At 34.1% G+C, this 113,766-nt stretch overlaps 16 protein-coding genes, 1 non-coding gene and 1 pseudogene across 38 annotated transcripts in view; 9 read left to right on the forward strand and 9 right to left on the reverse strand.

Annotated features, from left to right (window-relative positions):
- Positions 1–253, forward strand: part of LOC140835953 (uncharacterized) — a 1,563-nt gene extending 1,310 nt beyond the window's left edge. Inside the window, 1 exon segment of the mRNA XM_073201364.1 lies at positions 1–253. This exon segment is cut by the window's left edge and continues 32 nt beyond it. Coding sequence (XP_073057465.1) covers positions 1–95 — 95 coding nt within the window. The 3' untranslated portion in view covers positions 96–253.
- Positions 254–5,921: 5,668 nt separating this feature from the next.
- LOC140836413 (uncharacterized) lies at positions 5,922–11,124 on the reverse strand. The gene is made up of 8 exons (XM_073201906.1): positions 10,638–11,124; positions 10,469–10,564; positions 9,362–9,472; positions 8,815–9,124; positions 7,971–8,061; positions 7,205–7,547; positions 6,958–7,106; positions 5,922–6,625 (listed from the first exon to the last, which is right to left on the reverse strand). Exons 1-8 carry the CDS (start codon positions 10,929–10,931, stop codon positions 6,112–6,114), a joined length of 1,908 nt encoding a protein of 635 aa, XP_073058007.1. The 5' UTR covers positions 10,932–11,124; the 3' UTR covers positions 5,922–6,111.
- Positions 11,125–12,939: 1,815 nt separating this feature from the next.
- Positions 12,940–18,221, forward strand: LOC140836414 (U-box domain-containing protein 5-like). 5 transcript variants are annotated; one of them, XM_073201909.1, is made up of 7 exons: positions 12,940–13,185; positions 13,280–13,515; positions 14,145–14,230; positions 14,412–14,597; positions 14,739–14,852; positions 15,652–16,748; positions 17,281–18,221. In XM_073201909.1, exons 3-7 carry the CDS (start codon positions 14,174–14,176, stop codon positions 18,011–18,013), a joined length of 2,187 nt encoding a protein of 728 aa, XP_073058010.1. In that variant the 5' UTR covers positions 12,940–13,185; positions 13,280–13,515; positions 14,145–14,173; the 3' UTR covers positions 18,014–18,221. The 5 variants fall into 5 exon arrangements, with proteins under 5 accessions (XP_073058010.1, XP_073058009.1, XP_073058011.1 ...); XM_073201910.1 differs by having other exon boundaries at positions 12,958–13,066; XM_073201908.1 differs by having other exon boundaries at positions 12,940–13,515.
- A 2,636-nt stretch (positions 18,222–20,857) lies between these two features.
- On the forward strand, positions 20,858–20,931 carry TRNAN-GUU (transfer RNA asparagine (anticodon GUU)). Its single transcript has one exon. It is a non-coding gene; the product is annotated as a tRNA-Asn (tRNA).
- Positions 20,932–21,095: 164 nt separating this feature from the next.
- LOC140836416 (uncharacterized) lies at positions 21,096–23,193 on the forward strand. Of its 3 annotated transcripts, none has more exons than XM_073201914.1 (6): positions 21,096–21,501; positions 21,620–21,832; positions 21,954–22,088; positions 22,175–22,246; positions 22,595–22,801; positions 22,910–23,193. In XM_073201914.1, the coding sequence occupies exons 1-6, from the start codon at positions 21,178–21,180 to the stop codon at positions 22,964–22,966; spliced, it is 1,008 nt and encodes a 335-aa protein (XP_073058015.1). In that variant the 5' UTR covers positions 21,096–21,177; the 3' UTR covers positions 22,967–23,193. The 3 variants fall into 3 exon arrangements, with proteins under 3 accessions (XP_073058015.1, XP_073058013.1, XP_073058014.1); XM_073201913.1 differs by having other exon boundaries at positions 21,097–21,501; positions 22,898–23,193; XM_073201912.1 differs by having other exon boundaries at positions 22,595–23,193.
- A 1,433-nt stretch (positions 23,194–24,626) lies between these two features.
- On the forward strand, positions 24,627–26,735 carry LOC140836417 (anaphase-promoting complex subunit 10). Its single transcript, XM_073201916.1, has 5 exons — positions 24,627–24,961; positions 25,195–25,348; positions 25,555–25,625; positions 26,291–26,395; positions 26,477–26,735. Exons 1-5 carry the CDS (start codon positions 24,786–24,788, stop codon positions 26,544–26,546), a joined length of 576 nt encoding a protein of 191 aa, XP_073058017.1. The 5' UTR covers positions 24,627–24,785; the 3' UTR covers positions 26,547–26,735.
- A 667-nt stretch (positions 26,736–27,402) lies between these two features.
- LOC140836418 (tubby-like F-box protein 5) lies at positions 27,403–30,423 on the reverse strand. 3 transcript variants are annotated; one of them, XM_073201919.1, is made up of 5 exons: positions 30,138–30,423; positions 29,250–29,588; positions 29,084–29,171; positions 28,276–28,405; positions 27,403–28,179 (listed from the first exon to the last, which is right to left on the reverse strand). In XM_073201919.1, the coding sequence occupies exons 2-5, from the start codon at positions 29,562–29,564 to the stop codon at positions 27,528–27,530; spliced, it is 1,185 nt and encodes a 394-aa protein (XP_073058020.1). In that variant the 5' UTR covers positions 29,565–29,588; positions 30,138–30,423; the 3' UTR covers positions 27,403–27,527. The 3 variants fall into 3 exon arrangements, with proteins under 3 accessions (XP_073058020.1, XP_073058019.1, XP_073058018.1); XM_073201918.1 differs by having other exon boundaries at positions 29,250–29,621; XM_073201917.1 differs by having other exon boundaries at positions 29,250–29,686.
- A 2,833-nt stretch (positions 30,424–33,256) lies between these two features.
- On the forward strand, positions 33,257–35,593 carry LOC140835954 (serine/threonine-protein kinase SAPK7-like). The gene is made up of 9 exons (XM_073201365.1): positions 33,257–33,545; positions 33,667–33,741; positions 33,889–33,990; positions 34,079–34,132; positions 34,267–34,359; positions 34,437–34,529; positions 34,737–34,841; positions 34,926–35,024; positions 35,151–35,593. Exons 1-9 carry the CDS (start codon positions 33,426–33,428, stop codon positions 35,475–35,477), a joined length of 1,068 nt encoding a protein of 355 aa, XP_073057466.1. The 5' UTR covers positions 33,257–33,425; the 3' UTR covers positions 35,478–35,593.
- A 315-nt stretch (positions 35,594–35,908) lies between these two features.
- LOC140836419 (ferrochelatase-2, chloroplastic-like) lies at positions 35,909–42,319 on the reverse strand. The gene is made up of 10 exons (XM_073201920.1): positions 42,103–42,319; positions 40,990–41,314; positions 40,741–40,884; positions 40,023–40,124; positions 39,056–39,159; positions 38,846–38,972; positions 37,932–38,084; positions 37,270–37,370; positions 36,931–37,132; positions 35,909–36,739 (listed from the first exon to the last, which is right to left on the reverse strand). Exons 1-10 carry the CDS (start codon positions 42,150–42,152, stop codon positions 36,515–36,517), a joined length of 1,533 nt encoding a protein of 510 aa, XP_073058021.1. The 5' UTR covers positions 42,153–42,319; the 3' UTR covers positions 35,909–36,514.
- Positions 42,320–42,961: 642 nt separating this feature from the next.
- Positions 42,962–48,950, reverse strand: LOC140836420 (TOM1-like protein 5). Of its 3 annotated transcripts, none has more exons than XM_073201921.1 (10): positions 48,653–48,950; positions 47,531–47,649; positions 47,064–47,142; positions 46,836–46,934; positions 46,639–46,752; positions 45,891–46,093; positions 45,675–45,750; positions 45,408–45,493; positions 43,949–44,116; positions 42,962–43,558 (listed from the first exon to the last, which is right to left on the reverse strand). In XM_073201921.1, the coding sequence occupies exons 2-10, from the start codon at positions 47,629–47,631 to the stop codon at positions 43,186–43,188; spliced, it is 1,299 nt and encodes a 432-aa protein (XP_073058022.1). In that variant the 5' UTR covers positions 47,632–47,649; positions 48,653–48,950; the 3' UTR covers positions 42,962–43,185. The 3 variants fall into 3 exon arrangements, with proteins under 3 accessions (XP_073058022.1, XP_073058024.1, XP_073058023.1); XM_073201923.1 differs by lacking the exon at positions 48,653–48,950 and adding an exon at positions 48,477–48,627; XM_073201922.1 differs by lacking the exon at positions 48,653–48,950 and adding an exon at positions 47,829–48,423.
- A 2,542-nt stretch (positions 48,951–51,492) lies between these two features.
- On the reverse strand, positions 51,493–57,884 carry LOC140836422 (uncharacterized). Of its 4 annotated transcripts, none has more exons than XM_073201926.1 (11): positions 57,761–57,884; positions 57,008–57,161; positions 56,739–56,911; positions 54,718–55,157; positions 54,546–54,639; positions 53,840–54,186; positions 53,282–53,697; positions 53,002–53,164; positions 52,630–52,791; positions 52,468–52,556; positions 51,493–51,863 (listed from the first exon to the last, which is right to left on the reverse strand). In XM_073201926.1, exons 2-11 carry the CDS (start codon positions 57,118–57,120, stop codon positions 51,710–51,712), a joined length of 2,151 nt encoding a protein of 716 aa, XP_073058027.1. In that variant the 5' UTR covers positions 57,121–57,161; positions 57,761–57,884; the 3' UTR covers positions 51,493–51,709. The 4 variants fall into 4 exon arrangements, 3 of the variants coding, with proteins under 3 accessions (XP_073058027.1, XP_073058025.1, XP_073058026.1); XM_073201924.1 differs by having other exon boundaries at positions 53,840–54,192; XM_073201925.1 differs by having other exon boundaries at positions 53,840–54,192; positions 57,642–57,855.
- A 2,860-nt stretch (positions 57,885–60,744) lies between these two features.
- On the reverse strand, positions 60,745–63,972 carry LOC140836423 (farnesylcysteine lyase-like). Its single transcript, XM_073201928.1, has 5 exons — positions 63,365–63,972; positions 62,841–63,014; positions 62,080–62,439; positions 61,812–61,984; positions 60,745–61,181 (listed from the first exon to the last, which is right to left on the reverse strand). The coding sequence occupies exons 1-5, from the start codon at positions 63,872–63,874 to the stop codon at positions 60,914–60,916; spliced, it is 1,485 nt and encodes a 494-aa protein (XP_073058029.1). The 5' UTR covers positions 63,875–63,972; the 3' UTR covers positions 60,745–60,913.
- A 514-nt stretch (positions 63,973–64,486) lies between these two features.
- On the forward strand, positions 64,487–71,291 carry LOC140836424 (uncharacterized). Of its 3 annotated transcripts, none has more exons than XM_073201929.1 (18): positions 64,487–64,691; positions 65,402–65,474; positions 65,556–65,599; positions 66,180–66,222; positions 66,379–66,594; positions 66,706–66,828; positions 67,241–67,312; positions 67,855–67,899; positions 68,079–68,158; positions 68,332–68,396; positions 68,477–68,543; positions 68,615–68,728; positions 69,194–69,267; positions 69,366–69,463; positions 69,535–69,594; positions 69,699–69,767; positions 69,854–69,907; positions 71,029–71,291. In XM_073201929.1, exons 1-18 carry the CDS (start codon positions 64,597–64,599, stop codon positions 71,095–71,097), a joined length of 1,461 nt encoding a protein of 486 aa, XP_073058030.1. In that variant the 5' UTR covers positions 64,487–64,596; the 3' UTR covers positions 71,098–71,291. The 3 variants fall into 3 exon arrangements, with proteins under 3 accessions (XP_073058030.1, XP_073058031.1, XP_073058032.1); XM_073201930.1 differs by having other exon boundaries at positions 64,488–64,691; positions 66,163–66,222; XM_073201931.1 differs by lacking the exon at positions 66,180–66,222 and having other exon boundaries at positions 64,488–64,691.
- A 496-nt stretch (positions 71,292–71,787) lies between these two features.
- Positions 71,788–76,829, reverse strand: LOC140836425 (MACPF domain-containing protein At4g24290-like). The gene is made up of 7 exons (XM_073201932.1): positions 76,059–76,829; positions 75,463–75,701; positions 74,876–75,077; positions 74,120–74,188; positions 73,748–73,934; positions 73,194–73,360; positions 71,788–72,650 (listed from the first exon to the last, which is right to left on the reverse strand). The coding sequence occupies exons 1-7, from the start codon at positions 76,347–76,349 to the stop codon at positions 71,967–71,969; spliced, it is 1,839 nt and encodes a 612-aa protein (XP_073058033.1). The 5' UTR covers positions 76,350–76,829; the 3' UTR covers positions 71,788–71,966.
- Positions 76,830–82,389: 5,560 nt separating this feature from the next.
- Positions 82,390–95,926, forward strand: LOC140836426 (translation factor GUF1 homolog, chloroplastic). 4 transcript variants are annotated; one of them, XR_012119087.1, is made up of 22 exons: positions 82,390–82,833; positions 83,171–83,347; positions 84,000–84,086; positions 84,188–84,244; positions 84,474–84,539; positions 85,209–85,271; positions 85,517–85,561; positions 85,720–85,820; positions 86,519–86,615; positions 86,938–87,009; positions 91,710–91,864; positions 91,950–92,007; positions 92,607–92,687; positions 92,797–92,883; positions 93,515–93,586; positions 93,688–93,822; positions 93,932–94,005; positions 94,368–94,455; positions 94,552–94,612; positions 94,865–94,940; positions 95,484–95,524; positions 95,670–95,926. XR_012119087.1 is itself a non-coding variant. In XM_073201933.1 (22 exons), the coding sequence occupies exons 1-22, from the start codon at positions 82,546–82,548 to the stop codon at positions 95,763–95,765; spliced, it is 2,094 nt and encodes a 697-aa protein (XP_073058034.1). In that variant the 5' UTR covers positions 82,390–82,545; the 3' UTR covers positions 95,766–95,926. The 4 variants fall into 4 exon arrangements, 2 of the variants coding, with proteins under 2 accessions (XP_073058034.1, XP_073058035.1); XM_073201933.1 differs by having other exon boundaries at positions 94,535–94,612; XR_012119088.1 differs by lacking the exon at positions 94,865–94,940 and having other exon boundaries at positions 95,670–95,847.
- A 1,262-nt stretch (positions 95,927–97,188) lies between these two features.
- Positions 97,189–102,950, reverse strand: LOC140836427 (uncharacterized; annotated as a pseudogene).
- Positions 102,951–106,707: 3,757 nt separating this feature from the next.
- On the forward strand, positions 106,708–109,646 carry LOC140836428 (amino acid permease 3-like). 2 transcript variants are annotated; one of them, XM_073201937.1, is made up of 7 exons: positions 106,708–106,793; positions 107,279–107,423; positions 107,563–107,796; positions 107,883–107,976; positions 108,164–108,378; positions 108,473–108,612; positions 108,705–109,646. In XM_073201937.1, exons 2-7 carry the CDS (start codon positions 107,279–107,281, stop codon positions 109,359–109,361), a joined length of 1,485 nt encoding a protein of 494 aa, XP_073058038.1. In that variant the 5' UTR covers positions 106,708–106,793; the 3' UTR covers positions 109,362–109,646. The 2 variants fall into 2 exon arrangements, with proteins under 2 accessions (XP_073058038.1, XP_073058037.1); XM_073201936.1 differs by lacking the exon at positions 106,708–106,793 and having other exon boundaries at positions 107,098–107,423.
- An 833-nt stretch (positions 109,647–110,479) lies between these two features.
- On the reverse strand, positions 110,480–112,566 carry LOC140835955 (psbP domain-containing protein 2, chloroplastic). Of its 3 annotated transcripts, XM_073201366.1 has the most exons (4): positions 112,170–112,566; positions 111,595–111,750; positions 110,790–111,113; positions 110,480–110,697 (listed from the first exon to the last, which is right to left on the reverse strand). In XM_073201366.1, exons 1-3 carry the CDS (start codon positions 112,512–112,514, stop codon positions 110,853–110,855), a joined length of 762 nt encoding a protein of 253 aa, XP_073057467.1. In that variant the 5' UTR covers positions 112,515–112,566; the 3' UTR covers positions 110,480–110,697; positions 110,790–110,852. The 3 variants fall into 3 exon arrangements, with proteins under 3 accessions (XP_073057467.1, XP_073057469.1, XP_073057468.1); XM_073201368.1 differs by lacking the exon at positions 110,480–110,697 and having other exon boundaries at positions 110,896–111,235; XM_073201367.1 differs by lacking the exon at positions 110,480–110,697 and having other exon boundaries at positions 110,896–111,235; positions 111,595–111,771.
- Between the last annotated feature and the right edge of the window lie 1,200 nt (positions 112,567–113,766).

Consider the following 113,766-nt stretch of genomic DNA (forward strand, 5'->3'; position numbering starts at 1 on the left):
TAAAGAAAGCTGGTCACCTGGTTCACCTCGAAAGGCCATGTGTCTACAATAGATGTCTCAACCAGTTCCTTGCTTCATTGTATCTCAATAAATGAACCACGTCGTAATATTAGATCGTCGGACTGTCGAGACTCGGAGTACTCTTTATTTACGAGTTGTATCTTTGTTTTGTTTTATGTATTCCACTATGGATCATAGCCCAACAATTTGATGAATTTAATGTTTATTCGTGAAAGACAAATTTATAATTTTGTCCTAAATATATATATTTATGGTTTTAGTCTATTATCATGTCGTGAGATCGCTTTGTACTTGATCTTTATTACGTAAACGCCCAATTATTATTCTTGAAAAAATAAATCAAATCTATATGTAGAATGGGATTTAATTAAAAGGTTAAATCAATCTATAGTCACCACTTGAAATAATCGTGTCATGCATGGAGATGTATGGTATCCCACTTGCCGACTAATTCAATCATTGGGCTTTAACAGCAATTTTATTCAATCAATCAGCAAAAGTTGCAGGCAAGATATATTATCGAATAAATAAAATAATAATTTATGAACTGAGCTCTAATTACCTTTTGTTTTTAGATACTTTCTTGCATCGTAGTTTTTTTTTTATTTTTTATTTATATATGTAAATTATTCGACAAATGATTGATTTTATAAGAATTTATAAAAAAAATGATGTTAATGTTAATTTATCCGATCCCTGCATTAATTCGAATTTTTTTTATATATTGGATGAGCTCCAAATAGGTGAAAATGCATTATCTATTGTCTATTTGGGCATACTATTTTTAAAATTTACACTTGCCTTTTTTTAGCTTAAACTTTTATTATCGCCACTTTCTATTTTAGTTTTATTTGGGACTAATTTGTACGTATTTAAGACATATAATTTTTGCTATGGATAAATTTATGTAAAATCTAATTATGTTGAAAAATATGTAATGGATGTGTAAATCATATTCAAAATTAGATATAGTTGTTATATTTTACTATAAATTTAAATATAGCTATTTAATTGCTCTAATAATGACTACATATTAGCGAATAAAAAATTAATTTCTTATGATAAAAACTGAGTGAAATTTAAATTGATTGAATGGAAAAAAATATGAAATATCTAGTAAGTAACGTTCTAATTTCATTTTTCAACACATTGATCTTTATTATTTAAATAATATATCAATTTTTTAAGTGTATATAATATAGTTAGACATATACATAAATTAAATCTGAAAAATTATACCATATATTATGAAAATAATATAAATAATATTACAAGTGTCGACAAATGCTTCGTCATCCTATTCCATCTTCCACACTAAATCATCATTCATTTACCCTTGACTCAAGTAACTTAGAGCAGCACGCACGCTTAACCCCACAAAAATGAAAAAAAAATCCAACATTGGATCTGAAAATGAAAACAATATCAAATCCATATGTTATGTATAGTTATTTAATCATTCGTCAACAATGATCTCTTGAGAAATTTTTATTCGTCAAGCTCTTGATGTTACGACGCTTGATTTGCTTTGTAAGATGAACCGTAAAAGAGTAACGTCAGATCCTAATAGACAATATTGCATATGCAGGGGACATGTCCGGCGGTAAGAAAATGATAAGACCGATCTATAATGATATGAGGCATCGCCAACAAATTGACACACACCTCTCCGGACTCATGAGTCTAAAATCTCAGCCCGTTAGTAACCAAGTAAATGCACTATGTGCTACAACAAGTATAAGAAAATAAAGTTATGCTTTGACTAATAACTACACATTTGGTCTAGTGGTAATCGTTTGACCATAATACACACAAATCGAGAAAATAAGTCAGATTCACATATGATCATATCAATGCTTCGACCACCATGTACAACCGATTTTTGGTGAAGTAATTATATTACTTTGTTAGTATAATAACATTAATATGATGAGGAATCTTTATTAATAATCTTGTTAGTTTGCATGTATATGCTTATTTGCTTTGTATGAATCTTTTTTATGCTAGGACGTGCCTCCCAATTCCAAACCCACCGTCTTGCCTGTTAATGATTTTCTGTCTATCCCTATCACTTGTCACAGGTTGAATAGCCGGAGATCGGCGAAAACTTCATCCTCTATCGCACTGCCAAGGAGATATGGATGCTGCTCGAGAGTCATCTATTCTTCATGTGACAATACCTCTGAATTATTAATGCAGTTTCCGAGAACTGCATCAAGGGAAGTCTTACGTTACATATTACTTCAATTCTCTTACCCGACTATGGCAACAACTCAATCTTTTATAAATATTCAAAACAGATAGGTCCATGAGATTAATACAATACTATTTGGCTTATTCGCACACACGTGTCGTCATTCTTATTATCGAATCTTCCGATTGTGTCATCTTACAGTTATCCTCCATTTGAGAAATAAGGCACCAAAGACATCACAACCTAACTATTGTCGTATATTACTCATTCACATTTCCCCAAAACTAGAAAAGTTTATCCAAAGCCGAGTTGATACATCCTCAGAATAAATTCGTTATGAATCATACATCCACTTCCTTCATCTTTACTTTGCTTTCAACATGTGTTACTGTTTTCCGATTTCACACCCCTCTCAATCTTCTATGAACACCCAAAACATATTGGTCCATGAGTTGAACACAATACTATTTGGCTGATTCACGCACACGTGTAATTTTTATTGTCGGATCTTTCGATTGCGTCATCTTATAATTATCCTTCATATGATCTTTTTATAAATATTTAGATTGAGTCATTTTACAGTTATCTTTCATATGATCTTCGTATTTAAAGCAGCATTTATAATTTCCCACCGCTGCTAGCTTATATTTAACGACTAGAACTCAGACGAAATCACATCATTGGGGAAAAAAGTAACATTACCTTTCCTAATTATGCGTTGCAAATCAAGGACAAAAAATATAAAATATTCAATCTAGTTACCATTATAATTTTCTATTTTAAAGAATCAACGCACTTACCAACCTAAAAAATAGTACAAAGTGACTATATATACAACAAAAAGCATGCAAACATATGATTAGATAAGGAATCCATCTGAAAAAATCAGATAGCAGCAGAACTCAAAGTAAAACTACATTCGCGAGCTAGAAATTGCTAGGGAAAAAAAACCGGCCAATCGGCCATACCTTGTGGAGATTGGCTGCCCCAGAAGCCCATAAACCACCACTCGGCCGCTTCGAATCCTTCATTAATCAAGATGATAAACTACTCATCAAACTCAAAAAGAAATCTAGTTGTCAATTCAATCTAAACTACGGAAAATTCCGAAAATCATGGAAAATAAATGAGTTTCCTATCCTATGGAATAGAAATGGTGCCACGTTTAGAAAGAAAATGAAGACCCCGCGTCCTACGGTGAATGTGTGTGTAAGTTGGCTCTTCAGTTGCTTCAACAGCTCAACATACAATGGACTTTTAAACGATGTCATCTTGTCTATTAATTGGGGTGTGTGTGGGTCATCCAATCCAAATCATTTTTGAAAATCTAATGCCTAATTGGCAATATTTTCAAATAGAATTAATAACAACCATAGGCAACGGTTCGAAAATCGAAATAGGTCTAATGTGATATATGTGGTCTGTTTCTTCGTTATCATGAGATCAAAGTCAAACATGTCTTTTGTTTCATAAAAAAAAAAATTTGTTAGATTGTTTTAGTTTAATATTATGAAATAGATCTCATCTTATTTGATCAATGAAATTATTATGTTTAGGAAAATTTATATTTTTGGTTTTATTTATTTTTCCCTCTTTGTGAATTTGATCTCCTAATTATCAAATTTCGGTTTTAGTATTGTTATCTTTAATTTTTTTGAAATTTTAATTATTTGTTGACGTGACGTTGACGTGGCAACACGTGACACTGATATGGCATAAACATGGTGCCACGTCACGTCAGCACTCCTGATTAAAATTTAGCAACATAGATGACAAAATCATAAATAGATAAATATATAGGACCAAAATGGAGTTTTCCCTTTTTTATGTCCAAAATATTAATTTTCACTGCAAGAAATTTTTTTCGTTTGTTAGGTTATAAAAAAATTGTGTAATATATGGTGATTGGAATGCAAAATATTATTTTTTTAAGTAAAAAATATATGGTGCAATATATGTTGAATTGAATAGATACTTTTCACTGTAAGGCCATCTCCAACCCATTACACTATCTTAGTGTCACACTAACTTTAAAATAGTGTAATTCTTACACTAAATCTAAAACTCATCTCCAACCCATCAACTCTAAACTCTACATCAAAAAGAATATTCTCAGAATATTCCCTATTATTTTATTCACAACAAATAATTTATTTCACAAAATATTTTTAAACACAATAATTAAAATATCATTAATATCTAAAATAATGTATATATCGAAATTCATTATAAATATACATGAATTAAAAATTTAATTAAATAATGTTTTTTGAATTACGTTAAATTTTTTAGTATTTAATATTATTATTTTAAATACTTAAGCTTAATACTTAATTGAATGTAATAATTGCTAATTAATCACATAAAAAAATCAAAAAAAAAAAAACAGAATTAACGCTATTGCTACAGTATTGCACCAATTTGGTGTAATACTGTAGCACACCACCAAAATAGAGTAGGAAATGGTGTTGGGTTGGAGAAGAAAAACTCACACCATGATGGAGTATTGCACCAACATGGTGTTGGGTTGGAGAAGAAAAACTCACACCATGATGGAGTATTGCACCAACATGGTGTTGGGTTGGAGATGGCCTAAGCATGGACTTGACACAAAAAATGCATCCATTTATCTGTTGGTTCCGGAAGAGTGAAGAAAAAAATCTGAAAGCTGTTCATAATATCTTGAAATAGATGTTTTTATGCTTATGACCATAACTCTAATTAGGTCGGGAAAGGAAGGAATGCAATACAGCACAATCTAAGGATTCATTCCCCTTCACAGCACTTGGCATGACTTCAATAGACCTCCATAACGGCACGTGCCCAAAGGGAAAACGTCTTCCCGCCTATAGAAAAAATGAAGTTCCCCCAATTTCTTCTTGGCTAGTGCATCTCGTTGACTTCGAGAATACATATGAACTCTGAGAAAAGGTCGACTTGATATGTTGTTCAATAGACCTCTATATAATTTTGATATGTTATTTACAAACTATATATACCTCTTTGCTCATAAGTGAGATGACACTCACATAATGGATATACAATTTTTTATATATTTCATCACGTCCAATAGATCAGTCTCACATCAACGATGACATAGAAGTAGGCACAATTGGTGACATCACATAAAATTGATAATATGTGTGTGTGTGAAACGATTTTTTTTTTTTTTTTTACTTCTTTGTTCGGATTTTTCGGGTCATTGCTGATCTGAAAAAAATCATTGGATCTTCTTTGTGGTAGGGATGATTTGACTTTTGAGTAGCATAAAAAAAATATCGATGCAAGAGATTTAGTGTTAACATGCTTGGACAATTTTTAATGTAAGAAACATCATACATGGGCAGGGCAGGATGATTGAGACTGGTAGTTGACTGGGTATAAGGACGGGTTGTGACTTGTCTCGGCACGTATTTAAAACTATTACCAAATCATGAAATACCAAAAATATCTTTTTCAGCATTATTAAAAAAAAAACCCACATTCTGTTGTTTTTCTTCAGATTACACCGTCGACTGACTTAATATAATTTGTTTTATTGTCTTTGATAAATATGACTTCCACTTACAGTATATACACAAATTAACATTTCAAATCTTGTGTTCAACAATCAAGCTACAATTATAAAAGATACGAAACAATTGGAAGAGAAAATCCGGACTGCCAAATCTATCTGAGCGTAGTCTGTATGAAAAATATTCTCCCATAAAGTCAAGATACCACAATTTATTTTCGTTCAGTACAAGATATAAATATAATGTCCTCAAAGTTAGCCAAGGAAGCATGTCTTTCAGCAGCAAATAAATGGTAATGGAGCCATATCTTCAGTCTTCCCGAGTCTCATCCTTCACCCAAACAAACCGTATGAATGGGTAATAATTATACACCAAAAACATTTAAACCGACTCATGACCTTCAGCTGCTAGTTTTATTCGCTGGTGATGTTCAGCAATTTTGTAATCCACGATCTCCTTAAATAAATTGGAGTCAAGAACACAGTCAGGGCGTCCGTAAACAGCTGCTTGAACACTTGCCATGAGTTTCGCTATCTCACGGCCTGAAAATCCTTCTGTTTTCCGAGCAGCTTCTTTGATGTCATCGTCTGACAGATCTTTTATGGATATTTTTTGTGATTTCTTATTGAATAGGTGACTCCATTGGGAGTCCCTGCTGTCATCTTCTCCACAGAGGTACTTGGTCAAGTAAAGTTTCAGCAGTTTGAAACGTTCATTTTCCTGGGGAAGAGGGAATTCGATAACCTCATCAATCCGATCAGTCACAGCACTGTCAAGATCTCCTGGTCTGTTTGTGGCTAGAACAAGAACAACATCTCTAGACTGGTCTCCAGTACGGAAGAGCAAAGCATTAAGGGCACTTCTTTGAGCTTCGCTCATGTGTTTGCTGTTACGTCTGCATGAAAAGATATAGGGTTATGTTTAACACACATTAGTAGGAAAGAATATGTAATATTTATTGCTGTAAATTAATGCTTAGCAGCCTGAGATTTCTCTAAAGGTAGCAGCGCGGGAACTAAAAAATATATGAGGATTCATAAATACAATGAGTTGTGCATGAAAACATATTATATTTATGGTGATTTTAAGTGTTCAGTAATAACTCCAGTCTGTCCAATACGTTTAAACGTTAAATTTCCCCTCCTTGGTAGCAGGCTAGCAGCTATAGCCAAAATATAACATTCAGGCCTTAGCATCATGATCACAGTCAATAAAAAAGTTACTTACTCGCATAGAAAAGCATCAGCCTCATCGATGAAGAGGAGCAAACCTTTCTTTGACTTTTTTGACCAATCAAATATGTCATGTATTTTGGTAACAGCTTGCGCTCCCAATGGTGCAACATCTCCTCCTGTCATCATGGCATAATCCAGGCCCTGCAAATATTAATCTGAAGTTGTTTATGTGCATGTGTTGTATGGAAGATCATAATACTCACTAGTCATTTAAGAAATCCGATATAAAGACATTGTACCGATTTTCGGGCTATTTCCCTAGCAACCATGGTTTTACCAGTACCAGGGGGTCCATAAAATAGCATATTCCGAAATGGTGCCTGGTGGACTTTGGTATTTGATGTAGCTCGAGCAAGGTGCTCTATTCTCTTTTGCAGAGTAGGATGCAGAACAATGTCTCCAAAGGCAGATTTATTTTGTGCAGGTGATGCCGCCCCAGCTACTGTACTATATTTAACCACTTTATCAGCTGCTCGAGAACCTATCCCTGACCATGGGAACTTTGCCATAGATGATTCCCGGATCAAAGATGGCTGACCAAGAATCCTATTGACATAGCCCCAGATAACTCGAGCACCTTCCCTGAGCACAAAAAGGATTTTAAGGTAAGAAGCTGCTTCTTCTAAGCACAATAACAACATTATAACTAACAAATTTTAAAGAATTACTAAAAATCAGTGTTTTGGTACAGCAAAGTATTCAAAAGTGAATTATTTCAGATTCCTGAAATCAGACTAGAATGACATGAGGACTGAGGTGAATAAGAATGAGATAGACATCAGTATTTAACTTGCACGATGAGCTCCATATGCTTCGGGCATGAAAGGCAGTAGCAAATTAGATGGATAAGAATACTCAGATGTTGCCCGTGCAAAACAACTGGAGTCAATAAAGAAACCGAGCCCACAAACACGAGTAGGAACAAAAACATTTAGCAGCATTAAATCACGTTTCCGATTTAAAAAATACGGTAAATAAAGTAATACGGGGAAAAAGGAATTAAACCTAGTGGTATAAACTCCGGCAGCTAATGCAGTAGCTCCTCCAACTGTCATCACTAACCGACTCCTGTCAGTCAATAGAACTCGAAACCCCCCTGCATATTACGCATAAATGTTGACAAACTGCTACAGAAAATCTTTTTGAACTGATATAGATGAAGAACAGACACCACTTAGTACTTTGAGTTCGAGCTTAAAATTTCCCCTGAAACTGAGTTAGAACGTAAAAAATCCTAGAGCTCCACTCTAGTTTAATTTGTAATATCATGAACGAAATTATAATAATAAAATATTTCAAATATAAAGAACTTTTAATAGAGAAACAATCATTTTAGAGCTGGAGTCCAGATAATATGCCTAGCCAGCTTGGACCCAAATAATCGGGCTCGACCTATAGCTGTCTTTTAACCTATGTAGTCATAAATAACATGATTCTATCAACCCTGAAATAAAGCCCCAAATTTTAGAATGAATGTTTAAAGCCCAAGCACATAAACTTTTCGACCTTGATTATTTACACCCCCAGTTTATGCCCCCATATCCACTTGTACATTTGATTTCTTTGTAAATGCAAGAAGCATAGAGCAGAAGATACAAAATTTCCAAAGATCCAACATGCAAATCAAGATATGCACCAATTTCACCAAAATTTAATTATAGAATCAGACTGGAAACAAAGTAATTAACACTTGGTAAAATAATAAAAGTAGGTGTCTAATCCAATAGCACTACAAGTGGAGATCCCTAACCTGATCTGAGGGTTGGAACAAAATTATGGGAATGTATGATGGAAATAACCAAGCTTTGGGCTTAAAAAGGAAACATAAATATTTCAAAGCACATAGTACCTTCAATATGACTGAATGTTGTATTTATTGCAGCAAGCCATTTTTCTCTTTCACCATTTATCTTCTCCAGAAGCATTCTTCTGTTATGATCCTCAGTTAATTTTGCTTCATGTGCGCGGCCTTCTGCTTCAGCCATTGCCTTCACTCTTATTGTTTCTCGTTCTATTTCAGCTTTCTCTTTCTCTGTGTGACGTTGCTGAGCTTGAATCTGTTCTTCAGTGGCTCGCCTTGCCTGTTCTTTTCTGATGGATGACTCCTCTTGCATTTGGACCAATTCAGCATTATGTCGTCTCTGAGCTTCATTATCTGTCTGAATTTATGGCAGATGATTGAGATAACCATGCACAATACTGCCAATGCACCTCACGCCTACCAAGATCTATGTTACATTTCAAATTGTTTCAAAAATGAGGGAGTAATGTATACAGATAGAAGCATACAAGTTTCTAAATTGATAGATCAACTTAAAAAAAATCAAACAATTCCTATTAAATTCTACAACCTTGATTTCTCATAACGACAGGACAAAAATAGTGATGACAGATACCTGCATTCTTTTCCGAGTCAATTCATCTTCGTATCTCATCATTTGTGCCTTAGTTTGAGCATGTTGTTGATATAGATTTCTCTGGTCTTCGGCCCACTTTTGCTGCTTGTCCTGGATATACAAACGTTATTTTTAGATTAATTTTGATACACAAAATAAAGACCAACACAACTCCAAAATTAGGTCAATAATATGAGTTTTTGGTATGGGTTCAAAACAAATGCAAGCAGAATATTATAACCAAATTAAACAATATATCCTCGTAATACGTAACTGTAAGTACCTATTTCAAGATATTTGGCCAATGAACGGGTAAAATTAATCATCAACAAAAGTCAAGGACTTAAATCAAACCATTGTCTTGGAGCATTTGAGCCGCAGAAATTTCAAATATTAAAATAAGTCTTGTATCAAGAGTATAATGATTCAGGGATGCACCGAACAAGAGGGCGAGGAGGCAACCCCCTTCCCCTCATTCAAAGTAAAAAAGATTAAGTTTCAAGAGTAAAATTTTCGAAATTCAATTTTCGCCTCCTCTATTCCAAAGTCGTATCTCTAGTCAAGTAAATGTTCAAGTGTATGATAAAGATCATATAATAAAATACTTGGACCCGATATCCTGGGGTTGTTTCATGATAAAAATGCCAAGAAAATAATAATTTTATATTTGTGATATTGTTTTCTTTGAAGGACAATGAATACAAGCGCAATTTATTTAGCACAAAACCTTCTGGATTTCTCATGTTATAACTAAAAAAAGGCACAATAGCCCCAACACCAGCACAAAGTAGATGAATCGTGTATATCATGCATGCAATATTCCGATAAGTCTTAAGAACTTCTATTAAAATTCACAACAATAATCATAAACTTAATGAGATTATTTCATTTCCCATCGCAATTGAAATGCGAGTTGAAATAATTCAGAAAGGTGAAGAAAGGCACTCTTCAAATAATTTTTTTGTTGCCAACGCTCCATAAAGCTCTACCCTCCCCTAGAATCGTCCTCATGAAGGAAAAAAAGAAAAAGAAAAAAAGGCTGAACAGAGAAGATAAGAGAATGACTCGTTTTATCTAATTCTTTACAATCTAAACAGAACCACGCACAATGTCAGCGTGAGCTTGAATAGCCTCAAAATTAGCCTTCTCTGCAGCCAATTCTGCCAGACGAGTTTCCTCCTGCTTCCTCATCACCTCAAAGACCTTCGAAAATATTAACAAACTGTCAAACAAATCATTTTTTTCCCTTAAAAAATCTCCCCACATATAAAACTACCTGTTTAGAATAAGGGGAGTTATTGATTTCTCTGAGAGCTTTAGCTCCCCTCTCTAACGACTCGGCATCAAACCCGCGTTTCGAGACCTCAACAGCCGGTTGATGCTCCGTACCGGTAGGATTCGTGGCTGAAGCATCGGGAGGAGGTGAAGGAGGCGATGCAGAAGAGGAGAATGGATTAAATCGAAACCGTCCGTCGGCGTACACACCGTTGGAAGATGCGTTTGAAGAGGCTGCCGTCGCCGTTGCCACCGCAGCTAATGCCGCCCAGGACGAAAATCTCGATCCCAACATTTAGAAGACTTGATCCAAAATTTGATAGTTAATCAACAGATTAATACGACATTTACCAAAATCCTCGGAGAACCAAGAGTTTTGAGGAGTGGCGCCATATATCTGTCCTTCAAGAGATGGATATCATAAACCCTTTTCGCCGGAAATCAGAGACTAGGGTTTAAGAGGTCCGTTTAATTGTAGGGAGATTTTGGTAAATAGCGAGTTGAACCTTTCTTGCTCTAGGGGTAACCATTTCTTAAAAACATTGAGCCCAATGGGCCTTTTTGTTTCCTAAATCTTTGTTATGGGCCTCATGCGTTAAAATTACCAATGGGCCTCAATAAACTTTACTAATTATAATAAATAAATATAGTGACAATTAATGTTTTTATTATTTTTTAACATTTCTAGGCCTTATATGAATTAATATTTCAAAGTATCTTAACTTATAGAACACCTTTTCTTATATATATATATATATATATATATAGATATATATATATATAGAAATTAAGTACGTATATACAACTCTACAGGTAATCAAAATTTATGATATTTGTTGGTTTATTTTTAAAAATTAGGTTTTATTTTATCTTTTAAAAAAATAAATGGAAGCAATACATTTGTTGTCCTTAAATGGACCTATTTATTACAAATAGTAGGTCCCCAGCAATCACATCAAGCTCTTTTAAATAATTTAATTTAATTTTTTAAAAGTTGTTATCTTCCGCGTAGCAGCTTCAAAGCAGCCAACCAACCAGACTTTAGTCACTTTAGCTTCTTTTAATTTTAATTGGAGTAAGATTATGATGTAATATGGATTAATTATAATAAGTCTTTTATAATACGATTTCATAAATTTATAATAAAAAGACGAGTCAATCTAATTTATATAAGTAATATTTTTTTATGTAGCAGATAAAATTAATACGAGAGATTACGTCACAATAATTTTTTTTAGTTGATAAATATTTCTTCAACCTACCAAAACACAATGATTTCAAAATTTGAATCTGTCAAATTAAGCGACCAATCAAATAGTCCCTAGAAACTACAAAGTGATACGTCTAAATCAATGGATTATTTTATATTGCGCGGAAATTATTTTCGTTTTTAATATTATTATTAGCATACGTAGAAAACGTCGACCACTTCTTCCACGGGCTTCGTAAATTAATAAAATTATATTTTTTATAAGATGATCTCAATTTTTTTTTTTTTTGTGAAACAGGTCATTCTTATCGATATTCACAATAAAAATTAATAATTTTTCATGAATAACCCAAATAAGATATACGTCTCACAAAATACGACTCATGAGACCGTCTCACATAATTTTTTGTCAATTAATAATGACCAAATATACTTTTGTACTTCATTGTTAAAAAAATTAGTCATATATATTTATAATTTTAAGTACTAATTAATATAAAGGAAGAATATAAAAAAAAAACGTGGAAACGGAGAAAAAACAATGTACGGTAGGTAGAGAAAATGATTTTTATTTTTTATTTTCTTCCTTGAAATGTGAGTATTATAATGATATTTGAGAATATTTATGTATAATTAGATTGGTATAATTAAGTTGGATTAACAGTGTGTTTGGTAACCAGGATTTGAGAGTATTTTGTGGGATTTGTAATTTGATTTGGAATTGGATTTGGAAATTCAAGTATTTGAAATTCCATTTGGTGTTTGGTTTAAAATTTAAAAATGATATTTACAAATTCATTTCTTGTTTGGAGAAAAAAAGATTCGAATTTGGGATTTTAAAATTTTACTAAACTACCCTTAGAAACTTTCGGTGGAGAATGATGTGTTGGATAAAAAAGTAATTTTATGTTTTTAAAATCCAAATCCCACCAAATCTTATCAAATTTGATGGGATTTGGATATACTTGTTGAAATCCCATGAAATCCCATTAAATCAAAGTAGTTTGAGACTTTATATAATAATAATAATAAAATATATATATTTCTTATCATCGAAATATATTTAATACAATTACTATTTAGATTAGTGGAGGCCGCTTTTGAGTTTTGACAGCAATGTCCGACACTTTTATTCTTGATCCTCTCTCTCTTTGCGGAGATTCACTGTAGGATAAAGGTGGCACACGTAATTGTCAAAGTTTCTTTATTTTCAGATTGAGGTGTGTAGTTTATGAGGATCGGGTGGGATTGCTAAAATTAAGTGTTTGGTGTGCACTTTGATTCTGGCTCAAGCATCGTTGAACTTTTTATTTTGTGTGTGGAAGTAGAGTTGTTGAAGGTCGGAATATTTATTTATGAAGAAAATAAAAAATAATATCATTATATTCTGATTTTGTGGTGTTCTTGATCTAATGGGTCGTTTTCTTTTTCAGCTTTACGAAGTAAGAAGGGGATGTTTTTGGTTAGAGATTGAAGTTTTTTGTGGGAATTCTTGTGTATAAAGAAGTGGGGGTTTTGGTTTGTTGGCGAAGGCCAAAGATTTGAAGTATTTAATTAACTTTTTTTTTGTGCGTTTTGTGTGAAGAAAAGGTTAAATGTGGCAAAGCCGTCTTTTCCGGTGTGGCGGAGGAGGGAAACATGACTGAGTTTCTGCTCGTTTGTTAACCGTGTAAGAAATTTACACGCCCTTTAAATTCTTGATCTGCCTTGTTCATGAATTTTGGTTGTTTCGGTTGTTATTGTGAATCTATGCTTGGCTTTTTTCGTTTTATTTGTATGTTCACTCTCTCAGTGCAATTCTTATCAGTATAAAATGCATTTGTTTAGCTGAGTATCGTTTAATCTCGTCTTATCATTTAGCTATTGGAATTTTGTGATTTTTGATGTGCAAAAAACAGCCAACTCATTATAATTTGATATGAACCATTAGACTGGTTGAATTTCAATTAATCTCTATTACAAGGAGGTTTGAAATGATTCTGCTACAATGTTGAATTAAAAGATACCAAAGCATAAGTTTACGAACCGTTTTGCTAATACTCATCAACTTCGTATCTCCATAGTATGGTATATGAGGAGCGATCACAGCATAATAAGACCAAAACACGAAACCACTGAGGTATTAGTCAAGTGAGGACTTTGTTACATGTGGGCCGACAATGATTCTTCCCTGCCCTACAGATGAAGTTCCTTGTTTACTTACAAGTATATTTCTGCGCGAATTCATAATCGACCTGTAGAATGTATCAATTGATAAATATTCAGGCCATATAAATACTGATGTTCAATTACTTGCAGCTGAGTCTTTCGGATGTGATTTATTTCTGATGGGAAATGATACTGAAGACATCTTGGAAGGACTGCCAAATACTTGGAACATTAAGGTATAATTGCTTTCTTCGAGACCTCCTTATATTGGATTAAATTCAAATTCCTCTACGAGTCTACGAAAGCACAAAGTGTAAGTTTTAAATTTTTTTTATGTCGCAATCACGGTCATCGTCACTAAAATAAAAACCTCCAGTTATTGCATTTTATTAGACTTGATATGTGATACGATTGCAGGTGCATGCTCGAATGTGTTTGGAACTCCTTAAACTTGTCATCATGGTTTCTAAGATAATTCCAGAAATTGAGGCAGCTCGTCCACGTTGCACATCAGGAATAGAGGCGCTTTGCTTGTTAAATAACGGTATTATTAAAGCCAAGTCTCTGCTTCAACACTGCAGTGAGTCCAGTGCACTCTATCTGGTATATACAATATATTGGTCCAAATTTAACTATATTAAAACTTTTCTAACATGATTGAAATTAATCCACAGATTCTGATATTTGTTAAAAATTTGTTGTATTGGGTGACTAGTATTTTTTTTCTGTTGTGTAAATATACAGGCACTTACTGGAGATGCTATAATATCCAGATGTAAAAAATCAAGGAACTTATTGGAGCAGAGTCTTGATCAAGTTCAGAATATGGTTCCACTTCCAGTAGTGCTGGCAGCAAAGGTCAGCAATCAAGATCCCTGTTAGCAAATAAATCTTCCTAGAACAATTTTCCAAAACTTTGAGTCATTTTTCTCCTGCCACTCATTGGTTATGTGGGCATCTTAGACTTCTTAATCAGTTCATTATTGTTCATTCTAGGTATTCTGAGACGTTTGCGATCACTGTTCAAACCCTGAACTATACATAATGATAATGATAATGATAACAACAACAACAAAGAGCATGTCATTACATGCATACAAGTGGAATAATGGCAAGACCTCTTGGATAATCATTCTAGGAAATTCTAGTGGGTGTGATTTTTGTAAAAAATGAATGGCAAGGTAAATTTCCCCCAACCAGATTTTATTTTTTCTTGTCCCGAAATGATATCAAGTATTTGCCCCGCTTTTCCTTTCTTTTCCAGAGAGAAGGAAAAAGTAAGAGATTTGTATTAGTTTGAGAAGAGAAGAATGCATGAAACAAAGAAGCACAAGAACATCAAAAGAGAATATAATTGTCAAATACTATAGTAGTTAGAAGATGAGGTATAAAATCTGCCTGATGATCAGGCATATTGTGACTGCTTTATTTTTCCTTGTATAAAAATGTACCTTCGAGGAAATCTCTCTGAACAGACTCCTTTTTATCTTATAGGTTTCATTCAATTTCATTATTTTATCTAGTGTTACTCCCACTGTTAACATGCTCCACATTTCCCATCATCAACAAGGTTGAAAATTCAACCATGATCCTCTTTTTTCTTGTCAGACCAGAAAATTTTAAAGTTGTGACATGATTTACCAAATGTTACTATCAGATTTCTGGAATTATTTCTGATCTGAAGAGTGGAACTTTTTGTTTGGATCCACCTGAAGAGGAGGCTGGGAAATTATTGCGGGATTTGCTTCATAAATATGGTTCAACAGCTGATCCCATAGAGAAAGTCACACTTTCTGCTATTCAAACTGTTTCTTCCCTACTTCATCTTACATCCCAAAAAGCTTTATTGACTGAGAAAAGATCCATCAGAAAGCTTGTTGATAAATTTGGTGAAAGTGAACCGACTAAGAGGAAGATCTTGTTGTTCTTTCTGAATCTTCTGAACAAATACGGGAAACTTGTCATTACGGAGGTAAAAAAGAGTAGTTCAGCAGTAACTGAAGAACCCTTTTCATCTAGGGGCCCGTATGATTTTCCTGGAGAAGTTGAGCTTCATATGAATTATAGGTTCGATGAATCTCAAATTAAAATGCTAAGTAGGCCGGTTCCACCAGAGGAATTCATATGCCCTTTAACATCGAGGTTAATGTATGATCCGGTTGTCATTGCTTCTGGGCAAACATTTGAAAGGATATGGATACAGAAGTGGCTCGATGAAGGTGATGACACTTGCCCGAAGACCAAAGTGAAGCTGGCTCACCTGTCATTCACTTCAAATTCGGGTATGAAAGATCTGATCTTGAAATGGTGTGCCACACATGATGTGTCAATTCCTGACCCAAAAATGCAGGATTCATTGGTAAAATCTTGGGAAACATCTTCCAATTCCATTTCTAGCTTGAGTGATTCAATGAATGACCTAAATATTCCCCTAGATTTCAGATTTTCGCCACTTACATCCAGTCATGGTTCAGATCCTATAAATTCTAAAATCAGTGATGGTGCAACATCCTCTCATGAAATGGATGTGGAGTATTTTGCTAAATTTAGTTCACTTCCCTGGGAATCTCGGTGCAATGCGGTGGAAGGTTTCAAAAGAATGTTGGAAAAGAATGATGCATCTTGGTCTGTTGTGCCACCAGAAAAGTTCATTCAACTACTTCTTAGATTTTTGCAGGATGCTTGTGATTTTGCTGACGCAAATGCTCAGATGTCTGGATGTCTATTATTGCTAGAATTGGTGCAGAAAGACGGGTATTTATATGTTTCATCTTGGAGATGACTCTAATCTACTATCTTCTTTAGTAATTCTGGAAAACAATAATTGTAGTGACCTGGAAACAAAATTATGTAAAATGTTATACCATTTGTTCTAGTTACTTCTTTCCAACTCTTGAACACGGTACTAGCAAAACCTTTCTATTGGCACATAAAATCAAAATGGTTTTTTATATGTATAGTTCATATTGCCTGCTAAGGCTGAATTAAAAAACTGTAGAAATATTATAAAGTAGAGACTGTGCAACAAATAACGGGATTTTTTGCTTTTTTACCATGATAACATGCATTCACAACATAATACCCAGATTGCTAAAACTCTGTTAATCGTCGTCTTTTTATATAAATGATGTTTGAATAACTTTTATAGGAATTTCCTAATGGCAAAAAGATAAGAAAGATATATAGTAATCAATTTTGATAATATTAACTTTTATCCTAGAATATTTCATTGATTTCTACCAATAATTTTATCCTCTGCTTTTCTGTTTTGTCTTGCTAATTACAGAAACAGCAGCTTATACATGACAGAAGATGCTTTAGTTATTCTGGCATCATTTATTGATACGAAGGTTGCTAAACACGCGCTCTTCATATTGGAGGTGCTATCCTCACGCCAAAACTGCGGTTACAAATTTGCAGCATCTGGTGCACTACTTGGAATCATCAATATACTCGACCGCCAGATTCTAGAATTGCGGGAACCAGCCTTAAAAATATTGAGTAACTTGTCGTTGAGTGATGGTCTTGCTTCCATCATCAGGCCTTCAAACTTTGTTTTGAAACTTATTCCATTCTTGGAGGATAATGCTCTAGCAAGATATTGTGTTACCATATTGAAAAACTTGTGTGACACTGAAGAGATTCGAGTTTCTATTGCTGAAACTGAAGGATGCATTTCTGCCATCTCCGAGCTACTCGAGAAAGACAGTCAAGAAGATCAAGAGTGTGCGGTATCTATTCTTCTTTCGTTATGCTCTCAACGTGTACTTTATTGTCAACTGGTGATGAACGAGGGTGTTATTCCTGGCCTTGTTCGAGTATCAGTCAATGGAAACAGTAAAGCTAAGGCCATGGCTCTGGAATTACTTCGAATTCTCAAAGAGGAATTCAGCACTTCTGGAGATGTCAAAGAGTCTACCGAACAGCGAAATGATAAAAAACCACTCTCTAAATCTGGGGGAATGTTTGGTAAAATATTTTTGAAACAAATTGTTTTTTCTTCGAAGAAAAAAAATTGAAACCCATGGGCTAAAGCCATTTAGCTGTTCATGTAGTTATATAGTTTCATCTGATATAGTTAGCATATGAGTGTTAATAGCAGGAAGTGATGCTTTAGGATTGCTCCTTCGAAAACTGAACTTGGTGATTTTTATTGAATATTAGTTATATATGTATAGGAGTGTATAGTGTGCATTATTCGGGGAAGAAAAGATTATGTTATAGTTTCCTTTGATTCCATTGTTATATAATCAATGTAAATTCTTATATTTAATTAAATTTAATAAATTTAAATGTGAGACATATAAATCTTTTTTATCTTTTCTTTATTAGTGGTCCACAAAGACTTTATCCACCCAAGATTACAATCAAATCGATACCATCAAGAACTAAGGTTGAAAAAACTAGGGGACCAATTTATGTAGTATTGAAATAATAAAAAGAAGGGAAATCAATAAATGAACATGGTGGTGGTTGGATTGGGGTAAACAATTTGTTTTGTTTATTGGGGGTTGGACCAATGTTGATTTGTGCATTTAGGCCAGCTTGGTAGGATCCTTCTTCATGATTAAGCAAATAAAGGAGTAAGGCTATGTTTGAAACTATAATTTTTTTTTTTGGAGGGGAAAAACATGGTACATTTTACTCTCTTTGTCTCGTTTGCCTAACTAAAACCGATCTCCAAACATATGCATCATCCCGATATGGTACACACTCGTAAGCACGCGCACACATATATGCATGTATCTTTATATACATATGTATGAGTGTTGTTAATTTTTTGAAACATATATACTTTAATTTCAAGTAGTAGTATGAGACGGGGAGTTATCCGAGATGTTTTTCACTTAAAATAAATAAAAAAACTACATATATAATAATAATAATAATATCTTAATTTATTAAAAAAATAATGAAATATTGTTGGGGCTAATGGGGACCCTAAAATCCTTTCTCCATCAACCTAAAGTGATATTGTCCCTCTCCCATTAATCTCATTTATAATTATACCTTTTACGGCTAGGTTTCAATTATTTTATGTTGGATATTATTGGTTATATTAGTTTGTATGTATTTGTGGGTTATGTCATGTCGCAACGACTGAATTTTACTATGCATATTTTTCTGTATATCTATTTCATTTCTCCATGTACACGATACACTGTTGTATAACATATATACACACACAAACCTGAAAAAACAAACATTAGACAAATTGCACTTTGGATAACAACTTGTAATGATAATAAAAATATGTGCACTTTGTAATTAATTAATTAATTAATATATCTTCCAATATATCTATCTATTCTAGCTGTAATAAGAGAAGTGTACAAACGATTGGTGGTACTTACTGGTACTAATTGGGCACAAGAATTCATGCATATTTCAACTAATTACACGAAACATGGTCACTTTAGGACCAACTCTTTCTTTCCAAAGAAATATTTATTTCAAATTTAGGAACAATTAGTCAAGTTTTGTGGGGAACTCGCAATCGTTCGCAAATCCAAGTTTTGGGCTAAATGGGATGTAAAATTATGCGTTGGTTGGCCATGACCAAATTAAATGTATTATCTACTAGTATGTGAACAATTTTTCAACCGAGGGGCAAAAAAAATATATAAGATTTTTTTTCCTTTTTAAAATCCATACACTGTCCTAGTACTCATTTTTGACCCAAGAAATGTGTGCTACCACAAATAAAAAACGATGAATGAGCAAACGTTATCCAATGCAGTATATTTCAAATATTCAAGAAAGCGAAATCCATGAATTGGCTCCATCTCTCCTTATCCCTTTTGCATCCATCACATGTTTCCTATTGTCAACAACAAATATTTATTAATGTTTGGAAACCAAAAGTTACACTTTTTTCATCTTATATCAATTCACATTCTTAATCATTTTTCCCACGAAGCACTGACGTGACATCGAAAAAGTCAACAATATCTGTCGTCATGTCAGTATTTTCGATGTTATATAAGTACTTCGATGAAAAATAACTAAATTCGAAAAAAAATTACGATAATGATCTAAGAATTTACTGTATGGAATATAGTTCGATTGCTTCTCTGAATTTGTAGGCTAAGTCGAAAACCAAATGCTCTCAAAGACAACATACCATGTGGAATTGAGCAAATCCCTTTTGTATTTTTGACAACAGTTGATGTGTGTATCTTGACTTGGACTAGGTTTTTTTGTGAAACTGTCTCACGAATCCCTACCGATATTCACAATAAAAAGTAATATTCTTAGCATAAAAATAATATTTTTTCATGGATGACCCAAAGAAGATATCCGTCTCACAAAATATGACTCATAAACCGTCTCACATAAGTTTTTGTCTAAAAACCTTGATGTTGAATACCACCCCCATGTTTTTTTTTCCTTTTTTGTGGAGTAGTGTATTGTTATATTCCTACTGGAAAGTGGATAATTGAATAGAACATTAGCCCTACAATGAAATGATGGTACACAAAGACATAATATGTTGCCACTCACAAATACCTTTTGACAATGATGGGGAGTAATGATGGTCGTTTTTCTCCTTTTAAAATCAATTTATATATAATGATGGTCGTTTTTCTCCTTTTAAAATCAATTATATATATATATATATATATATATATATATATATATATATATATATATATAAGATAAGATTTTTACTTATTTTATTAATGGTGAAGATATTTTTTTTTCCTCAAAATATTCTTTTATGTTAAGATTAAAAATTTAATGTAATTACGGTGAAATAACAATTTTTTCCATAATAATATTAATCATAATCATAATCAAAAACTAAAGGCGCCATCAAATATATTAAAATGTATATTAAAATGTATTTCGTGTACCAAGTAGCTGGAATAGCTCAGTTGGTTAGAGCGTGTGGCTGTTAACCACAAGGTCGGAGGTTCAAGCCCTCCTTCTAGCGAGGCTGCTTTATGTTTTTATCAAGAGACGATTTACCAAATCACCCTTCGTCGGACAATTTTACATGGCGGCGCGTGGGACACTGGGCTCCACTCTCCACCCCTTTCCGCCCCCTATCATTTTATCAACATTTTACTCTTCTCCACCTTTCATCCTTATATATCCTTCCTTATATCTCCCATCATCATCGCCAAACTCACACATTTCCCCAAATTCCCCCGCCAAATCTTGAATTTCCCTGTTGATCATGGACATAAGTGTGCTCGATAGACAAAAGGTCATACTAAAACGCCTTCGTTCTTGTAAAAATCAAGAAGATCATCTTCATGCTGGAGTTAATCTGCACTCTGTATTCGATCATCACCAAGAAATACTATCCAACGGCTGGCATCCCATCAAGGCCGCGCATCAGTCCTCCAGTGTTACGATTTGTTTTTCTTCTGTTTCGAGCTCTAAAAACTCGTCCATGGCAAGTGTTACCATCCCGAAAGCTAACAGCCAATGTAACAGTAGCTTGGTGGACAGGGGAGGCAGTGTTTCCTGTTCTGTTACGAAGAGAAAAGCAGCAGAGGTTTGGCTTGAATTTCAGCTCTTTTCCATGAAAAAATAGGATCTTTTTTCATTATGTTTTTTTTTACAGAGTTTCATAATGGTTTTGGGTTTTCAAATTATGATCTTTTTAATTTCAGTTTAGTCTAGAACATGAATGCAAGGACAAAGGACTTGTTGCAGAGGAAGCGGGAGACGAGAAATCAGAGGTTACTGCAAAAACTGAGCGGGAAATTTCAACAAACACTTGTTCAAAGGAAGGTTCCAAGGTTTCTGACGCACCAAAGACCGATTATATTCATGTCCGGGCACGGCGTGGACAGGCCACCGATAGCCACAGTTTAGCAGAAAGAGTGCGATTCTTTTCCTTTCATTTACCATAAAAAAGAACAATTCAAGGACCACATAGAAATTTAGCAGGATGTTTTTAGCTTTCTTGATTTTCTGAGACTATTTGTCTGTTGGTTTGTGTAGGCGAGACGGGAAAAAATCAGTAAGAAGATGAAGTGTTTGCAAGATTTAGTCCCCAGTTGCAATGAAGTTACTGGCAAGGCCGGAATTCTTGATGAAATCATCAACTATGTTCAGTCTTTACAAAAACAAGTTGAGGTACCAGCTGTTTCGTTTTCTTGGTTTGAAATTAGCATTTTATAGAATCGCTTGCGTTTTGCTACCATTTATGTTGCAATCTGCAGGTTCTTTCAATGAAACTTGCTGTTTCAAACCCCCGTCTCGACTTTAGCGTTGACGGTTTCTTCACGAAAGAGGTAACTCCCTTGAGTTTCACCAAATCCAATGAGTTTGAATTTTGAGAGAAGTGATTTTAAAATCAGTATGAGAGACGTGAAGTCACACTTCCCAAAATTTTGGCGTCCAAAACCTGATATATTCAATTTTTATGCCAGTGTTTTTCAAAGTACATGCATGGTTGTACTTTAGATATTAATCATTTTCCAACTTATACATGTGTGGATGTGTTCAGACATAAAACTACTACTGTCAAAACCTAACATGAGCTCCATTTTTTGGAAAATAGAATAAGATTTTAGTTAGTCGGTTCCCGACTTAAACGTTAGCGTATGGGACTAACTTTGTGATCAAATTTTGGATTCAAGGTTCCTGCATACGTCACCAAAACACCACAAACACCTGCAGCAACAGAATTTGAAGCCACCAATTCCCTCCAGTATAATCCAACGCAACAAGGGACCTCGAATCGTGGAACTGATGTGATATCGAATGAATCTCAAATGACAACTCAAAATGCAGGATCCTCTAGTGTGCCTGCCCCTGAAGTTTTTCTTGATTCCTCTTCAATACCTGTAATTTCCTGGTTCTCATTTCTTCTTTCTTACCATGTGTCAACTCATTTATTCCTCCTTGACCTTCTCTATAAGTGACTCATTGATCTTTTGCAGCAATTTCTGCAGTTATCGGGTTGGGACTCCGATTTCTCGAATATGTTTTATACCGGTTTTCATTACTAGTACAAGAATACCCGTTTGTATCACTCTACCATAAGGTCTGGTTGTTGTGAACTCATAAGCTAATCTTACTTGTACCCCGGTATTCAAGATTCGTGGAAAACGGAAAAGGGAATTCTCGATCGGAGAATTGGTAACTAGATAATAGCAGGATAGGAATTCTTTTTCTTGGATGGATTGCTAGATATGTTTGTATTGCGTAATGAGTTTAAAGTGGCGTATAATTTCCATTTGTATTACTTCTTGTAAGTCATTTATTATCTCAATGTACCTATTCATTGAAAATTATATGATTAACTTGATTTTAGTCATCAGTCATGTCTGTTCTATAATTTCCTTTAATTGAAAACTCCATGTGAAAAGCTCACTCGTTTAAAATTTTCGGGAAATTGGCCTTCAGTCCTCAGCCTTTCAGTCCTTAGGTACTTTTTTAGTACCACATTTCCACATGAAGTGTACCACATTTTGTATGACATAGCATCACAATTTTGTGGGTAGGGAGTGAGTGAACCCAAAGAAATATTTTGATTAGGGATTTTTCATCAACTTCCTCTTTAATTTTTCACTGAAATTACTCATCGACGTATTCGATATTGTAACTATATTTTATTTTTATTGGAATTTGCAATCTCGTCACAAACGTGAGACATTGATGTCATTTGCACTACAAGGCTCACAACCAAGTATTTAGTTAATATTTATAATCATCAAGTTGGAATTTTCACTAACATGAGACAATATAATACAAAAACGTATGTTGATATCATACGAATTTTCTTAGTATACCGATTGACGGATGAACTAAATTTTATTGACGATGTATATTTCCAACTAACCTCCATCGAATTGAAAATTTTTATTACTCGTTGTACTTGATCTAAAAAAAATGCATGCTTTCGTCTTGCTATGAAGTATATGATCTCTTATTTACGTCCAATCGAATGGAAACAGGAGATAACACAGCTGGGAACTTTAAAGAAAAGTGGGCACAAAGGACAGGCGAATGAAAGGTAAAGATAAAGAGGACGCAAGGACTAGTTGTTGTTAAGGTGGTGACCACTTAATAGGACCATCATCACTTAGATGGCTATTTTATTTAGGTAAAAATTTGTGTGAGACGATATCATGAGTCGTATTTTGTGAGACGGATCTTTTACTTGGGTCTTCTACGAAAAATTATTATTTTTTATGCTAAGAATATTAATTTTTATTGTGAATATCGGTAGGGTTGATTCGTCTCACAGATAAAGATTCGTGAGATCGTCTAGAGACCTACTCTTTTATTTAGCTAGGAAGTGTATTTTCACCGAGATTTCTTAATGTACACATGAAATGTTTTTCCAATATCTGTAGATATTCAACACACAATGTCAATTTACAATAAAATGCGAGTGACTCAAATAAGAGACATGAAGAGAATTACTCGAAACATGAAATATAATTTTTGACCGTATTTAACATCAAAAAATTATGCATTATATATATCTACATTAAAAGTATCTAAATTTGACACATGATATATATAAATAATTTAAAAATATACCAACTTTTCAAATTTCAACCCACTTGAGGTTCTGTCAATGGGCTTGTAGGCCCAAAATAAATGGTCTGGACTTTGATTGAATAATCTGAGCCATTAAGGCCCTATTTGCAACGATTCTTCCCACTCTTTCTTTACACATGAACGCATCTGTTGATGTTCCAAGAGGAATTCTGCTTTTCCGTCTTGTTAAACTGAGATTCTTGACGCTTGAATGAGAGATTTTGATCAGTTTATGTAGCATAAGCTGAGATTTTATCGATATACAGACAGAAAAGAAGAATGGCGGAGTCGTCGGAGGGCGAAGAGGAGGGCAAGCTGACCGGAGGAAACCAGGAACTTGTGGTCGACGAAGACCTTCGAGAGATGGCAAAGAAAGCCGCCTGGAGCGTCAGCTCCTGCAAGCCGGGAAATGGTGTCGTCTCACTCCGAGACGACAATCTCGATACTTACTGGCAGTACCCTCTCTTTCCCTTTCCCTTTCCCTTTCCCTGTGTGTGCGATTGTGCTGCATATTCTCCGCTCAAAAACTGAATCTTTTATTGATTATTTTTACAATTAATGTTAACGTATGTTATGGAGTTTTAAACTTGTATGGTTAGAAAAATTAAACATAAATTTTGATTATTTTTAGGAATGGGCTACCAGAATGTGATTTTTTCTGATTTAAAATTTTTCTTGTGGATATTAGGTCGGATGGTGCCCAGCCTCATCTAGTAAATATCCAATTTCAGAAGAAAGTTAAACTTCAATTGGTTGTTATCTATGTTGATTTCAAGCTTGATGAGAGCTACACTCCTAGTAAGATCTCAATTCGAGCTGGTGATGGTTTCCACAACTTGAAGGTAATGTAATTGTGAATGAATGTTCAGGAAGTGTGTGCACTTTTTCCTTGCAGTTTTTAACTCTTACAACTGTATTGGCGTATGTAGTAAATGGTATCAGTATTCGTGAGTCTACACAGAAACTTGATAAAAGTGTTCTGTGATTTTGATGTGATAAATGATAATGGAGAACTTTGATGCATTCCATTCGTGCAATGATTGTTCAGGAGATAAAAGCAGTGGAACTTGTGAAGCCAACTGGATGGGTGTATATATCATTGTCTGGGAGTGATCCAAGGTGAGAAATCGATGCTTTCCAAGTGTGTGATCTTTGTGTAATTCCCCATCTAAAGCTGGATGAAGATTGCTGTTCATAAGTTTGGCTTTGCAACTGTAGTGATGTTGACAAGAGTAGTGATTGATGTGTCAGTTGAAATATACCGAGAAGCTGGATTGAAGTATGAATATTGAATCTTGGAATAAATTACATGTTTGGAACGAACGCTGAATTTACAGATTTGTTTTCTTGGTTTGTGGTTACAAAATTGATTCCAGGAGTCACATATTTGGGAGCAGATGCTGAATCTACAAATTTTATTTCTTCATTCCAAAAAGGGAAAATGACTGACTGTTACTTGGATGTTATTTACCTCTTTATCAGATTGGAAATCATTGAAGTTATTTCCTTTGTTAACTATGTGATTCGGTATTAAAATGAGAAGTATACATACAAATGACAATGCTAAATATGCAATCTAAGGATCGGTATTTAAAGGACTAAGTAGACAAACAATTCAATGGGGTATTTTCTTAAAAAAAATTAGTCAACTATTCTTTTAAGAAAATGACCTACCCGTATGTATTATAATGTTTCTATTTCTTTGCACTAGCCCATCAGAAAGGCTAAATCCAATGTATTCATCATTGCCAAAGTCATTAATTCTTGGGAATTTTTTTTGGCAGGGAAACCTTTGTGAATACTTTCATGTTGCAAATAGCAGTTTTGTCTAATCATCTGAACGGAAGGGACACGCATGTGCGCCAAATCAAAGTTTACGGGCCCCGACCGTGAGTCAAACTTTGTTTACCCTCGTTAAAAATGATTTGTAGTCTGTTCAGTTGGTGGAAATGATTGTTTCACGTTGACAGGAATCCAATCCCACACCAGCCATTTCAGTTCACTTCGACAGAGTTCATTACTTACTCTATCCTTCGATGAAATGGGTCGATGACATTGATCGAATATGGTCATTGCTTTTCGATATGTTTTAGCATCGTGTACTAGTTGTTGTGGCCTCGACAATTTTCAATATTGCAATTCGATTTGTCATTATTGTTTGTAAAATTTATACCTGAGCGTGTAGCTCTCTTATTATATGATTGGCATCTTAGGTTTCACCTTGATCAACATGGCCTAAAGCATAGTAAGATGCGATAACTTTTCATAAGCTTTTTCAAATGTCTTTTGTCAGTGCTGCTTAATATTTGAAACGATACGCGCTTGTATGGAAAAATAATCAAAAGCTTCAATTTGCTTCTAAAGTTGACATGACGCCAATTGCTGTCTCCTCCCCCTCCCCTTAATGTACAAAGGAGAATAATAATGAAAAATAAGTGAATGTTCTCATCATGGATCGATCCTAGTGTTTTTACAAGAAATCTTTAGCCAACCTTTTCATAAGATATTTTTTTCTTAATATTAAGGGTGTCGGGTTCAGATAGAAATAGAACTCCAAAATTTATTGTCTTAACAACAAAGGTAACTAGGGAAGCTAGGGACACTCAAACTTTATTGAATATATCATATACTATATCCACTCAATTTGCATGTGCATCGGTTCTTTGGAGCTTCGTAAAGGTCTACGTTTTTTTAAAGAAAGTTAAGACGAAATACACCACCATTCAAATCTTCATAAAATAAGTTTGCGAAGCAAATGATTAATGTAAACAACCTCGAGAAACAAAGGTCGAGTTTGAGCATTATGGCTGGCAATCGAGCTCGTCAAGCTTTGATTAACGTGTTTGTAATCGAGTCAACTCTTTTTCACCACAATCAAGCTTCTTAGAAACATATGTTGCAGACCAATAAAGTGCACAACCCAAGAATCTGAACTTCCATACAGATAACAAAGACATAACTTGAACACTCTGAGAAGTAAATAAGCAAAAGATGATAATGATCTATATAATCCATGTGAATTCACTCGCAGGCTGGTTTACCATCGTAGCTGCTCAAGCAGATTGCAAATGCTTGAAATGCAGATAAAGGGTAGCGATAATCCATAGTAAAGATATCTTTTCCAATCTTTCCAAACTGTAGAATCACCTTATCTTGTTCTGCAGCAGGGATGTTAAGTGAAGGATCCACAACTGCCACGAGCTGGAAATTCTTAACAGATGCTACAGTGACACGACCTCTGAAATTCAGGCACCAGCATTGCAATTGCTCGTGCCATCTCGGGGATTTGTTTTTAAGAACAAGTGCCTCTGGCAAACTCAAAAGATTTGGAGAGCTGAAATGCGTGCTGGGCTCGCTTCCTTTAGCAATCAGTGGGGATGAGGTATTTTCATCAACACACAGAGGAAATGAAGTTGGAGTTGGGGCGGTGCCACCTTCTTGAATAGATGAGACGGGAATTGAATGGATTACACAATGCAATCTCCGAGGACCTCTTTTTCGAAGAACATTGAGCTCATAGGACATTGTGGCTATGCTATAGTTAAATGCAGGTAATCTTGGAGATACTTGTCTAGCGCTAAATCTTCGATTCAGCCGAGTAGTATGTTGAATTGCAGCATCTTTTGGGGGTTGACTGTCATATACAGTGAACTTGGTTCCCAAAAAATTAGACCTGATATAGAATATATGCTATGTCAATAAAAAACAAAAAACAAAAAAGGCAAAATGATTACATAGACATCAACAAGAGTGGTGTAACAAAACTTGCCTAAGTTTTCCAAGATATGTATTGCTGGCTCGAGAAAAATCATCAGCAACCAAAGAAATTATGAAGTCTGTGCTTGTTGCCCTTCTGATCTTTTTGGCTGCCAACAGTAATTTATCACTCTCGTTCTCGGCTGCCATTAGAAATTCAATAGTTAAGTATCTATATCTAACATATCTAGTTGACCTGCTGAAGTAACATTGACCTTCTAAATTATTGTTTCTAAGGCAAAGACATTTTCTATTATTTGCGAGCCATAGAAAAAGACCTCAATATCCTATTTTCTGCCATATAAGGTCATTCACTTCTTGGGATCGCCCTTACATAGAGTCGAGAGTTTGTGTTTAAGTATGGCTATTTTTCCCTAATTACTTCACACAAGAACACGAATATCAACAAAAAATAGCTGTATCTAGTCTGCTTAAATAAAATAAAATGTCCAGATGGATCAATAGAAGCAACACTCAACACACACTGGATATAATCTAAATAAATCTAAATTGAGGAGGCGCAACTTTAAAATGAAAGTACGAAACCACATGAAAATTGAAAACCCACTGTCATTTCCAATATGGCATACATTGTATGCAAGTTACTATTATACACACACATGGTTATATTGATATCTTATAAGATTCAATCGACTTCAAGAAATTATGCTTCATAAAGGTTCTATCCAGAATGATTACGTGAAAGTATCTAATCTTCTGGATCTTATTGACAAATTCTTCCAACAAAACAAATTGAAGGGAGTGCAAATGACAACGCACAAGATGAGGACCAAGTCTTTTAGGGAACAAAATGAACTTACATGGGGTCAGACCAAAATAGAGGCAGTAAGTGGAAGTTGTCCTATCCCTCTTGATAAAACATTGGATTGGACTATCTCGCGGCCCCGGCTAGCATGAACAAAGAATTGCTTCAATAGAATCACATACAACATTCAAACGGGGATTAGATCAACTCTGAATGAATACCTGCTTCAATGAAATAGGGAAGGTAAGCTTCCCACATTCCTCAGGTGTTTTGACGATCTCCTTGGTGATCTCTCTCCAACATTTACAAACTGAAGCACAAAATACAACAACGGTCCTCGCAGGCCACGAAGTCTCGCTCTCCTCAACCCTTCGAATAATGTCCAAAAGCAATTCCGGAGGTAAATTTGCCCACCGCCCTTGTTGGATTGGCTCGGAAGGAACTACTACATCAGGGGCTACATATGACCCAGTTCGGCTTCGCCAAAGCCTCCCCTCAATCCCTTTCCGTGATAGGCTGCCCATCCCATCTTTCATATCCTTTAGCTCTCGAACAATGCTCTTAAATGACATCAAGATGGGTCACACTACCAACTAGTGTCAATAATTATATATATATAAGAGAAAAGTCCAGTTTCAAGAAAATGACAACATCCAACCTGAAAAAAAGGTGAAGACTGTTCAAGAGACGGAAAACAAACCCCAGGTCATTTTCTTAAAATGTACAGATCCAAAAGATTTATATATCAACTATCAAGTTTAAAGATCAATCTATTTCCAATTTCCACATAAATTAGTAGTATTCCCAAACAAAGAACATTGAAATAATACATAAAATTAAACCAGTGAGAAATAAATAAATCAATAACAAGCATTTGTCGTAAACAATGAAAAAAAGTCGAGCCCATTAAGCCACAAGATCCAATTTTTTTACACATCATATATTCGTCATCACCCAAATCAAAACACAAAACAATCCCCACATCCCAGATCGCATGATATCCCACCAATTACTACCCGGCACACATGCACTGAGTGAGAAACAGACTTTCGCAGCTCCAAATCTTTCTTGGTACCCATTAAAAATGAATCGGCATTATCCACACCAACCTCATGGGAAATTCAAAGAAAGAGAAAATCTTGTGAATCCAGAGATCGGACGGGAGACGGCAGAGTCAGATCACAAGCACATCTGATTTTCGTGGGCCCCACATAAGTCTTCCCCAAACCCTCTGCATTTATCCTTCCACACAGCTGAATCGCCAACGTCTCCGCCCCTCCGTCACCTTCCCGACCGCAAATCGGTCACGATAGAAGTGCAGAATTATAGCTCTTACTTGATAAAGCTTTTTGTCTGAATAAGATCCAATGGCTTGGTTTGTATTAACAGTGATTTAACAAATATATATATGAAGGTAAATATTTCTAAGATATATTGTATTTGTTAAAATTCTGGGCCAAGCAATTTTTTCAGAAAATATAAATTAGGAGCAGGGGATTTCAAATATTATTTTTATTTTATATCTTGATAAATATTATTATTTTTCATTATTTAAATTAAAAAAATCTAATAATTTTTATAAAATAATAATAATAGCTCAATTTGAGTTTCAGGAAAAAAAAAAGATCAAATTAATGATAATAAAAGTAATAAAGTTAAAAAAAATTAAATTGACAGCACTAATAAAATTAACAGCAGCAAATTTATTGTTAATTTTTTTATCAATATTTTAAGATATTTTATTTCAACAATAGTAAAATAGTTATTTTTATTAAAAAAAACTCAATAATTGACCTGCAAAATTTCGATTAAACCGGAGTAATTCAAAATTCTATTTGGTTGATTCGATTAAATTAACCGATTTATTTTTAAATATATATCAGTTTTTTCTCCTTCACTTGGCCAAGTTATCTTATCTAGGGATGTAAACGAACCAAACCGTTTGTGAGCTATTCGAAGCTCGATTCGATAAAAGTTCATTTGAGCTCGTTTAATGAAGCTCATTAAGATAAACAAACCAAACTCAAGCATTCGGCTCGTTAGCTCATGAACATGTTCGTGGGTAAGTTCACGAGTAATCTTTTAGATGAAAAAATAATAGTTTTGATATTTGATTTATTGATTTTGCATATTATTTATGAAATATATAGAAAATCTATTAAATTTATTTATTAATAAATTTTTATTAATAATATATTTTTTAAAATATATACTTTACTTTTTAATTAAGTTAATGAAAATTTAAATGTATAATTCATATTTATTAAGTTTGTTTAGGCTTTAAGTTCGTGAGACATGCATATATTTGTTAAATAAAGTTCGAGCTCGACTCGATTATAAATGAACCAAGCTCAAATATTCAAGAGTTCGACTCGACTCGATTACATCCCTAACCCTATCCAATGGATCGAAAGATCCAAGACTCCAGAAAATTGAAGAAATCAAGAGAGCATCGATTTATTGTTGTATATGTGCAAATATAGTTTATTCGATTTTCCAAATTATGCTATGTTCGGTAACCGAAAATGTTCACCCCTCATACAGGTTCTTAATATTATTATTATTTTTATTATTATTTTTTGAAAAATGTAGGATATTTTAGAAAATTATTTATTTGTGTATTATTTAACTTAAACTTTTAATTCTCAACTCTAGAGCTCGAGCAATGGAACAACTCGGTTAACAACAACATCATCAAAGTTAATTTAATTGTAACTACGACCAAATGTTAATTAGCTAGCAAAATGTATAATCAATTGGGATTTCGATCTGAGAAAGCATAACTGTTACAAACAAAAGAGACAAAAATTTGTGTGAGACGGTCTTATATGTCGTATTTTGTGAGACATATTTCTTATTTGGGTCATCCATGAAAAATGTATTACTTTTTATGTTAAGAGTGTTAATTTTATTGTGAATATCTGTAGAGTTGACTCGTCTCACAGATAAAGATTCATGCGACCGTCTCACAAAATGCATATTCAAGAAAAGAATTGTATGGCGAGATTTTGAAATTAAATGATATGAGAATAATAAATATATATGAATAATTTATAATTGTAATATTTTAAATCGAATATTTATATCAATCCATATGTGTAAATACATATGTGTTATGAATGACCTAAATAGAATATATGTCTCACAAAAACAAAATAGTGACACATGTATCAAAGTGATTTTTTTCTAATTTCTTATACTTTCAACCATAAAAAAATGGTTATTAACATTTTGGTCGGTGTGGTGACTTCAAAGACTAGTCAAAGCAAGCAGCTGGGCACCGCCCCTGGTTTTATATTTCTCCCAAAAGCCGGCCTTTTTGGGAATCCAAACCCCATCGCACGTTAATTGCATTATAATATTATAGATAACATAAAAATCATTGTACGAATTCTTTGTTTTTAAAGCCAAGATTAAACAGTATATCGATACAAATATATCTAACAAGAATCAATATATTAAAGGACTCTTCATCCCCATATTAAAGGACTTTTCATTCCCATATATATATATTCGTTTTAAAAAAAATAAAATTGTGAGACATTTTTATAACTCAACGTAATATTTTTATGTCAAAAATATTATTTATTTTAAATATTGACAAGATATACTTGTTTCACGTATAAAGATCCGTTAGACTGTGTCATACAACATATATTAATATTTATTATATCACAGAAAAGTCAAATATTTTCTCTGTATCGATCAATTCATTCGCCTACACACCGACGGGCGGTGCAAAATTCTTCACATGGGGCCAATTTAGAAGTACATGAAGCACCCAATGACATCTTCTTATGTTCACCATACATATAAATATATATCAGCATATTATTTGGATAATATTTAGGGAATCTGCAATTCTCGTTAATTGTTAAAATTTTATCTTAATTTCATGTTATTCAATTTTGTCAATTTATTTTTTTTTAATATGAGGTAATGACGTAACATTTCATAAAAGTGATTGTCACGTCAGAAAAATAACCAAAACACACTAAAAATATCAAAATCACAAAGAAACAATTATGCATGTTTATGTGTGGCCAGAAAAACCCACGTACGAACACATATGGAGAGAAAGGATAAAATTATATATAAATCCAAGTAAATAAAATAATAAAATAAGATCACACACACTGATGTGTATCTCTCTGTGTGTGTTTGTGTTATATATATATATATATATATATATATATATATATATATATATATATATATATATAAGCCTCGTCTTCTCCAATTCATCACTCGTCGAATTCTCAATCTGGATCTGTTCTGCTGTAATTCATATCCATGCATGGATATTAATCGCGAATGCAGCTAGCTAGCATAGTTATATATCAATATCTCCATTATTAAATAAATTAACTATATTTGCATATATACAACAATAAAAAATGGACAAGTACGAGGTTGTGAAGGATTTGGGAGCTGGAAATTTCGGCGTCGCGAGGCTTTTAAGGCACAAAGAAACGAAGGAACTCGTCGCCATGAAATACATCGAGCGTGGCCATAAGGTACGTACGTAATTTTAATCAATACATATATATATATCACTGATTCAAAATTTTGTTTACCCCTTCGAATATTGATTGAAGTTGATCTTGTTTAATGACTGCGATGAAATATGTATCGCAGATTGATGAGAATGTGGCCAGAGAAATAATCAATCACAGATCGCTTCGACATCCCAATATAATTCGCTTCAAAGAGGTACGTACAGAATCAGCTTCTCGATCTCGGGATCTACAGACTACATATATATATATATATATATATATATATATATATATATATATATATATATATACACATTTGAACCTTTGTTAGATTGATATGAGATTCAATACTGGATGTTAGGTTGTGTTAACACCGACACATTTGGCTATTGTGATGGAATATGCAGCCGGTGGAGAACTATTCGATCGAATCTGTACCGCCGGTAGATTTAGTGAAGATGAGGTCAGTTTGTAATTTTAGTTATTCTTTTTAGACAGTACCGTAGGTTGAGTTCTGATTTTTGGGATCGATTGAATTATGTGTGAGGCAGGCCCGGTTCTTCTTTCAGCAGTTGATTTCTGGAGTTTGTTACTGCCACTCCATGGTAAGCATAAATATATAGTAAATTAATCGTGTTAAATATATATATATATATATATATATATATATATATATATATATATATATATATATATATATATATATATGCTTCTGATTTTATAATCGAATTATTTGCAGCAAATATGTCATAGAGATTTGAAATTGGAAAACACTTTACTAGACGGAAAGCCAGCACCTCGGCTCAAAATCTGTGATTTTGGTTACTCCAAGGTCTTAATCTCGTTCTATTAATTTTTTTTTAAATATAAATTTTCATGAAAACTAAAAGAAAAATGTTGTTTGTCTAGTCATCTGTATTGCATTCGAGGCCCAAGTCAACGGTCGGCACACCGGCGTATATAGCACCGGAAGTTCTCAATCGTCGAGAATATGATGGAAAGGTAATCAAGTTTTGCACGATAAATATATATAAAAAAAAATTCAACATTTTTAATAAAACGGAGTTTAGATCGATAAGATATTGAAAAGTAAAATTTATATTTAATGAAGTATAAAATCAAAGGCTTTTTGTTCGAGAGCTTCCAACAGTATACGTAAGGGACTGCTCCCTTAGGTTTATTACATTAAAATCCTTGTATTTGGAATAGATGGCAGATGTGTGGTCGTGTGGAGTCACACTTTACGTGATGTTGGTGGGAGCTTATCCTTTTGAAGATCCAAATGATCCGAAGAATTTCAGGAAGACAATTTCAGTGAGTATATATATACAAACCCATAACAACTGGAAATTACAACATATAAATTCACATTTTTATTCAATTCTTCTTACTCTTCAGAGGATTATGGGCGTTCAATACACGATCCCAGATTATGTCTATATTTCTCAAGATTGTAGGCGCCTTTTATCGCGTATTTTTGTCGCACTTCCATCCCGGGTATGTGTGTATGTATGTATATTGATCCATGAATAACATGTTACACTATTAAATCGATCGGGAGTCAATTATGTAACTCAATGATCGCCTTTGAACGACTCAAGTACTGTAAATCTTTACTTGCAGAGAATCAGCATAAAAGAGATAAAAAACCATCCTTGGTTCTTGAAGAATTTGCCAAGCGATCTTACTGAAACCAATCAAGCAGTGTACTACCAGAAGGATAATCCTAGTTTTTCCCTTCAAACCATTGATGAAATAATGAAGATAGTTACTGAAGCCAAAACTCCACCTCCTTCATCTAGAGCAGTTCCGGGCTTCGGTTGGGGAGGAGAAGTGGATCAAGAATGGGAGTCCGATATAGAAGAAGATGACGACGACAACGAAGACGAGTATGATAAGCAAGTCAAGCAGGTTCATGCAAGTGGAGAGTTCTATCTTAATTCATCATGATTTGAACATTGCATTTTTACAAATAAATCAAGTTTGGAAGTGTGTACGAATACAATATATACGCAATTTTATTCGGGGCATTTAAATTTATAATCTTCCTGCCACATTTATTTTTAAAAATGACATCTATTTGCTAAAAACACGTAATGCAACTTGTTACATCATGCTATTTTGATAAATTGAGGTCGTTTTTTTTAGATACACATGGAGAGGTCATTTTTCAAACTCACTCTCTCATAATATTCACAAAGTCTGTAATAATTACTCAATATTTCGGTGGACTGCATCTGAGTTACAACGTGTTTGTGTCTGGAAAATTCAGAAGAACTACAATCGTAGATATTTTTTGCTAGAATCCCTGCAACTTACATGTATATTCAAGACTACTAACAAAATCGAATGAAATACATGTTAAAAACAAAACAACAGAATAGCTACATTGTCCTTCATCGCAGATCTTTATATCGTTGATTAATTAACTTAATGTCCCTGTAGATGTACACAGAAATTCCTAGAGTATAGTAAGTAGGTTCATGGTCTGGAGCCAATTCATGAAGACAACAAACAAAAATGAGAAGAAAACTTTACACAAAATCTCAATGTCGACAAGTCGAGCATGTTTGAACATACATTTCGCAGAATTCCCCAAGGTCAAATATCCTTTGATCCATTGGATGTTTCTTTTCCAATTTTATAGTAAATTATCATTCCTTCAAACCTCTTCTTATGGTCTTTTTCAACCCCTTCTCTTCTTTAGCACTAGTTTAGAACCACGTACAAGTCGTTAGTGTAATGATAATATGAGCCAAGAATCTCAGCAGAAGCTTCAGATAGATTGTGGTACAACACAACTTCAAGAATCAGAGGCCCAGCGTATCTAGGTCGTACTTGAAATATTAGTATAAGACTGTTGAGGACTTGACTTCTTCAGTTTAACCCAAGCTTCTCAACAAATGTTGGCAGGAATTCATATATGTATATAAGCATGTGTAGAAGGTGTGAAACAAAGGAAGGGAGCGAGGATGGACAGGTTTCTATCATCGAAACAAGGACAAAACACCCCACTGATGTAAAAAACCTTCTCCAGTGGTCACTTCAAGCACCAGTAGAACAAGTACAGCCAGCATTGCTGCCCTTCCATTCCATGTTTCTGCACTTTTTGTCCAGCCCCATTCCCAAACAAGAACAGGGGGAGGTAACTCCCTACGCTGTGAATCATATGCAGCAAGAAGCTCTTCCACACTTCCAAGTGGAACTAATGACTACAGTAAACATAAAGATAAATCATAAATACAAAGTAACAATTGAAATCATAACAACAATAGAAAATAAAGAGACATAAAATGAGCCAAATATCTTATGCAATAATCATCTGTCTTCCTCCAACTTTTGACAATAGATTAGCCAGACAAAAAACCACTCACAGCAAAAAAATTGAAAAGCTTTCACTCACCTGTCGAGCTTCAAGATTGGAGACGGCCATTGCTCCAACATATGGAAGACTTTCAATTACTGCATCAGCCAAATCCAAAATGAAAGTAGGTTCACAGCCAAGTGCTGGAACGCGTCCCCAGTTCTCTATGCCAGATTCTAAAGCCAACTCCTTGTATTCAACATCGATTTCCTCTAATGTCTCAATATGTTCGCTCACAAAACTGTGGTATGATAAGAGATGAGACACTTATTCGTAAAAAAATACAAGATTAAAAAAACATTTGTAGCTAAAAGTAAAGCTGAGCTCGGAGTAATTTCAGACACTGAAAAAAGTGGTGAAATGGTGATTTAGCAGTACCTAATTGGGACAGCTAAGAGACTCTTCACTCCTTTCCTTCCAAGCTCAATTATTGTCTCATCCGTGTATGGCTTCAGCCACTCTACTGGCCCAACCCTACTCTGCAGCAAATTAAACCAAGTAAACCAAATCAATATAACAATATGATATTCACTTAAAAGTAATATAAGCTGTAGGGGCTATATTTGCCAGGTTGAAAAGGATCCAAGCTTGAAAATAATGAAGTCATTGGTTCCAATAGCAAATAGAAGACCAAAACCGGAGGCGCTAAGCTAAGATGCATTTTAGCTGACAACAATTTTCTAGCCCAGAAAGGAAATTCTTATCACCTCATGTTGCGAACTAAATCTTCAGTTGATTCAAAATAAAAAGAATTACACTAATATGAGTGAAACGCTCAGCCAAGGGATTAAATCTTTTACAAGTTACCCTAGCTCAAGCTAGTTAATAATGAATGAATCCCTCTAACAAAATCTTACGTTCCTTATATTCATGTTTGCACTTCTACAAGTCACTATTAGGCCCAATTCAATTAAGCCCATTACAATACCACATCTCAAACTATTCAAGCACAGTATATTTAGGTTCCTAACGCCTCACACTTGGTGCGCTAATAATCTGACTAGATCATTTATGGCAAAAGAGAGATTGGTATAAAGCACCTGATAGGCAAGGGTATATGCGTTGTCTATCCTTCTCTTTTCCAGTTCTTCCATAATCAAGTCCACGCATTCCTCCATTTCAGCCTTGTATGGATCACCAGCATCCTCCACGTATGCAAGAGGTACCCCGTGAGCACTAAAAAAAATCATCACCTATGACAAACAAAGATAGTGGATCATAAAACATAAAGCCATATCCAGGTTAATGGTCAGGACATGCCATCACATTTTTAAAGTTTCACATGCATGGTACAAATACGAAGATGTGCATGTTTAGGAGGAGTTGTCAAAATTGTTAGACATGATGGTTGTACCATCAGACTCATGTTTCAGATAGGGGCAAGGCTGTCAATCACTTTCAACTTTATATATTCCTAGATGGCCATTCATTTATTTAAGGCAAGAAAGATTCCCCTCCCTCAAATTCTTATAGCCCTGACATGCCTAAAGGAAAGAAGGATCTTCTGACTATGTATAAGAGCAGTAACCTATTTAGAAGAGAGAAACCATCATTCATGTGCACCACAGAGCTAATCTTTACTTCCCCTCGTCCAAAATGACCACCACTGGATCCTCAGTCCTAAATTCATTCCTATTTCCTTCAAATGAATAAAGTTCCTGAAATTCCTTACCTATTTAACTCTATCTCATCCCAACTACCCATCCTCACGGTTAAATCCCCCTTGAATATAAATGTAAGCCATTCAACACATGAAGCGAACAGGGACATAATAGTTTCAGCATATTGATCAGGTCAATGATACCCAGTATGCCTAGCTATTAAGTCTAGATATAATAATTTGAATATAAATTCTGCAGGGATGAACATGTGGTATATGATTCAATACAAGTCTTGGACAAATGAAGAAGAAGGACGTTTCAACAAAAGCGTAACAAACCACCGATCGGATTACCTCCTCTGGGCGATCAAAATTTCCCAACTCTTTCTCAATCAAGTCTCCCATAGCTTTTATATATCCTTCACGCTGATACCATGAAGGAATGACAGTGTGTTGCATGTTCACTAGATATTCATCCTCCCTGTATATTGACCCATTCAAGAATCAGATTGTGGCATTGATAATGAAAAACATCACGAGAGAGTCACATGCAAACAGCTATACCTGAATATATTCTCCAGAAGCCGAAGGCTTGAACCACTAGTTGATATTGAAAATTGGGGGTAGAGAGGAAGTACAACAAGTTTTGTAATTTTGTCTCGCTTAATCTATAAATAAATAGAAAGCAAAATATCACAATAATAACCGATAAATTGACCATAACAAACACATATATCTCATTACTGATGAGCTGGCGATAGCAAACAAGAGAAAATTGACAACACAGCGGAAGGGGAGCAAAAGTCATACTATCATAGAATAGTTTTTTGAATTTCTCAGTCGCAAATTGAATGACCTGTTGACTTTTGGTGCAAACAAAACAATTTTTATTTATGTCCCCCATTTGAAAAAGACGTGAATACTAAATCATACTTATTAATTCTCAAATAAAAATATGGCAAACACTGTCTGATTAGCACAGAGAAAGGGAATGGAAAAAAATACTCACAGCTTGCACAAGAAAACACAAGTCTAATATCTCATGACACTTGGACAAAAACCAAAATATGACAAACCCCATGTGCAAGGAAATAGTCTCTAAACACCAAGAATGTCACCCATCCCGAGGCTTTCCCACATTCTTATATCCAGATTTTTAAAAATTAACTCCAATTTAAATTTCCACTACACACTTCGATGCATGGTTGTTCACCACTTCATGAGATCTCTACATCTGCAGGATTTTAAAAACTAAGTGAACTAAAAACATCTATAGCACTCAACAAGATGCAATTGATTCTGGCAATTATTCAAAGTTCATGTCAGCATCATATTCCAGGAACAAAAGAATAATGTGAAACATGAGTCCGTACAATCATAAAACAAATTTGAATCAACAAACCATGCAGTTATTTCAGCTTATTTAAGTTTTGGAAGTATGACAATTGAAAAATATTGCCAGCATTATAGACTTAATAGTGAGGGAAGGTGGGTGGGGAATTCAATTCAGGGCAAAACGGCAGAGGATCACCTGTTCAATAGCTTCTTCAGTAAATGGATGCCAGTAACGCATACCGACATACACATTTGCAAGGACATTCTTAGCACATAGTGCCTTTTTCAACTCCTCGGCCTGGAAAAAGCAACCCCATCGAGATTAACTTGTAGAACCAGATATTTAAGATACCATGGAAGAAAAAAAAGTGGATTGAAACCACTAGCAAAATTAGTATTGGTTTTTCTCATTTGCAGTTTTTAGCACAGAAATTAAAGAAATGAAGGTGTTCAACATAGAGGGAACATCATAAAATGGTCATTATTCTATCTGCATTTTTATGCCAAAAAATCCACATTAATTTGTACAAGCTGGTAAAGGCTGACTGCTCAAAAGAGAGAGTGTTTAAAAGTCCAAGGAGGTCCACAAGCCATCTTACTTACCTCCCCAATGCTCTTCACCTAACCACAGAAAAAATTCATGAGATGATTCAACCAGAAATGTCTAGGGAATTATTAGTAAAGTGTTTCATATGTCTACAAATCAAATGTCGATAATTTTGTTTGTCTAAAATTCAAATAGTAAATAAATCATATGCCATTCTCCATAATGACTCATGGACAATCAACTTATATAATAACAGGCCCTCGTTAACAAATTAAAAGAAAAGCTTTTTCATATTAATAATCATCAATCACCGTAGATATTGAAATCCTTAAGCAAGAATTTTGAATCGACTTCAAGAAAACCATGCCTGGGCATCAGTAATACGCCGCAGAGGAGAACCACCACCTATTGAAGCATAGCCTTCTTTGCTCTTAGGAGATCTAACAACAGATACGAACTGTGCCAGAGGCTTTTGAAGAAAACGAAACGGCCTTGGCAGTCGAATTATATCCTACATTCCATATTACAATCCAAAACATGACAGAAAAAGAAAAAATAACTTCAACGTTTTCTCCACAGTAGAATCAAAAGAATGGTGAAACTGAAAGGGACCAACCGGATCAGCAAAAAGGTTAAACAGGAATGGCTGCACATCTTCTAGAGTTTCAGGGCCTCCAAGATTAAGTAATAGAACTCCTAACTTTTCATTACCAACAATTGAAGTAGATGACACTTCTTGAGATCCAGGAGTGGCCAGTGCTATTGGCTGTGATGAGTTTGTGTGCAGAGGTTGTGCCATAGTTACAGGTGTCCTGGGCCATCCCAGGTAACATCTTGTAGCCAGGGATCGCTTTGCCAAATTATAACTGGCCAAAGCCTCCAAATGTACTCTATTGCAAGGACATGTCCCCTGGGAAGAAACTTTGGCCCGCGGCAGTAGTCTAAGAAAATGCATTAAAGCAACTAGTGTTAAACCACTCGTGTATCCGAACAAAAAGAAAACAATTCACCAGAATTCTGTCAGCTTAGATAATCAAAGGCTTAATCTTTAACAAGCTAGACATTTTGAAACCAGAGAAAAGTTATATGCCTCATCATCTCTCAAGCCTTAACCTACTTAGCCAGTGATATGTTAACAACAAATAATGTGAGAATATCAAACAGAACCATAAGATTCAGAGGGAGAGAAACAAAGCTAGTCAAAAAGATGACTTAATATGCAAAAAAAATTACAATTTAGAAAACTTAAATGCGGAATTTAATACTTTTTTTTCAATTGAATGGGTCACTTAATTGCCCCCAACCCACCTCCACCGATATGTAAGGCACGGGCAATATTAAAAACTCATTCTAAATGAAACCACTCATGCTGTCAACATTCAAAAACATTTCTTGCTCACCTACATCACAAGAACATCGACAAATATGTCATCCAGGTAAAACCCAGTTTCTTAGCCAAGTCCCAAGCGGTATGCTCTAAATTTTCCCAGTGCCACCGGCCGATTGGACAGAAGAGTGGTACCCACTTACTAATAATTCGCCCCAATGATGAATCTTACGCGTGCACAAACCACAAAGTCTATTTACGCACAAGGCAGATGAAATATAAGCTCGATTTCACATACCACTGAATGAACACAAAATTTAGATGCAATTCAACTGAAAATCACAGTAAGCGCAGATACTGAGAGTTCAGTAGCGAGTAAACAAAGAAGAAAAAAATCCTTACAGTTGAGGAGAAGGGGCCTGAATTCGTATATTCATTGATGATTGGTTCATTCCAAAAATGGGATTGGGATTCCGCGAGAATCAAACGCGAATCATGGCAAAACAACAGCTATTTGTTTGTGTAGAGCAGCCGGCCACGTATTTCTCAAATTATCCTCTGACCTCCTCTGCTCCTCTCGCTAACTCAAACAAACCCCACAAAGCGAAGACCTCAACTGCAATTATTATACCATTCAATTTAGGTGAAATGATATTTATATTCAAAAAATTTATAATCACACATCGCTATTTAATGGACTTTCATACCAAATTATCCCTTTTTACATCCATATTTTTAAGACTAATATATCCTTCTTTATAAATAAATACATAATCTTCTCAAAAATAATTCTTGAAAAAAATTTTGAGTTAAGAACATCAATAAAATATAATATTTGCATAATTAGAAAAAGAAAGAAATGTAGCATGTCATTTGGAAAAATATTTTAAATCTTGATTAAAATTATGTATAAATTTTGAATGCAAAAAAATGTAGTTGGAGTAAAGGTAGTAGTTCTTCCACATTCATGAGTCCTATTATTACTCATTTTACTTTCATTTTTATAATCTAACAATCTAAAAATGACTATAAAAACACATGATTAAATTAAAATAATCTGAAATCACAAAAATTGCACCAATCGAACGTTGTTTTGTCACATGCAATCAAATGTTGCTTACAAGTGACTTTCTATATTTAATTATTCAAGAAAAAGTTTACTGACAAAAAACCGCTCTGTAATATATTTTTTCTCAAAAGAATTACTGTAACAGGAACTCAATTTCTGCCATTTCGACGAAATACGATAATAAAACACAGATGCAAATACAAATTACTTTTTAAATTTTAATCAGACAATATATCATTTATATATTTTAGTCCAGAGGTATGAGTTCTTATGGTCAAATTATACATCATCCAAAGAAATTCAGCTACGAAATACTTCTTCCAAAACCAAGCAAATCTCACATGAACACCAAAACATCCACCCACTTCATAGATAAAATAACTAACAATATGATTTCCAACAAAAGAAACACAGTTTTAATCACTGAAATCCATACTTCCACTGCGAGAGCTACTAGCATTTCGACTGTGTAATGAGAGGTTTCTCATATGGCCGTTAACCGTGGTAGAGCCGTCTGGTTTATGCTCCTGGAAGAACTTCTCGCGCTCCACATGTTTAGCTGGTGGCGGTGGGATTGCAACTGTGGGTTTACCTGTAATGGCTTCTTGTTTTGACTCCATGGGTGATGACCGGTTAACCATTTCTTGCTGTGGCTCAAGAGTTAGAGGTCGTATGAGGGGACGATGGAGCATTTCAGATGGCACAGAACGCCCAATCAACCCCAATGGTCTATCTATGGGTTGGTCTCCGTCATCTTCTGGCCGTATACAGGCTTTTCCTTTCCTTATCCTGTTCAAGAATGGGGTCTTTTTAGGATGGACTCTGATAAGATAAGCCAGAGGTGGCAGTAGCCGACACAATCTTTTTATAACATAATTGAAAAAGAAAGAGTGACCATGGAAATAAATTGGTGTTTGTATCATAATATGATCAAGACATGATGTCAAGCTAGAAGCTTGAGAAGATAATCCAAATATAATAGACTATCTATTGAGAGAGCCACTCAAGTTTAGTTGCCACTCTAGTATTAGTTGTGGTGCCATACGAAATACTAACATAACGGCCTAAACAAAATCAGCTCAATTATTACATTTTAATTGATATGCCTTGCAGAATAGCAAGAGCAATTGTTGATCATACAGACACAATAGATAATCTATATATACTGGAGTAGCATACCTTCGATAAAGTTGTTCTGCCTCCTCCTCTTCTTCTACCTCTGTTTCTTGATGATCCATATGATTTGGAGTCGACGTTGTCCTGCAAGCTAAAAGAGCATCGTGCCTTTGTAACACTCTTTCTAGCTGCTCATTAAGCTCGATTGCTTGTGAAACCACCTTTTCATCCCTAAAAGATACATAAGAAAGATATAAGACAGCAACTCAAAAACTAGGAATATATTTTTTATATTAAATATACCGTGGTTACTCCTGGTCTACCCAAATCAACGTCATCAATTTTTTGTTAATTCGGCTGTCAACCAGCACAACGTACACCACCACAAGTTTATTCCTGGATGGAGTTTATGTTATGTTGCATGGATACGGGCATGTATTGTATCGAATATTCGATGCAGGAATACAACAAATTTTGAAAATATCCGAGACGATACGGCTGAGATACGACGATTATTAAAATATGTATAAATATTATATATTCATATAAATTTAGTATTAAAAATTATAGAAGATGTTAAGGAGCTATGAGGTTGAGAGACAGGTCTAGGGTTCAGCACATCTAGGGAACATGGCTATGGTTCGTGACTGGCTAGGGTCACGAGGCTAAGTCTAGGTTCGCTGGTCAGGGTTCGTGACTGTTTAGGGTAGTGCGTGCTGGCTAGGGTTCGCCGTTGGAGTCGCACGTGCTGCTAGGGTTCGCTGGTTGGAGTCGCTCGCGGCTAGGGTTCGTTGGATGGTGTCGCTCGCGGCTAGGATTCGTGGCTGGCTAGTGTCGCGCGGCTGGCTAGGTCAGAGCAGGCAAGCGCAATTCCATTTTTGCAATTTAACTCCTCAAACTTTTAACTATTTGCAATTTCATCAAAACGTATCTCAGTCGTGTCCATGGCGTATCCTAGCCTGTGTCCAAGACGTATACGACAGGTCAAACCTACAAAAAGTTAAAGACACAGATTTTGCCGTATCCGACACGCGTATTATTATGTCTTATCCGTATTCGTGTCCGATACTTGAGATGTTTTTTTGTGGACTATCTGTGCTACATAGAGTTTATGTCATACCAGAAAGAAAAGCCAAAAGATCACCAAAGCGAGAGCAGCCGAGGATGATCTTTGATACAAAATTTGAACTATAAAAGAACCAAACATCAATCTTCATTGCTATACCACTATTCCAATCAATTATTTTTGTGTGCGTCTCTCTCTCTATATATATATGTGTGTGTGTGGTGAACCTTTGAAGGAGTGAACGATAATTAATATATCGCTAGACCATTATAATGGTGATGGAGGTCATATTCCTCTGCAGACCTTTTCTCAGGGTAGTAGTTAAAGAATTTCAACACGTTTTACAATAAAGCAGGTGGATACCAAACTTCCAGCACACTTGCCCAATATGCATCATAAATTGTCATCAGCTTTGATCGACTGAGAGTATAATACTTTACATGAAGGTGTTCTTACCTAGAAGTCATAGCAAGATGCATTACTCGTTGCTTTTGAAATGAACACTGTTCCACGAGATCAAGTGTAAACTCGTCCTTAGCTCCCTGAAAGGAAAATAAAGTCAGAACAATTGGCCAGCGAGCAACAAGACAAAAAATTACAAAACATTTTGCAGCAGCTAAATGGTACAAAGACTAAGAACAGTAAACTTATCAATACAAAGACTGAGCATAGAAGTCTCGTCATTGTTGATAGGAAATACAAATTTCTATAAATATTAAATACCTCAGGATGTTGAGTATCAACAGCATTGAGTACGTCCCTCAAAACCTCTAATGCCGTACCAGCCTTTTCAAGAATACTGTGACAGGTAATAAATTAAATTGTTCAAGACAAGAAAGAAAGACAAGCCAGAACAGAGATGCTTGGAAAAAAGTCACGTTTCAGCTTCCTAGCAGAACAAGTAAACACTAAAAACTCATTCATTTGTGACAAAAATACCGTAATCCAGAAACATTCTCATCCTGTGCTTGTGCTTGTGCTTGTGCTTGTGCTTGTGCTTGTGCCGTGTTTCTTTCACTTGCAGGAGCAGCAGATTCCTTATCTGGTGGATTATTTTTATTCACATTCGCTGAATGAGGTTTCCGAACGTCTTGAGGCCTCTGAGCGTCTTGAGTCCTCTGAGGAAATTGCACACCTGAATTCTGAAGAAGAGAGACAATCCTCCTTAGGTCACATATCCAAAAAAACCAGAAATAAATTTTTTAGTATATTGTTTCTCGCCTTTTTAAGGGGTATTAACACTACCAATCGACCAGAATTTCCCTCAATTTAACTGATTTTATTTACAGATATTCCAAATACTGTTATAATTACACCGATTTACATGCTTCTACTTCTACAATTTTCCTATAGTGGGACATTTATATAAAAGTGGAACGAGTTCAGTCAGGTATCAGAATACAATGGATGTACAATTTCAAATTCTTATCAAAAGTTTTCAAGCACTAAATAACAGTAATATCGTTCGTTATCAGAATACAATTGATGTACAATTTCAATTTAATCTCAAAAGTTTTCAAGCACTAAAGAACAGTAATATTGTTCTCTGGCCATGTTAAAATTCACGACTGCATAATGGATTTTGAATCAATCAAACAAGCTGATTGAGTACAGGTTCACCCAAGGACTGAAAAGTAAACCAAGATGTAAACATTAAAAAATTCAACATAAGTCAGCGATGGCATACCACTAATTCAAAGTAAGCACTATAATACTGAGGAAACCTTCCAGAAGCTCCACCAAGAGATGTCTGAGCTGCATCTAGCAGAAGAAAAATCTTTTCCCGTACGGGAAGTTCCGACTGTGAAAAGAGACAGAAGAAATAGTTAATGATCCAATTTAGTCAGCCAGCTATTGAGATACAGAAATTGCTTAAAAGCCCACCTTTTTCTTAACTATTTTAACAAGTATAGGAAGAATTCCTATCTCTATAACCAGCTTGTGGACAGATTCTCCAACATTATTCATTAACATTTCCAGCAACTGACAAAAAACGGTTTAAAAGAACAAAAATGTAAATAAGCTAGCATGGTCATAAGATAAATTGTTGAAGGACAATAAAGTTCTTATAAAAAAATTAGGCAGTTATTTTCAAAGTACATAAGCACTCACCATCACAGAAAAGAGTTGAGTGTTTGAGTTTTTGCTTCCAAGACGTTTTTTAATAGCTTTTATGACAACTTTAGCTTGTCTGCATGAAAAAATGGACAAATAGCGGTGAACATATAGCTTGAAGTCTTCGAGGCATATCATCTGCCTAACACAAGATTCTTCTGTATTTTAAGAAACATTAAAATATCATGATACCTTCAAGGACATTATCTAACCATAGAAATTATCCAAGCGCAAAAACAAATTACACGACAACTAGGAACATATCAAGCATCATGAATAATTAGCAAGAATATCTATGTGTGACCAAAACAAGGAATAAAAAAAGATAATAGAAAATTCTCTGTGAAAAGAATTACTACAAATGAGCATGGCGAAATCCCAATCAGCATCAGAAAGAATAGCACAACAGCACACAAACAACACCTCCACGTCAACAATAGCTACACTTTAGCACTAAACCTTACTTGTCATCATGGGCGGCTAGTTCGCAGATTTCGATATTTTTTGTCCAATCGGTATCAGTAAGTTTGTCGCTTGTTGCAGAACTAACAAGTTCGGCGGCCATATCTGTTTCTTATCCTTTCTGCAAGTAAAAACATGAAGTTAAAATCATCATCAAATGGATTATTCGCCTCTATTTAACTGAAAGTACAAGATCTGTCCACTTGGACAGGTTCAGCAAGTGGCGAGGGAGGAGTGCGATCCCCAAATATGAAAACTTTTAAGTTACTTTTTGTGATGTTTGTAAACTGTGAGCCTTACTCCTGCAATCCAGTCAATCGCACACCTCATCACTCCTCTCCAAAATGCTTGGATCCACCCTTACCAACCCAAAGGTAACACGGAAGATAAGAGTCCACTGTTTATTAAGTCACCACTTTTAATCAATATATTCATTAGCTTTTAGAAATCTCCTTATGCACACAAATCCGCTGTCATTAACTATTATGCCATCAGTAATTACTTATCCAAGAATTTAACCAGATCTTGCAATGAAAGAAAATGAGGTTCATAGACTGGATTTGAGTCTTCTTCTGCCTCCTAAAATGTATCGTTATGGTGGCTATCCGATAATGTAATCAAGGTCAACTGATGTGGTTAACGTTTCTATGAACAATAACTAATTCGAGATTAAAAAAAACAAGAGATTGAAATTGACATATCTAACACATTTCTTAACATTTTTTCAGTTGACAGTCATAACAGCTCCTGATCGCCGCAGTTCAATCCCTTTCTTAAGGGATGACAAACTAGATGAACTAAAAAATCATTTTTCTGCTGATAATCCCCAAATTCAAATAATAAACCAAGATGGGTCTTAACGAACTCCTTACTTTATCCTTTAGTTTCTTGACACTGATCACAGAAAACTAAAAATATATACATTAAATAAAAAAATACCATATTTACATTCAGATCTCGTATAAAAATCCCAACTCACAATCCCATCAAAAGTGTAAACATTTTCGTTCTTCATCAACAAAAAACAAAATGTAGTTCCCAAAATTTTCAGGCAAACCCACCCTTCAATCAGGATGAAAAATCAAAACTAAAAGCAAAAAACACCAAGATTTGGAAATACGAACCTGGGAAACAAGCAAAAAGTAAAACCAGAAGCTGCAACACTCCAATCCGTTTGTATGTATGCGTGTGTGTATGTATAATTCTTACAAGTGGTGACACGTATATACAACTGTATACATATGTAAAGCTAATCATGTAATAAATTTGAGATTCCTCTGTAATTTTTTTTTTTTATTTCAATGGGTTGATTTAACTTTTTTCCTCCTTGATTTAACTTCTTTCCCTGAAAACTTATAATTGAAATAATTTTTAAAGCTCTCTCTAATAATCATAAAATATTAAAAAGTGCAGTTGGAGAGAATCTATGTTTTTTCTCAATCCAATTAGTGTGTGTGTGCGGGGTTTCTTTCCTAATAGCAGAGATTGTGAAAGCGACGCTGCTGTTTTATGCTTTTGGTTGTCCAATAATTGCTTGTAACACTCCATTTGCTATAAATAATCACACTTAAAAAACTCTCCCCAAATATATTATGTGTATCTCAATTTTAGTCTTATTTTATATGTGACATTGATGTCTGTAGCGTCTTATTAGTACTCGGATAAAATTGTAAAATTGAAATATGTATGACTAAATGATAAAAATATATAATTTCTTCTTTCAACATATCATTAAACTTAAAGTGAAAGAATTATTTTTACAATGATATAAATTTATCATAAATGTTAATTCTTGATACGTCATGATAAATATATAATCATAAAAATTCTTTTGTGACATAGTCTTATGAGTCAATTTTGTGGGACAAATATCTTATTTGGGTAAATCATAATTTTTTTTTTACTTTTTATTCCAAATGTGTTACTTATTATTATGAATATGGTCAGAGTTGACCCATATCACGGAATCCAAAAAAATATTATTTTATGTCAAATATATTAATTATTATTATAAATATGAGCAGAATTGACTCGTCTCACGGATAAAGATCTGTGATATCGTCTCACAAGATACCTACTAAAATATAATTTTTTAATCCAAGCAAATTGCAATGCTTCAGTAAGTTGATGCATAATTCAGTTGAGAGCAGGTCTCATGTGAGACCGTCTCACGGATCATAATCTGTGAGACGGGTCAACCCTACCCATATTCACAATAAAAAGTAATACTTTTAGCATAAAAAGTAATACTTTTTCATGGATGACCCAAATAAAAGATCCGTCTCACAAATACGACCTGTGAGACCGTCTCACACAAATTTTTGCCTTCAATTGAAAATTAATATCTAAAATGGAAATAAATTATAATAGATACATTTAGCTGTCGAATTCAATATAAAGAGTATAAAACCTCATTGATAGTAATGCTCTTTTAAAAGATAATTGATTAGTAATTATTTAAATGAATCTATAATTTTTAAAATTATTTAAGCTTTCTAATATATGCGTATTTTTTCATAAGAAATTTTCCCAATTTGTACAATATTAAAACATTATATCCTTTTAAAAAAATTATATATATATATATATATATATATATATATATATATCTCTAAATTTTCCAACTATATGCAACAGGGGCGGATTTAGTGTAGGGCGAACGGGGGCCACGGCCCTCCCAAAAAATTTAAAAAAAATTTTTAGTATATATTAATTTTTTTTAAACTAAATATATAAATAGATATATATATATATGGCCCCCCCAAATTGAAGGATACGTCCATGTATCTCAGTGGCTAAAGCCACTTACCACGTTTGCTCCGCCCGATTTCGAAACCTGGTGGCTCCAAGTTTAGCGACGGTTTATTATAACCGTCGCCATATAGCGACGGTTGTTTTAAAAACCGTCGCAAAATAAACTAAGTGGCCCTCCCACTATCGAAATCCTAGATCCGCCCCTGATATGCAACATGAATATGGAAGCGTCTGTGCTTCAATGAGATTTGTATAGAGAAACAAAAAGAGAGTGGCAACATCAATTCGGGAGTGGCGCCGCTAAAACTTACTTCGATACGTGTGGGGTACGTGGCGGAAAATGAGTGGATGTTGAAAAAGTCACGCAAAAGATTACAAGCGGCGCAGATTAAAAAAAAAGGCAGTTGGTAAAATAATTGATTTCCACGTGTCCAAATGAGACCAGCAAGAGACGAGCGTGGCCGCAATTAAACCAGAGGCGCGTGTAAAAAGAGAGAGCCCGACAGCCGAACGAAGGTTCATTGTTTGCGTTGCGGGACTGGATTATTCTTGCAAGATTGTCACCTCACGCTTTCTATATAGGCTTTTTATTATTATTATTATCCTAATATGTGTATTGTTTAGATTTGAATTTGATCTGTAGTATGGCGTTGCGATATGATGTAAAGCTAGTGTTTTTTTTGCTGGTTAAAGTCTCGAGCATAATCAAACGAGACGATTGAGTAAATTTAACTCTGATTTGATGTGTGTTCGTAATCAACGATCTTTTTAAGGGAAACGTCTTGAACTTGCTTCGGAAATGGTGGGGTTGAAAAAGAAAATGAATGCGTGTCTGCCTTCATTGGCAACTGGAAAAGGTCCAATTTTTTACGTGTTTTGGTTTTGGCAGCATCAGATGTTTATATAACATTGTGTAAACTATACTGAAAATGTTACTCACGGTATAGCCCATACAAAGCCAAAATTCCTACCGCTTGCCTTGGATATATTATAGAGTTACAGCCTGTAGAGCCAGTTTGGTGCAACTGTGCAAGGGATTCGAAGGGATAGTTTATGATAATCACGTTTCATCCATTTTCAGGTTGGACTTACAAGGCATCCCTCTACTAGGGTGAGCAACATCATATGTTTTTAGAAAAATTTGAAAATAAACTGAACATTAAAAAAAAAAAACAATCTAATTTTTTGTTTAATAAAAACAAGAATGTCATTTACAAATATCAAGAGTAACAACATAATACTAGCTAGACCAGTAGATGGGATTATTACCGAAATCCCCCAGCAAATCTAGCCCAAGACATCGTCCCAACAAAAGAATGAATAAGATTTTAAATGGGATGTATATACCAAGCGCATAGCCACTTAAATCCCGCTTACTCTAATCTTGTCAACACATGTTAGTAGCATCGTTACCTTTAACACGAAGATTAAATTTCTTTCCACTTGTTCTCATACTTTAGGAAGGCAAGGGCAGGATTTTCCCTTGGCGGGGCACGGACACGAGTTGACCTGCGAACCAGAGCATCCTCTTCCAGTACATCTCTTTGTGTGGCCTCCTTCGAACTTTTTTGAAGTTGGGCGCTGTAAAAGTGAAATGAAATTGGAAAATGTCATAAAAACGGCATAGGATATGATAGATCCAGGATACTCTTCTTTAAGCGAACTTTGGCATATGAAAGTCCAGGGCTAAAATCTTAAAGATTGACGTTCCCGTCTGAGAACCTTAAAAAAAGAAAAAAAAACATGACATATGAAGCATAATCATTAAAGTGATGGTATGGCCATGTCGACTCAATGTCATTGAATTTGGGTAAAACTTGACACCGTCCATATATTTTGACAAGCCTCATCAATCACGGTGTTAACTGTTATTGAAGATAAACAACCCTATCAACATTAATTATAAAGATGGTTTGTATCAGGAGTACAATAAACTTTGAATTCGAAAAATACTCGGCCTAGTCCCTGTGATATTTTCCTAATGCTCTTGTGGAAAAAAACTCAATGATGTTTCGCAACCTTTTGTTACGTTATAAACTAGCTATACAAGCACAGTTCTATATTCAACATTTCAACTAATATCAAATGCAAAAATCAATCTTCATTCAGCACATAAAAACTAACTTCAGAAATCAGCTTAGCATACAATAATGAGAAAGAAATGCTTTGGCACAAATTCACAAACCATATTTTGTTGTAGAATTTCTGCAGCTGCTTTTTAAGCGCCCTCTCCCTCTCACCTTTCGGATTCAACGAGCAAATCAAAGCATCAAACTGCACGAAAACTTCGGTTAGTAAATAGAAATATAACAAAAAATGACAAGATAACAGAGCCGTAGATCCATACCTCTTCCTTGGTTTTATAGTAGCCCCATTGTTTAGAGTCAGAACTCTCAACAAATATTCTTCCATCACGTCGAAAAAACCAATACCTGCAATAATTTCTGTCTTTCCCTAATGGTATAGTGCGGATGAATCTCTTCTCAATTTCACGTTCAAGAAATTCTTTCTGCATCAAGAGTAAATAGTGGATCTATCAGTGTCAACGTTCCCAACAAGCAAACCTACTCATCTCCATCAACCTTTTCTCCATTTTTACGGGATTAAACAAGCACAAACATAAACAGATGCAAAAAAAAAAAAAGCAAACAAACACAAACCCCTCGTAAGTCATAACACCACCAAGCACCACATACACGGATATGGAGAGTGAGATTACCCTCTGCTCAGTGCTTTTCATCTCGATTGATTCCTTGATTTCATATTTCTTCAACTTGTGAATCTCTCTCTTAGATAGATGATTACCATTTTCAGAAGAGTTGGGTTCAACCTTCAGTTTCTTAGAATTCTTCTCAGATATGCTGTCTCCATGTTCAATCTCACTGTAGGCCAATATTTTCCGGGAGCAAGGGAAGAAAATCAAGAGATTGTTACCATATCATTCAACTCATCTACCAAATCTATTTATTTTAGAAATAAAAAAAACAATACACTCCAACCTGTTTGTAGAAGAATGATTCTGCTGAGAGTGAACTGACGAATGCTTCTTTTTCCGGGTGTAAACTATGTCATTTCTATTCTCTGAAATAACACCATTGGGCATACCGTTTTTTGGAGTAGCTTCTAACTTCTTACGCTCCTTTTCTTCTCTCTTCTTTCTACCTTCGTCCAATGCTTCATCCCTCCTTGTTGCAGAAAGAGCCTGTCGTTCTTCAACATACTCATCCAACTTGTCCCGAATAGTATCAGTCTCTAAAGCTTGAGCAACCAGTTCTTGAAAGAATGCCAGTTTCACATGAATATCTAATAGGCCAAAATGACCTCGCTTAATTGTACTGATGTGCATAGAAAAATCCACAGTACAACTTGTTTCCAGGAAATCACACAGATATTCAGTCCAATTAATTTGTGTAATCTGAAATACAAAGAATTTGAGAGGTCAGGCTGCTTAAGAAAGAAACAACTAAAACAAGAAGATAATGATGAGTCATCCATCCACAACTTTTTCTAAGATGAAAAATAACTGTCAGAGAAATATAATTTCTCATATGTATAACCTTCGATTTTCTTTTTTTATTTTCTACTGCCATGGAAAACTTCCCGGTGTCATTCAAAAGCAAGCGAAGCAGCGCTGAATAAGATTCGACGATGAGTAATGGAGTGCTGTCCTTATAACATACAGAATTCTCAAAGTCTTCGAGGGAAAAGGGTGACAGATTGAAAAGCCTGCCATAAGAACTACAAAAATCCCAAATCATCAAAAGATTCCCCACACAATCCATAGGTAAATCGAAATCTCGGCATAGGAAAGGCCTTTCTGTCAAAAGCCGATCTTCCTCAGCAGGTTCCACAAGGAGATCGTCAATTGGATATTTTATGCTTTTAGCTTCTGGATTCTCAGTAGCTGCAGCTAATAAAATGAGACGAATAAACATAGATAAAACAAGGGATAGAAAAAACAAACTTCTTTCACATTTAAAATCATACGGAAAAAATACAAAAAAAAAAAAAAAATCCAGACAGGCACTAATGATTAGTTATGAGTCCACAATAAAACACAAAGGAGAGTAGAAGACAAAAGAAGAACAGAGAACTAACTTAACCCCAACCCAACGTTCCATTTCTTGTTTTTACACTGGATCCAAAAATGAATAAATGAATTGCACGTGTGACTTGTTAGATAGCAAGGAAACACTAAAATGCGAGCAACTGAAATAACCATGCTGGACCTGAAAAGCACGACAACTGAAGCCTACGGCGTACCTCCATGAGCAGTCCTTGTGGATGTTGAAGGCATAGAAATTTCCTCACCCAATTTTCTCCGTTTATATACCTTGAGCCCATTTTCGTTTTGCTCCTGTAATCAATAAAATTCATGAAACAATTCCAAAAAAAAATATAAAGGTACTAAAAGAAGAAAAAATTCAAACTTCACCACAGTCTTTTGTTTGTCTTCATTTTTCTTTCGCTTTCTATTACAAACTACAAGTCCATCCTGGATGGAAATTTTACTCTTTAGTTCAAAAGGAGGAGCGGTTGAGATTCCATGCTTCCTTGCCAAATTATCATGTATGACCCAGGGTAGACTTCGATAAGTAGAGTCTTTGATGAAAGACTTCAGAAAACGTTTACTAAGAGGTGGATTTTTCCCCAAAAATTCATCAGCATTTACTATGATTTTTCCCTTCATTTCATGGTCACTGCTAAGCCATGCAATCTCATACTGTGTTCTGTTAGCATCCTCATGAAGAACTTTCACAATTTTGCATGGATATAAACGACCATCCTTCATTCCATATAATTCAGCACCCACTGTAAATGGACCTTGTAACTTTGCAGCAATTGAGTTGACCAGATCTTTTAAATTTAGCATGCCTGCAACAGAGAATAAATTTTAGAAGTATCTTGTGCAATGCAGTAAACAATACCCACAAGAACAATAGTCTAGAAGAAAGAGCACCTCAATCCAATTAGAGTAAACTGTCAATTCAAGAAATCAATGCAGTTCTTGAAAAGCATAAACGTCACTTCCCGACCAATTATCAACAGCAGAAATACCAAAAATAAGATTTCCCTATATCCAAGGCCCGAGGGATGGGCTTAAAAAAGGGGAATATATGATTCTCTGAAATCCAAGAGGATGGTGGTAATCATTGCTCCTAATGTAAGTTTGGCTCTAATTTTGATGGGGTAAAGAGGTGGAGTAGATGGGAATCAGCTGCGTTAGCAGGGCACACTTAGCTACAAGTATGATTTTAGCTCCAGTATGCCCCCGTCAAATATTGACAGGATGGTAGTAATTTCTCTGATGGCTTATAGTGATAATAGCATTTATGTTTGGTTTCAGCTACATCAGTTTTTTTTTCTCCTTTTTTTAAAATAAGAACAAAACTACGACACTATGTTCATGGTGGGGAGTGGGGAGAGGGTTTTTTTAGCATGCCCCCACCTGTATATATATAAAAATAAACAAGAGGAGAACTAGAACGAGGCCTCCTCATATCAACTAAATGGCACGAACTCATGATTGAGGTAAAAACCAGTTCTATAAGGATAGAACTCCAAATCGCTTAAGAACACTATGAAAATAAAAAATTAAAAGAGTACTATGACAATGAGCTTTACGGGCCTAAGCGCCTGCAACAGAATGGCCTACATGAGATACACAAAATGTAACATGGGTGAACATCAAGCAACTTATGAATTCCAAGAAAAATGTAGAAGAAATAATATTATTATAGCACAAATAGATGTCATCGACTTTAACGACCTACTATTGCTAGTCTTCATACCAACCACCATAAAATATTTCCATTCTCTCCGAAGTTGGAAATAATCGCCCCCTCAGCATGTATAGTAAATTCCCAATATATTCCATAAAGAATCCCTCAAAATACTACTACCAAGATCATAAAAGCGACAGCAGAAACTGAAGTCAGGTACAATGAATGTTATCAAGGATATATGTTCATGGGCTACGTTAACCATATCTGAATACTATATATCATGAGGAAGAAACTGTGCTTAAGACTATCAGCAGGAAAACTGTGGTGATGTCCGAGTCAGAGGAAGCAACGAGCTGTCAGTGTCTTTATCAGGCCACAAATATGCAGAACGCAAACAGAAAAGAACCGGCTTAAAGGAAAGAAACGTGTTCTCAGGAAAAAGTTTTTTATATGCTGACACGTGTCGGGAATTCATTTAACGAACTAACAAAAAGGAAACAAGTACATAAAAAAATTTGATAATCATTCTACTTATCGAGAAGTACAATAGCTCATCGTGACGGAAAAATCCAACACCGAATTAATACTTTCCACTTGTTAGATTAGTTAGCAATTAATTGACGAGCGGAAACCAACAAAGAGAAAAAAGCAAGATCTAGGCTCATTAATAGCATGAAAAAAATGTTTCCTTATGTTTATTAGATCCATAAACAGAAAGGAGCGGACATACTATATTGCACATCATGAAGTACACGAGTTACATATTCAGTAGGAATATTTCGGATTCTTTCAGAAGCTTTTTTCTCGGAAATCAAAGCCTCTTCGTAGGTTAGGTTACCCTTCCCTGTAGCTTTGCAATTCCAAACCCTCTGGCGATATAAGTTGATCCTCTTCAAATATTCACTGTGCAAATTAAATGGTGAAAACATGTAAACACAAAAAAGGTAAACGAGTCTTAAGTTTTACCAGCATTTACACTTCAATGGGAAGAAAATTTACCTATAATTTCTGAAGATTTCTTTTGTGAAGCGGATTTGAAAAACTAGCTCCTGATTCTTCAGATCACTGGGCTTTTCCACCAAGGCAAGTGGCTTTCTTTTGTAGAGCGGCATAACTCGTATATTTAAGCACCTTCTAGTTTCAAGTTCATATCCTGTAAAATTAGTAAAAATCACTGCAAATATGGATCCGCAATGCTGAAGTAAAAGAATTGCTTTGAATTAAAAACCCACGTGCAGAAAGTAAAGAAAATGCGAAAAAAGAAAACAAAAAACTAATGAAAGAAAGAGCCCAGAAAAAAAAATCACCAACATAATGTTATCGACAAGAACCGACTAGACCGAGGGTAGACAAACCCAAGTTATCAAAAAAATCAAAATGACCATTTCATAAATCCAGAGAAAAAGATAATTAAGAAACAAAACTGAAGAAAAAAGTCACACGAGAATTCAATTTTCGCTTTCTCAAGATAAGCACCTAAATCAAGAAACAACAATCCTGCATGCACAGAAACTGCAACGAGTCCCAATTCTCTACACACAATGCAACACACCGAAAAAGTTCAGTAAAACCCCAGAATTATGATCCAATCCGCAAAACATGAGATTTAAACTAAAAACAAGAAAAACCATACATCCAATTCATTCGTTTCCCGCCAGAAATAGATTAAATACAGAAGCGAGAGCACAGAGTTATAGCGGGTATAGTGTAGAAGAATCGATTTGAGGGTTTCCGACGGCGTAGAATGCGTACCTGAAAGAGGAGCGGAGGGGAAATCAAGGAGGCGGCGTCGGTACGTATATTCGCCTGACGTGTTTTCTTTCCCTCTCGCCTTCCCTCTCTCTCTCTCTTCATTCCCTCGTCTAACTCTGCCCCCTTTATATACATAAATAAATAATATTGAATTGAATTTATTTCCCCACTTTTGGTTTAGACATTAATATTCCATGCGAAATCACGATAATACCCTCGACCAGGGCTTTGTTCAGTGAAATTGTTCTCCTCTTAAATATGTGCTATAATTCTTGAGTTTCTATTTCATCAAAAACTGATTATGTCGATTTATGAAATTTATTTAAAACAATGCTATTCGCAAGTATTGTTTATTTGCATATCGATTTTTGTGAATTTGGAAATGGTTTATGTACTTATATTTCATTATTATAATAAATTATTTTATTCAATACATCGCTTCGACTTAAATTCTATAATGAAATAAATTTGATGGTACCTATTTTAGCCACGAATATACATAAGTGTTTTAGATAGTTGATTTTTCAATCATAGAATTTCAACCATAAGGGTTTTTTTTTCTCATTACAAAATTTCATAGGGTTTTTTAGTGAAACTTGGAACAAACACAAGGGTCATTTTGCACTATACTCGAAGGAAAACGCTGCACCAAACACCCATTTCCAAACACTACTAAAGTATACTATGTACTAATTTATTTACAATATCCAAGGAAATTTCAAAATGTGAGGGCCCGTTATCCTAATAACGATTTATTAACATGCAATCATGATTAATCAGTTAACAGCGGAAAAGTGAGTTAAAAATTTGCGGTTGGGCCTATAAAAATTTCGGCATGACCTTCCTGTAAATAGGACATACCAGAAAATCAAATACTCAAAATAAACAACATGTGCCCTCAATATACACAACAGCATACACACGTGCCAGCCAGACACGATCATGACATATACAAACCAAAATATCATAGAGCCGACAAGGCTCGATAATACCATAATACAATCCTCCAAATATACACATATAGTATCTGGGAGACAGCAATACCACGCAGTACCTAAATACAGCTGAGCCTACTCTCAAGGAGCTCTGGTACTTCCCGAGCTTCCTCTCGAGCACCTGAGGTCGAACCACTTGTACCACCTGTCATGTCCACACACAAAAGACAAGACAGCCCCCTCTCAGTGGGTCAGTAACCCCAATACGAGACATCAAGAAACCACGATATATGACATAGAAATGCAATGATGCCATGCATGAATAGGTGCAAGATATCAGGATATCAGGAGTCAAATGATCGATATCAACAATCATACATATATGCTCGAGCTGGTCCACGACTCAGCGGACCGTGCCTGAGATATGGCCCAGCCTCGAAGCCAGCAACTACCTAAGCCGGACCGATTCAAGGTAGCCAAACATCTCCAGGACACCATATCATATCATATATGTAACGGATCTCAACCGAAATATAACTGGATCACAATAACAGATATGCTCAATATGATATGTTCAGTGGTATTGATGTGTCTAACTAAAATAAAATGTGTGTAAACAAAAGAAATATTTTATTTTATTTTGCACATCAATTACCAACTGATAATATGCGAGTCAGCATATAATATCACATAAATCAACCAATAACAAATAAATCATACATAGGATCATCAGATGCATCTGTCAGACATCGTGAAAATAACTGATCTCTACTTACCTCAACTAATTTACCAGTAACTTAAATCCTCAAGAAAGTCCTGGAATTGCCAACTCAGACAAATCACCTGAATATTAATTTAAATGGTCTTATTATCATATAAAAATTCCAAAACCATTTAAATTCACTAAAAATCCAATTTCAACCATTTAGGCATTTTAAATTCCTAAAATTCCAATATTCGACTAAAATGCCTAAAATCAATCATTTCTATTTTATCGTCGCAAATATTTTTTTTAGCTTTGAATGACGCTAAACTAATATTCAAGCGACTGCGATAAATTCTAGGTTCACCAGATTATACCTCCAACTCGCACAATTCCGGAACCTACAACAAGAACCCAATAATTAATTAATAATGATACAATATTGGAGTCTAAATTGAATTAAATTCACATGGGCAACGATTCGCACAGACACAACTTGTACCTCCAATAACAGTGGCTAAAATCGAGCCTAAACCGAAGCTCACCGGCAACAGGCGGCAACTCGCCGGAGAAGATGACCGGAATCACACAGAAAAACGAAACCGATGGGTCGTTCTCGAAAATTTACAAAAGTGGTATCAAAAGAAAGCTTACACCACAAGGAACAAAACCCCTCAATCAATTTTTAGTTTTGAGCGACGGAAGACATCGATTTCAACGGCGAAACCGGCGGTGTTGTTAGACGGGTTTTCAGGAATCGCGATTTTACCTAACAAGGATGGTATCAATGGAAAGCTTACGTCGAGAGCTTTCCAACCGTATATTTAGTTTAATTTTTCGATGACCGGTGCGGCCACAATCGACGGTCAAAGCTTAATTTTTCGATGACCGGTGCGGCCACAATCGACGGTCAAAGCTACGGCGGTGGGTTGGAGATTTTGAAAATGGAGTTTACGGGGAGAGAGAAACGTTTGGATGATGATGATTATCATTATTCTATATATATATAATATATATATATATATATATATATATATATATATATATATATATAAGTGTATGTTTATCTTTTCGGGGTTCGAAATTAGACCCGGTCTATTTTATTTCTAACTCTTGTGTGCTATAAAATTTAAATATGCATAAACACACAATTTAATTATTTGGCTTAATTCTTTTAAATTCCTCAATTTAAAATAATTAATCTTAATTATCGTCAAATAACATATAATTAAATCGGGTCATTACACAAAACGTCAACAATAGAGCAAGTGCAACGCCAAATATGCAGACGGATAATCATGTGCAAATCCTTGTATGTATTATCTTCTCTATGGGAAAGTAAGGCGTGAAAAAGTATACATGACATTCAAACTAATAGGAGAAAAACTCCAGCTATGTTTCTGTCACAAATTTTCTAGCATGGTGTTTCTATTTATACATCTACACACGTGCATTTGAACATAACACTTCAGTCGCCTGCAGACATTATCAGCTCGTAAAAACTGATACTTCAACTTACAAGTCCACATTCTTTTCAGATAAATCAATGCTAGAGCTCTTCAAGTTGGGTGAACTTAAAGCAGCTTGCACATATAATCTCGAGAGGATCAAGCGTGCTACATTTTCAGCTGCAACAGCGCTCGTTTCTATGGTGCTAGCTGCATTTTCGAATGCATTGACATAGTATAGATGAGTATCGTCTAAAATGAAGGGAGCATACTTCTCAGGAGCGTGGTAATGCGGATATGCACCCCAGTTGACTTTTAGCGTCTCCTCTCTCACACTGAAATCCATGGTGCGAGAAGGATAGTGAGACGATAAGAAAAGTAGAGATGAGTTTGAAAAAAAATTTGTAGCGGAGCCAAAAGATTTTCTAAAACAAAGGGAGGGTATTTTCCTCCCTCGTAGTATTGGCGAAATTTACAGCTCCTTCCGCCACTGGGACGTGAATCCAGGATACACTTTATAAACCAGGATTGAGTAAACAGATAATGAACCTCCACCACACTATTTTCTTAACCAAATCATCTCATATTTGGCTACACTCATTTCCTCATATGTTACCACAGGTCGTGTCCATATTAAATGCCACGTGTTTTTCTTCCCATCCCAAACTATTTAGCATCAATGGCAAGGGCAGATTTTCTTATGATAAAAAAATCGAAATTTTAAGCATGATTTTTCTAAAATTGCAAGTTTTGCCCCAAAAATACATGAAATCCCCTCATCAAATGAACCATGGTGCCAAGCATTAAAAGGAAAAAAAGTGACCACAAATTCAAACTCAATGCATTCCCAGTTGGCAAATTTTCAGAACACAAACAAAATGTAGCATTTGGCTGACCAGTTATTCCAGTATTGAAAGACACGTAATTATATAATCAGGATGCTGCACAAGAAATTCGAACTATACCTGAAAATTTTGTCAAGCAAGTCATCCGCCAATTCTTGGCGGGAGAATACTTTGTAAGTCATATCCTTCTCATGCTGCTTGAGAATACTGATGCACGAGAAAGGTATATCAGCGGACTCTATTGTGCCAACTAATTCTGGGATGTCCTTAACCTCTTTCAGACCAAAATACGCCTAATTAAAACAAATGCTTAAATTATAAGGGAAAAATGAATGGGAACATGATAGAACACAAAAGATACCAATGATGTGGTATATACATTACTCACAGGATTTAAAACACCCCTAACAAAAGTTGCATAAGTGTGCTGCAATTTCCTAGGAGGTATTGATATTCCAGGACTGAAACGTATATTTAGCTCATCTAAGGGTGTTGCCACAACCGTAACTTGGCAGCTGTAACTGTTTCCCACTGTTGAGTTAAGCTCATAAAAATCTCCGAGGTGAGAAATGGACTCAATTTCTTCGTTAAGGAGCAACTGAACATCTGAACGGTCAATTAATCCAGCAGCCATCTGCCAATTTCCTCCTTTGACAGACCATAAACCACCTCCTGATCCGGCCAAGGAAACTGCACCAGCGAGTCCACTGATGTTCGCACTTTGCCCGTAGTTTATCCTCGTTATAACCTACAAAAGTGAGAAAATCTCATATTTAGCTGCAAAAGATACAAAAAAACCTCAGAACATCTCAAGCAAAATGCATCTATATTCTACGGATGGCTAACTCATAAGCGGCGGAGCTAGAGGCAGGTGAGAGCAATTTCCTCCTCTTCCTCTTAAATTTCTCTTCTTCTTTTTATGACGAGGGAATCGGCGGCCACTACCATTCGATGCGCACAGGATAAATTTATCTTACACTTAACAATATGGTTTTGTACCCTTCAAATTTTTCTTTGGCCCCATGATTGCAAAACTTCTGGCTCTGACTTCACTAGTAGAGGTCCATTAACATGACAAGCACAAGCCAAAAGCTAAATATTCAAGATGACACTTAAGAGACTATCAGATAAGGGAGACATGTAACTCACAGTGACTAGCTCTTGCACGAGTGAAGGAGACAATCCAACTTCCACCAGTTCCTTTCCCAATGTTCGCGTAGTGAGATCGTATAGTCCCGCCCATTTAAGCATCGTCTCAACACTTTCAAATATTGGCCGTGATTCAAAATCTTCATAATACCTCAAAAATTTATTGATAATCGCCTACAATTGTTTACATTTCTAAGTCACCAAAACCGCATAACATATATAGGAACTTATGGTAACAGTTATTATCTGAATTTTTGAAAAAATATAAAAGTTTCACGAACCAAATCCTGCGACGTTCCTGCACATTATAGCGCATATTAGTTCAACAAATACAGGAATACATTCAAGAACAAGCGATAAGATATAAAGCCAAAGAGATAGATAACTTCATCTGCAGCAAGCACTACATCAAAGTATAGTACCCCGAGATATGATTATTGCACCAAATCCAGTGCTTTAAGCAGTAAAAATCACACTACCTTACAAAACAAAAATCCTTTTAACCCTGCAAATAGATTCTATACCTCCACAAAATTACTCATCCGAAAGAGAGAGAACCCATATCTCAAACATAGTATGACCGAATTCGCAAACGACACAAATCGTTGAACTATAGGCAACTTGGAGTTCGCGTTCATCGTCTTGTAAAGAAATTTATGCCCGTCCCAAATGCCCAGGGAGAGAGTATCCTCGGTGTTTTTCGGGTCATTTACCGAAAGATTAAGACTTTTCGTGAAATTCAAGGCGTGGTAATTCTTGGGGTGAAGAATGGAGGCGCCAGCCTCAAAGGTCTCCCCGGATATAGTGACTGTGGCCATACGGCCACCTACGACGCCGTTTCGCTCAAAGATTTTGACTCGATCGATCACTTGGGGTCGGACGGAGGAGGAGTAAAGGCGGAGGAAGTGGGCGACTGAGGCGCCGCCGATGCCGCTTCCTATAATGCACACCGTGTGAGATTCTGTGGCTGAGGAATGGGATAAAAGAAGGACACAGAGGATTATTGCTGTAACTTGATGACATTGCCTCTTCATTTTGTCACCACACCTTGAAGCTTCGAAAATGATTCCGTTCTCTGTCGTTCAGGACGGAGTGATCGAAAATGCGGGGTTGACTTTTGTATTGCCTTAGCTTACCGCTGTGATATTTATTTTCACGTATGCTTTCTTAAATATGATCTAAATTGATTTTAAAAAATTAGATACTGTATTATAAAAAAAAAAAATTAACAATAATATTATCCACCGAACCGAACTGATTTCAAAGTATACTTCGATTAGTTTGGTTTTCAATTTTTATTTTTTTATTTTCAAAAAGGGTAAAATTTAAGCTAGTGTTAAAAATATGAATAAACCTAATGAGTTGATTTAGTTGTTAGGTCAATTGTAAGACGTTATCACGAATCTTGTGAGACGGATCAATCATATCGATATTTATAATAAAAAGTAATATTTTTCTATAGATGACCCAAATAAGAGATTCATCTCACACAAGTTTTTGTGTAGTTATCAAATAAAATTTTATTTTTTTTATAGGTCGTAATAATTAATAAATGAGTTTTGGACCTTTGGATTTTACAAAAAAAAACATTTAATCTACCTTTTTTCATTAATCAATCTCAATAATAATTGAAAAATAATCCGACACGTACTCATTTGGACTCGCCCAACATTCAACTTGACCTGGCCCATATCCAAAAAACGAGGGACCGTGAAATACTCCGGAGAACGGCAGTCTCCGTAGATAAGGAGAAGAAATGTTGACGACGGAGGACGAGGAATTGCGGCGTCGGAAGCTGGAAGAAGCTTTGGAAGTTAAATCACTCCGTCGAATAATCAGCGCTTATCTCAAGTAAAATATCTAGTACACCCTGTGCTGTGCTTGACTGTTTTAATTTTTAGCCGTAATCTGCATCGATTTGTTTCAATGTTTTATTGTTTGTGTGGTTAATCCAATGAAAGTTCCCGTTTTGTCTGGCTCGACGTCTTTCCATTGGAATCCAAGCTTTACTTGTGATATTTCAATTTTTCTAATTTGTGTTTATATTTTATGTTATATCGGATGGTTGAGTTGTGACTGTGAAGTTGTGATAGTCAGCTGATGCTGGGGAAAATGCCAATTACTGAGCAGTTTGACTCGTGTCAGACTGTCAGTTAAAAAATCCGGTGGAATGATGGACTCTGTAATCACTTCTATCGAGGGTTCCGCCGAGGAAATTGTGAAAAAAAATTCAATCTTTGATTAAAAGCCGGCCCTTGTACTTTAATACTGGAAAGATTCGTAATTGCAATAGATATTGAATGGTACTGTTTTGCACTTTTGCATACACTCGTCTACATGTGATATTGCTTATTCCTGGTTGGTTCTAGTACCATACATATCAGCTTTTTGTATGTTTTTATCTTCTCAGAGATTGACAGTTACTCATTTCCAAGTTGATCGTTATCTTTTTCTTGTATTTCTTGATCGAAGATTGTTGAGTCTACCGTACCAAGTTAATTTTTTTTAGAAATCAACAATTAATATTTTTCCTGTGATTTGTAATTGGAATCTCAATGCAGCTATCCAGAGGCTGCAGAGGAGGATATCAGAAGATATGAAAGATGCTTCAGAAGGCTTCCACCAGCACACAAGGTATTATTTATGGTTGATTAAATGAGGTTACAGAACTACTTTTAAACTTTTTTTCTGATGCTTTGGCTTGGACTTTTGCAGGCCCTGTTACCACACATCCCGTTCAAATTTCAGAAACTCAGATGGTATAGCTATCTTTAACATATTCATCATACTGAAATCTGAATATAAAATAGTTTAATAGATTTTATTTTTTCTATATTGTCTGGCTTTTATAGAGCATGAACAAAGCTATTTTGAAAAGCTTGATAGAAATTGCAGATAAATGAGACGAGTGATGCCCCATTTTTGGACGAAATGCAGACTATCAGAAAATGAATTGACATCCATTATGATTAAATAAAAATACAGCTGGAAGTGTACGAGCAGGACTTTCTATAATTGCCCAAAAATTATGTCATGGTCATGAATAATGTGTAGTCCACCGGCAACCTGACATGAAATATGAATGCATAAACATTGTCCTCAGACCAAGAAATGACAACCTTATGCGTTGATACGACCTCTTCACATGTGATATGACTCAAACTAATTTTCTAAGCCAAGCGTGTTTTTTGAAAAAATTGAGAAACTTTGACATGTACTGAATATTGCCGATATTTTTTGAATCTTATGTAATGGATATTATAACTCAAACAAATGACAAATTATTTTCACCCTTATGCTGCCTGAGAATGATTTTGTTTAGATGCTTTCGTTTTGCAGGTGTATCTCACAAAATTCATATTTCATTTTTGAAATGCTTAAGGTGATTGATAGATTATTCCGTCTCCTGTGCTTATAGCTATGCCTTGTATTGTCCATCATCACTCATTAACTTCTATATTTAAGTGTGAGTCTGCACGTTGTAAAATGTGTTGGCACTCATTGTTTTTGTTTTAAATGAACAATTGGGCTTTGGCAGGCATTTGAACCCCCAATTGACTTGAATCAAAATATTGAAAATTCGGAAGGTCAAAACATGGACAATACATCAGATAACTGTGTTTTATCCGATGAAACGAAACTTCTCCCTCAGTCTCGTTTGAAAAGTGGAAATCTGCATTCATGGGCTGAGCTTGGCTCTGAAAAAGGTGACAATGGAGAATATAGGTCACCAAACAGAGAAATTGTCACAGAGGTCTCACTTGTAACTTTTGTATTTTTTTTAAAAAAAATTCATGTTGCTTCTTTTTTTTATTTGTTTATTTCATTTTCATCATGAAAATTTGACCTCTGTAGATAACAACAGGAGAAGAAAATTGAATCTTCGAACGAAAATGCTGGGAACTGCTGTATAGGATCTCAATATAAGATAAATGCAGAAAATTCTGATTGTCCACGATTATCTTCTGTGCTTGATTGTGATGGACATGTAAGTTTTCATTTCAATATATATATGTGTGTGTGTGTGTCTTTTGAATTTCTTGCTTTGACTCTGTGGGGTGATATAAATAACATCCATTTGAGTGGCCATAGCAATTATTTATTATTGGTAGGAAGATATTCATAGTTTATCAATCAGTATCTGCTTTCCAAATTAAAAGTACTCGTTAAAGAGACATGATTCACGAAGAATAATCAGATTCAAGCCCAATCTCAGTCTAAATAAATTATCTCATCAATGATTTTCGTTATTTTGTATCCTCTCGTGTGAAATTTGTGCATAGTAGTAAAAAGGACCGCTGGAAGACCATCTGTTTTAAACATCATTTTATGCTTCTGTGTTCCTTGATTTTTTTGGTTGTCGTAACACTGATATTAATGCTTTGGATTTTCTCTTTCAGGTTTCCTCATCACCACCTGATTGGTTGGACCCATCTATGCAGTTTCACGTTCCTTTAGTTGATGTAGACAAGGTGTGCTATTTCTATAAGTCAATTAGTAATCATGTTTAGATTTTCTATTGTGCTGTTTGAAGTGAATGATTCTTGCAGACTGATCAAAGTTGAGGTTACGATCCCAGTCAGTGATTCAATCTGACCAGTTGCTGGTTACCTCAACAAAATGCCAGAAAAGTAAAATATAAATATATAAATACCGCATCACGAAAATGTAAAAATACTTCAAAATTATTTACACTTGAATACTGAATGCTTTTCAATGTATGACTGAATTGATGAGAAATTCTCAAATTCCTACGGGTATGTTGGCAAGTTCTGTCAATATGTAGCTACTTGATTTGTTTAAATACATACACATCTCACATCTTTATTTTGAAGTCCTGTAATATTAATATTTTACTGCTACTCGTTAACAATCAGCAAAATATCTTTCTCTGCTATTTATATGAGTCATGATTAAAAAGGCTCTCTTTTTATTTCTCTCAGTTATGTAAAGTTTTCATCTTGGAAAATGAAAACATATTTGCATAAGATTTTGAATTTTCATGTTTTCTCAGGTTCGATGCATCATAAGAAACATTGTCAGAGATTGGGCAGCTGAGGTAGTAATTAAATTTTCTGGTCTCATTAAAGAACCTAGATCTTAAGCTACAATGTTCTCCGTTCTGTTGTGCTTAACAATTTGGGGATTTAGTATCATCAATTTTAATGAAGGAAAATAAAAGGAGAGAGAAGAACATATGGAGAGGGATTATTTACTTTATTTTCTCTTCATGTTCAGGGTCAGAAGGAACGTGATGAATGCTACAAGCCAATTCTTAAAGAACTTCAACGACTTTTTCCGCATCGTTCAAAAGAAAGGCATAGTTTCAGCAATATTTTCCTAAGCACTATTGTCTGTTGATTGCTGCTAGACTATCTCACTTTTGTTGTGCAAAATGGACTATTTGTAACGTAGTACCATAATAGTTCACAATGCTTTAAGATGTTAGTGTATTCTGTTGGTAAATGCTGAGAAAATTCTCTTTTAACAGTCCTCCTACCTGCTTAGTCCCTGGAGCTGGACTTGGGAGGTTAGCATTAGAAATCTCATGTCTGGGTATGTCTCCATAGATGGACAATTAGTTTTCTAAATAATCTATTACTTCCTAGCAGCCTAACAATTTTATTGCATCGCAGGTTTTATAAGCCAAGGGAATGAATTTTCTTACTACATGATGATATGCTCCAGTTTCATATTAAACCAGTGAGAGACTTCTGATTTTTGTTCTTTATAAATATCAGATTTTGTTGAATACTAACTTATCAATTGTTTAGATCTCAAGTTGCTGATGAGTGGAGAATATATCCATGGATACACAGTAACTGCAATTCATTTTCAGATGATGATCAGCTACGTCCTGTTTCGATTCCAGATATTCATCCAGCCAGGTGTTGGTTAACATTTTTTTATCTGTTACTTTCTCTATATGCGCATCCATCTTTTATATTATCTTTGTTTCTTTTGATGGTTTTTGTGCTTTCCCATCCGTCAATTGTCATACTAAGGAAAAAGTCAAAATTAGATAGGCATCCTTTGATTATTGATTGTTTATTTTCTATGCCCATTATGTTACCTTTCTCCTAATTACTTGAGCATTTTTTATCCTTCTGTTTCTCCACCACACCACTCTTGATCGAGGCAGTACTGTGAAGTTCTTTTTCAAAGAGATGCTTAAATTTTGCCAGTAAAACTTTGATGTGAACTTTTATGGTAGTTCTTAACGAGTTATTCACGTTAAATTCTTTATCGTACTCCTAGCAAAGTGCAGCTTAGTTGATTCTTTAAGATAAATCATGAACTATGTCGATGTTGATTTTTGGAACTAGACTATAGAGTGAAATCTGTTGGAACAGTGCAGGGATTACTGAAGGCTTCTCAATGTGCGGAGGTGATTTTGTTGAAGTATACAATGATCCAAGCCAAGTAGGTATGAAAGTTTTTTTACATCAAACATATTTATTTATGATGCAGGGTTATGTGATTATTTTATGCTTGTTTTCTTACATATGTTTATTTATTTTTCAGGAGTTTGGGATGCAGTTGTGACTTGTTTCTTTCTTGATACGGCTCACAACATTTTGGAATATATTGAGATTATTTCAAGAATACTCAAAGATGGGGGAGTAAGTGTTTTTAATAAATTTATTTGTTAAATCCTTTTCTTCCGTGATTCCCAATTCTGAATGCTTGGCAGGTCTGGATAAATTTGGGGCCACTACTTTATCATTTTGCAGACACTTATAATCAGGAAGATGTGAGCTTTTTTAATCCGAAGTGAATAAGCATGTACTCCACCTCATATACCAAGAAACATCTGATATTTTGGGTTGCCATGTGATATTTCTTTTATTTTTGAAGGAGATGTCAATTGAGCTTAGCTTGAAAGATGTGAAGAGGGTTTCTTGTCACTATGGATTTGAAATTCAGGTAATCTCTGACATATTACTTTAAGTTTGATGTATTAGTGCATGACGTTTTCCCCAAAGCTCACGTCGTCGTCTTTTTGGTAATAGAAGGAGTCAATGGTTCAGACAACTTACACCACCAATCCAAGATCAATGATGCAGGTTGCCATTTTTTCTTTCTTTTTAGATGAATTTTTAAAATATTTACGTTGTTCTCTACCAATTATTTTGACATTTTAATACTCAGTTAACTAACACGTATATCAAAAAGAAAAAAATAAAATGTAAATGAAGTCTGCTTGAAAAGTAGTAGGTATTGTTAAGGTGCAATAATTTTTTTTGCTGGGTAGAGCGATCGAACGACGGTTGGACTCTTGTGCGGTTTAAAAGATTTGAGTTGTATAATTACCACCAGCTATAGTTTTTGGTAAAGCGACAAACACTTTGTCCTACAATTGGTATCAGAGCTAAGGTCATGTGTTCGATTTCCATTGATTGCGAGGAAAGCAATTAGTGGGAGGGATATTGATGCAATAATTGTCTCCGTTGGGTAGAGCGATCGAACCATGACGTTTAGACTGATGTGCGGTTTAAAATATTTAAGTTGCACCATTATCACCAACTATAAATTTTGGTAAAACGGAAAGCGCTCAGTTTTACAAGAATGAAATCGGTGCAGGGTAATATGGGCATGTCCAAAAGAATATAGTGAATTTTACTTGCATGTATCTTGTACCATATATCCGAAACATATCCTATTTTACAGGACTCCGGGTCTTTCTACTGATAGTAGACAATACTAACATGAAGAGGACAAATATGCCTCCAATTCGGATTGAGCAATCAAATAATTGAATTTTGTCTTAGTTGTACTTCTTATAGTTATGTATTGTTACGAGATGTGATGACTCCAATCTTTTTATTCTTTTGAGATTCAAATGAATAAATAAATGATGCTTTTTCATATCATTTCCTCGTTAAATTTTCATTATCACATCGTATTCAATGAATTATTGATAAATATCACCGATAATGTTTAGACTCAAAGATTGATCATTTTTATCTTATAACTTGTAGCTAGTAACTTAATTGGTTCCCCTTTTTGATTTTCTCCGTCAATGTTGCTACTGTTATTGGTATGGTTAATCCTCATTTCCCCATTTATTTAATTATTAATTGCAACAAATTCGATTTGTTGCCTTGATTATTTAACGTGTATGGTCATGGTTGTGGGGGCGTGTTTGAAGTCCTACATATAACTCTGTTTCCTACTGTTATTGCAGAATCATTACAACGCTGCATTTTGGACCATGCGTAAGAAACCAGCAGCAGCAACGCAGGCCATGAAATAATCTTTGGTCTTCTTTGAGTGAGATAATTCTAGTTAATCGCATGTGTTGACTGCATAAACCTTCATTTTTTCATATAATCTCAAGACTACAAAAAATAAAATTCCCGCAACTTACTTTTCATGTTTCTTGTGCCATTTTGGATTTTATTTGGTGTTTGAGTTTTATACAATTCGAGGGATCTGTCATTGTGATTATTGTCCAGTATGAAGTATTACTTTCATTGATTCGGGGGAAGAATGTAGACGGATGAGGAAACAAGAGAAGGGAAACTCATCTATATTGCTCAATGCATCAGTTGTTTGTTAACAAATATAATGCTACTTGAAGCATTAGCCCAACCTATTGAAACCCTTTATGATGGTATTGGAAAATAAATTATAGTTTCGAAATTATTGAATCAAATTTATCAGTCAATTTTTCTACCGTGTAAATATATTTTTTGAAAATTAGAACCTAAATGACTTACAATTGATTGAGTAGTAAACAGGGAACTAGGTTCAAATTTGATTGACATGCACCTAAGTCTCGCCACCAAAATTTGGTATAGTATTTTGTCTGATCACTTCTAATTTGGTAACACTTACATTCCATCCGCCTATTGAACATTCTCATCGTTAATATTTCTTTAACCCGGAACTGGCTGAAAATGTTCCGCTACCTTGTGGCAATGCAATTTACCATATCGTAGAATGGTTTAGCAACATCGGTAACAATATTTTGACATCAATAAGTCCGATACATTGGCATTCAGTTTTTCCCTAAAAAGAACAAACAGAAGTACTCTAAATATCACAACAATTATACGCAAAGCCGCAAAGCACTGCACTACAATACCGATGTAAGAGTACAAATCAAAATTTATTGACTGTTTAACCCTGCGCTATTATTTCTTCGTCAAACGGAACGACAGTCAATAAAGAGTATTTCACACGAAGCGATATTTTACCCTTGTCTACCATAAGCCGAGCACCCGAGACTACCCAGTACCCAGGAGAGTGCTGTGGCCCTCTAGTCATTTCTGTGGTGTCAACAAACCTAAGAAGTTTAGGAGTTTGCGCAGGCACAGGGGGGCCTTCGGGATATAAAGCAGAGTTGACATTAACATCGGATGGGTTTGGAGGAGGTTTCTGACTGGTCGAAAAGCGACTACTGATTATAGTTGAAATAATTCCAGACTTGTGAGTCAAGGCAGGGGAACCATCCCACTCCACTTTCCTCACAACTGTGGCACCAGTAACTCTTGAAAAATGCAAGCGTAAAAAGAGCACATTTTTCATACCAGATTCCTTAACTTCAAACTGTGCGCCAGTGACTATAGAATGATCATCATCGGACTCGACAGGTGCTGTGCATATATGTGAAAAACTCCTCCACTGGACCTTCTCATAGTACCTACGGTCATCAGAGCTACTACCGTGTCTGCCAGATTCATTACGAATCTGAAAGCTTTTCGGTGAGGAGGACAAGTGCTGCAAATGGATAGCTAAGCAATTGCACCTCTTTCCTTCCAAATACAGTCGCAGGCCAGTGACTGGTTTGTTTCCTACATCCACCTGTCAAGTTATTTTTTGCCACATAGATAAAACCATTATCAGTCATCTCAGTGCATTCAATAGTAAAAATAAGATGATAAAGCACGAGAAATGATCAAGCTTAAAGCAATCAATTCAACAAATGATGAGAATAAATGCATCTCAAAGTATGCCCAAAGTCTGTTTAGCAATGGAAGAGGGCAAGACCCATTTCTGCAAGTTTTCTCTTACACTTGATGTCCTAACAAAATTGGTAACTCGCATGTTAAAAGCTAGTCTCAATAAGGATTGGTAACTCCCTTATTAATTGTATGATAGTGTCATTCAATACTCAGGACAGTAATCGAGTCTTGAGGGACCGAAGGGGAAGAAACTTGTAAAAATGCTATTGCTACTGGATAACAAGGAGGGATAACCTCAAGATTAAAACGAATTTTTATATTCAAGATAATTCACACCTTAAGGACACTCTTTTTCATCCATCAAAAGCACATGCACTACCATCAGTCAATCACCATGAGATTAGACTGAAACTTAAAAAGGTTAAAATTCAGGAGAAGTTACCTCGTTAGTATCGACATAAAGCTTCGGACCCATCAAACTGAACTGCAAAGATGCTCCACCTTGCTGTTTCCTATCAGGACCAAGAGCAAGGTCACCAAATACAGGTGCCCACTGCTTTGGAAGTTGAAATTCCAGAAATTGCTGAAGCTCTTCTATTGGTGGTTTATCTGCAAGAGAAGCAGCAGTTTAATGCTGATAAAATATGGTATTCTGTGTTCCATAAGAAGATACTCAATCTGACAATTAGGTTAATAAGTAACTAGCTGATGCCAGTAACATCAACTTTTGACAAACTGACACCAATTGCCACCACCTTGAGGAGAATTTTTTGTCCATTTTTAAACTGTTGATACTGATTGATAAAAACAGGTAACATTATTAGATATAAGCTGAAAATTTAAACTGCAAGGTTTACAGTAATGTGATTTCTGAAAGCTCAAAACAAGCATTATATCTACTCAAGTTTGCAGCATTATGTCTTGCCATTTTCAGTAAGCGTGTGAAATTTAAAAGAAACCAGAAATCTATCAAATATGATGATACTTAATGCTTACAACGCAAATATAGATTGATGGCATGACCCAAGAATCCGCTTCCGTCAATTCCACTCAAAAGTGATGAAATCGGAATAAAAGACATTGATATCACTTCAGGCTCAAGCTGAACAGTTTGACACCACTTGTTATGAGGAATATTTCTACTGCTGCTTCCGCCTCGCCTCCTCCAGAGGACAGTAATTTCCTGGAATTTTCATTCTGAAAAGTTATGCAACCAACAAGGAAATAACGACAGCAATAAAATTACATCATCAAATACACTACAAACCACATATGAGCAACTCTCCGACATGGAATGAGTTGTGCAATATCAGTTGGCTAAGTTGATGGGTCTTATATCGAAACCAATGTAACTTATTTAGGGATTACCTCTTCATTGGAGCGAAAACTTGGTGTACTGGGATCCAAGAATGTAAATTCACGCCCATTACTCTCATTCTGAAATGAATTAAACAGATTTATTTAACCATAGGAATTCTTACACAAGGATGCTTCTTAAATTGCTAAGATAAGAGACCAAATCTCTCTAACATGTTTCAACCACTAAAGGCTTTTCCTCCAAACAACAATAAATTCTTTGATTTTCCAAGAAAGAGTATTATAAAACTTGATGCACTAAATTTAATAAAATAAAATAAAAATTCAAACTTTCGTAATAATGTTGCTGATTTAATTCAAACTGTTCATCTATTTTATAGGTCTTGTAAAATTTAAGACAACCTTTGAAACCGGGTTGTTAGCAAAATAACTTTGGTTAAATATTTTTTTTAAAAAGTATTTGAATACATTTGGTGAGAGTAAATTTTCAAAATTAAAGTTTTTCACCTAACTTTCCCTTTAACCCGCCCCCATACAGTCCTAATAAAGTTGGGATAGTGTACTCTCATGTTAGCTTCAATACAAGCTTGCTCTTAATATGCAGGAGCAACATGCAGACCTAATTAAAATGCAGCGATAAATTTTGCTAAAAAAAACAGTTATAATTTTCATACATAATGTGCTATTTTATGACAAAGGACTCCCATTACTGAAATAGTCCAAGGGATGGTCTCGTGACATGATGATATCACAAAGACATTATTTCACAAACATGTTGTGATAGAAGGATAAATTTTTAAATCTAACCATTTCACCACCATAAGATCTCTCAGGATACAAGCCAGATTGTTCACTTGCATCACTAAACCTCTTGTCTGCCACCTCCTTCAATTTTTTCTGTATCTCAATGGGATGAAGAGGCGATGAATGCTGTTGCTTTACATATATAACATCCTTGCCCCCCATCTTCACACCAACAATGACATGTGTACCATATTTCTCAATAAACCTGAAAAGAATATTCAAAAGCATAATTTCTTTAACAAAAATACATGGAAATCATAATAAAATCTTCAAATAAAGAGCATATCAGTATTTAGTCAACTGGGGATAGAAGGATTGTGCAACCTACCAAGGTTGACAACCACCAGAAATCTTGGCAATTAAATGAATGGAAAATATAATCAAACAAATTCACCTCCTAATGACATGTTCTAAAATTTGTGTAGATCTAATGCCATAATTTCCCATTGAAAAGCAACATTATTCATGTCCTGGGCATATCAGAACAATTAAAGGGCTAGTCCCTTGATTCAAACATCTTGAGTCAGAGTAAATAAGCGTATACATGTTTCAGCGATGTACATGGAAGAGAAATAAGTTTTTATGCTTGCCTTGTCAATGCCGAAGGATCCCATGATGATGGGACAGCTTGTTTGACATGATCACGGAGCGTCACTTGGGCCCTTTCCAATGCAATGTTATAGAGGGTGATGAAGACCCCATCAAAAGCAAGGGATTTTGTGAAAGCAGCATCTTTTTGCCAAGAACCTGTGAACTCAAACGCTGCATTGAAGTGGCCAGTCGGAATTTTACCTGAAAGTGATAATTCCTGGTTGAACTGTTCTGACATCTAAAAGGTCAGATGATGTGTTAGTCACAAACTCAAAGATAGATAATAGTAGAATTCAACTACTTCTCAAAAATAACTATGATGAATAATACATCTAATAAAAGGAATCAATGTCGCTAAAAAGAACGCAGGTCTCAGCTCTTACAATCAAACAATTATAAAGACTTGGTTCTTTAACGAGTTCCAGCTCTCATATCTAAAAATTGTGGTAAAAGTATAACAATTTAAAAAATACTACAACACGGAGCAGGAGTATAGCATTAGCTAGTCAGCGGCAACAATGGCCAATTACTACAATTTGGCAGCCAGATGGTAGTTTTACAGAACATGTGCATAAAAATATTGTTTCAAAGATACCTGCTGGAAAGGAAGGATGTCAGAGCTGAACCGCATGCGCTCGCCTTTATCACAGTTGATGGACTTGGAAACGTTCTGGACCAAAATACCTCCAGGAATCACTATATCCCGGACCCGATCACCGTCCATGGCGATCAACCTCGGGCCCTCTTTCGTGGTATGCTGATTCTTGCAGTACTTCAACCGCAAATCCAACGTCAAGTCATAGCCCAGACCAATGCACTGCACGGCCTCCTCCGCCGCCGCCCTCAGCCTCAAGAAAGTCTCCTTCTTGCTACTATGGTTCGCCATAACTAAAAAAGAAAAGGTCTTTATCTGTCAACCTGCTATATTTCCGTGCACAAACTCATGAAATTACTCCACCATAACAATAACTTGAAGAATTGTTGAAGAGATCAGCCGGGTTGTTGGTCTGCCGAATATTACTTCATCACAACAGAGGTTGGAAATATGATGGAGCTGTGAATCGGGGTTTTGAGTTGAAAATTGTGGACTGGTCAATCAAAATGGAGCAGGCACAGTTGATTATTGAAAAGGTTGATCAAGTCACTGTATGATCAATTTTTCACATAAATTGATACGTCATAAATATTAATATCAACGTATAAATGCAGTACTTCAAAGTTTGAGTTGGTGTTAGGTAAGTTAATAATATTTAAATGATGGCCAGCGGTGGAGGGAAAGTCAACACGTTAGTGCCGCCACCGGGTCTTCGTACCGGCATCTGCCTGCAGGCGGAGGGTGGAAAGTGAACGAACAAAACTTTTGGAAAATTCTAAAAAGACATTGTAAATGTACATACACGAGACTTTGAACAAAATAATACCAACTTTGTAGCTTATGTGCTCTCACCCGTGCTCATATTAGCTGACATCACCAGGGGCGTAGCTTCCTTAGGGGCTAGGGTGGGCTTTAGCCCAGCCTAGTCTCGGGATTAATGTATATATAGTTATATATTTTAGAAATTTTAGTCACTGAGTAAAATTTTTATACATGGATTCTATAAGTTTTAAATAATATAGCATTTGAGCTTATTCTGTACGGGAAATCGGCCTTCAGTCTCCAACCGTCGATTTTTTTTGTGTTCAGTACCTGGGTATTTTTTTAGTACCACATTTCCACATGAAGTGTACCACATTTTGTATGACATAGTACCACAATTTTGTGGATAGAGAGTGAACCCAAAGAAATGTTTTGATTGGAGATTTTTCACCAACTTTCCCTATTCTGTATCTATGTTGTTATCTTAATTTATATATTTACTCATTTTAATTCTACATTTTATATATATATATATTTGTGTTATTCTGATTATAAATATATATTTACATAAATATATTTATGTTATTCTTTATCTATGAGACGAGTCAATCCCATCGATATTCACAATAAAAAGTAATACTCTTAGCATAAAAAGTAATATTTTTTCATAGATGACTCAAATAAGTGATCCTTCTCACAAATACGACCCGTGAGACCGTCTCACACAAATTTTTGTCTTAATTTTTTTACTTACTTTACATTGAATTTATTTTAAAAATTCATTATTATAAATGATATTTATCATGTATCTTGATATATTAAATTTTTAAGATGATTTTTAAAATTTATCTAGTTCATATTATACAAAATATAACAAAAAAAATTTAAAAATACATTAAATAATATTTATATTTTCAATGTCTAGCCCACTCTATTTTAAAATCTTGGCTACGCCCCTGGACATCACAAGTTTGATTCCCACTCCAATGTATGTAATAAAAAAAAAAACTTTGAACAAAAGACGGATTACCAAGCATAAAACGCTTGGCAAATCGAAGTCGTCAACAGGGAATCTATGTACTATCTATGGGAAGGTTCGATCCTGGATGTGGGGCAGTAGTCCACATCCATGATCAAGGGTTGAGATTCATATCATGAGGAATAAAAAAATTTAAAAAAAAAAAAAAATTGGGCCAGAATTTTTGAAATAATCCCTATCTATGTATGGATAATGAAAAAGCTTTTAAATTGTCAACAAACATAATTACTCTACACATGTTTATTTATTTTCATTGTCAATTAATATATGTTGTAATTTTGCATTTAATCTCTTAATTAATAATTAATACTCATTAACCACATTTTATGGTTGTGGTTTTATACTTTTGATTTTCTTCTATTATCTTTCTTTCATTTCAATATTTAATTATGCCATATTTCATTCTATTTCATTTTTTTTTTAAAAAAGTTCTATCAAATTTACCCAATATTTAGTATTAATTAGTTTTCTCATTTTAATATTTTCCTACACTTTCATTTAAATTCAAAATTAAATTGATTGTGATTTTTTGAGTTATTTCACTATCATTTGAATATATTCAATGAATTATTAAAAATAAATTTTAATATAATTAGATTTTTTAAAAAAAATTAAAATTTTTTATATATATAAAAGACTCGTGATAAAATATTTGAATGCTTTGAACCAATAATCATCCAAATGAATTTTAAATTAAATATATTGGCAAATAAAAAATAAAAAAAATCACCATCATTATTTTTAAATTAAATGAAATGAATTGAATTGAAAAGAAAATTATATTTAGTCACATTTTTTTAGAATTTTAATTGTTGTAAGAGCAAAAATGAAATATCAAAATTTTATATTTATTCTACCTAATATATAATTAATTAGTAGTTTAATTATTCTACCTAATATATAATTAATAGTCTAACAAGTGTTAATAATTATCACTACAATATACATTGAGGGCGTGTTTGATTGAAGTGACTAAATAAGAATAGACGAATAATCACATACTTATATAATATTTTGTTAAAATTTTAAGATATATTAAAAATCATTTTGACCCGGTTTAAAACCTAATTTTATAATTACTTATTTAATTATTAATCTAACAAATTAAGTGGGATAAATTATCAACACACCTATTTTTATCTTCTTATCTCTTATAAAAATAAATATTTATTAAATTTTAATTTATTGTGTCTAATGATTACCGTAATAAATTGTGTCTAATGATTACCGTAATATTTTCAAATATATTTCTAATAAATATATTTTAATTAATTTTAATAAACATGAATTATAATTATAAATATTTAATTATCTATTTAATTATTTTAAAAATATTTATAATTATTTAAAAAAACAATAATATTATATTATCACTAAATTTTATTTAAAATTAAAATTAATATTCAAAATTTTACTACTATTTTAATTATTAATTATAAATATTTAATTATCTATCAAATTATTTTAATTATATTTATAATTAATTTAATAAAAAAACAATAATATTATAATTATTACTAAAACTTTATTTAACATTAACATTCAAAATATTATTGCTATTTTAATTATTAAGTAAATACATATTTACAAATTTCTTTCTAATCAATATATTTAAATTAATTTTAATAAATGTAAATTATAATTATAAATATTTCATTATCTATCCAATTATTTTAAAAATACATATTTAATTAATATTTGGGGCAGTCATTACAGTAAAATTACAAAATTAATCCATCATTTTAAAATCATACCAAACACCATGTTATTTCTCTCATCATATTATTAATCCATATATCTCATTTTTTAATCACTATAATTATTAATCGTTTACTTATCCTATCACACGTACCAAACGAAGCCTGATGGTATTATTTATATCACTCCAATAATATAATTTAACTCCTATATGAATTATCTCAAATAATTCATCTTCATACTACATTTAAATGTTTTATCCTTTTAATTTTCTTTATGCATGTTATTTTATGATTTTAATAAAATTTTATAATTATATTTTTAATACAATTTTTAATTAAGTAATAAATTATAGTATCACAAGAAGATATATGAAAAAAATTATATATTCAATAGTAGAATAACATTATAAGTATATAATAATATGAAGTTTAATACTAACATATTTCATATTTTTTTAGTTTCTTCCCACTAATTTTGATAATAAATCAAATAAATTAAATGATTGATTTTTTTTAAATTACTCTCATAGATTCTATTTTATTTAAGTCCCCACGTAATTATATATTATCAAATACTACTCAATTATAACAATAATGCCATGAAAATTTATTTGCATTTAGAGAGTTATTTACATACACATATATAATAACAATTATATTGACAAAAATGTAATCAAACATTATCTAAAAAATTCAATAAATACTTAATTCGGACAAAAAGTATATAATATATTTTGTACTCATTCACGTCTATTATTTTTCTTAATAAATCAACTTTTTCGCTAAAAAGATTTATCCTATATAACATTGTTTGTTTTTTTTGTTGTTCATATATGTATATAGATAGTAGTTGATGTGAATTGTTGTTTAATCAAACAAATATGTGCAAATTTGAGTTGAAAGAATATAAAATGAATAAATGGATGCATGTATTTATTTAACTAATATGACAATCGATTGGTTTATAATGAAATGATTAAAAGTTAATTAGAAGAATATATACGTTAAGTTTTTTGATTAGGAAAGTATATGCATTAAAAGTTTTTTATTTTTGATTATTTGCTATTGTTAATGTGAATGTCAAATGAATTGGTTTGTAAAGATTTGGATAATATTAAAGTTACATCCACCTCTTCACTTGTCATTGAAGTGTATGTGTTTACTATTTGCGTTGTTTATTTATTTTATATTTGTTAATATTAAATTTATATTTTCATTTCCTTATAGTATTACTTGTAATGAAAAAATAAATATATTAATAATTATTTTAATTGACTTGAGTTGTATAATTTTGAAAATCTCAAATCATCTGCATAAATCAAAAGACTCCTTAAGGGTCATATATTAACATTTTAATATCATAATATATATATGGAAATTGTATTTTATATTATTATTTTTATTAACTTTAATTTTCTGACATAATTTGTTTTTAGATTAATGGGTCAATGACAATGAACGTCAAATTAAATGTTAATGTTATTCACAATTCAAATTCTATAACAATTATTTTTCCCTTTAATTTCTTTGAAACTCACAAAAGCTCTACCTTATTGCAATTGTTGTTTGGAGTATTTGTAAATTGTCAAGTACTAAAGATTGCAAATTTTGATATTTTCTTGAAATTGCATTTGAGGTCATAGTTTTGGAATCTAGTTTTTCTCAAAAAATTGCATATGAGTAAGTGGAAAAGGAAGACAGACCAGTTCATTTAATTTATTTGTTTGGTTGTCGTTTCTTTTTATTTTCAAAGTGCCGTGTCGTATCCATTTTTTCCTTATTGTACTTGCTATTTATTTCTAGGATATACATTTAGTGAGATGTTGTAATGATACGAGATGATTGTGACCAAATTATAAATTTGAATGTATATATGTTGTATTATCTATATATTATGAATCATTGAATGTCCATCTAAATTGTCTTTTTTTTGTTACTCTCCTTAGGCATAGTTTGGTACACATGATAGGATAAACATGTGATATATAATATAAGGATAAGTTAAGGATAAATAAGATGTAGGATATGATATTTAATGTTTGGTATGATTTTAATAAGAGTGATTAAATTTATATATTAGATTGTAATGACAAAATTAACCTTATCATAATAAATTTTATAATTTCAAAGTTGTTGCTTGAGTTCATATTTTTTATCCGTTAATGTGCCGATAGTGTTTGCATGATTTATTTATTTTTACCTAATTTTATATATTATAAAATATGATAATTGAACTCTTGATTTTGTGAGTCAAGTCAAATATCAATTTTTAAGGTTAATCGAGTGATACTAATAATTTTATAGAGATTTATAAAAATTATTTATATAATTATCTCGAATTCATTTATATAATTATCATATTTTATAATATATAAAAATAAATAAAAATATTTATTTGATTTTAATTTCTACCTACTAGCATAGATTTATAAAAATCATTTATAAATTGAGGGTAATTAAGTCATTTGTAGTGTATTTTATCATTAGACTAAAATTATCACACCAAATAGAAGTGACAATTTATCATTCTAAAATATTATTTATCAAGGGCCCATGATATTATCATGAGCTTTTTAAAAATGTAGCAAACATAGGATAGGGAGGATTATTTATCAATCCCTCCCTTATCCCATGTACCAAACTATGCCTTAATGTACAGTGTGTGGATGAATAAACATTTATTTTGAGTTTGTTTCAATCTATATTGTTTCTCATGTGTTATGTTTATTATTATTTGCTAAACAATATAAGTTTTTGAAATGGAATTTTAACTTTCTATATAATTTATATTATATATAATTTATGTCCATGATACTTCATGCCAGTTGTAGAAAAAAGCAGTAAAAAAACTGGAGGATTAGAAGCGAGCGGTAGTCCATAATCCAGATAGCCGTTGTCCTGTGGCTGAAAACAAACCAAAGCTCAAAAACAATGGCCCGGAGCCCAACAAAAATATTAACACCAAAACGCTAACCACCGCCGAGATATGGTCGTCGCCGCCGAAGTTTACCGCCTCGAACTTCTTTTGGCCCCGAATCCCCGCTTCAACTCCACTGCCATTGTTCCTTGTCGCCCTTTGAACTTAAGCACAACCGAATCCCTTTTTCTTCACAGGAATTGCTTATCTGCCAGAAAAATCGGCTTATTGCGTCAGAAACGACGTCGTGGTTTTGGTGGCGTACGTTGCCAGGTTACTGGCATTCAGCCTAAAGGCGCTCCTTCTGATGCTGAAATCGAACTTGCCGCTCGTGCTGGCAAAGACCGCCTTTCGAAGGTTTCAGTACTTCCGTTAACTTTTACAGTTTGTCCGAGAGAACAGGTTTTATTTTTAAAAATAGTCACTTTTTTTTTTTTTTTTTGCTTTTAAGTTTTAGGAAAAAAGAATTAGTAAGAATGCTGATATAGAGTTACAAAATTTTCAATTTTATTCCTTGGGACGGTACCGCTAAACCAAAGTGATGAAGAACCATATTTCTGACGGTAGATCAAGAAATAAAGCAATAAAGCGGTTGTACCACTAATGAGGAAAATTTGAAGAACAATCCCAGTGAATTATTTAATTTGAAGAGTGAGTTGTTTTTGTATTAAAATAATATGTATCAAAATGGCAGGTGCCTTCATCAAATATAAGGAATTTCTGCATCATAGCTCATATTGATCATGGGAAATCGACTTTGGCGGATAAACTGTTGCAGATAACTGGCACCGTGGAAAGCAGAGAGATGAAGGAACAGTTTCTCGATAACATGGACTTGGAGAGAGAAAGAGGCATCACCATTAAATTACAGGTCGACTTTGTGGCCGAGTTAATTTAATTGATGTATAAAACATGTGCGAAGTTAGTTCTCGCTTGGTCTGTCAGGCTCTGTGTTGCGTGTGATTGAATCAGATGCAACCTCGAGTTAGTTATTTGTTGAAATTGCGAAGCACGATCTCTCACGTATTGCTGTTAGAAGTTGGCCACATAATATTTTTATGAATTATTCAACAAACGATTACCTGAATCAAAGGATAGTTTTCTTCCCCGAGTGCATGTAGCTCATAGAAAAAGTAGGCATAATGAGTTAAATAACAGATTTGGTTTTCTTCTGACTGCATACTTGCTGTAACTTGCAATACATTCTTTTCTAAGAGCACTGGAATTCAGCATGTAAGGCAACAATAATATTCTATAATCTAATATTGTTTCTATGACATTAGAGTCTCACAGTTGTACGTTGTGATCCTTTTAGTGAAAATAGCCCTTGGTTATTGGAATTTCTCTCATACGGGAGATGGATTTAGATACAATTTTTTCTTCTGGACCTGCCATCTGTAATTGTAACGCATCATTATTCTGCTTTGTTGAAGGTAATATGAAATATAAGTCGAAGCTGCTGCTATCTACTGTGATCATTGTTACTTCAAAATTATTGAACATTGTAATATTTTTCCTCATAGGCTGCACGGATGCGTTATATGTATAGAAACGAACCATATTGCCTAAATCTTATTGATACTCCAGGTCATGTAGACTTCTCCTATGAGGTATATTGCTGAAACCGTGAAAGATTCTTTTTATTGAAGTTTTGATATTTGTGGCACCAATATTCCCCACATATGTTGGTTATCTTTTTCAACGTCTTTAGGTTTCTCGCTCTCTTGCCGCTTGTGAGGGTGCACTCCTTGTTGTGGATGCTTCTCAGGTGAGCCGCTTCTCTCTTTTCAATGCATGGTCATTTTTCAATTCTACCTGTTTCTCTCCCAACACCCATGGGAGTTACTTATTTACATGAATTTATTTTTTTTCTGTAGATCTATATGACGTTGAGTCGAAATATCGAAGAACCAATCTTATCATATTAAAGTCTCAAATAGATACATATTTTTTGTGATAGTCAATATTGAGATTGGTGGTTAAACATTATTTTGCAGGGGGTTGAGGCCCAAACACTGGCTAATGTGTATTTAGCTTTGGAAAACAATCTTGAGATCATTCCAGTAAGTGGAACTTTCACTCTAATTTCAGTTTGTTTGATTCTCTATTAACCTTAGAGTGCATTGTTTCTTAAGGATGATGTGGTGGTCCACATGGAACATGGGATGAGAAAAATGAGATGTACATTTGGAAGACTACATAATGCTACACAACAAATGCTGGCAGTTTATGGACTCAAGACTGTTTCAGCAGTAACAATGGTTTATTTAAATCTAAACATAACATGAAATTAAAGATGGATCGGCATTTCTTATAAATTTTATAATTCAGCTAGAGCAATTAAACCTGCTGAAGCCGGAATTCTGGTGCTAGAAAGCTGTAGCGAAAAAGCATATTTTCGGGGTTTCTTTTTTTCTTTTTACTTTATCCACAACGAGAAAATCGAAATCATATTTCACCTAGCTTTTAGTGAGTTTCGTTTGTTTAGTTTTTGAGGCAATTTCTTATAGTCTAGCTTTTGGTAGATGGACTCATATAGGACTACAATTCTATACTCTTATTTGTGGGACATGTTTGTATTTTGGAATATTTATCATCCTTTGGTCATTTATTTCATGATTGTTGCTCATAAATTTATTTTGAAATAAGTTATCTCGAATTTTATCAACTGCTCAGCAAATTTGCTGCTCTATACAATCTGTAATCACTCGGCAAACATTTGCTTTCTTCAGGTTTTGAACAAAATAGATCTTCCAGGTGCTGAGCCAGATCGAGTTTCTCGAGAGATCGAGGAGGTTGGTTTGTCATGCTTGATGGTTTACCGAAGAATTTACCAAAATGAGGAGTTTGTAATGTTATGATGATAATGGTGTATTTTATAACAGACCTTTTCAATCTTTACACATATTATCAAAAGCATTCATTGCCTCAACAGGACTCCCACTTTAAATTGAGGATTAATAACTTAACAAGGCAAAAATATTCTTGATTATGCTAAAAGTGTGATTTCACTTCTGAAATTGCTAATCTTTCTTCACAGATTGTTGGTCTGGATTGTAGTGAAGCAATTCAATGCTCGGCGAAGGTTGACTCTATCTCCGAATATCTACATGCAATATATAATTTGACAAAAAATGCCTCCCTTTCCCCCTTCTTGCAGATTGTAATGAATTGGAAATGCCAGCTTTATGATGCATGTTGGAGGTTCATTTTGGGGTATTAACACTTGCTATTATTTTGTAGGAAGGGATAGGTATCACGGAAATTCTAAATGCAATTGTCCAAAAGATCCCCCGCCCTCAAGATACTGCAGAAAGACCCTTGAGGGCTCTCATATTTGATAGGTAACAAATTTAGGTCTATGTTTAATTGATTTTATATTGCTGTTAGTTTCGTACTTTCGTCAAATAATCCTCTTCCTTTCTATAACATATTTTGATTTTTTTTATCTTTTCCTTGCAACACGAGAAAAAAACTCGAAAAATGTCTGGCTTTTTTTAGTATTTGATAGGTATCAAATTTAGTTACTACGATAAAATCTATGATGTTTAATACTCATGTTTGTAAGTTATTTACTTGATTTTATATTGCTGTTAGTTTCGTCAGATAAAACCCTCTTCCTTTCTATAATATGTTGATTTGATTCTTTTTTATCTTTTCCTTACAACACGAGAACAAATGTCTGGCTTCTGTTGGTGTGTCGTTTTTGTATAAACAATCTATTCTCTTTTGTACTTGTAGTTGATGAAACACCTTCTTGGACTTCTTTTCACGATTTTGAGAAGTCAAAATCTTTTGTTTTCATGTCTTCTCCTACAAATGTTTTCTGTATGTATATCATGTTTTACTTATTAAACTGAAACTTTTCATGTTACTTGATCATGTTGTCCGAGCTAATTACCTCATTCTGTTTTAAAACATATAGTGATTTATATACATCAAATTTAATTTTGAATGCCGAATTGATTTTATTATTTTGGCTTTGCTTTTGTTAATATCTCAATCTTCTTCTTACTGCATGTGGTTTTAAAATATTTGGCAGCTACTATGATGCATACAGAGGGGTCATTGTATATTTTCGACTTATCGACGGAACTTTAAGAAAAGGAGACCGAATATTTTTTATGGCAAGTGGAAAGGTATGGGTCCACAATCATGCATCAATTTCATGAAGTTACGTTTATGCAAATGATGCTATATACTTTTTGAGGAACCTGCGGAGGAATATCAGCCCTTCTCAGACCTAATTTCATTGATGGGTGAATGTCCTGAGAGTAACTCCATAGTTTACCAGTTAATTGATTCACCTATAACTGATTGCTTACCCATCTTGATTTATTATTTGAGCATGTAGTTGGGAAAAAGTATGTTTAAATACTTTTGGTGCTCCATTTCTTAAATGTAGCTTGCATCTACGGATTCTGCGCAAACTCAGCTGCTAATATTGAATTTCGAATGTAGGATTATTATGCTGATGAAGTTGGAGTTTTATCTCCCAACCAGTTGCAGGTTGAAGAGCTGTACGCTGGAGAGGTGGGAAATCTCATCTTGCTTGGTCTTGTGATTGATGCGTGCTTCTTTGATAGAAATTGAACACTTTTTCTTTTATTTTTAAGCATGTTCACAAATGTTATTTCATTTCTTAGTGTTAATAATATTTTTTCAAATGCTCTACCTAAATGCCGTCACGCAACTAAAATAGACAGTTTACTCAAATTGTCATAGTAAACATGCTAACATATACAGAACTTTCTCCTTTCTCGTTATGCCTAAATCTACTGGGCAATTTAATAAGGCAATTTAATATATGGAAGGGAGTTTTTTAGGACGTTAACAAATATTATTCTATTTCTGAATGTTAATTTTCTCAGATGCTCTATTACTGAAAGGGCCATCATGCAATACTTATCGTCTATCAATTTACATTTTCATATTTCTCCTTGTTAATTATGGTTAGATTTCCTTGTCAATTCAAGAAGGCATTTAAATGTCTCGGTAGGAAGGAGCATTATCTTCCTGGTTGCTGAAGATTGGGTTATTTTTCTTGTTTATTTGCTCGTGGCTTGTTTTGGTCTCAGATTCATTAAGATGGCTTCTTATGTGTTTTTTATAGGGTGATTTTTTGTTTTCAATTACATATAATGTTACGTTGCGTTTGGTATAAGTGATTGAGTGGAATTGTGGTTGGTTTTTTAGGATAAACCATCATTTGGTAGGTTTTTAAATAAACCCACTCAATCTTTTATTCAAAGGACTAGGGGACGCTAAAGTAAGGAAAATAAACTCATCCCTACACTAACAATGTAACGAACCGTATCTTAAAATACTAATACTTTAACATTTGCGGAAAAATTTAAAATTTTCTTATTAAATAATTTATTAAAAGTATAGATCTTAAAATAAATTAACGGTCACCACCCATACTAAAATAAAATTAATATTAAAACTCCATTATTTAAAATAAATCACCAAAATCCAATTAATCTAAAATCCAAAAAAATACTAATTTAATTTAAAAATAGTCTAACAAAACCATAAATTTAATTTTCTTGTCACCAATCCTAATAAATCAAAATTCAGAGTAAACAGTTTAAAAACGTGCGTATAATATAACTTAAACTACAAGGTCCTTGGGTTTGCACTGCCAGTGGCCTGAGCCTGCTCACTGGTCACCGCCTCCTGTCTCCTCATCTACATCATCTGCATCGATCAAGTTTAGTGAGTCTAATGACTCAACATGCATAAACCGTAAATAACGAATAATACGTGATGAAATTCCATGCAATTTAAACTTAGTTTGTACATAAAATATTATAGGCATAAATATGTATAACGCGACTTTCATTTCATAAAATCATGTTTTCATACTTTTTATTCATAATCATATACGTAAATAATTTTGCGTAGAGTTCTGTTCAATGCAAGTGGCCCATACACATAAATCGTTTGATCAAGCTAAACCACGGTACTGAGCCGGTAGAGATCACCACAGCCATTGGACTGGATGGATGTCCACTCCCTAAGATAACATAATCCTCCAAAGAGGTTGGAGAGGTCCCTGGACACGTTCTCCGGCTTCCAAACACGTAACATAATTTGGCCACAAGACAAATCGCATAGCTAAAAAATAATTATTTTGCACGTGATATATATTTACAAACATCGTGGACTTCGTTGGAACGCCCTGGACTTGCTGTCATAACCTTAAAATTTAAATGACTAAATTTAGCACAAAAAGCCCAAACGTACACATGCGATTCCCGAATTATTTAAAATTTCCTACGACTTACCGAACGACTCGGGACTCGAACCATACTTAGACGACATCCTAACTACTGTCCAAAACCCTACCCAGCCTCGAAGCATAATCGAATTAACTTAAAACAACCTACTATCCATTGAAAACAAAGCTGTCCCAAGGAAACGCGCTACGACCCATATGCGCTTCTAACGACTCCACGCTTAAACCGACTTGAACCGAACGCGAACCCGAACCAGGCCTTAGAGTCGACCCTTAGACATAATTTAAGAGTCTAGAGGTGTGCAATCGGTCTATTCGGTTACCGACCGAACCGAATAGACCTATAACCTATTTAATTTTCGAACCGAACCGATCAAAATATTCGTAGAAACCAAATTAACCGAACCGATTTTCAAATCGGTTATTTCGGTCGGTGACCGAAATAACCGATATTTTTTAAAATATGCGAATTTTAACACATAAAAAAAAGAAAACAATGGAGAGCTTATAAATAACTAGAAACATTGAACAAAAAATATCAATAACAAATAAAAATATTGAAGATAAAATCATTGGATGAATGAGCTTCCTTCTAATGCATGAAAAGTTGAGTTTCCTTCTAATACAATTTAAATTAATATATATACTAATTCGGTTTAACCGAATTTTTCAAATTAAAACCGAAACCGAATCGAATTAACCGATTTTTTTAAAATTTCAAAACCGAACTTCCGAATTAACCGAACCGATTTTTCTAAATAATTCGGTTCAGTCGGTTAATTCGGTTTAACCGAAATTTTGCACACCCCTACTTAAGACCATGGTTAAGCCCTTTTTAACTCAGAACCAGCGCCTAAGCCCCTACATGAGAACCCAATCTGCGCAGCTGTTGGTTTTCTGGTTCCAGCCATCTTGCTGTCACTCTAGCCCATGAATGACCACCACTAGGCTCACCCTAAGACCCTAAGACATGCCACAAACCATAGCCACGAGCCCCTAAACAGCCCATGCACTTAACCGCACCAGCAACCACGTTCAGCCCCTTGCATGCACCCCATCCTGCACAGCTAAGTTTTTCTGGTTCCAGCGCTTTCCCTAGCCAACCAGACCCTAAACCACCCTAACTAGGCTCATCCTAGGACCTAAGACATGCCCCAAACCATAGCTAAAAGCCCCGGACCAGCCTACAACCAAATCCGATGCCACCAAGCCGATCCCCTTACACACATTTGGCTATGCACTTGTTTCCTTTTATTTTGCACCAGCAGCCTCTTGCCCCATCATGGGCCACCTAACGCCATCTAAAACATCCTAAAACATACCCATACGTGGCAGCAAGCCATAGGATCGGGCCAGCGAAGACTGTGATAAAAAACTCGATAAAACGAATAAGTTCAAGCGTGATATGTATCGAAACGAGTTTTAATCGAGTTCTAGCATATATATATTATTAAACCAATGAGTTCTCATGCATATTTTATATCAAAATACGTATATAACATGATCGTTACATAAAGAAAATGTTTACACACGCCTTTGCGTTAAAACGTACGAGATATCGACAAACGAACGCGTGGGAAAATGGAGGTCGAACGGAGACGGATTGCTGCGTTTAATAGCTTGAAAAATGGCTAAATTTAATGGTAGGGTGATTCTTGTCCAAGGTTGCTGCTAGGAGGAATTTGAAAAAAAATCCAACCCCTTGGCCTTGAAACTTTTGGCAATAGTGTGTGCAAATTGTGTGTGTTAGTGTGTGTTTTGTGTGTGTTGTGTGTGTGCGTTAGTTGCATGTGGGATTAGGCTAGGACTCCTCCACAATATATAATAGAGTATTAGTTAGGTGTTTTAGTTTAATTAGAATTCTAATTAAATTTACCAATTAAGCCCTTACAATTTAAATTACTAATTTAGCTTTCCAACTTTTGAAATTAAGAGTCCTACAATTTTAAAATTCCACCCAAAGTTAAATACCACCTAATTTAATTGATTAAGTCATAAAATAATTATTAAAACATTTTATTTCGAGTGGACGTATATAAATTCCTTATTTTCAAATTTTGTTAATTAAAATACTTAACGTCCATTTTTCACCCGATAAATTAAATTTAGCCCTAATAATGCTAAAATTTATAAATTCTTTAAAATACTATTTTCTTGACTTAAAATAAAATTATAACTTAAATTTTTAACATCTTAATTGTTTCCGATCTCCTTTCCCAGTTCTTTATCGAACATTCGTCTGAAAAGCTAAAACTCATGAAAACATATTAAATATAATAAAATTACATAATAAAATAAATATATATTTAAAATAAGTTAACACATAACATGCATTGCTTAAATTATTAACTAAATAAATTAATTAGTCTGATCATGCATGGGGTTTACGCGTCCTAGTTTTGGGCATTACAAACAATCCATATCTTAATCATACACATTAATTCCAATACCACTCTTTGCAGCTTGCCCTACAAAAAAAAAATGTAGAAGAATGAAGTAGTTGAGGGAAAATAAATATTGGTTAGGGTTGTAATCTTAATATGTTTGAAGGGTAATTGGTCAAAAAGTACAAAGATTATTAATTCATTGTACCCACAGAAATCATACCAAACATAATACTAGTTTATCATTATATATTACGTTTTTCTATCAATCAATTTTTTTTATCATCATTTGCTTTTCATTCAATAATCTCATCCTCCAAACCATGCGTGTCCTCACTGTTGGAAATATAGAAGGCGACCTTTTCATTTCAGAATTGTCAGAAGTTGCTTATTGGTGTTCATTCCATATAGATTTTTCTTGTAAAAAAATTTCTTGGATGCTCAGACAGACCAGAAATAACTCATCCACTGGATTTTACTCTTCCTTTTGAAATCTTCTGCGTACTGTGTACTTTGACAATTCTATGGCGATGTCATTTTTATGTCTGTTCTCTAAGCTTTTTACTATTTATTTCCAGTACAAATATTTATCAAGACATATCCTTCAGGTAGGTTATCTTTCAGCTTCCATAAGATCAGTGGCAGATGCTAGGGTGGGTGACACAATAACACAATACAGTAGGAAAGCTGAACAATCGCTGCCTGGATACAAGGAGGCTACACCAATGGTTTTCTGTGGCCTATTTCCTGTTGATGCTGACCAGTATTACCCTGTTTCACTCTTTATGTGCTTAATATATGGTGGATCACAATTTTGAATAAATTACAATGGTTGTTTCTCATTGTAGATTTCACGAGTTGCGCGATGCTTTAGACAAATTGCAGCTTAATGATGCTGCTCTAAAGGTAGGACCTTTTTGATAATTTTGTCGCAATTGTGCCTTGGGGATTGGAGGATTTTAAAAAAATAAAATATAAATACACACACACACATATATATTTATTTATAAAATCATCTTGGAGATCAATCTTAATATTAATAAATACCCTGAGATGGTTGTTTTTCTTTTGTAAAACGTCAAACGCAGAAATGTGCAGCAAATTTATCAATTATTCGAGCCTTTTTTTGTGTCTTCTTTTCTTTCCCCTACCTGGTTCAGGGACCATTATAGATAGGAACCAAGAAATAGAGCAGAAATTTATGAGGCACTTTATTTTTTGAGAATTTTTAATAGTAACAAATGCAGCACATGTTCAATGTTACTGAAGAACATTTTATATTCGACCCCAACAGTTTTTCTATTTTGTTGGGATCTTTGGATATAGTACCATTGTTCCCACTCTGCCGTCCACTTCCATTTGGACGCATGTCCAGAATTTCTGTTTCTTTTCTTGAATACAAAGAGACTTCTTCCATAGAAGTTTTTGTTGACCATATTGTTTTTGTTATTATTTAGAATAATATACATAAAAATATATTTCCCTGTAATTGTGTTACCATACAGTTTGAGCCAGAGACCTCAAGCGCTATGGGATTTGGCTTTAGATGCGGGTTTCTGGGTCTTCTTCATATGGAAATTGTGCAGGTGAACTGCTTATTTAGCATGTTTTGGTATTTTGATCTTGGTTACATCTACTAGCACTACTTGCTTTGTAATCATATAGATCGTGTTCTGAATGAGTTCTTTTCCACAGGAAAGGCTAGAACGTGAATACAATTTGAGTCTAATAACCACAGCTCCAAGTGTTGTTTACAGAGTGAACTGTGTAAACGGTGATACTGTAATATCTGCTTATCCCATTTCTTGATATTTTTCGCTAATTTTTGTTTAGTCATCTTGAGTCGAAGAACTGTCTTTCTGCTGTAGCTACAAGTGTTATTTTTCTGTAGCATTAGGAAATATGAGCACAGTAGTCATGGTTGGATTGCTACAATTTGGTATTTTGGGTTCCTTGCTTTGTCATTTCAGTTATTTGTGTTTCCATGACCTCATCCATCTGTAATATGCACATTTTTTGATAAAACCAGCTGTTTAGTAGAAAGTGTTATCATGTCATTTTATATGTGAAAGAACAAATTGTCAGTAGAATGGTCATCCATGGAAGCATGAAAATAGATTTGAAGATTTTAATATAGGTATAATTGTATGATAGATAACTAAATTTGTCGCCGACACAAGTCTTTATTTAAGTTCATATTTTAGATGACTCACTTTTAGAGGTTCACTCTTATGTTTATGACTTACGGTGTTCTCACATAATATAGATCTGATCTATTCGGGAATTTCCCTAAATTTATTTTGTTGATTGAATTCTGCCGCCTCTGGGTCTTGTACATTATCATTCCGAATGTAAAGATATTCCTGACCATCTCTTTCTTAATGAATGTTTGTATATTCCTATTTTGGAACAGGTTGAATGTTCAAATCCATCTTTACTTCCTGAACCTGGAAACAGGAGGTCAATTGAAGAGCCTTTTGTTAAGGTTGCTCGCCTTTGGTTTGGCCTAGTGTGTTGGAATCAGTTTCAAAGTTTTTAACAGATGGCTTGAACATGTAATTAACTGATTTTTTTCCCAATGTACAGATTGAAATGCTCACTCCAAAAGAATATATTGGTGCCCTAATGGAGCTTGCTCAGGACCGAAGAGGAGAATTCACTGAAATGAAGTTTATTACTGAGAGTAGAGCATCGATAACTTATAGGTTACCCCTGGCCGAGGTATCCCTTTTTGAGGTTAAAGTGACTTGAATTCATGGGGACTAAAAAGTATTACCTTCAATTTCTGACTTACGTCTCACTTCAAGGATTTGGGTTGTTCATCGTGCAGATGGTAGGGGATTTCTTTGATCAGCTAAAGTCGAAGAGTAAAGGCTATGCTAGTATGGAGTACTCCGTCATTGGGTAAAACCATCAATCGATCTTTTGGAGTAAATAGTTAATTATAAACCAAACTAGGCAAAAGATTTCTACCTTTGTGAAACTGCCAGTGTTATTTAGATAGTGTTCTGGATAGATGAACCATTTCTCGCACTTTCTTCTTCTTTCATTATGAACATTCACTCTTAGACTAGCAGGTGTAGCAGCTATAATTTGCTAAGGTATTCATTTCTTGAAATTGTAATTTACTGTATTCCTGTCGATTTATATTCGCATTCATTTAGTTTATTACTGATATTATCTTTTAGTTATCCCAAGGCACACGCTAACTATATTTTTAGATTTATGACTGTGTTTTACCTTGTGTTTTTTGAATCATGAAATAGGTATAAAGAAAGTGATCTGATAAAACTTGATATTCAAATTAATGGGGATCTTGTGGAGCCTTTATCAACTATTGTACATAAAGACAAGGTATCATACTCTTGTTGACTTGTTTACTAGAATGAGGTTTTCATATAATGAAATATATACCCATGCCCACTTTTCTCAGGCTTATCCTGTTGGTAGGGCTTTGACTCAAAAACTGAAGGAACTAATACCGAGACAAATGTTTAAAATTCCAATCCAGGTAACTTCACTTATTTTCTGGGAAGCACTGTCACGATTCTCTCGGGGTAAATGAAAATCCACCTAAAATTGTCATTCACTTTAATCTTGTAAGAAATGGCAATTGCGATCGAATGTAGATTTTGCATTTAACTTAATATTTTCTATAAATTTAATGTCCCTACTAAATCCAGATGAAACGAACCACCACAAAATGTATTCTGCAGCTTTCTCAGTTATAATGTAGTCTAAAAGCACCTCACCTTTTGCATAGGCATGCATAGGCTCCAAAGTGATCGCCAGCGAAACTTTGTCTGCTATCAGGAAGGATGTTCTGGCAAAATGCTATGGTGAGATTATGTCTCCTGAATGAAGAGACTGCGAAATGCAGGCATCATGTTAATGTGGCCATGATACAATTTGGTATCGGTTTCATAAGCTAGGTCAAATTAAAAAGGATAAAAAAATTAATGATCGTGTATTAAAATATAAAACTATTGTTCGCATAAACTAGGGAATATTGGTTTCCAACATCCTATCAAAATACGTCTCACATTCTAAATAAAAGATTCATAGTTTCTTTTATAATATTTTTCCATCGTATATGATCTCTAGCCTGTTACTTTATGGAAGGAGATATATTAAAATTTAGAACTATTGTTGGACACCTCTCACAAGTCCTAACTTTTTGAACGAAATGGTCTCTAACTTCATATCAGAGAATTGTGTTTCTCACGACACGTCATTTTCCAATTCCTGTTTTGACACTTTCTTAGTAGTGATGTTTTATTGAGATTATTTTGAAATAACTGTTTCGCAGGCAAGTACATATGATGAAATTCTTACCTTTTTCCATTTTCTATGCAATTAATTTTCTTGATTCTTTCCTCCAGGTGGAGACATCACGAGGAAGAAGAAGTTATTGCGGAAACAGGTGAGTATTACTACATGCATGACCACAACATAATTTTTTGGTAGTTTCTTGGAATCGTTGACCCGCATATAACTTGTATGTATATGTTTTCCTTATAAAACGTGTGATGGACGTACGGCTGATAGTTTTGTTTCACTCCAATCAGGCCGAGGGAAAGAAAAGAATGAAGGCAATTGGTAAAGTGGACGTACCTCAAGAAGCATTCATGGCTGTGCTTAAACTTGAAAAAGAAGTGCTCTGAGTTGCATTTGTATATATAAAGTACTAGTCTCAGAATGCATTTCAATTTTGATAGGAAAGAAAAAAGCTTTTAATATCCCAAATTTTTGTGGGACAATTATGGAAATCTTCTTGTTATGTTATTTAAACTTATCGGACTCGAATCATACAAACTTGAAATCTCGGGCTCATTAGCTTATACTTTGAATGGTTGTGTTGTTATTTTTCTTCGAAATGGTAACTAAATAAGCTGTGTTCCTACAATTAAAACAAGTGCACTTCTAATAATTTTTTAATTTAATTTAATTTATATTAAAATAAAGGTCCTATTATAACTGTAGAAATGATTGAGATGTCATAGTGCAATTTTTTATGGATATTGAAAATAAACTCCAATTTGGGAACAACACGCTGGTTTACTTGATGGTGAACTATTTTGTCATTGTTTGACGTATTCTTTATTTATAGTAAGCTCAAAACCCTCGCTCTCAAACGGATCGGGCATTGACCAATACCTTCACAACACCAAAATTGACCAAACGATTTGAACTTAAGAGGAACTTAAGAGAAAAATTGAATGCAAATTATAAAGGACGAAAAATATATTAAAATAATCTCCATCATCGGTTAACTTTGTCCGAGTAACATCTTTCAAAGAGCTCAACGGAATCCTCTTTTAGTTTAACCAACAAATCTAAATTCTCGTTGTGTCCTAACTTCGAAGAATCAGTTCTATTATCATGTGACAATAAGAAGACATCATGAATATCGTCCGCAGCTACAACTAAGTTTTCGTTGTCAATTTTTAACATTTAGTCAGCTCCATAGAAATTTTTAACCAACCATTTTAATATTTTTGTTGGAAAGTATTTAATGGACAGATGGAGCAAGCCACAAAAACCAATGCTATGATACCCCGTCTCAGAATGAACGAGATTTCAAGACTATACGGGTATGAGACTATACAGTTGCGAAAGGCTTAAAAAAATTTGATAAATACTACTTGTAAAAATGATGTGCATCTATTTTTTGTGAGCTTATTATTTTAAAACTCCAAAACTAAGTTTGTTTGACTTGTGACAATTATTGGATGAGTTATCCCTCTCGGAAGTTTCTATGGTGCGTGTGAAGACAGTTGATACATGCAAAAAGGATCACAATTTCTCAATTCAAAATCATCTTCAAGTTGCAAGTTCATTCATTTTTTGGCAAAAAACTTTAAAATGTTGCCCAAATCCGTATTTAAAAACTACATCCATTTGCATCCATATGTGAGTATTTATAAACTCTTTGTATAAATCAAATCGAAATATGCATCAGAAACAAAAATTTCATAACAAGATATTTTGCTCTAAACTCGAGTAAATAAACCGAGCTAATTCACGAACTTCTCAAATCAGTTTGAAAAATATTTAAATAATATTCAAAAATATCAAATTCGTGTCGAACTTAAAATTTTGGCTATATTTAGCGTGACTCGGTTAGTTCACACACTACTCTTGATATCCACGAGTTTAAATTTACGATACTGTATCTACAACCTGCTTCCTACCATCGATGATACACCAGCTGGATCACGTTTTTCCAATTAAAGATTCAAAAAGAGCAGCTTCTTCTTCCTACAAATACAAATATAGACTTAAGATGTGGTAAATTGATCATAACCTGATAAGCTTTAGAGGGTCAGTGAAGTAGGCATGCATACCACTAACGCGTTGAATTCAGTCTCTCCTCATCTATGGAGCTAATTACGGCGGGATCATCCAAAAGTTCCTGTTACAGCATTTGTCGTTTTGTGATACTGCTTAGCGTTTTGAGAAATAGTCTGACTATGGGTGCTTTTGGCATAATTCAAACACCAAAGAGAAAAGGAAAGAATTTTTTTTAAAAGATAAGATAGAAAGACGCGAGCCTAAAATGCTTACATCATCAGCTATCTGTAACACCCCATTTTTATCCTGCAACGAAAAAGGAATTCGTGTAAGATAAAAAGTGCAGTGCCTCATGATGCAGAATCAAACTTATGCAGGCAAAAAGTTTCAGATAAAACAACATACTACTCCAAAAACACATTGAACTATGAGCAAGAATGAACGCTTTCTTGAACAGAAATATTATTACTAATTTGTTACCTTCACAGCAACAAACAGAAGAGGGTCAGAAGGCGTATAGATCATATAGTGGGAACCATCCTGCACGATGAAAAGTTCTAGGCTGAGAAAAAGCTTTGATCAGGGTTTTTCTTCACAGGCATTTCGTAGGATTGTGCGACTTATAGTTTCATTATAAAATCAGTCTCCCTAAATGATATATCTGCTCAGCAGAACATGACTAACATCATACCAGATGGAAGCACACAATTTCAATGCCTTCAGTCGCCAAACCATCTACATCTTCAGCACTATCTGAATATAAGCGAAAACTATTCATTAGCAAGTTAAAATTCATATTCTGGAAAACGACAACATTTTTCAGAGATGAAACCAACGATTTCCACTCATTTTCAAGTTTCAACTTCATTTGCGAAAATATTTTATCATCCTATTCACATTCCTCTTGCAATCATTATTATTTCAACACAATACATTCAAAATTTACAACAAATATCGTAACAACGAAAATTAAATGACCCAACTAATCTCAAATATGATACCTACAGCTGAAATGTCTCATTCAGAAATACCAAACATATATCATGTTATTTTATGTCCGAAAAGGTACTAATAAGCATAGGAGCTTGATTCTTGGAGGATATCAATAAATTACAATTTAAAATATGTTCTAGAGACGATTCACATATTCACACATGCAATGCAGTCATGTTCATTTAGTGGTCATATAGCAAACGATGAGCAGCTATTTGCAACCTCATAATCTACTTATACAATAAGCAAGAACAGTTTTTAAAAACTAACTTGATTTCTTGATGTGCCACTTTTTAAAAATTATATCATTGATTACCTCTAAAACATAATTTTCATACTATATTATCAAATAAGAGGTAATTATAGAAAGTACTTTTGTTCTCTAAGACGTGTCATTTTTAAAACTAAAAAATATTGTTCTTCTTATTTTCACTAATTTTCGCTCTAAACTACAGTACAAAAGAAAGTTTGAACACCGACAAATCTACTCAAAATTCGTGTTCAGCCATCACTTGTATTAAATGATATCATTATTCAATGAAGGCTACATAATTGCAATCCTATATTCATTGACAATATACAAATTAATCAGATTCATGCATTCATATACATCGATTTTGTGGACAATAACAAGCAGGGGATATGCATGGTCGGCAAGTTGAAATGTTGAATAATTGATACATGACCTTAATTATAACCTCCTCATACCAACATAGTGACCATTTATCGTCGAACCAAGTTTAGAAAAAACACAAACAAAAAATGTCTAAATGATTCTCATCTTCCTAATTGCAACAAACTGAGAGAGTGAGAGGATAAGGAAAATGAGAGTGATGAATTACTATTTTTGAAAAATATTAGCTTGAACGAGAAAAAATTAGGAAATTCACCAGTATGAACTTCAAAAATGTCTTCTTCGGTGTAGCAAAACCCGCCTCGTGCTGTATAGCAAAATCTGGAGGCAGCAAAGGAAAAAAATTGCAAGATAATAGGAAAAAATAGGAAGGAAAAATGGTCGAGATTCTGATACAGGGAGAAAACGTCCAGGCGTTATTTGTCGGGATGTCGAGTGGAACTTTATTTGTTAAATTCACCATATCTAATCCCAACTATCAAAATTCATAAGCAAATGACTATTTCATTTTAAAAATCCCCAAACTCGTATCGACATTTTCCACGTAAAATAGGCAAAATCCCAACTATATGCCACTCCAGAGATTATACTTTAAATGCTAAGTTGATGCCTCATCATACCCACTGTATACCAAATGCATATGAATTTTGGCAAGGGCGTAAGCTGCAGTAGGAAGAATGGCTTCTACTTCTTCATCACTTACCTATATAATAGTTGGAATAAAAGATGTTCATATCATGATACACCAAAATAGAAAGCAGGTTACAAAAAAGGGGAAAGGAGGTTTTTTCCAGTGACTAACAACATTTGATATTCAAACATGAAACCACAAATGGATAAGCTTAACAGTGTGTTTAGATATATAAAAAAAAAGGGAATTGGAATTGGATTTGGATTTGGATTTTAAATCCTTGGAATTGGAATTCCATTTTGGTGTTTGGCAAGGATTTAAAATCTAATTTGGAATTTGATTTGACAATTAAAAAAAATTTCTTTATATTAAAAAAATTGTATTGCTTATTTTAAAATTCTTTTTTTATCAATAAAATTTATATAAATACTTGAAAAATATAAATTTTATGAATATTAAATTAAAAATAAAGTTAACAGATTTTAATAAATTATATTTTTGTCATTAAAAAGAATGAAGTTTTTTTAAGAAAAATAAATATTTTATAGAATTTTAAATATAAAATATTTTTTATTCGATTTTCTCAAGAAATACATATATAATATGATAGTGTTAATTGATAATATAGATTTTGGATAAATGGTATCTTATAAATGTTTTAAAAAAAAGACTTAAAATTTATAAGTGATATAAAAATAATTTGATTGTTTTTAATACTCCAATTCCATGAAATCCCATGAAATCTTACCAATTTTGCAAGGATTTCACTTAGTTAAATGAAATCATATGAAATCCCATCAAATATCGATCTCATTTTGAAATCTCATTTTACCGAACACTAAAATGGTTTTTGCAATTCAAATCCCATCTAATTCTGTGCAACCAAACATACTGTAAATATATATAAGAAACAAGAAAACATAAAGTGGGAATTCATAAATCATAAGTGTTACACATGCTCCACTCTATAAAGTTCCCTTATGGCAAGCAGAAATAACAACTATGATGAGCAATCAAAAATTTGACAAATGATCTGTGTAGCGACACCTGCTACTCTTTCAACTAATATACACAACCTCCTTGCATCGTACTAAATACTAAGTTGGCCAACCAAACCTCTCAATTTCAACGAAGAGCCAAGTGATACTGCCAATAATCTTCAGGAGAACGGATATTTAAGTTAATAATCCTATTTGAACTAAAGTTAAGCACAGAATTTGAACTAATTTAAAGATATTCATATCTCACAAACATCTTATCAAACATGCTCATTTAAGGTCAATGACCATTTAGGTTAGTGATTAGACACATTAAAAACCATAATTATTTTCCATTGCAGAAGTAACCATAGACAAATATATATAAATAATAAATGAGCACTCACTGATCCATGATTTTTCACAGATTAATATTACGCAGGGACTTCCATGTTTCATGCCATAATTGGGCAACACTGGGGCTGAAAATAAGGATTCTACTGACAAAAAAAGAAGAAGAAAAACAACTTAAAACATCTGTTCAGAAAAATAAAATGCATTTTCCAACTCGAGCATATCATTGTAGACGGTTCTTATGCATGAATTCTGTAAGAAATTTTAACAAAGAGAAGGTTTCATATGTTATAATCATTTAAAAAAAACGTTAAAGTATGACTGCCCAAGAAAAGTACAGAGAAATGACACTTCTGCAAAATTGTAAAAAACACGACGACTGTAAGCAAGCTAAAATTTTCAGATGTACCGCAGACCATCCTTCTACATTGACGCTCTTCAGAATCTGAACAGGTCTGTAGATAATAATAGTAAGTAGCCAATCCTTTTCGTGAAGACAAAGAAGTTAACTTGATCACAACCTGCAATCTACTTACGTGTCAACTGGGCACAGTAGCATAAATTCATCTCCCTGTGAATTTCTAAATATCCTCCTTATAACGCACTCCAGCGGGGAGTTATTGGTAGAATCGACCTGAAGTTGATTTTTAGATATCATAAATAAACCATTGAAGAAACAGGGGAGAAATAATGTTATCAACATGGAGACGAAAAGGATGGAGCCTAAAAAGAGAGCAAGCTGTTGTCAAATCTAACATTGGTGTAATATAATCTAGAACTATACAAGAAGAACAGTTCTCTTATGTCTCTGAGTTTGTCATCATACAAAAGAAACAGACATCACTGGCTAACTTCGACAAGTATGTAACACATTCACAATTTATTTCCATAGAATGTGAATCCAAATACAAATACAAATACAAATACAAATTTCTCTATCCTAACACAATCACGTCTTTGTTGGCCCCAATGCAAAACAGAAAAAAAATCCATACATGGGCAACTTTTTTACATGAGTCAAACTCGTGATACTGTAGCCTTAATTCCGGCTAATAAAACTAAAAGTTTTATGATCATCTTCAGTTCTAAGACTCGAATCTATAGCTAATCAATTGATAAGATGGAAAAATTTCTGGCTACTCCTTCAACCACACTGAAAGCTTATATTTCTTATTCAGAATTTTATACCTCACAATGCATTTGGCATGGTCATATCTTGTCGTCCTCCTTAAAAAACTTAAAATTCACTAAAGATGAATTTCATCGCAATAAAAATGAAAGAACGAGTACAATTGCAGAAAATTTAGCATAAAGAACGATACTTTATAACATCGAACTGACACAAGGTAACACCGCACGCCCACACACGTAGAAGTTACTGTACATTATCACTATTCGTATTCAAAATGTTTAAAAACGTAGCGAAAAACTCACAATGGTGGCGACACGCTTATTAGAAGCTTTCAAAACTCTCCCTCGCACGTCCAACACAAAACCCGCAGGCGGCTTCGGAAGCAGAAGCGATGCGTTCTCCGACTGCGACGGTGACTCTAGCACCTCCACCCTACCACCACCATCGGTTTTTCCAATCACAAAATCATCTTCAATCGAATTATCGACGCTATTTTTGCTACTGTGCTTCTTTCTCTTCTTCGTCGTCGAAGACCCTCCACTTCGTTCCTCCTTTGCGGCGGCGTAACAACACTTCAATTTGTAACAAAATCTTGGACTTTTGTAGCAACGGTTGTACCTGAATTGCGGAGAGCGAAAAATGGGAGGCAGTACACTTGAAGAATTTTGCGGGACATATGAAAAATCTGTTGAAAAGGTTGAAAATTTGGGTATGGAGAATGCCATTCGCTGTTTGCTGCGTTATGGTCTATGGAGCGTGGGATATGGACAATACGAAGTGCAGAGAATTCGTAGAATCATAGATATTTTTTTCTTCGCCTCTCTATTATTTTTTGTTTAAAATTAAATTTAATATAATTCTCGATCCATCCTCTCCCACTTCTAGGGTTCGAAACCATCCTGAGTTGATTAGAGAGGTATATGGACTAAGTTGTTTGTGCATGCGATACTTGAAGTTTGGTTAGATAAAAAGTTTGTTCTAGATAGTTCGTTAAGTTTATCAAAATAAATACATAATTAAGCTCGACAATTTTATCAAATTAAACTCGAGCTTAATGGTATTCAGCTCTTAAACTTGTGAGCTTGCTCGTGAGCTCGAGCTCGAGCTTCATTTGGTTAGTATACTGGCCCATGAATTTAGCCACATGCACTTTTTATTTGTTGTCTCCATTGAAAATTTAACGAAAGAGATGACATGTGAATTATATAAAATGAAAAACTCACCCTTCAAATTTTCATATATTGATTGGCATTTTAACTAAGAATGTCCAAAGAGCTCGAAAATAAGCTTTTTAACGAGCTCGAAAATGAGTCTGCTTAACGAATCAAGCTCGAGTCATACTCGTTAAACATAACAAACGCATTATTATCGAACCGAGCTCGAGCTATTTGCGAGCTTTGTAATTTTCGATGAGCCGAACTTGAGCCTAAATGATAAAGCTCGAATTGATCTCGAGCCTATATATATCTCAAACGAGTCGAGCTCGAGTTTGACAGCTTTTAGCTCGACTCATTTACATCTCTAACCTCGACCCACCTAAGAAAAAAATTTATATATTCACACACACACACATATATATATATATATATACATATATATTCACACACATACATACAATCTTTATCATATAGATGCGTTTTTTCACAAAAAGTAAGAAACTCATTAGAAATATCAATTATATTAATAATTTTTCAATTTTACACTTACTTAATGAGTATTTATATAAATAGATGGTTATATTTTCGAAATTTTGATGATGTTTGACTAAACTTATTTAAAACAATGTATAAATTGTTTAAGGATCTTATAAAGTGTGAGGTCTTATTTTAAAAATAAGTTGTTGATTTTTTTAATAAAATAATATAATGAACTTAAATATGTTAAATTATTTTGGCATTATAAAATCATATTTTTACAATATTAACGGAAATAGAAATTATTATTTATTATTAATAATAAATGTGATAATAATAATATATTAATTATTATTATAGTTTTTAATATTAATTTTCATAATATATTATACGTAATTAGATTTGAAATATGATAAAATTAATAAAGATAATTTGATAGTTTAAAAGTATTCAAAGAAGATCATTTTAAATAAGTTAGGGATACCTCAACATTTTTAAATATTTTTTTTAATTTCTTATAAGATTTTTTAAAAAACTTTACCAAACAAATTTTGGTTGCAACTTTGTTAAGAAAAATCCAGTAATAACTTTTGTAAGCATCTGCAAACATTACTTTTAAAAGCTTATAAACTCTCAACGTTATCCCCTACACCGATGTCCTGGCATCGAGCTCGTGTTGAGCGGGATGGTTCGTGCTCTTCCTATCATACTTGTATATGTTACCTTCTATCTTTAATTTGATTTTGTTTCTATTAATTTTTTTTTATTAAGCTCCAACTTTTTTGTTATTTCGTTTTGTTTGTTATGAATATCAAACCTAAAATAATTCAAATCTGTTAAATATTTCACTTATAGCTAGTAACATATTGATATGATGCTTTTTAATGATTTCCGAACTGGTTTTTCTTTCATGTCTTCACAGTGCATCAACGGCAAGAGATGTTTTACACAACAAATTCTGGCCCATCAAAATATATTCTTTTTTGTTTTTTGATTAAGAGCTGTACATTATCTAAATGACAAAAACTTGTGTGAGATGGTCTCAGATACGTATTTTGTTAGACATATATCTTATTTGGGTCATTCCTGAAAAAGTATTACTTTTTATGCTAAGAGTATTACTTTTTATTGTGAATATCGATAGGATTAACTCGTCTCAAAAGAGACCTACTCTGAATATGATTCTTTGCATGTATAAATTAATATAATATATATATATATATATATATATATATATATATATATATATATATATATATATATAAATAATTGCCCAAAGTATGAGGAATGATAGCTTATTGACAAGCGATTAGTGGCTTTTATGAATCACCATGATTAATACTATTCAAATCACACATTCTTTCTGCACTTTATGCAAATTCACTGGCGGATACTGAAGGAATCAACAACATGCTTTCAAAAGTAATACAAGTTTATATTTTAACTTTATTCTGTGTGTGGCGACAACCTTCTTTCTTTTTCTTTTTTTCAGACAGAGATCGCAGCAGGATGGAGGAATAAAATCTATATTTTACATAATTATTCATTAAATATAAAGATTATTTTATTTATTAATCAAGACAATTACAGGGATTATGATTTATTACCTTGCACTCCAAACTCGACCTTGTCTTACAAATACCAAAAAAAAAAAAGGAATTAACTCTCACGTATTTTATATATATATGGCAAAAACTTGTGTGAGACGGTCTCATGGGTATTATTTGTGAGACGGATATCTTATTTGGGTCACCCATGAAAAAGTATCACTTTTTATGCTAAGAGTATTACTTTTTATTGTGAATATGGGTAGGGTTGACCCGTCTCACAGATTATGATCCGTGAGACGGTCTCACATGAGACTCACTCTATATATATATATATATATATATATATATATATATATATATATATATATATATATATATATATATATATATATATATATATATATATATATATTGTGGGGGCGTCCAATTTATAGAACTACCATTGAAAGTGGGTTTCTTTTAAAGGCTTTGACTATATTGTGGGTTTCTTTTATTCATGCATCAAATAATTTTATTTAGGTACAAGACTCGAACCTAATTTATTAATGTCACAAGGAATATTTCATTTATTGACCAAATTCCCGACACAAGACTATAATGGATGCATGTGAGTCCTTCAAACCCCCCAAAAAAATGGTTATTCTTTAAAAGTAAGAAATTTAAATAAATAATCAGTATGAAGAATATTTCCCATACATGCATTCAAGGGCGGAGCCAGTGTGCTTTTCATCCGGGCTAAAAAATTTATATGTAAATTTTTGTATGATTTTGGATAAATTTGATATTAGTTCGGGTAGATAAATTTAAAATATTAAAGATTTTAGAGTTTAAAATTCTAGCTCGGGTAGAATCGGTTTCTTGGTCCCGCCACTGCATGCATTAATTTCCCACACATGCATTAGTTCTTGAAGTGGTGATCATCTTGCTAGCTACATGATAGCCCTAAACCTTAACCAAAAAAACTTCACCATTCAAATGTGTTGAATTAAAGCTAGTATATATCTAAAGAATGGACAACATAACTTCTAATTAAAAACTCATCCATTGATTAATATTACACATAATAATTAGTTTATTCTTGCTGATCTTAAGCACTGAATTATGCAATGATTCAATATTAATAACAATAAATTAATTATATATAGTTGTAAAAGATTGAGCATTTGTGCCCTTCCAACAACAACGGAAGGAAATATTACACGTTAGAATTGAATGGACCTAAAGCAAACCTTTTAATTAAGATATTATTACAAGTTTTTCAACAACACTAGACAAACATGCACTAACATTTTATACCTAGCTAGTGCGATTACTTGATTATTATTAATTTATTTCTTTGCAACTCTCTTCTTTTCACTTATATATATATATATATATAAGCACAAGAAGCAGCCTGAAATTAAAGAGTGTGCAGCAGTTGCCATCTTACAATCTATATTACAAATAATCCCTCTTTGTACATAATTATTGTGAGCAAATTACATACAAGTCAGGTACATAGTAACTATTTATTATATTGTCAGATTTGACTTGTCACATAAATTATAATATATGTAATTTTTTTTGTACATATCAGTGTGTGCATGCGTTGACATATGGAGTTAGTGTTGCTCGTTTTGATTGGATTCTTGAAATTAAACTTGTGGAAAAACCGACCATTCAATTTTATATTTCCCTATATTAGAAACTATGCACGTTATGACATTTTCTTACTTTTGATTCGACCTTTAGAAATTAATGGGTTACAAAATTATTAGTATTATAAATATCCCTCAAACCCTCCTCTACTTTGCCATGAACGACACAGCTCCATTCTTAATTTGCTGTCTTGTTTTGAAATATATGCATATGTATTCCGAACATAATAATTCCTAATGTGCATGTATCTTTGATTTGCTTTTTCGCAAGGCTGTCACAAAAGCTTCATCACATTAACTTGGAACAGTGTGTATAATCTTTCTTTTTGCTTAAATACAAGATGGGTGAGGGTGCTGCCACCGACGACAACAACAACCACCACCACCACCACCACCACCACAACCAAGCGGTAGACATCTCCGTCATTTTGCCACCCCATTTTGGCCCCAAAGATATCGATGATGATGGTCGACCCCAAAGAACTGGTACATACCAATCTAGCTACAACCAAGAATTTTTTTAAAGTGTTTAAATTTTTGTAGTCCAACAACCGGCGTTAATGTCTCATATTTCATATAAATTGCATGCAGAAGGAAATTGTTTATACTGCGTGTTTTTATGCAGGGAATGTTTGGACCGCGAGCGCACACATCATAACCGCGGTGATTGGATCCGGAGTGTTGTCCTTGGCATGGGCCATAGCCCAATTAGGATGGGTCGCAGGCCCAACTGTGATGTTCTTGTTCTCTTTCGTGATTTACTACACCTCAACTCTCCTAGCCGATTGCTACCGCTCCGGTGATCCATTATTTGGCAAGAGAAACTACACTTACATGGATGCCGTCCGATCAAATCTTGGTACAAGATTTCTAAAAAATTAAAGATAATAAAATTAAAAATATCAAAACTTTATAATATATTGCTTTTATATGTTGTTATAATAGGTGGATTTAAAATGAAGTTATGCGGGCTAATCCAGTATCTTAACATATTTGGAGTGGCCATTGGGTACACCATTGCAGCATCTATAAGCATGATGTGAGTATACTAAGTTACTATCGATGCATAAAGTTATTGATGTTCATCTCCATAGGATCAGTTCAAACTTCAGATTTTTTTATGTAGAGTAGTCGTCGTTTTAGTGCATGAAGTGGTCTGTTGGATGTGCTGATTTCTAGGATTTTGCTTATTCTTATCTTGAACTCCATTTATGGAAATTCAACAGGGCCATCAAAAGATCAGATTGTTTCCACGAAAGTGAAGGGAAAGACCTGTGCCGCATGTCGAGTAATCCGTATATGATCGCTTTTGGGATCACACAAATCTTGTTTTCACAAATCCCTGACTTTGATCAGATATGGTGGCTCTCGATAGTTGCTGCTGTCATGTCCTTTACATATTCGTCCATCGGCTTGGGCCTCGGCATCGCCAAAGTGGCAGGTTGAATTTCATTCGAATCAACGGTGATGCGAAGAATTTTTTATGATTTAAACATTCTTTTTCACGCTTGTGTGTTACATGTTTTGATTGACAGAAACTGGAATGATCAAGGGTAGTTTGACTGGAATAAGCATTGGAACAGTGACTGAGACACAAAAGATTTGGAGGAGCTTCCAAGCTTTAGGGGACATTGCCTTTGCGTACTCATTTTCAATCATTCTTATTGAAATTCAGGTTCGTTTTCTGTTATTTTTCTTGCCAAAAGGACATTTGTGTAAGCAATAATTCAACCCAAATAATAATTTTTTTCGGTTCTTCACATTCAGGACACCGTAAAATCGCCTCCATCCGAGTCGAAAACCATGAAAAAAGCCACACTTATCAGCACTATTGTAACAACTGCATTCTACATGCTCTGTGGCTGTATGGGATATGCAGCATTCGGAGACCTTGCACCAGGAAATCTTCTTACCGGATTTGGATTCTACAACCCTTATTGGCTTCTCGACATAGCAAACGCAGCAATCGTGATACACTTAGTCGGTGCTTACCAAGTCTACTGCCAGCCACTTTTCGCGTTTCTTGAGAAAAAAGCATCCGAAAAATGGCCTGATAGCGGATTCATCACTCAAGAAATCCGTATCCCGGTTCCCTTTCTGGAGTATTCGTATAACCTGAACTTGTTCCGGTTACTTTGGAGGACTATGTTTGTGGTGATCACTACTGTTATATCGATGCTGCTGCCTTTTTTCAATGACGTGGTTGGGATTCTTGGGGCTTTCGGGTTCTGGCCTTTAACGGTTTATTTCCCAGTTGAGATGTATATTGCGCAGAAAAGGATACCGAAGTGGAGTACACGATGGATTTGTTTACAGATGCTGAGTTTCGCTTGTTTAGTGATCTCTATTGCTGCTGCTGCCGGTTCTGTTGCGGGTGTGATTCTTGATCTCAAGGTGTACAAGCCATTCAAAACTGGCTACTGAGAGTTCTATAAGTTAAAAGGTTGAATTCATGTTGTGTATCAGATTGGTGGTTGGTTTTGATTTTCATGTGCAGTTCTGTGTATTTATGAGCCAAGAAAATGCAATGGATTTTCTTGGTGTTTTTTCTTCCCCCTTCTTTGGGTCTTTGAATAAAGGCTGGCAGCTTGTAACATAGATGAAATTGAAAGCTTCTATTCTTGATTTCCTCCATTTAAAAGCTGCAAATCGTATGAATAAAATTTCGGGTCTTGTGTATGAATGGGTACCCATGGCTCTTGTTTTGAATTTGGTAATGTTGCTGTTTTTGTTTTGGACCATATTTTTAGCTCCAATATATTTAAAAAGATTGAAATTAAAAAATTTATATCTAAAACTATCAAACACTTGTTTAACTTTTACATTTTGATGGCTCAAAATTTTCTTGGTTTAAGTGAATTTGTGGATGTTCTTTCTCCGTAGTTCTCTCTCATTTTTTCTTTTTCTTGAAATGTTTTCAGTTGATAAACAAAAATAACGCTACCAACCCACTATCCAGAAAGCTAGAACTTGTTTTGCTCCGAAAACGAACTATTAAATACCAACAAATCAGATTTTACCAAGGTTTTGAATTGCTTCAATTGCCAATTTTTAGAATAATGAAATTGATAGACCCATGGTTTTGACTGCCACAATGCGAGTGTAAAATAAACTGTATTGTAACGCAAACAAATCAGTAATTAATATATAAGAAAACAAATTGAGGCTCATCTTAGCGTAAATAGACCTCTCTAAGTAAATAAAAACAAGTTGCCAAAGCCACAACTAATTAACAATGTCGAGCTTTAACAAGTCTGATTCATTTTGAATTTTCAAGCATAATCTTTCCACTTCTTCAGTTTCTTGACTGCCAATTACATTATCTTTCACTTTTTTCATTTTAATTGCATAATCTTTCACTTTGTTTTCATTTTATCGGCAAGCATTAAAGAGTGTAATTGATCCTTTCTTGTTCTTTTATCTCAATTAGGATCAGATCATGCTCTGTCTATGAAATTGTTCCAATGTTATTTTTGGGGCATTCTATTCAATAGTACAGAATTTTTATATTGATTATTTCCAGATGAAGAAACAATATTAGGTAATGATCACTATACGTTCACTGTGGATACTGCACAATACCTATCAAAATTATGACTTTCAAGAATTTGTAGATTTCTAATGAGAAAGAATGAATCGACTCGATAACAGTGAGAAGAGAACGTGTTTTTGCTGTGGTGTTAAATGAGATCATTTACAGCTTGCTTTCTGCAATGTACATTCCACCATGAAGTTCAACTCACTCATAGTAGCAACGCGCCTGAAATAACATGATTTCGGATAACATGGATTAAATGTCAATAATAAGCAAGCAACAGAAGTGAAAAGAAGTTAAAAATTGGAGAAGCTTACTGAGGAGCATTTAAGACCAGGAAGAGAGAGAATAAGTGTATCAGGAAAAAATCTGATGATCGATCACGTTGAAGGTATAGCATTGAAAGAATGAAGAACTTGTTCAAGAATCATTCTCTTCTTCATTTCCAGAGGGTCGTCTAACCTATCAGAATGAGTGATATTCAAAAGGTAGAGCTTCTTAGAAGTGGCGAATGCGGCAGAAAACACCCACTTCATCCCTCCCCTGGTGCTATCAACCTTGTACTCAAACTCATAAACTTGTAGACCTGCATGGCCCACTCTCTCTGAGACAGAAATTACCTCGGCTTCTTTTGTACTTTCCTACACAGCTAAAAACTCTCGTCAGCCCATTTTACATAATGGGTTAGGACAATGATACATGTGTGTATTGTTTGACTTCTCCCATCTATTATAGGGGCTGATCCAGCAGAAGCAAACCGCCCCTGAAGCAACAAAGTAAATTAAAATTTTATATGTAATTTTTCTAACAATGTATATTTCACCTTCCAGCTTCATTGAATCGCCCCCAGAAATCCTAGGTCCACCACTTACCCTCTAGTTTAATGGATCAACATATCCCATATTTGGGAAACATACTTAAAGGTTTGTGAAGGTCATAGTCTAATAGTGTTACTGAACCGAATAATTTACATTTTTCCTGGAAAAATAAAAAACCAGTAATTCACATCTTACGGCTTCTTAAAGTTCAAGAAAGTGGCAACGCTTTTACCATAAACAACAAACTACACAACAACATACAAAAGAGAATGAATATTTGCGAAAAAACACAAAATTGACTCACCTTGCGCCTTTCAGCCTGAATAAGCTTATCTGCCACAAATTCAGGAGTCCCAAATTCTCCAAGGCTCGATATCCTAGTTGGACTGACCACAACTCCCACATTATTAGTTTTGTCGTTTGAATCTTCAAACAAAACAGTTGCCCCCGCTTTATCAACCTGATTCACTCCAATGTCAAGCTGGGCAGATCTAGGAAATCGGAGATAGGGGACTGAGCAGGGATGATGCAAATGAATTTGAGGTGCAAAACACATATTTTTAGAGAAAGTTACAAACATTGAAACAAGATTTTAATTTATTTTGAGTGCCTCTGCGGTTAAAGCTCGATACCATACACACCGATTCCCAAAAATTTCACCATATATAATCAATATAAACATGCAGTAATGATGCAGCCCTACTTAAAACTAGAACATGGGTCACTCCGTATTTGGAGTAAACTGGCGGAACCTCCCGGGACGACCAAAATGAAAACTTTATGCGCTTTTTTGTTTAAATGCAACTTTCTTCCGGTGAATTATATCGTAACCGTACAATGATGATGAGCCCTCTTTTAGAGTATAAGCAAGAAACAGACCTTAATCCAGGAAGAGGGTACGAGGAGAGTGAAGCCATCTTTGGAATCGGTGTATCTGTCAAGCTCCAATAATGGAGATGCCAGCGCCTCAGAATTAAACAAGAGTCTGGAAAATACTAGGTCCCATGATGATAAAAACCCAAAGATTGACAGCTTAAACATTCTTCTCCCCAAAGAAACTCCCAATCTTTCCCTCCATCTTACAGCACCTGAAGAAGAGGTGGAAGATGATGAGGAAGAAAGAAGTTGGATTGGTTTCTTCAGAGTTGATAAAGAAGGAAGAGTGCCAATAAGGTGAGGATGGCTTTGCTTGTTCAACGAAATTGAAATCCCACACACAGCCATTGCCGTTGAAAAGATTTGAGGAACAGGTTCTCCTTTGAGTGGCAGCGACGCTTCTAAACTCTACGGGCTATGTGAATCTGGCTTAAATGGAGAAGTCCAGGCTCATTAGCCCAATTTATATTGGGCCATGGCCCAACAAAAAGAAAAACTAAGATTCCAATATAATTGAAACTTATCACACGCTTTTTGACCCCAAATCAAACACGACTCATTCCTGATTTAAATGTGGTGATATATTGAGTTCGACAATTTTTTTTACAATTTTGAGAATATAATAATTTAAATTGTATCAAAACATATTGTAACGCATTAAAAAAGTAGTAGAAATAAATATTTTATGGTAAGTAACATTTCGTTTATCCCAAATCAAATACTTCCCCCCGTTTCAAATATAAACTTGTATTTCCATTCATTTGTCCTGGATAAATAATCAAATTATTCTTTTACTTGGGTAAAGTTTGGTACATGGGATAAAAGAGTGATTGATAAATAATTTTCTTTATCTCATGTTTGGTACTTTTTAAAAAAAAAAAATTAGAAGGATAAAATGTCCCTTCTATTAGGTGTGATAATTTTAGTTTAATAATAAAATACATTACAAATGACTTAATTACCTTCAATTTATAATGATTTTTATAAATCTATGCTAGTAGGTAGAAATTAAAATCAAATAAATATTTTTATATATTATATAATATGATAATTATATAAATGAATTCGAGATAATTATATAAATAATTTTTATAAATCTCTATAAAATTATTAGTATCACTCGATTAACTTTAAAAATTGATATTTGACTTGACTCACAAAATCAAGAGCTCAATTATCATATTATATAATATATAAAATTAGGTAAAAATAAATAAATCATGCAAGTACTATCGACGCATGAACGGGTAAAAAATATGAACTCAAGCAACAACTTTGAAAGTATAAAATTTATTATGATAAAGTTAATTTTGTCATTACAATCTAATATATAAATTTAATCACTCTTATTAAAATCATACCAAACATTAAATATAATATCCTACATTTTATTTATCCTTAACTTATACTTATATTATATATCACATGGTTATCCTATCATGTGTACCAAATTATGCCTAAATATACTCGTACTCATTAAAAATATTAGCTATTTCCCACAATTTTATATACTACAAAACACTTATTAAATAATGATAAAATAAAAAATTTCTTCGTCAAACATGTTTCTCCGATAATTTTCTTAATAAACGCGAAAACA

The sequence above is a fragment of the Primulina eburnea genome, chromosome 7 (assembly GCF_022965805.1).
Source record: "Primulina eburnea isolate SZY01 chromosome 7, ASM2296580v1, whole genome shotgun sequence".
Classification (NCBI taxonomy): domain Eukaryota; kingdom Viridiplantae; phylum Streptophyta; class Magnoliopsida; order Lamiales; family Gesneriaceae; genus Primulina; species Primulina eburnea.

Bases quoted from the DNA above. Each gene is read 5' to 3' on its own strand.
- LOC140836413 (XM_073201906.1), bottom strand. From the start codon at position 10,931: ATGTTGGGATCGAGATTTTCGTCCTGGGCGGCATTAGCTGCGGTGGCA. The intron at 8,062-8,814 runs GTACTATGTGCT...CGTAATATGCAG, and splicing joins AACATTCAGTCATATTGAAG to GGGGGTTTCGAGTTCTATTG. The intron at 7,548-7,970 runs GTTTAATTCCTT...TTTTGTGCTCAG, and splicing joins GCCGGAGTTTATACCACTAG to GGAAGGTGCTCGAGTTATCT.
- LOC140836414 (XM_073201907.1), top strand. From the start codon at position 14,006: ATGATTCTTCCCTGCCCTACAGATGAAGTTCCTTGTTTACTTACAA. The intron at 14,052-14,144 runs GTATATTTCTGC...AATTACTTGCAG, and splicing joins AGTTCCTTGTTTACTTACAA to CTGAGTCTTTCGGATGTGAT. The intron at 14,231-14,411 runs GTATAATTGCTT...ATACGATTGCAG, and splicing joins CAAATACTTGGAACATTAAG to GTGCATGCTCGAATGTGTTT.
- LOC140836416 (XM_073201912.1), top strand. From the start codon at position 21,178: ATGGACATAAGTGTGCTCGATAGACAAAAGGTCATACTAAAACGCCTT. The intron at 21,502-21,619 runs GTTTGGCTTGAA...TTTTAATTTCAG, and splicing joins CGAAGAGAAAAGCAGCAGAG to TTTAGTCTAGAACATGAATG. The intron at 22,247-22,594 runs GTAACTCCCTTG...TTTGGATTCAAG, and splicing joins ACGGTTTCTTCACGAAAGAG to GTTCCTGCATACGTCACCAA.
- LOC140836417 (XM_073201916.1), top strand. From the start codon at position 24,786: ATGGCGGAGTCGTCGGAGGGCGAAGAGGAGGGCAAGCTGACCGGAGGA. The intron at 24,962-25,194 runs GTACCCTCTCTT...TGTGGATATTAG, and splicing joins AATCTCGATACTTACTGGCA to GTCGGATGGTGCCCAGCCTC. The intron at 26,396-26,476 runs GTGAGTCAAACT...TCACGTTGACAG, and splicing joins AAAGTTTACGGGCCCCGACC to GAATCCAATCCCACACCAGC.
- LOC140836418 (XM_073201918.1), bottom strand. From the start codon at position 29,600: ATGTCATTTAAGAGCATTGTTCGAGAGCTAAAGGATATGAAAGATGGG. The intron at 28,406-29,083 runs GTAAGTTCATTT...TTCTAATGGCAG, and splicing joins CTATTTTGGTCTGACCCCAT to CCGAGAACGAGAGTGATAAA. The intron at 28,180-28,275 runs GCAAGTTTTGTT...ATTCTATATCAG, and splicing joins ACATATCTTGGAAAACTTAG to GTCTAATTTTTTGGGAACCA.
- LOC140835954 (XM_073201365.1), top strand. From the start codon at position 33,426: ATGGACAAGTACGAGGTTGTGAAGGATTTGGGAGCTGGAAATTTCGGC. The intron at 33,742-33,888 runs GTACGTACAGAA...ACTGGATGTTAG, and splicing joins ATATAATTCGCTTCAAAGAG to GTTGTGTTAACACCGACACA. The intron at 34,360-34,436 runs GTCTTAATCTCG...TTGTTTGTCTAG, and splicing joins GTGATTTTGGTTACTCCAAG to TCATCTGTATTGCATTCGAG.
- LOC140836419 (XM_073201920.1), bottom strand. From the start codon at position 42,152: ATGAACCAATCATCAATGAATATACGAATTCAGGCCCCTTCTCCTCAA. The intron at 40,885-40,989 runs GTTGGTCCCTTT...TATGGAATGTAG, and splicing joins TTAACCTTTTTGCTGATCCG to GATATAATTCGACTGCCAAG. The intron at 37,371-37,931 runs GTGCTTTATACC...AATTTGCTGCAG, and splicing joins CATATACCCTTGCCTATCAG to AGTAGGGTTGGGCCAGTAGA.
- LOC140836420 (XM_073201921.1), bottom strand. From the start codon at position 47,631: ATGGCCGCCGAACTTGTTAGTTCTGCAACAAGCGACAAACTTACTGAT. The intron at 47,143-47,530 runs GTAAGGTTTAGT...TTTTTCATGCAG, and splicing joins CTAGCCGCCCATGATGACAA to ACAAGCTAAAGTTGTCATAA. The intron at 45,751-45,890 runs GTATTTTTGTCA...TACCTGTCACAG, and splicing joins GAGAATGTTTCTGGATTACG to TATTCTTGAAAAGGCTGGTA.
- LOC140836422 (XM_073201924.1), bottom strand. From the start codon at position 57,120: ATGCCGCTCTACAAAAGAAAGCCACTTGCCTTGGTGGAAAAGCCCAGT. The intron at 56,912-57,007 runs GTAAATTTTCTT...TAATTTGCACAG, and splicing joins GAAATCTTCAGAAATTATAG to TGAATATTTGAAGAGGATCA. The intron at 53,698-53,839 runs GTTATACATATG...TTTGTATTTCAG, and splicing joins ATAAAAAAAGAAAATCGAAG to ATTACACAAATTAATTGGAC.
- LOC140836423 (XM_073201928.1), bottom strand. From the start codon at position 63,874: ATGAAGAGGCAATGTCATCAAGTTACAGCAATAATCCTCTGTGTCCTT. The intron at 63,015-63,364 runs GTATAGAATCTA...AAACAATTGTAG, and splicing joins GGATGAGTAATTTTGTGGAG to GCGATTATCAATAAATTTTT. The intron at 62,440-62,840 runs GTGAGTTACATG...TCACTTTTGTAG, and splicing joins TCGTGCAAGAGCTAGTCACT to GTTATAACGAGGATAAACTA.
- LOC140836424 (XM_073201929.1), top strand. From the start codon at position 64,597: ATGTTGACGACGGAGGACGAGGAATTGCGGCGTCGGAAGCTGGAAGAA. The intron at 66,829-67,240 runs GTAAGTTTTCAT...TTTCTCTTTCAG, and splicing joins TGCTTGATTGTGATGGACAT to GTTTCCTCATCACCACCTGA. The intron at 69,768-69,853 runs GTAATCTCTGAC...TTTTGGTAATAG, and splicing joins ACTATGGATTTGAAATTCAG to AAGGAGTCAATGGTTCAGAC.
- LOC140836425 (XM_073201932.1), bottom strand. From the start codon at position 76,349: ATGGCGAACCATAGTAGCAAGAAGGAGACTTTCTTGAGGCTGAGGGCG. The intron at 73,935-74,119 runs GTAATCCCTAAA...TGAAAATTCCAG, and splicing joins GTTTTCGCTCCAATGAAGAG to GAAATTACTGTCCTCTGGAG. The intron at 73,361-73,747 runs GTAAGCATTAAG...CTTCTCTTGCAG, and splicing joins CATCAATCTATATTTGCGTT to ATAAACCACCAATAGAAGAG.
- LOC140836426 (XM_073201933.1), top strand. From the start codon at position 82,546: ATGGTCGTCGCCGCCGAAGTTTACCGCCTCGAACTTCTTTTGGCCCCG. The intron at 84,245-84,473 runs GTGAGCCGCTTC...ATTATTTTGCAG, and splicing joins TTGTTGTGGATGCTTCTCAG to GGGGTTGAGGCCCAAACACT. The intron at 85,821-86,518 runs GTAACAAATTTA...AATATTTGGCAG, and splicing joins AGGGCTCTCATATTTGATAG to CTACTATGATGCATACAGAG.
- LOC140836428 (XM_073201937.1), top strand. From the start codon at position 107,279: ATGGGTGAGGGTGCTGCCACCGACGACAACAACAACCACCACCACCAC. The intron at 107,797-107,882 runs GTACAAGATTTC...TTGTTATAATAG, and splicing joins TGCCGTCCGATCAAATCTTG to GTGGATTTAAAATGAAGTTA. The intron at 108,379-108,472 runs GTTGAATTTCAT...TTTGATTGACAG, and splicing joins CGGCATCGCCAAAGTGGCAG to AAACTGGAATGATCAAGGGT.
- LOC140835955 (XM_073201366.1), bottom strand. From the start codon at position 112,514: ATGGCTGTGTGTGGGATTTCAATTTCGTTGAACAAGCAAAGCCATCCT. The intron at 111,751-112,169 runs GTCTGTTTCTTG...GGAGTGAATCAG, and splicing joins TACCCTCTTCCTGGATTAAG to GTTGATAAAGCGGGGGCAAC. The intron at 111,114-111,594 runs GTGAGTCAATTT...TTAGCTGTGTAG, and splicing joins TTCAGGCTGAAAGGCGCAAG to GAAAGTACAAAAGAAGCCGA.